Here is a 144,179-nt window from a genome sequence, read left to right on the forward strand (position 1 = left end):
GACTAACATCATACACATAAGACTTCCCTGGCAGCTCAGACGGTAAAGCATTTGTTTACAATGCGGGAGACCCAGGTTCGATCCTTGGGTCGGGAAGATCCTCTGGAGAAGGAAATGGCAACCCACTCCAGTACTCTTGCCTGGAAAATCCCATGGACGGATGAACCTGGCGGGCTACAGTCCATGGGGTCGCAAAGAGTCGGACATGACTGAGCAACTTACTGTACTGTACTGTAACATTATAAAATCTGTAATAGAAAACAGGAGAAAATGTTAAGGACCTTGGATAGGAAAAGATTTCTTGGATATGACCCCAAAAGTATGATTCATATAAGAATGAATTACTAAACTCAACACCATCGAAATTCAAGATTTTTGAACTTCTAAGAAACACCACTAAGCACCACTAAGAAGATGAAAAGAAAAGCCATAGACTGGGAAAAAATATTTGCAGATCACATATCCAGATAAAGGATTTGTATATCCAGAATATATGAAGTCCTCTTACAACTTAATAAGAAAACAAACAAACCAATTTTATAAATGGACAAAAGGTAGACTTATTCCCTACACCTAAACAGGACTGCCTGCTAACAGTGATTAAGGAGGATCCGGAATCTCACAACAGAATACCCAAAATACCCAGGGTACAATCAAAGACGACTTTTCATACCAAAAACCAGGACAATCATAACAGACACAAACATTGAGATTACTCAGGTGTTGGAATTATCTGATAATGATTTTAAAGTTTTAATTGTAAAAATGCTTCAGTGAGCCATTGCAAACACTCTTGAAACAGATGAAAAAAATTCTCAGCAAACAAATAGAAGATATTTAAAAAGAAACAAAGCAATCACTGGAAAGTACAATTAATGAAATGACTCGCTAGAAGGGTTCCGTAGTAGATTGGCGAGGATGGAGGAAAGAATCAGTGAACTCAAAGATAAATCTATATAAATTATGCAATCTGAACAACAGAGAGCTCTTACATTTAGGTCTTTGATAAATTTGAGTTCATTTTTTGTATATGGTGTGAGGTATCAGTCCAAATTCATTCTTTTGTGTTTGAATATCCAGGTTCCACAACATTATTTGTTGAAATGATTTTTGACAAATGTGCAAAAGCAATTCAATGAAGGAAAGACAGCCTTTTTTAACAAATTGTGCTGGAACAACTGGACATTTGTAGAAAAAAGAAAGAAATGAGCCTTGACCTAAACATTACACTGCATACTAAAATTAATTCAAAATGGATCATGAGTTTAAATGTAATGTAAAACTATGAGACTTTTAGAAGAAAACGTAAGAGAGGACTTCCCTGGTGGTTCAGACTGCACTTCCACTGCAGGGAACATGGGTTCAGTCCCTGGTCAGGGAAGTAAGATCCAACATGCCACATGACATGGCAAATAAATAAATAAATAAAATAAAAAGTGCTTGGAAATAGAAGAAAACATAGGAGAACGTCTTTAGGACCCAAGACTAGGCGAAGAGTTTTAGAAAAAACACTAAAATCACAATTCATAAAAGAAAAAAAATGGACATCATCAGAATTAAAAACTTGTACTGTGAAATACTCTGTCTAGAGGATAAAAATACAAGCTACAGTGTGGTTGAAAATACTTGCAAACCATATATCTGGTAAAAGCTTTCTTTGTAGAATACATTAAAAAAAAAAAACTCTCAAAATGTAAGGGGAAAAATCCAATTATAAAATGGGCAGAAGACCTGAACAGATATTTCACCAAGGAAGAGATATGGATGGCAAACAAGTACATGGAAAAATGTTCAAGATCCTTAGTCATTGTGTGTGTGTGTGTGTGTGTGAGTCGCTCAGTTGTGTCTGACTCTTTGCAACTCCATAGACTGTAGCTCAACAGGCTTCTCCGTCCATGGGATTCTCCAGGCAAGAATACTGGAGTGGGTAGCTATTCCCTTCTCCAGGGGAATCTTCCCGACCCAGGGATCGAACCCAGGTCTCCTACATTGCAGGCAGATTCTTTACCATCTGAGCCACCAGGGAAGCCCTCATTAGTCATTCAGTTCAGTTCAGTTCAGTCGCTCAGTCGTGTCCGACTCTTTGCGACCCCATGAATCACAGCACGCCAGGCCACCCTGTCCATCACCAACTCCCGGAGTTTACTCAAACTCATGTCCATCGAGTCGGTGATGCCATCCAGCCATCTCATCCTCTGTCATCCCCTTCTCCTCCTGCCCCCAGTCCTTCCCAGCATCAGGGTCTTTTCCAATAAGTCAGATCTTCTCATGAGGTGGCCAAAGTACTGGAGTTTCAGCTTCAGCATCAGTCCTTCCAATGAACCCCTAGGACTGATCTCCTTTAGGATGGACTGGTTGGATCTCCTTGCAGTCCAAGGGACTCTCAAGAGTCTTCTCCAACACCACAGTTCAAAAGCATCAATTCTTCTGTGCTTAGCTTTCCTCACAGTCCAACTCTCACATCCATACATGACCACTGGAAATTAGGGAAATACAAATTTAAACCACAATGAGATATCACTACAAAATTAGAAGAGCTACCATAAAGTATAACAATAATACCACATACTGGTGAGGATACAGAAAAACTGGATCTCACATACACTGGCAGTGAGAATGTGAAGTGGTGCAGCCACTCTGGAAAAGAGTTTGGCACTGTATTAGTTTCCTAGTGCTGCCATAACAAATTACCCCACATTCCTTAGCTTAAACAACAGAAATTTATTCTTCCTCAGTTTTGAAGGCTCGAACTCCAAAATCAAGGTGTTGGCAGGGCCATGTTCTCTCTGAAGACAGTAGTGAAGAATACTTCCTTTTCCTAGTGTTCCCTAATTTGTGGCAGCTCCTGGTAATTCTTGATGTTCCTTGGCTTATAGCTGCATCACTCCAATGTCCATCACCATCATTACGTGGCCTTCTTCCTTCTATGCATCTAAATCTCCCCTTCTTTTCTCCTATTCATCAAATCTAATCACTGAATTTAGGGCCCACTCTAATCCAGTATGACTTCTTGACTTGATTACACCCTGACTGATGAGTAGACCTTAAAATACTCTACCTCCAAACGTTCCCTTCCATTTTTATGTGTCATTGCCAGTGTTTTCATTCTACCTTGCTTTAAAAAAAAAAAAGTTTTTTGATGTGGACCATTTTTTAATCTTTATTGAATTTGTTACAATATTACTTCTGTTGTTTGTGTCTTTTTGGCCCTGAGGCATGTGGAATCTTAGTTCCCCAACCAGGGATTGAACCCGTGTCCCTTGCATTGGAAGGTGAAGTCTTAACCACGGGACCACCAGAGAAATCCCCACCTTGTTTTTAATACACCCAAATTAATCATTATTGTCATCTTTGTTTTTTAATAGTCAATACCTGTTTAGATTTATCTGCATATTTACCAGTTTCTTTCCCACATATTAATTTGCTCACCATCACTTCCTGCATCCTACACTCAACTTCAGGATTCAACATACTTCTTCCCAGAGTGAATCCTGCAGAGATTTTTAGGGTGACAGTATGTGAGTGATAAGCTCCTTCCATCTTTGTCTGAAAATGTCTTTATTTTGCCCTTCTTTAGCACAAAATGTAATCAGATGGGGTGGCGGTTTTGAAAATATGCCACTCAGATCTCTTGCTATGGGAGTGTAATTGACAGATGGCCTCAGCTGCTGCACTCTGAATCCACCACCACATTAGCCTGGAGGCCACTGAGGGCGCATTTCACACAGGCTGCTTCCAGTCCGTGACTAAGCACAGCCAGGAGATTAAGAATTCCGGCGAGACACGTGACTCCTCTGATGGGCTGCTTTGGCTTGAGGACTCCTCATCAGCCTGGCTGAATCTTTCTTAGAACTGTACTGCAGTCTTAAAATCTGCCTGCACTAGCCTCCCTTTTTGTTAGTGTGGTCTGAAAATTCTTTCCTACCTTCTGGGCTCCCTCCCCTTTTCCTCCAATCAATCTCTTGCAAATCCTGTTCCATCTTGGCTTTCTCTTCTCAGAGGATCCGGAGTAACACACGTGGTTTGTAAATTACACCAATATAAAATGTAGACATGAGTAGCAAGGGGTGTAATATACAGCCTGATAACTATATTTAACACTGCTCTCCAGTATATTTGAAAGTGAAGAGAGTAGGTCCTAAGAGTTCTCATCACAAGGGGAGAAAAACATCTTTTTGTTTTTTTGTATTTATATGAGATGGTGAATATTCACTAAACTTTTGGTGGCCATCATTTCTCAATGTCAAACCCTTTTGCTGTTCAGTGTAAGCTCATAGAGTGCTGTATGTCAGGTATGTCTCAGTGAACCTGGAAAAGAATAAAGTGAGATGTTAGCTTGAGGGTAAAAAATAAAATGTAGGCAATAATAAAAGTCTCAGTCCTACCCTCGCCCACATCTATCCTTTCCCCCACCACAACCACATTCACACAGATGTACTCCTTTTTATCATTTTTGGTGCATCCTTTGAGTTTTTTTTTTTTTTTTTAATAATTTTATTTATTTATTTATTTATTTTTGGCTGTACTGGGTCTTCGTTGTTGCACCTGCTTCTCTCTACTTGTGTTGCACCGGCTTCTCACTGTGGTGACTTCTCTTGTTGCGGAACATGGGCTCTAAGGCAAGCAGGCTTCAGTACTTGTGATGCAAGAGCTCAGTAATTGAGGCTCCCAGGCTCTACAGTACAGGCTCAATAGTTGCGGCGCACCGGCTTAATTGCCCCCACAGAATGTGGGATCTTCCCGGAACAGGGATTGAACCTGTGTCTCCTATTTTGGCAGGTGGATTCTTTATCACTGAGCCACCAGGGAAGCCCACCCTTTGCGTTTTTTATTAAAACATAATAAAATACGAATGCAGTCTTGTTTTCCTCTTTCTTACTCAAAAGGTAGCATACTATAAACACCATTCTAGTTCTTACACATTTTATCTTCCAGGTCTCTTCAACTTGTGAAAATATCTTCCATCTTTGGGTTACTGTGTCACAAAATTGTGAAACAGCGCCTTAAATCTGTCACATAGTTCATTTACTCTCTTTTTATCTGTGTTTAATTTACTTTTTAATTCATCCATGAAATTGTTTCAGTGCCTGTATTGTTTTTATATGTCTATGGTTATTTTTCCTAATCTATCTGTTCTTTTTTCATAGAGTCTTGTTCTTAGTGTTTTGATCCTTCTTTTAGGTTTCTAGTTATCTAAAATATACCGATGTTTTGTTTTCTTTCAAATTTTATTCCATTATCTCTGGTTTGGGGCCTCTAGTCCTTCTGCTTACTATGTTTGCTGGTTTCTACTTATGATGGATTGTTTCCTTATGAAGCTTTATAATTTTTTTATTATAAGCTCAAAAGTGGTGGGGTGTTTTTGTTTTTTTTTTCTGTGTGTATCCAATGCACCTGGGGTTCTTTGCATTTACTTTTGCCAGGCATATCAATTAGCATCCAGTGAGGAGACATAAACCACACCAGTAATTTGAAGATAACTAATACAAAGAATTACTAACAAGTTAAAGGTGATTACTAAACAGGTAAAAGAAAACTCTGAAGAAAGTTGAGGGAAAGGATGCAAGGATGGAAAAAGCTTAAAAGAGCGCTGCCCTTTCCCCACCCCTAGGCTGAGACTCAGACCTCATCAGAAAGGGTGGGTTGCAGCCCATTGGATGGTGGGAAAATCCTCTGAGTTGCAACAGGTCGGAGCTGGTCCATCCACACCTGGAAGGCCAGGTTGCTAGTGAGCTGGGGCTGGAGAGCAGGGAGATGTCTTTCTGGGTGCCAGGGAAGCTCACTGGGGGTGTGTGCCACTGGGTCTCTTGTACCCTGTTGACAAGGATGCCACTTGCTGGGATTCCGGTGAAAATTGCTGAATGGTGAGCACCACTCCATCTCCTGCACACCACTGACAGTCACACCATAGATTCAGGAAAGAAAAACACACCAGACCGGAAAGAGGAGTGCTGGCCTCTGCTGTGTTTTACGCTGTTCCTCCAGCACCCTCATTTGACAGAGCCTGACATTACACTCTCTGGTAAAGGAGAAATGTTTACAAGGTCCAGTATCATAAAGCAGGGCCAAGAAAGGCAAATTTCGAGCCGAGAGGCAGCAAACTAATAAGTGGGCACATCAAGTTCTTGAGGAGGTATCCCTAGACCAGGATCAATTCTTCACATTTGTTTTATAGTTTGGGATTACCAAATCATGTGCACACATGCTTAGTCACTTCAGTCGTTGTGGCTCTTTGTGACCCCATGGACTGTGGCCCACCAGGCTCCTCTGTCCATGGGATTCTCCAGGCAAGAATACTGGAGTGGGTTGCCATTTCCTGCTCCAGGGAATCTTGCCCACCCAGGGATCGAATCTGCATCTCTATGTCTCCTGCATTGGCAGGTGGGTTCTTTACCTCTAGCGCCACCTGGGAAGCCCACCAAACCATGTAGGTAGTATAAATTTGGACTTCAAACCCAGAAGAGGCGTATCCCTGGGATTTTGATTGTTCAAAGAGACTCCCTCCCCTCAAAGCTTCCCATGTAGCATCACCTGTTCATAAAGGAGGCCCCACTCTCACGTGGCTGATAATTATATAGCCAGAACAAGGTCCATGCAAAAATACTTCTATGTCTTAGTACTGAAAAAATGATGTTACAGATTAATTCAGATAGCTGAAACCTATTTAGAACCCCTCATTACTAGCAATGGTAAATTCGTTACATGGAACAGAAACCCATAGGCGGAATAGCAAAATACTTCAAAGAAATACAAGCACAAAGCCAAGAACAGACACAAAAGAAAGTGAACTCCCCAAGTGGAAGAAGCAGTTAACATGGCAAATCAAAGAAGACTTTAAAATTAAGTATAATGTCCCCAGAGATATTCTAGAGAAATGTGCACGAGGGCAAAGATAACGAGAGCTTTTAGAAATGAAATTTATGATCATTGAAATAAAAACTCAAGAGATAGGCTAAAAAGAATAACAAACATACCCAAGAATGATAATAAAACTATTTGTTCACTAGTATGGAATAGGTATCAAACAATCAGAATATTCACCCAACCAGTAAGACTCAGAACAGAATGCCCTAATGGTGTGTACTGGCTTAATTTCAGGCTTAAACACAGATGAAATTGGGCTAAGAGATTTTTCCAGACTACAGTGCACAGAGGCAATGAAATGAAAAGTATAAGAGACAGTCCAAGAGACATGGATGATAGATCCACAAGTTTAAAGGTGCACATGATAGTAATTCTACATGGATAAAACAGAGATAGAAGAGGGGAAGGAGTGAAGAAATAATAAATGAAATATTGTAAGAGCTCAAGAAAGATACTAGTCTTGAGAATGCTAGATCCCATCAAGTGCACACGTTTTGTTTTTTTCCATAAAAGTACTTCATTTAAACCTAATGAAGACAGAGAAGGGAGTCATTATTCTTATTTTACTGGTGAGGAAATTGTGGTATAGGGTAGATAACTTATTCAAGTAAGTCAGGATGTGAACCCAGACTGATTTCTAATCTTCTGATGTACTGTTTTGCCACCAATTTGACAGCGGCTTCAGCTTTACTTATTTAATAACTTTGCGAACACCTCTGAATTCCAGGGCAGTGGGTACGTATAGGAGGGGAGGCTAATTAGAGGTGAATAAGATGCTGTCCCTATCTTAGTTTATCTTCTTGCAGCCAGTGGCTATAGAAAGAAAATGGTATGGCATACTGTGAAGAGAATGGATTTGAGCATCAGATAAAACTGGGGTTGAATCATCACTCTAGTAGCTCTCACACTTAACCCAATTACTTAATCTGAACTTTGGTTTCACAACCGTAGGATGGAAATAACAATAGTACCTATTTCATTGGGTTGAGATAGCCTAGGTAAACGTATGAAGCTTGAGATATCCTATGTAAAACACTCAAGCTCTTGTTTAGACAATACTAAAGTATCTTGGGAACTCACAGATAAATTAATACGAATGTATCTTGGGAATTCCCAGTTGGGGAGATTGGGGAACACTTCATGGGAGAGAGACTATTTGAGCCAGGTGGTGACGAAGAAATGAAATGTTTAATATGTAGACAGGGGAAGAGATCCCTTCAGGCTGAGCTAACAGCATGAGCAAATGCATGCAGGCAGGAAGCTAAACTGGGTCAGGTCAGACAGTACCTTAAAGGAAATATTAGTAAGTAAAGCTTGAACAGTGGCTTTGGTCTGTGCTCTAGCAAAATAAATGAGATCATGAACTCTGGGGAGACAGAACTACTTTGATTTTTCTTTCATTTTGCTACCCTGTGTCCCAATGAGTAGAACGGAACAGCACAGAAGTTATAATGTGTTTCATATGTGTTGACAGGCTAAACCAATGTCTGTTCATACCTGCGTTTGCTCTCTCCTGATCTCCATTCTAGAGGCTACAAAAAGCCTTGGTTTCCTAGTCTCCCTCATGGCCAGTAGGAGCCATGCTTTATGGTTTCTGACTACTGAACTAGAAACAATAATCTGTCAGAGGGCTTCTGGGAGAACTTTGCTTTACATAATGAAAAGGACAAATATCCCAGAACCATTTTTGTCTCTGCTTCATGCCATGTCTGGAGTTGCAGCAACCATTTTGGGACCATGAAGTTAAGGAGCAAAGGATCCTGGTACAGTTGATACGCTGAACTAATTCTTCAGCAACCACAAATCTCCAGTCACCTTGTTATACAAGAAAAATGAACTCCTGTCCACTGCTAGCCACATTGTCTGTTCTTGTAACTGAAATCATTTCTAGCTGATACAACAGGAGATTTGGGGGCTTTGAGAATTTTTAAAAAATTAAGTATAACTAGTTTTTACTCAGGCAGAGTTTCGCTTATTCTGTTTTTCTCAAATCAGTGCCCACAGTCCTAGTGATTTTGAAAGCTAATCTAGTGTTTGGCTAAGGTCACTCTAGAACTGGGAAAGCCTGCAAATGGGCTGTGAAAATTACATAGCGGAAACAGATGGGTTTAGTGTTCATGAATACAAGTTTTTGCAAGGTCTCTTAAATCTGTTTTTTTTTTGGTTCTATCTGGAAAAGTGTTCTGTTGTCAAAGAGAAATACTGTGACATTAAATAATGACCTATAACATTAGAATAATTGAGTGCAACATCCATAAAGAGGAAATAACTGACTGATAGGAAATTCAGCATGACAGAAATGTTATTTTGCTTCCAAATATAAGGCAACATAATGTAACTTTTTCCTGCACTGAAAAATTGTTATACAGTGATTCCAGGGGATGATAAATGCTTATTCAGATATAAGCTTTCAAGGTATAGATTCATCCATGTGGTATGTTTATGTCTTGGTGGTCCTCAAAGTCAAATAGTTTGGATTCAACATAGTCTAAGTTTCAATATAACAAATACATTTTAGGGTGTTTTGGCTGGCAAAAAAAAAACCACCTCTGAAAAATTAAGAAAACATATATAAATGAGATTACTGAAGAATGGACTACCTCGTGATGCTTGGCAATCTTATTTTGCACCCTTGGTTTAGTGAATATGTTGCTCTACTGCTACCTATCTCTTTGTAGTACCTAACTGAGCAATCTTTTGGTAATATTTGGGAGAAGTAATTTTGGTAGTAATTTGGCAGTAATTTTCATAAATATCAAAGAAAAACCAAAGTTATATTCACATGTTCTTCAGGAGCATTGTTTTCTCTTCTAAACTTTGCTTTTAGATTAGAAGTGGGAGTTTCCTTCCCTTTTGGCTCATTCTATCTTGTTCAGAAATGTCTAGAAATAATGGGCTAAATTGTTTTGAAGCAAAAAATGAATTCTGTATAAATCTTTCCACTGGTTTAGGAAGACGTAGTCTAGCATGGGTCTCAAGAAAGGCCTTGCTGAGTGTGCCACACTAAGGCCTGACCATCCCTGGATACTGAATGGTTTCCATAGAGAGTCATGTATTAAGTTGGTCATGGAGACCAAAACATGACTACTCTGTGGAAAGGGGAATTGGCTTGTCTGATGCTTGCCACAGAATGTATTGAGCCCTTGGCCCTGGATTGCAGCCTAATCCACTATATGTGTAGCCTAGCTCATTGCCTCATGAGACTTAGAGGGATAGGAACTGGTACCACTATACTGATGCTCCTCTTGTTCTCTAGGTAGTAATAAAATGCTTTATTCTGATTTATCACCTCTCGTTGTCGGCCATTTTGGCATCTGTGGAAGTAGGAGGTTTACCCTGTGTTAGGCCAATCAGACTACCAAAGACATGTTTGTAGTGTAACAAATCAGGTTCATTGAACCACTGCAATGAGGGAGATCACACAAGAGGAACCATGGGGCATTTCATCAAATGAAGGAAAAGTGACAGTCATTATGGAATTTGGGGGAAGGGTGGCAAATGCATCCATGCATGCTCAGTAGCTTCAGTCATGTCTGACTCTTTGTGACCCCGTGGACTGTAGCCCGCCAGGCTCCTCTGTCCATGGGATTCTCCAGGCAAGAATACTGGAGTGGGTTGCTATGCCCTCCTCCAGGGTTTCTTCCCAACCCAGGGAATGAACTCGAGTCTCCTGCATCTTCTGCATTGCAGGTGGATTCTTTACCCAGTAGGCCACCTGGGAAGCCCAGGGTGGCGTGTGACATTTAAATGAATCAGTGTTTTGGAGGCTCCAAGCAAGACTGTGTGTAGAAGGCTGAATATCAGCTCTGTGCTGCAAAGTGAACCCTTGGATTAACATGTATGAGGAATATTGAAACCAGGACCCCTATCTGAAGCTGTTCACCTAGAATGGAAATTGTAGCTGCTTGTCTAGGTCAAAGTGACTTAGATCCTTCAGGCAAGAGTGTGATGTTTTATACCTGAAGATATAATTTCAAACAGCAAAGTTTCAGACAGTCCATGATTTTAGAGAACAAAATTTCTTAGTGAGTATGGCAGCAGTAGTCACAGTAGCATGGTTACTGTGACATTTTCTACCTGCAGCATGTTCTTGAGAGAAATATTATTTCCAGTGAACTGTGCAATTGACTTTGTGTATTACCCAAGCGTAATGAATGACTGGGCAGATTCCTACTTTCTCTTTCTGAACTAAATTTGACTTTCACCGTTCCTTCTTTGGTCCAAGGACTATGGCATTCAATCCATAGGACATTATGTTGTGAAATCCAGGTCGGCACCACTGTCTGAGTTCCATTGATTGGAAGGCTATTTGGGCAGTTGTATTAGTCAGTCCTTTTCACTTCTTCCATTGTAAGATGAACTGGTGAGTCAATTTCTGTGACAATATCTGAATGGTAGCATTTAAGTCTCTGAAGATCACACATTTGAATGCTGTAACACAGATAGATACTAAGAGAAGGTTTTGTCATCAGAATTTGAAGAATACTTGTAAGTTAGAAGGTATCCAAATTAAATTAAGACAACAGATTTATCCCAATCTGGAGTTGGCAGAGCTAGAGATGGGAGTATTAGCTGAGTTATCTCATTTTTTTTTTTTTTATTAGTTGGAGGCTAATTACTTCACAACATTTCAGTGGGTTTTGTCATACATTGATATGAATCAGCCATAGATTTACACGTATTCCCCATCCCGATCCCCCCTCCCACCTCCCTCTCCACCTGATTCCTTTGGGTCTTCCCAGTGCACCAGGCCCGAGCACTTGTCTCATGCATCCCACCTGGGCTGGTGATCTGTTTCACCATAGATAGTATACATGCTGTTCTTTTGAAATATCCCACCCTCACATTCTCCCACAGAGTTCAAAAGTCTGTTTTGTATTTCTGTGTCTCTTTTTCTGTTTTGCATATAGGGTTATCGTTACCATCTTTCTAAATTCCATATATATGTGTTAGTATGCTGTAATGTTCTTTATCTTTCTGGCTTACTTCACTCTGTATAAGGGGCTCCAGTTTCATCCATCTCATTAGGACTGGTTCAAATGAATTCTTTTTAACGGCTGAGTAATATTCCATGGTGTATATGTACCACAGCTTCCTTATCCATTCATCTGCTGATGGGCCTCTAGGTTGCTTCCATGTCCTGGCTATTATAAACAGTGCTGCGATAAACATTGGGGTGCACGTGTCTCTTTCAGATCTGGTTTCCTCAGTGTGTATGCCCAGAAGTGGGATTGCTGGGTTGTTATCTCATTTTTAAAGGAAATGTCTTTGCCATCTATAGTCAGTATTGAGTTCAATAACCTAGAAGACCAATTGGTTTATCACAAGAAATCTGTACCAAGGGAAGTTGGATAGACAGTACATACTCAACAGCTGGTTTAATTGTCTGTTTTTAGCCAAATCATGAGCAAACTGTAGCCAGGTGTAAGAGCTCTGCCAAGGGGTGAGTAAGGCTTCAAAAAGCAATATTAAGAATTGGTCCTATAGGGACTTCCCTGACAGTCCAGTGGTTAAGACTCATCTCAGGGCATTCAGGTTCGATCCCTGGTTTGGTAACTAAGATCCTGCATGCCATATGTCATGGCCAAAAAAAAAAAGAATAGGCTCTATGGATATTACAGTTAAAGAAGTCAACAATCTCAATCTGGCAAAGAAGGGGAAAAAAGCCTATCTTGTACAGTTAAAGAAGTCAACAATCTCAATCTGGCAAAGAAGGGGAAAAAATCCTATCTTGTGCTATGGATGTTGGGTGAAAGCTGTCTACTTCATGCTGGCATCTCCTTCTGAAGGATTTAGAAGAATCTTTAGTTTGAGGTCTCCGGCCAATACAGTCTTCCAGTGATTTAAGAGTGGCTTATATTTCTTTGAGAGACATGAGTCCGAGGATCAATGTCCTGCAGTGTTACTGTTGTGTTAGCTGTGTGCTGAGGTGCTTCAGTCATGTTTGACTCTGTGACCCCATGGAATGTCACCCGCCAGGCTCCTCTGTCCGTGGGATTCTCCAGGCAAGAATACTGGAGTGGGTTGCATTCCCTTCTCCAGGGAATCCAGGGATCAAACCTGCAGCTCTAGTTTCTTCTGCATTGGCAGGCGGGCTCTTGACCACTAGTGCCACCTGGGAAGCCCTGCCGTGTTAGTCAAGAGTACCTGGTACTCTTGGGTAGGGATGGTAGGGATGGGGAATACATGTAAATCCATGGCTGATTCATGTCAATGTATGACAAAAACCACTACAATATTTTAAAGTAATTAGCCTCCAACTAATAAAAATAAATGGAAAAAAAAAGTAACATAGGAAAAAAAATTCAGCTTTGTTGAGTTATAGCTAGCATAAATAAAAACGCATTATTTTGAACTGTAAAAAAAAAAAAAAAAAGAGTACCTGGTAACGTCCTCATCAAGGTTGGAGGGATGTCTTTGTTCGGAAGTCAAAGTCTCTGGGTTTCAAATTGTAAAGACTTTGTCTTATTTTTTAAATTAATTTTTATTAGAGTATAGTGGCTTTACAACATTGTGTTAGTTTCTACTATACAGCAAAATGAATCAGCCTTCCGTATACATATGGACTTCAAGACTTTGTTTTAGAGCAAGGTTTCTCAACCTTAGCACTACTGACATTCTGGGCTCATAACTCTTTGCTCTTGGCGTGGTGGCTGGTGGGGGGAGCTGTTCTGTGCACTGTAGGATGTGGAGCAGCATCCCTGACTTCTACCCACTCAATGCCATTAGCTCCCCGCCCCCCGTTGTGACAAACACAGACGTCTGCAGATATTGCCAACTGTCCCCGGGGGTGGGGCTAGCCTCTGGTTGAGAACCACTGTTTTAGAGGAGATAGGAAAAACTCTTCTCACATCCATTGAATGTAAGACTGAAGGCGATAGGGTCAATGCAGATTTTGAGTAAGATGTAATATCTCCCAAAGATGCTTGGTAACAGTTCTAGAGAAGTGAATGTCCCCATTGCTAGAGAGAACATCAAGATTTTTCCAAGTAGAAAACAACTAAATCAAGTAACCTTTTGGTTGTTGTTCAAGTTGTGGCTTTTTGATAACCTCTGATGAGTCTCAAAAATAGATACCTAATGGCCAAACATATTTACCTCCCATGTAAATCTATTTGGAACTTTTTAAAAGAGGCTTGAGGCTTTGGCTATGGGATCTATCCCATCTTAACTGTTTCCACAGGATTATGGCACAGACATACCCAAAACATGGATAGGAGACTGCCTGCCCACGCAGAGAACACGGGTTTGATCCCTGGTACAGAAAGATTCCACATCCCATGGGGCAACTAAGCCCATGTGCCTCAACTACTGAAGCCCCTTTGCCCTAGAGCCAGTGTTCCACAATAGGAGAAGCCAAGACAATGAGAAGCCCACAGACCCAAACAGAGAGAAGCCTCGCTTGCTGCTACTAGAGAAAGACTGCACACAGTGACAAAGACCCAGCGCAATCCAAAATAAATTTTAAAAAGAAAGACTTAAAAAAATCCTTGGTGATATCTTTTAAACAAATACAGGTTTAAAAATTAGTCAGATTATCTCTGCCTCGGTAATATGACTGAACACTTCTGGCTAATGTGTTATATATTAATCAGCACTAGCACTAGACTGGAAGAGAATAGCGTTTAGTTCTTCACTTCCTGCCATTGCGTGGTAAGTTGCTTTAGTCGTGTCCCACTCTTTGCGACCCTATGGACTGTAGCCCACCAGGCTCCTCTGTCCAGGGAATTCTCTAGGCAAGAATACTGGAGTGGGTTGCCATGTCTTCCTCCAGGAGATCTTCCTGACCCAGGGATCGAACCCACGTTTCTTAAGTCTCCAGCATTGGCAGGCAGGGTCTTTACCACTAGCCCCACCTAGGAAGCCCCATCCTCTTCTAGGGTTTAACATAATTAATTAATAAGGATATAGTCAAAACTGCCCTGGGAGTAAGAACACTTTATGGACAGTGGGGACAATGACAAACTTCCGGTAGCTTTTGATTTATATCTGAGAGTTGACCAGGATGGTCCCTGATCAACAAAGGTATTGAAATCTAGAAAGAAACTCAACTTTGTAGACAACTACTGTGTAAGTCTGTGTTAGAACATGAGGATATTTGCTTTAACCTGAAAGGTACACATTGAAATGTATCTACTCTATTTAACTTGTACATAAGTGATCTAAGAAGATTGAACTTTTTTCATGTGTTAGCTTCCTCCACCTCTTTCTCCCCCAAAGTCTTAACTTTGGGAAACAAAAGAGTTTTCACAGTAATTTTGAATTACTCACTTAAATGTGGAGAATGCTGAAACAAACCTATGTCTATTATCTTTCTTTTTTATGAGGTGAAGAAGTAAATCTTTATGAGGCCATTCCAGGAAATCCAAAGATAGTTCAGACACAAAAGACATCTTAACAGCTTTATTATTTCATATTTAGGGTCTGATAAGGGAAAGACAAAATCAAGAACTGTCAGGAAACAGAAGACATTAATGTAAGTCATAATTTTAAAAACCAAGATGCAGTTATACATTTTAAAACCACAGTAATAATTAACACTGATCTTTACAGCTTAACTGAAAAAATAAGAAACTTTTGTTGAAATTATTCAAGAGTTTGCAAGAAGTACAAAGAGCAGAAAGAATATTTTCAGCCTTAACAAAGTATGTCCTGTAAATTTCAAATAGGTCATAAGAGAAACTTCTGTTTTCTAGGCAAAGAATTAGTTGGATGTTCTACAGAAAGAAAGCCCAAATCTAATTTTTACTCTTTGTGTAGATCATCCATGTAATAATTGGCAACAGAGTACTTAAATGCCTTTTTAAGTAAATAAATCTATCAGTACGAGTAAAAGTGAAAGTGTTAGTTGCTCAGTCGTGTCCAGCTCTTTGCAATCCCATAGACTACAACCCACTAGGCTCCTCTGTCCATGGAATTCTTCAGACAAGAATGCTGGAGTGGGTAGCCATTCCCTTCTCCAGGGGATCTTCCCATCCCAGGGATCAAACCCAGGTTTTCCACATTGCAGGTAGACTCTTTAGATACCCTTAATTATTTGTTACTATTTATAGAGCTTTTACAAATTACTCTTAAGGTACTTTCATATGAGGGTAAATTAAAATTCATATAAAATTAACTATTTTAAAGTGTACAATTCAGTGGCATTTAGCACATTCACAATATTGTGCAACCCTCCCCTCTATCTAGTTCCAAAACATTTTCACATCCCAAAAGGAAACCTGTACCTATTAAGCAGTTACTCTCCATTCTCCCCTCCCAGGCCCTGGCAAACACTAACCTACTTTCTGTCTCTATGGATTTACCTGTTCTGGGTATTTAATATAAATGGAACCATACAATATATGACCTTTTGTGTCTGGCTTCTTTTACTTAGCATATTTTTGAGGTTCATCCATGCTGTAACACATATCAGTATTTTATTCCTTTTTATGATTGAATGACACTCCATTGTATGGATTTACCACATTTTGTTTATTCATCAATCGATAAACATTTTTTGTTGTTGTTGTGTTGTGTTGTGTTTGCCGCACCGCAACTCGCTGGGATCTTAGTTCCCTAACCAGGGATCAAGCCAGTGTCCCTTACAGTGGAAGCACCAAGTCCTAACCACTGGATGGCCAGAGAAGTTCCCTGATAGACATTTGGGTTGTTCCTGTCTTTTAGCTACTGGGAACAGTGCTGCTATGAACATTTGTATACAAATATTTCTTTGTATACGCATTTTCAATGTTTCTGAGTATATACATAGGAGTGGAATTATTAATATGCTAACAATATGCTAATATACTAATTATACATTTAACTTTTCAAGACCAACTGAACTGTTTCCACAGTAGTGCACTACTTTACATTCCCACCATCCATGTCCTCACCAACACTTGTTATATCCTGTTTTAATAGCCATCTTGCTAGGAGTGAATGGCATCTCATTGTGAATTGTACACTTTAAAATAGTTTGACTTAAATTTCCCAAATGATTAATGATGTTGAGCATCTTGTCTTGTGCTTATTGGCCACCTGTATATCTTCTTTAGAGAAATGTCTATTCAAATTCTTTGCACATATTAAAAATTGTGTTGTTTGTTTTTTGTTGAGTTGTATATATAGTATATATATTCTGAATACTAGATACCTGTGAGATTTATGATTCACAAATATTTTCTCCCATCTGTTAGTTGTATATATTTTCAACTTCTTGATAGCTTCCTTTGATACACAGAAGTTTCTTATTTTTATGAAGTTTGATTTATCTACTTTTTTTTATTGCTTATGCTTTTTGTGTCAAGTCTAAGGATCCATTGCCAAATCTAAGATCATGAAGTTTTATTATTATGTTTTGTTCTAAGAGTTTTATCGTTTATGTCTTTGATCCATTTTTGAGTTAATTTTGGTATGTGGTATAAGGAAAGGGCCCAATTTCATCTTTATTTTAATTGAGGAATATTTGATGTACCATACTACATAAGTTTCAGGCAAAAGAGTTGGACATGACTTAGCGACTGAACAACAACAAATACAACATAGTGATTCACAGTTTTTAAAGGTTTATAGTTATTATAAAATATTGGTGATATTTCCTGTGTTGTACTGTATATCTTTGTAGCTTATTTATTTTATACATAGTAGTTTGTACCTCAACAATTTCAGCCTTTTGCGTGTAGATATTTAGCTATTCCAGCTCCATTTACTGGAGACACAATTCTTTCCCCCATTGAATGGTCTCAGCACTCATAAAAAATCAATTGGCCATAGATATACAAATTCATTTCTGAACTCTCAACTCTATTCCATTGATCTATTTAGTTGTTTGCTTGCTTAGTGACTTTTCTAGACTATTTTTGTAAGTTCTGTGTTGTTTGTCATACGTGGCCACCTATGTCTGCTCTGTTAGCTTTGTGGTCAGATAATGTTTTGACAGTTTCCTTAAGGACCTGGAGAGGAGAAAAAGAGGAGAAGAAGGAGGAGGAAGAGAGAAGGAAAAAAAAAAATCCCCTTTCTCCTAGTCTTTGCAAATTGGCTCAGTGTCAGGGTACTCCTTCAGTGCTTAGCCAAGCCCTTTGCAACTCTGCTTAGCCTTCACATCCTGCTTGCACAGAGCCTGAAGGCAAGCCAGAGGTAAGAGTTAAGGATCTTTTCAGAGTTTTTGGGGTTTTTTTTTTGAGTATGCATCTAGCCCTGGGCGTGCATGTGGCCTTCTTGATTCCCAAGTATATGTGGGAGCTTTTAAAAGTCCTTATTATTATTATTTTTTTTAAAAAGCCCTTATTTTCTCCTGTACCTCCTTTCCCAATCTCTTCCTTCCTGGGCTTTATGGTCTCTATTTCTTGTCCCGGGCTGCTGCTGCCAATACCTGGGCCCTGAAATGCTTTTGGTAAAAGCTGTTTGGGAAGCTGCTCCAGGCCTGGGAATGCTCCCAGTTGAGCAAAACAAAGGTAAGTCTTGTGCAGGTCCTTTAGGGAGCTGCCAGGCAAGTCTAAACCCACAACCACAAGTATTTGAGAATAAACTCCACATTGCTCCCTGAGGCACTGGCAACGTACGCCAGGGGTGTGGACTGCTGTCCTTGCGGCTGCTGCCAGTCTGGGACAGGGAGGATTGTAAGTGGGCAGTTTAAAATGCCACTGTGCTCTCCTTCCTCAATACAGCAGCTTTTGTCTTCACCAGGTCTTCCTTCGGTTGTTGTGTTTGACCAAATTCTAGAGTTGTGCAAAAGTTGATAATGATTGTTCTTGCCAGCTCATTAGTTGCTTCTGTGGAGGGACACAGTCCTGGAGTTCGCTACTCCCTAATTTTCAGTAACATCATTCCATAATGAACTTTTATATGAACGTGTTTGGATGTAAATATCTAGCGATAAATAGATAAAATTAATGACTTTAATTTTAAGATTAGTGTTAGTGTTAGTATTAGTTTAAGATTAGTGTTAGTATATTAAATAAAATACATATGACATTGAAATGACTATTTTAACAAACTAATGATTTCCTTAAGTAACAGACAAATCCATCATCAGAAAAAACATTTTCTTGTACACATATTTGTATTTTAGGTAATTATTATACTCTGTATAGCTTTTTTTTTTTTTTTGGCCACACTGCATGGCTTGCAGGATCTTAGCTCCCTGACCAGGGACTGAATCTGCGCCCTCAGCAGTGAAAGTGCAGAATCCTAACCACTGGACTACCAGGGAATCCCCTATACTGTGTATAGCCTTAATCATTTTTTAAAATTATCTACTTTACATAGCCAACTTTTGAAGCCAAGAACCACTTAGTTAATTTTCCCTGAATATACTTTTTACATTATATTTATAAATTGTAAGGTGGCAAAATAAGCTCATATATCAGCCACAGGACTGGAACCTTCTGTTAACTTACAACAGTTTTATAACATAAATGAATAAGGGTAAATTGAAAGAGAGAAGAGAAAAATGTAAAGTGTAAAGAGAAAAAAAAGTAAAAGTAGAGAAGGAACCAGTTTTAGAATAAAATTATCATTGTAAAAGCTAAACACACATTTTAACACATAATACACACATGGGCTTCCCAGGTGGCACTAGTGGTAAAGAATCCACCTGCCAACGCAAGTAGACATAAGAGACATGGGTTCGATTCCTGGATCGGGAAGATCCCCTGGAGGAGGGCATGGCAACCCACTCCAGTATTCTGGCCTGGAGAATCCCATTGACAGAGGAGCCTGGCGGGCTGTAGTCTATGGGGTCGAACAGAGTCAGACATGACTGAAACAACTTAGCATGCACACATATACACACAACCATGCATGTGTATTAGAGGTGCTTTAAGCTATAACTTGGGGTCTTGATAGTTTGCTTTAATTTTTTTGAAGTATAGTTGATTTACAATGGATTCATTTCTACTGTACAGCAAAGGGATTCAGTTATACATATATATATATTCAGTTATACATATATATTCTTTTTCCATTATGGTTTATTATAGGATATTGAATATAGTTCCCTTTAGTATACAGTAGGAGATTCCATTCTATATATAATAGCTAACCTCAAATTCATAATCCTTCCCTCCCCCAACCTCCCTACCCCTCAGGACCCACAAGTCTGTTCTTATATCTGAGCCTGTTTCTATTTTCACAGATATGTTCATTTGTGTCATATTTTAGATTCCACATACAATGACATCATCATATGGTCTTTCTCTTTCTGACTTCACTTAGTTTGATAATCTCTAGGTCCATCCACATTGCTGCTGCTGCTAAGTCACTTCAGTTGGGTCCGACTCTGTGCGACCCCATAGACAGCAGCTCACCAGGCTCCCCCGTCCCTGGGATTCTCCAGGCAAGAACACTGGAGTGGGTTGCCATTTCCTTCTCCAGTGCATGAAAGTGAAAAGTGAAAGGGAAGTCGCTCAGTCGTGTCTGACTCTTAGTGACCCCATGGACTGCAGCCTACCAGGCTCCTCCATCCATGGGATCTTCCAGGCAAGAGTACTGGAGTGGGGTGCCATTGCCTTCTCCGATCCATGTTGCTACAAATGATATTATTTCATTCTTTTTTATGGCTGAGTAATATTCCTGTGTGTGTCTGTGTGTGTCTCTGTGTTTGTGTGTGTGTACCACATCTTCTTTATCCACTCATCAGTCTTTGGGCATTTAGGTTGTTCCCATATCTTGGCTATTGTAAATAGTGCTTCTATGAACATTGGGATGCATGTATCATTTCAAATCATAGTTTTGTCTGGATATATGCCCAGAAGTGAGATTGCTGGGTCATATGTCAACTCTATTCTTAGTTTTTTAAGGAACATCCATGCTGTTCGTCAAAGTGGCTGCACCAATTTACATTCCCAAGAATGTAGGAGAGTTCCCTTTTCTCCACACCCCTTCTAGCATGTTATTGGGGCCTTGATAATTTTATCATCATACTGTTAAAAAGCTAGTACTTATTAACAGTTGTATGGAAAAAAAAACATGGTCTCTGTCTTTTAGACAAGTCAGTCTCCTCATGAGTTTTTTCTTTTTTTCTTTGTCTCTCTTTATTCTAAAGCTCCTCTCAAATGAACAGTCTTATCCATGTCAAAGTTGCCCAAAGTAGGCATAATTCCAAATTGTTCTTAGTGAAGTTATGCCAGAAGTTAGTTTATTAGCCAACAAGCCCACAAGAATCTGGCTGACACTTGGTCAAACATAAAAATATCACTGATGAATGACTTGGGCCCTTAACTCTAATGTTAAGTCATCTCGACTGCTGACGGGAAGAATCAGCAGTCTCCTGGAAGGCAGAATATTTAGAAAGATCTCTTCCAAAGTCAATTTCTCATGAGTTCTCAGACAAACAACAGACAAGATGGTGGATATGCAGGCAACAGAAGGTGGTGTTAAAAGCCAGATTCCACCAGAGGACACCAAAGTCTAATCAGACCTCTAAAATTTCAGGAAGTGAATAACACTTCTAATACCACAGGGACAAAGAAGCCATCAGAGTCTACATTCAGTGCAAAACCCATGTAATCAGGGACAGAGATGCCTCAAGTAGATGAGAGGCAAGGGGCTGCAGATGTGCACGTGATTACTGAGTCAAAGATCCTGGTCCAGGACTTCCCTGGTGGTCCAGTGGTTGGGAGTCTGCCTTCCAGTGCAGGGGACGAGGATTTGATTCCTGGTTGCGGAACTAAGATCCCATCTGCTGCACGACAACTGAGCCTGCACGCCACAACTAGGGAAGCCCGCGAGCCGCAATGAAAACGAAAAGATCCCGCATGTCACAATGAAGATGCCATGTGCCGCACTTAAGACAAATAAATAAATAAGGATCTCAGCCATACCTTAATAGAGACTCCAAATTGTCCTAGCTGAATCCGCTTAAGACCACCAGGGACAAACCCATAGCCTGATAAATTCAGTTTTTATTGACCCATCATGCTGAGGGACCTGAGATGGCTTTGGCTGACGGCCTGGGGAGCTGTTAAAGACATGGCTGGTGTGTCTGTGTGACAAGAGAGAATGAATGGCAGTAGCCAGGCTGTCTCCCGTGCTTCAGGCTGCCATGCAGACCATTCAGTTGGGACAGACTCATTCCCTCAACAAGGCTTGCTACTTTGGATTTCTGTTCCAATGGCTACAGTATGGCCAACCTGGAAAGACTTCCCTGAGGCTGATTTAAAAAAAAAAAAACCCCACGGACTACCGTGGAAGAACCTATTCAAAGCCTGAGTGCTATAGGTGCTCCAGACTGACAATGGACAATGGGCAGAATGACAGCTCCCACGATGAGCCTCCCACTGCAGAGAATGGCTGAGAAGATACTTTGATCTGCCTCCTGCCTCAAGTGGAAGAAAGACTCCACCATCTTTGTTTTACTACTTGGGGGCCCTCTGTGGTAGACTGTGATGATGCTGAGACCCAAAATGCCCCGGATAAAGATGGGCACCCCCAAGCCAGGCACAAACTGCGATCTAAGACAAAACCATGGAAGGGAAAGGCACAACAGTCTTGTCTGATTTAATGAAAATGATAGAATCAAGGGAGAAGCCAGCTTAGTTCCACTGGTGAAGCGAATGGGCTATTGTAGCTCCCTCTAGGGGCCATTGTAGTTCCCTCTCCTAGATGACTCAGAGAGCAGCCATTGGCCCCCAGGGAGAAATAATGGCTACTGACCTAGAACAAATGAACAATGTGCCCATGGAAAGAGGACAATAACCCTGGTACCTGAAGAAAGAATATCTCCGGGAAGTTGGGGGGGTGGGTGGAAATACTTAACGCTTCCTCCATTCTCTAAACCCAGTGCTGCAGCATCACAAAATAATGACATGGTCCTCTTGAGTTAAGCAACAGCTGCAATTGGCAATAACTCTGCTGCTGGGTTTGTCATCCCGTCTGAGTCCTAGGAAAAGAAAAAAAAAAACTAATGTGGGATCAAAACTATTCGGCTGTGCGGGACACCCGCACAATAGCAGGACTATTCAGTTCTGCCCGACACCCTCGGGAAAGCGGGACCCCTGGGGTGTGTCGGACACCTCAGCTCCCCCCTCATATGGGCACCAGTGTAACCTTGTTCCAATCTGGCTGATAGAAATTAAGGCATTTAGCCCTTGGCCTTGGGTTCCTCAGCTGTGACGCAACTCACTGCTCAGAGAATATCCATCCAAGTCCGTTGAATCACTCCCTGGGACTTGGGGGCATGAGAACCAGAGCTCCCACGCTGATGCCTCAGCTGTTGCTGTGCTGAGGCTTATTCTGATCATGTAATCTACTTCCGGTACCTATGGATGCTAGGTTTACTCTTTGCAATCCACAGGTTGGGGGTTCTTCCTATTAATTACAAAGGAAGAACAAGGCAAGGGGAGATTTTCGTCTCTTCATTCTTCGACAGAATATAATAATTGTATTCTAAACAGGTTCCTTCCCGCTTCTATTTCTACTAATACCCCTCTTTTTCTTTTTCCTTTGTTCACCGACTAGAAATAATTTATTTTAAAGATATTGAATTTTACAGAGGTATCTGCACCCTGCGTGTTCACTAAAGTATTATTCTTAAGAGCCAAGACCTGGAAGCAACCTACGCTCAGTTGCTCAGTTGTGTCTGACTCTGTGACTCCATGGACTGTAGCCCACCAGCCTCTTCTATTCATGGAATTCTCCAGGCAGGAATACTGGAGTGGTTGCCATTTCCTCCTCTGAAGTGTCTGTCAACAGATAAATAAACTGTGGGATACACACACATACACATACACAAATGCATGCACACATGCATATTATTTAGCTATAAAAAAGAAAACCCTGTCATGTGTGACAACACAGACAAAACTTTGAAAGCAGATGCTAAGTTAAATAAGTAAGACAAAGAAAAGCAAATACAGGGAATCCTTGAACAACATGGGTTTGAACTGCCCAGGCCCACTTATACATGAATTTTTCCCCCCACTTCCCTGGTGGCTCAGATGGTAAAGAATCTGCCTGCAATGCGGGAGACCTGGGTTTGATCCCTTGGTTTGGAAGATCCCCTGGAGAAGGGAATGGCAACCTACTCCAATATTCTTGCCTGGAGAAGTCCATGGACAGAGGAGCCTGGAGAGCTACAGTCCATGGGGTCGCAAAGAGTCAGACACGACTGAGTGACTAACACACACACAAATATGTATTACACAATCCACAGTTGGTTGAATCCTCAGATGTGGAACGGCATATACAGAGGGCTGATTGTGAAGTTAGTCATGGATTTTTTAACTGTGCAGGTCATTACCTTCACCCTCATCTTTTTAAAACTGTACTGTATGATTTCAGATGTAGAATCTAGAAAAGCCAGATTCATAGAAACAAAGAGTAGCTTGGTGCTTGCCAGGGGCTGGGAATTGGGGAAATGGAGAGATGTTGCTCAAATGGTACAAACTTCCAGTTTTAAGATGGAGTAAGTTCTGGGGAATCTAGGTGTCTTTTCTTTGCTTTTTTGGCCACATCTTGTGGCATGTGGAATCTCAACTCTCTGACCAGGGATAGAACTCGAACTCCCTGCTGTGGAAGCAGGGAGTCTTAACCAGTGGAGCGCCAGGGAAGTCCCAAGTTCTGGAGGTCTAATATGCAGCGTGGGAACTATAGTTAACACGTATTCTGTACTTGAAAGTTGCTAGGAAGGGTATCTTAAATGTTCCCACCACAAACATTTTAAAAAGGTAAACTACGTGAGGTGAAAATAAAGATATTGAATTTTAACGTAGCTAGAAAAATTTCAGGTTATATATTTGTGTGTGTGTGTTTTGAGAGCTCCTTGGAAACATTCTTATTTCAAGGCCTGAAACCAAAATTGTTAAAATATTGGATATTTTCATCTCTTTTATAAGCAGTTATCATTGAAGTTTATTGTAGCTTTCTTTTTTAAAGTTAGTTTTAAACTCTATACATTACAGAAAATGTTCTTAAAATCTGAAAAAATTGAGTAGATATATTAAAGGTTGTTCGTTAGGGAAGAAAAAAGATCCAGGCCTTTAGTCGACTACCCATTCTCAATTTTTTTAAAACAAATTTCTTGTGTATATTATCACACATACTGAAAACAAGAGAAAAAGTAAAATGAACTCCCACGTATCCATTATCAGCTTTAATAACTGTCAACATTCTGCCAAACTTTTTTCATCTACCTCCTGCAACTATTTTTCTGAACTATTTTAAAAGAACTCCTAGACACTTCATTTCACATGTAAATATATTAATATGTAAGTCAATTTTAATCCCAAAATGTTAATGCAATATAAGTAAAATTACAATGTATAGATGAAGCAATATGCCTGTTCTATTCACTCATGAAAACCAGACATGCTAGGTGCTGGGAATATTAGAGAGAGAGTCAGTTGAGGGCAGAAGATGGAAAGTTCATGGGTTATTTAGGTGAAAAATCAAATACAAGCATTATTGCTCCTAGGTGATGATAATGGTAATAGCTAATATTTATAGATAAATGACTATTTTAAGCCCTTTGCAAATGTTATTAAGAATAAATGTCATTTTTCAATAAAAATTTTAAAAACCACAAATGGTTTCTATGAAATGGAAACAGACTCATGGTTGCCAAGACAATGGCGGGAGGGATGGATTGGGAGTTTGGGATTAGCAGATGCAAACTAGTACATATAGGATGGATAAACAACAAGGTCCTACTGTATAGCACAGGGGACTATATTCAATATCTTGTGATAAGCCATAATGGAAAACAATATGAGAAACAAGATATATATGTTGTTGGATGGATGAGGAAACTGAGAAACCCAGAGAAATGAAGTAACTTCCTGGAGAGCATTCAGATCATAAGAGGTTAAGCTAGAATTTTAATCTAAGTGGTCTGATTTCAGAGGCTATGTGGTTGTTTAGTCACCCAGTCATGTCCGACTCTTTGTGACCCCATGGACCACAGCATACCAGGCCTCTCTGTCCCTCACCATCTCCCAAAGTTTGTCCATATTCGTGTCCATTGCTATGGTGATGCCATCCAGTCATCTCATCCTTTGACACCCTCTTCTCCTTCAGCCCTCAATCTTCCCCAGCATCAGGGACTTTTGCAATGAGTCAGCTGCTCTCATCAGATGACCAAAATACTGGAGTTTCAGCATCGGCATCAGTCCTTCCAACAAGTATTCAGTTGATTTCCCTTAAGATGGACTGTTTTGATCTCCTTGCTGTCCAAGAGACTCTCAGGAGTCTTTCCCAGCACCAGTTGAAAGGCATCAGTTCTTCATGGCTCCGCCTTCTTTGTGGTCCAGCTCTCACAACCATATGTGACCACTGGGAAGACCATAGCCTTGACTATATGGACCTTTGTCAGCAGAGTTATGTCTCTGCTTTTCAACACACTAAGTCTGTCATAGCTTTCCTGCCAAGAAACAAACGTCTTCTGATTTCATGACTGCAGTCACCATCTGCAGTGATTTTGGTGAGCCCAAGAAGAGGAAATCTGACACTACTTCCACCTTTCCCCTTCTATTTGCCATGAAGTAATGGGGCTAGATGCCTTGATCTTAGTTTTCTTAATATTTAGTCTTAAGCCGGCTCTTTCACTCTCCTTTGCCCTCATCAAGAGGCTTTTTATTTCCTCTTCACTTTCTGCCATTAGAGTGGTATCATACGCATATCTGAGGTTGTTGATGTTTCTCCTGCCTATCTTGATTCCAGCTTGTAACTCATCCAGCCCCACATTTCTCATGATGTGCTCAGTGTATAGATTAAACAAACAGGGTGACAACAGTCAGCCCTGTTGTACTCCTTTCTCAATCTTAAACTAATCAGTTGTTCCATACAGGGTTCTGACTGTTGCTTTCTGACCTGCATACAGGTTTCTCAGGAGACAGGTTAAGATGGTCTGGTATTCCCATCTCTTTTAAGAGCTTTCCATAGTTTATTATGATCCACACAGTTAAAGGCTTTGGTGTAGTCAATGAAACAGAAATAAATGTCTCTCCAGAATTCCCTAGCTTTCTCTGTGATCCAGCGAATGTTGGCAATTTGATCTCTGGTTCCTCTTCCTTTTCTAAACCCAGAGTGGACATCTGGAAGTTCTTTGTTTGCATAATGCTGCAGCCTAGCATGCAAGATTTTAAGCATGACCTTACTAGCATGGGCCCCTGGAGAAGGAAATGGCAACCCACTCCAGTATTCTTGCCTGGAGAACTCCATGGACAGAGGATCCTGGTGGGCTACAGTCCGTGGGGTTGCAGAGTTGGACATGACTGAGCAACTAACACTACTAGCATGGGAGACGAGTGCAATTGTCGGATGGTTAGCACATTCTTTGGTACTATCCTTCCTGGGAATTGGGATGAGGATTGACCTTTTCCAGTCCTGTGGTCACTGCTGGGTCTTCCAGATTTGCTGACATAATGAATGCAACACCTTGATGGCTTCATCCTTTAGGATTTTGAACAGTTCTACTGGAATTCTGTCACATCCACTAGCTTTATTAACAGCTGTGCTTCCTAAGGCCCACCTGACTTTGCTTTCCAGAATGTTTGGCTCTGGGTGGCTGACCACACCATTGTAGTAGTCCGGTTCATTTGGATCTTTTTTATACAGTTCTTCTGTGTATTCTTTCCATCTCTTCTTGATCTCTTCAGTGTCTACTAGGTCTCTACCATTTATGTCCTTTATTGTGCCCATCTTTGGGCAAAATGTTCCCTTGATATCTCCAATTTTCCTGAAGAGATCTCTAGTCTTTCCCCTTCTATTGTTTTCTTCTGGTTTTATACAATGTTTATTGAAGAAGGCCTTCTTGTCTGTCTGTGCTGTTCTTTGGAAATCTTCATTTAGTTTGATATACCTTTCACTTTTTCCCTTGCTTTTTGCTTCTCTTCTTTCTTTACCTATTTGTAAGGCCTCCTTGGATAACCACTTTGCCTTCTTGCTTTTCTTTCTCTTTGGGATGGTTTTGTTCGCTGCCTCCTGTACAATATTATGGACCTCTGTCCATGGTTCTTCAGGCAGTCTGTCTACCAGATCTAATCTCTTCAATCTATTCATTACCTCCACTACATATTCATAGGGAATCTGATTGAAGTTGTACCTGACTGGCCTAGTGGTTTTCCCCACTTTCTTTAGTTTAAGCCTGAATTTTGCTATGAGAAGCTGATGATCTGAGCCACATTCAGCTCCAGGTCTTGTTTTTGCTGACTGTATACAGCTTCTCCATCTTCAGCTACAAAGACAATAATGAATTTGATTTTGGTATTGGCCATTTGGTGATGTCCATGTGTAAAGTCGTCGCTTGTGCTGTTGAAAAAGGGTATTTGCTATGACCAATGCATTCTCTTGGCAGAATTCAGTTAGCCTTTGTCCTGCTTCATTTTGTTCTCCAAGGCCAAACTTGCCTGTTACTCCTGGTATCTCATGACTTCCTACTTTTGCATTCCAATTCCCAATGATGAATAGAATATCTCTTTTTGGTGTTAGTTCTAGGAGGTCTTCTAGGTCTTCATAGCACTGATCAGCTTCAGCTTCTTCGGCATTGGTGGTAGGGGCATAGACTTGGATTACTGTGACGTTGAATGACTTGCCTTGAAAACGAACTGAGATCATTCTGTCTTTTTTGAGGTTGCACCCAAGCACTGCATTTTGGACTCTTGTTGATTATAAGAGCGACTTCATTTCTGCTATGGGACTCTTGCCCACCGTAGGCTGTGCTCTAAGAAAAAAGACTACCTTAATATTGTGGTAAAATCCATGCTATTTATCCACTAAACCATTTCATTTTCTTCCTGGCACACAGGTAGACTTGTATTTCCCAGCTCCTTGGGCTTTAAACAAGCCATGTGACTAATTCTGGCTAAAGGAATGTGGGTGGATATTAAAAAAAAAAAAATCTCTGGGTTGGAGCGATTGTTTCCCAATGTTACAGACCAGGGTTCTTGGCCTTTCCCAATCAACAGAAATTGATCAGAGGCTAGACAAGAAATTTAGGCAAGGCTTTACTGGAGCTCCTGCTGTAGCAGAGGGGAGTGAGAACAAACTACAGTTTTCCTTGCTCACTACCTGTGGTGGAGGCAAGCTTGTTCCTTATATGGGGTGAGGGTAGGGGTGTGTTCAGGGGCTGGCCAGAGGGGTGGCTTATGTGATTTGCCTGTCTCTTATGGGGTGTTGTGTGCAAGGGTCCTGTGCTTTGGCTCCCGCTGACACCCAGTTTTTGCTCCAGGTTCCTCAAAAGTGGTCACTGGTTTGTTTTTTTTTTTTTTTTGGTCTCTCTGTATCTTTGGGGTCCAGAATTTGTCCCAACTGTGCATGCACACAGTTGTTTCTAGTCCCATGTAGTTTCTTTGTATTTTGTTGCTTGAGGAGAGGTGTCCAGGTGCAAGCATTGCAGCAGAGAGTCCCAGATCCCAGCCTGTCTCACAAAGATGAAAAGAGCCTGTATCGCTGGGTTAATTGCTTAGAGGCGAGCCTCTCCATCAGGTACATTTTTACTGAACTTTGTGAGCACAAGAAATAAGCTCTTACTGTGCTAAATCACTGAGATTTGGGGGGGGGTGTTTGTTATGGCAGATTGTGTAATTAATACTAATAGAAACATTTTAAACTTTTAAAAATTATGAAATAGTTCAAAACTAATGAAAAGTACAGAATATATTAACAATCATACCTCTATCCCTAGATTTAACAGATATTAATATATTTGTTATACTATTCCTATTTTTCTAAGCACACAAAATATCCATAATTTTATATATTGTAGACAAAGTAAAAAATGTAAATGAGGATAAGAGACACCACCTTCAGGATAGTAATTACATCTAGGGAGGGGTAGGGATGCGGTGATGCTTTATTAGTTATTAGCTATTAGTCACATTTCCTTCTGGTCAATCTTCAAGAAACCCATTGGGTATGGGTGTGTTAGTTGCTTGGTCATGTCTGACTCTTCACAACTCCATGCACTGTAGCCCACCAGGCTCCTCTGTCCATGGAGTTGTCCAGGCAAGAATACTGGAGTTGGTTGCCATTCTCTTCTCCAGATGATCTTCCTGACCCAGGGATCGAACCTGGGTCTCCTGTGTGGCAGGTGGATTCTTTACCACTGAGCCACCTGGGAAGCCCAAGAAACCCATTAGATATAACTAATAGCTAATAACCAATAAAGCATCACCACATCCCTACCCCTCCCTAGATGTACTTACTATCCTGAAGGTGGTGTCTATTATCCTCATTTACATTTTTTACTTTGTCTACAATATATTAAATTATGGAGTATTTTGTGTGCTTAGAAAAATAGGAATAGTATAAAAATGATAGCTTTTTTCATTCCATATTGTTTTTGAGGTGTCTCCATGTTGGTACCTATAGGTCTAATTTATTCTACTATGTAGAAACATAATAATTTACTTATCCATTCTCCTACTGAGACAGTTAAGATTATTCATATTTTTTTGCTTCTACAAACAATGAACTTCCTTGTATCATCTGCCTAATATCATACAGTCAGGGGAGACCTGTCTGAGGATTTCTCATTTAAGCTGATATTGGGAGGAGGAGAAGGCAGCCACGTGAAGAGCTGGGAAACAAGTGTTTCAGGTGTCTGGAGTAGTGGATAAGCCCTAACACCTTAGGGAATGGCATGTACTAGACCCACCCAGGGCAGTTACAGTGAAGTGAGTGAAGGAAAGAGAGGCAGGAGGCAGAGGTGGAGAAGCAGGCAGTCTACTGTGTTAATAGCTTTAAAGGCCATACTAAGAAGTTTGGGTTTTCTTCTACGTATATGGAAAGCCATCGAAGTGTTCTCATTTTCTCTGGATTGATCAGATCATACTCACAGTATTGTGAGTTCCTTTCTTCAACTTCACTACGAATGGAAAGTGAAAGTGTTAGTCGCTCAGTTGTGTCTGACTCTTTGTGACCCCATGGACTGTAGCCCGCCAGGCTCCTCTGGCCATGGAATTCTCCAGGCAAGAATACTGCAGTGGGTAGCCTTTCCCTTCTCCAGGGGATCTTCCAAACCCAGGGATCAAACTCCGGTCTCCTGCATTGCAGACAGATACTTTACCATTTGAGCCACCAGGGAATGGAGCAGCTCTTAAATGAATTCAGTTACTGCTTTTGGAGGAAGTGATGATAATATCATAGGAAAAAAAATACTTTTCAATTCCTTTCCCAATCTTTTGTGTCTGAGGGGCAGCTGTATGTTTCAGAGTGAAACTACAGTTGACCTTTGCATAACACAGGTTTAAATTGCATTATATGCAGATTTGTTTCCAATAAATGTTACTACATGATCTGAGGTAGGCTGAACATCAAGGTACCACAGATAAGGAGGAATTCTGGTTAAAGAAGGCTGACTATAAATTATACTATAAACTATATATAAATTATGGATTTTTGACTGCGAGGAGGGTCTGTGTCCCTAACTACTGCATTGTTCAAGGGTCAACTGTATATGTACCAATTTGTCAATTTTCCATCAAAAGGGCTTAAAGGGAAATATTCTTTTTTCTCCATATTTTGCAATCAATTTGTTCTTTTACTAAAATCAGATTGACTTCATGAAAGATCTAGCATTTAGGTTGATTTAAGAGCTGAGGAAATATCATACTGCTAGTTCTGAGTTTCATCTGCTAATTCTCAGATAGTTTTATCTGAGGTGTGATAGAATCTGGTGATGACCAAATACAGAAACACTTGAAAATTGGGAATGAAAGAAATAGGCACTTATACTAATAATACAATGCCAAACATTGTATTGTGGGCTTTAAAATGATAAATTACACTATTTCCAAAAGTGATTTGGATATGAACCATTCATTTAGTATCTCAGCCAAACATTTTAACATTGTCTCTCTTTCCTTTCTTATTTCTTCTATATTTGCCTGTGGCTATACTAATCAGGTTGGGAGGTGGGCTATCACTTTCAGGAGTTTTCATTTAAATTACCTCCCCGATTGCCAACAATTGAAGCAAAATACAGTTATTTTCCTGTATTTTCACCCTATTTTCTGTTAGAACTTTTCAATTTTTAAAGATACCTATACAGAAATTTCATTAAAATCTAAGCTGATGGATGTGGGTGAAAATTTCTCTTTTTTAAAACAACCCCCATCCACCTAAGGAAGCTGTGGTACATATACACCATGGAATATTACTCAGCTGTCAAAAAGAATTCATTTGAATCAGTCCTAATGAGATGGATGAAACTGGAGCCCATTATACAGAGTGAAGTAAGCCAGAAAGATAAAGAACATTACAGCATACTAACACATATATATGGAATTTAGAAAGATGGTAATGATAACCCTATATGCAAAACAGAAAAAGAGACACAGAAATACAGAACAGACTTTTGAACTCTGTGGGAGAATGTGAGGGTGGGATGTTTCAAAAGAACAGCATGTATACTATCTATGGTGAAACAGATCACCAGCCCAGGTGGGATGCATGAGACAAGTGCTCGGGCCTGGTGCACTGGGAAGACCCAGAGGAGTCGGGTGAAGAGGGAGGTGGGAGGGGGGATCGGGATGGGGAATAAGTGTAAATCTATGGCTGATTCATATCAATGTATGACAAAACCCACTGAAATGTTGTGAAGTAATTAGCCTCCAACTAATAAAAAAATTAAAAAAAAAAAAAATAAAAAAATAAAACAACCCCCATCCACCCATTAATTTTTTTATTTGCAAATTGGTTGTAATTTCTCTAGGTATAATCTTACTGCCCAATAGGATGAATACTAAGAGGCATGGTGTATAATTGTGTTTAATATAGACAATAAGACCGAGTCAAAATCCTATTAACATCACACAATCAGAATGTGTTAGAAAAGACCTTAAGGACCATCTCAGGGACTTCCCTGATGGCCCAGTGGTTAAGACTCTGTGCTGCCAGTGCAGGGGGCTTGGGTTTGACACTTAGCTGGAGAACTAAGGGCTTCCCTGATGGCTCAGATGGTAAAGAATCCGCCTGCAATGTAGGAGACCTGGGTATCATCCCTGGGTTGGGAAGATCCCCTGGAGAAGGGAATAGCCCGCTACCCGCTGCAGTATTCTGGCCTGGAGAATCCCATGGACAGAGGAGCCTGGCAGGCTACAGTCCATGGGGTTGCAACGAGTGGGACAGGACTGAGCAACTAAAAACTTTCACTTTTTGGAGAACTAAGGACCATCTTGTACATCTTGTGTGTATGTGACCACCAGGGCTTTTTGGCTGAAGTCAACAGTTTTCAAAAGAGGAAAAAGAACCTTCAATAAAACAAAACAACTGCCAAAGAAATGATACCATTCTAGCTAACTTAGAAAAAATTTGTTTCCTAAGGTAGCAGCATAGGGATGGATCTTAGGGAGAGTATCTACCCTCCAGCAACTGTACCTGTGGGGGCTGTAAGTAATCCTACTATCTTTTAATGAGTACTAGGATGCTATTGTTTGTGTAAATGTGCTTTAGGATCACAAAAGAGGGAGCAAGTGATTAAGATTACACCCTCAGAAGACAGGTGAATTGTCTTCAAGAATGACTAAGAATTACACAAGGGGACAAGAATGAGAGTATTTTAACCTTAGGAAATAGCAAGTGCATCTCTTACTCCTGAGTCACAGATAAGACTCTGCAAAAAAGATATTTGAAAAGGGTGGCGGCAACTGACACTTTTAAACAGTGCACATTAAAACCACCTAGGAAGCTTTTAAAAATCCTGAAGCCCCGACCAATTAAAGCCGAATCTATGGGGAGAGGAGCATAAGTATTTTTTAAAACCACACACTCCTCCATCTCCCCCCAGATTCCAACGTGCAGGCAAGGTTGAGAATCATGGCTTTAAATCAGAAAGCAAAATATTAAGCGTGCATTTTGAGCGGGAAAATGTGGCAGTAGGGCATAGAAAACGAACTGAAAAGTCCTTGAAAGGCAGGGCGGCTACTTCAACAGCAGGGACAAGAACCAAGTGGGAGAGTCAGTGGTAGAGGATTTAGACTGTTTCTGCAGTAGAACTGTCAGGTTTTGGGGGTCGGTAAGGAGCTCAGCCTATATCCAACTCCATTCAAGTGAAGTTATTCTGCCAGTGGCCCTTCTTCTACCCTCAATAATATTTTCTCGCATCTTTTCCCACAGTTAAAAAAAATGACAGAAACGTCTCCTATCCCACGAAAGGCGCATGGGCAGACTGTGGGAGGTGCAAAGATCTGAGATGTCACAAGCGCTCAGCCGTAACAATTTCTTTTCGAGTCCAGAAACACAGGTCACAAACATCTGGGATGGGGTGTCCTCCCCGGCCGGGTTGCACCCACCAGGGGAACGCTGATGAACACCTCAGCACAAATCGGATCTTTTTAAATTCCGGAGGGCGGCGAGGGCAAGGGCCGGGCAACTGCTGACGTTCTCGATGACAACACTGGCTCCGCCCTTACACTCACTTCCGGCGGCTCGCAGCCCCCGTTTCCGCTTTTCGCGCCCGCGCGCCGGCCCCGCCCCCCCCCCCCCCCCCCCCCCCCCCCCCCTCCCAACGTCCCCCCGCCCGGCCGCCTGGAGAAAAGGCACAGGTTGCTGTCGGAAGTCCCCCTTTGGTTCCCCTTCCGTTCTTCCTAACGACTTCCGCTTTGGGCCGTCAATATGGACGCTGCGGCTGCCTGGCCGAGCGGCCTCTGAACGGTTGCTGGGGCGCTGCTTCTCTGCGGCTGCCGCCCCGCTTCCCCGCCCTCCCCCCGCCCCTCGCTCCAGTCCCTGGAGCCGGCGGCCTCGTCGCTACATGGGGGCGGGCCTCTGCGGCCGGCGTGAGGCTTCCTGTTCTGAGGCGGCTCGGCAGTAGTAGGCGGCGGCGGCGGCGACTCCGCCCGCGCCCACTTAGGCGCGGTGACTGAGCGCCCGGGAGGGAGGTTCGAGGGCTGCATCTTGTACCGCTGCGCCAAGCCCGGCCCTGTGCCGCCATGGCCCCAGTGCAGCTGGAGAACCACCAGCTGGTCCCGCCCGGAGGCAGCGGCAGCGGCGGCCCCGCGTCAGCCCCGGCGCCTCCTCCTCCCGGAGCCGCCGTGGCAGCGGCCGCTGCGGCCGCGGCTAGCCCTGGCTACCGGCTGAGCACCCTCATCGAATTTCTACTGCACCGGGCCTACTCGGAGCTCTTGGTGCTGACGGACCTGTAAGTGCCGCGAAATCCACGCCTGCTCCCCAGCCCCCGCTTCCCGCCCAACCGGCTGCGAGGTTCTCACCTCCTTCTCCCCAAGAGGCTTTCTCCTCTCCGCTGGGCTGCTTAAGTCTAGAATTTCTGAACTCTTGGGGCCCAGCGGAGGTGGAGGAGGAGCTTTCCATTTGGGGTCCTGGAGATGAAGCAATCGAGACTTGTGAATTATGCACGTTGTTTGACTTTCCCTGAAAAGCCCATCTTTGGAATTTTTGCTCGATTTGCCTGCTGAACCTTATTGATTTGTTGGTTGGAAGCTTTTTAGCCCAGACTCCGAGTTTAGGGTTTAGGAATATATATTATTCGGGCGTTTAAAAAAATTCCCAAAGACAGATTGTGTTACAGCCTCTTACGGTACATTTTAAATGTAGGTTGTAATTGCTTCTGACAAAGTTTGAACTCAGGAGATGTATGTAAAAGAATGCAAAATGTTGGATCCCAACGTTTGTTTTCCTGGAATGTTTGGGACTGTTTGAAGTCTTAACACTTGTAGTGTAAGTAAAGAGTTTTTGGTAACTAGCCTGTTGTTACTGTCTCGTGGGGTACGAGGGGAGTTTATAAATCACCAAGTTACCAGTAAAATGCCTTGGGATATGATTAGAGTGTTAATCCCTTCAGAATAGGATTAGAATACACTGTAATGATTTTCAGGTGTGTGAAGAAAAGAAACTATGAAATTTAGGGGTATATATAGTTGAATTACTGTTTCACATTTTTGAAATTTAGGTTCAGAGAAAGTAAGACTTACTAGTTTTCAGCTAGATTCATTTTTATCTTTTAGTAGACTCCAGTGTATTCAGTTGAAGTACATTCGTATGTAGGTATGAGGCTGTGAAGTGTCACAGTAATTTGTTGTTAGAGACTTAAAATGTTCTTTTGCAGATGACTAAAAAAAGAGGTTCCACTTAATCCTGTAAAACATCATTCTGAGAATTTTGATATACTTTATTGAGGGGGATGGAAAGAAGCCTACCCCTAATGAGAAACTTAAATAGCTGTCATGATTGGATTATGGTGGTAGTATACTTCTCTGCACCGCTTATTGTTGGCTGTCATATAAGAATTTGAGTAGGCATAAGAAAAATCTCATGTACTCATCCTATGTATAGCTGTGGGAAAATGTTGAAAACTGCCGCTATCCGTGGTGTATAATTTGTATAATTTGTCTTTCCATAGGGCATTTGTAGAAATTCTTGGGTTATTCTGTTTTAGCATAGTTGTGAAAAGAGAAACATTTATTGCTATAGGATAAGTATATAGGTTTAGTCTTGCACCCTTTATATGAGGATGATTCCTACACTTATCTCGCCAGCACAGACCTCTCCACTGAGCTGCAGACTCTATCCACATGCTTTCATTTAAGCACCTAGTGGACATTTCAACCGACCAAGTCCAGAACCAAACTCCTGATTCCATTCAATCCCCCCCCCCCAAAAAAAAAGAAACTTTCCTATCTCACTAAATATTCTCTCTATTCTTCCTCTGGATGCTTAGGCCAGGAATTTTGGACTTAATTCTTGGCTCCTCTTTCTTCCAATCCCACATCAATAAATTCTGTCATCTCTGGCTTCAGAATCCCATCACTTTTCAACCATTCCATCAAGTGTTAATCCTTTGCTCCTGTTACTGCAGTAGTCGACTAACTGATACCTCTGCTGCTATCCTTGCCCCTCTATGGTTTTTCCTTCATGAAATAGTCAGGATGATCCTTTTGAAACTTATTCTTACTCACAACTTTCCCATGGTTCCCAATCTCAGAGTAAAAAACTTTTTATAGTCACCCATAGAGTGACCATTAAAGTTTATGGTCCAGATGAGGATGCTTTTGAACATGAAAGGTGGAACTATTAATAACTATGTCAGAGCAACAGGCATAAACTGGGACTGTCTTGAGCAAACCAAGACTGTGGTCTGCCTTTAAAGTCCTACATGATGTGTCTTCTCTCTCACTGCCTTTGTTTAGTTGTTTTTGTTTAGTTGCTAAGTCATGTCCAACTCTTTGTGACCCCATGGACAGTAGCCCGCCAGGCTCCTCTCTCCATGGGATTTCCCAGGCAAGATATTGGGATGGGTTGCTGTTTGCGTTTCCTCCATTGTAGACCATGGAGAATTTAAGGGGAAAATTCACTGTTGTTCTTGATACATAGGTATATAAAATAACTTTTTTCTCCTTTGATTTGTGGTCACCAAAATTGGTTTAGGAATAAGTTCCTAAACCATGTATTTTTCCTTGTTCCAGGTAGAAACTGTCAGGGTTAATGTATTAATATAAAATCAGTGTTCAAGGTATACTTTATGAGTCTTATTTCTGCCACATTTGATGTTTGTGGAGTATTGAAAGTAAAAAAGATGGTTTGTTTTTGGCCCTGGATTTCTAAATATTTTTCTTTTGCTTGTTCATTTCCTCCCGCCCTTCCCTCACCCATGTATATGCTCTTATCTTAGAGTTTACATTCTGCTGTGATTTTTTTTTTTTTAGAGATTTAAGTTCTACTTTTTAAAAACCTTTTTTTAAAAAAAAAAAAATTGAAATCAGAAAATGCTAGAATCTTACACACTTTGGTGTAAATAAGGTTTTTGTGACTTAACTGCACTCTCGGGCTCTTGCCCCAAGTGGTGGACTTGTCATCCATAAAGGAACTTTAAATAGATGAGGAGGAATTGGGGAGAAGAGGATGCAGGCAGCAAAGTCTATCCTTTGTCCCTGAAATGATACCACCTCTGGCAAGAGAAGATCCTTTTAGGGTTTCTGGGACAAGGGGCAAGAGCTGAAACAATGATTCCTGTTCTTTCTGCCTCCAAAGACTCTGCTCTCCTCTTTTTCTCTCTCTTTCACACATGCACACAAGTATCCATGGTTCTCATTCTCTCCCCTCTTAAGGACAAGGGAGAGTTCTCAAGGAGTGTCTTCTGAGTCTTTCACAGGCATAGGAACTTGGCCAGCAACTGCTTTTACTTGCGGTCTTATCATAATACGTCCTTAATTTTTGCTTCATCCTCTGATCTGCTGGCCCTTCCAACTCCTACCAGTTTCTTTTGTCACTTGGATCATAACTTGAGCTTCCATCCCACTGTCTACGCTACGAACTGTAGGTAACTATAAGCCAGAGCTCATTTTACTAGTTCCCCTTCCTTGTACCGTGAATCTCTGGAGGTGGTTTTAGTTTTTCTGCACCTGTGGCATGTCAGTGGGAAAAGAGCATCTTAAGTGGCTCAGTGTGTGTTCTTCAAGAATGGATCTGATGTAGGGGAGGCTTTAGAGTTCAGGCTGTTGAATCTTGAACCGTGGAGAATGTGGTGATTCAGGAAGCAGATCAGGAGCTTTCTAAGCATCAGTGGATATGAGAGTGTTAAATGGTATAGTTTATCAGGGAAAATGGTGACATTGGTTGCTGGCTGTCAGTACTGCAGAACTAGCAAAAAAGAGATCAAAATTTTCCTGGAGCTGTTTAGAAATAATCATTTGCATCTCACCAAGCGACATCATAATTGCTGTATAACCCTTGGATGACACTAGCCGTTTCCCATGCCTAGCTTAACCCACCATAACAAAGCATGAAGGGATTGGTGCTTGGAAGCAAGGTTCTGTTGAATATGGAGAGGCTGGCAACTAAGTACCTTGTATTCATGACCATTTGGTCTTAAAAGAAGATTTTCTTTGACTTCTCTGTGATGTAGTGTGCTAATAAGACTTGGGCTTTTTTTAATGTTTGAGGTTTGTGCAGTATCTTTTGAAGAACTTTGAATGGAGAGAAATGTTCCTTTGTTAGTTTTTCCTTTGTAGCTATATTGCTGAAAACATAAAAATTATGAGTGGGAGCCACACAAGCCTATAGTGGCTATATGTCCAGTTTTTCCTAAATGCTAAGGTATTTTAATAGAGTGAAAGTAAAGGCCATAATCATACTTTGATGAAGATGTGCATATATCTAGTCAACTTCTTTTTTTTCTTCTTAGGCTGCCAAGGAAATCTGATGTGGAAAGGTGAGTATGAAAAAAACCTTAAATCTGTGTTGATATATCTATGAGTGAGTGAGTGAGTTTGTGTGAGTGTGAGAGAGAGTGTGGGGGGAGATATGTATAGGTATGGGTAGTAGGATTGTGGACCGGGAACCTAGGCCCAGAGAGCCTAGGGTGACTTCTCACACCATTTGTTTAAGATGAGCCCCGGGAAGTGTAATTTCCGCATCCTTGACAGTTCTTGGTATGTGGCCAGCTCTGGACCTCGTCTTCTAGAAACTGACCAGGTCAAGTGCCTCAGGGTGTGGAAAGATGCAGAAGATAGAGAACTAAATGGAGATAGCTGGTTGCTCATTTCTCATTTTCTGGAGTGATGCTATTAGATAACTTTGGAGAATGGACATTTGCCTATTGCTATTACTGATTTATCAGAGGAGGCAATGGCACCCCACTCCAGTACTCTTGCCTGGAAAATCCCATGGATGGAGGAGCCTGGTAGGCTGCAGTCCATAGGGTCGCACAGAGTTGGACACGACTGAAGTGACTTAGCAGCAGCAGCAACATTACTGATTTATAGTTAAGAGAATTTTAATTCAGTTGGAGTTGGGGCTTAAGACATAACTAAATGCTAGTTCGTTTCCACAGCCCAAGGGAACAAGATAAATTAAGGGTTGAAAGATATCAGATGATGGAGATTTAAATTGTGGCTACAGTATAGTCTACTTGACTCTGTCTTTGGCACTACTTAGTCTCCTTGGTTGATCTTTTTTTTTTAATACCAAATCACTTGGGTGAATTTTAGCATTGTTAGTGACTAGGAGCTGCTCCACCCCCCACTCCCAATGACCTTTTTGATAGAATTCGACAGAGATTGAAAAGATAGAGGTAAAAAGCATACCTGTGTTATGGTTTGGCTGGTCCATTTTAAAGGAAGGAAATGAAAATCAGGATGTGTTCTGTCCACTCTGGGGTAGAAAGGGAAAGTGGGCCTTGGAGAACCAACCCTTGCTGCCTGTCACCTGAGATAGCGTGGTGTCAAGAAAAAGAACATGTCAAAGTAGTTTACAAAGGGGTATGTTTCCTTTCCAGTAGAGGAGCTCATCTGGCAAATGGAGTTCATATTATACAAATGTGTTTGCTTTGGGAGAGGAGAGGAGGCCTCACTTCCTCTGTAAGCTGTTGCTAAGTTAGAGTGAGAGCACTAAGGTGACTGCCAGATGGGAGTTGTACATTTAACATTTCTGCTGTGTCCCAGTCTTGCCTGTGATGCACTCTGCTTGGTTTATCTCTAAGGATCCTTCACAGACACTGGCAAAGAGTCTTAATTGTATCAGTGTCCTGGATTCTTCTCTTTGTACTACCAATAATATTGCAGGCTGAATCTTCAGGAAGCTTTTCAGGTTGTTTGTGGGCTATGTATGCTCTTAATAGAAGCTAGACTCTATGGTCTTCAGTCAGGATTATGTTGCAGCAGCAGGTTTCATTTTGGTGCATTGCATTGTGGGGTTACTGTTGTGGAGATGCAGAGGTATGGATTGGATCTGTAGGTCGTTGAATAGCTGTACTAAGATTAATATGTCTGAGTCCATTTGGAGGGACGTTGGTGTCTTTCTGGGGCCTGTCATCAGTCCTGACCTGTTGAATATTTTTTTTGCGTGTCTTAAGGTAAACCGTGAAAGGTAGGATTATCAGTTTTGTAGCCGACATGAAGTTGAGAGGTCTAGCTAACATGCTGATTGACAACATAAAGCTTTTGGTGTAAAGCTTTTAAGGCTTTATGAGGAAAGGATAAAAATACTGATATTGGGAGAAAAAGCATTGTAGTGGATATAGCATAAAAATAGATATGGGCAGGCCTAGCTTTTATTTTTAGTGCTTTATTTAACTTTGCTTGGGTAATTTAATATCCAGGCTTTTCACTGAATTTAGTTTGGTAAAGAGTTGCGTAGTTAAGCTCTTTATTCAGGTTTATAAATCATGCTCCTGCCAGATGGGAAATGGACCCTTGCTTTTGTAAAAATAATACAGTTTCAAGCTTTGGTAAGGAGCTTTTCACTTCTTTCTCTTAGCAAAAAGGTTACTGATTCATAACTCATGGTTTCAATATTGAAGCATAATTTCATTCCCTTTGTGACCCAGTTAACTTCTATATAATTTTAATTTGTGAATATAGTATATTTTAGTAAACAACTTTTATTGTAGTATAGAATTAATTATAAAATGTGATTCATTGCCTAAGCATTCTATTGGATTTATTATTCTGGGGTAGAAAATGAGGCATATGCAGGTGGTATACAAAATGTGACAATAATTCATATTTAGATAAATATTTTAGGTGGGTTCTTTCATTGTAATGGTTGTAAACAGATTGATTCATATTTAGCTCAGATGAAATTAATTGTGAAATACTCCTTCAAATATGCTGATTCATTAAGAGTTGTTTTGTTTTGTTTTAAAGGAAAATAGAAATAGTGCAGTTTGCTAGCCGGACACGCCAACTCTTTGTTCGACTGTTAGCTTTAGTAAAATGGGCTAATAATGCTGGCAAAGTGGAAAAATGTGCGGTGAGTTAAACTTTTGACTTTATTTTATATAAAATAACTTTTTGGAATGTTAACTTGTAATAGGCATAGTTTCTAATTTTAACTCTAACTTATATCTGCTGATATGTTTTCAGAGACATTACTTATGTGAGTAATCATTTCTGTATGATAACATATAGTATATATCTGTAGAAACTTATTTTTTGTTTATGGACACCTAATCAGAAAAAAAAGAGTAGACCATATCTGGAGACATTAAATATGAGACTGAATGTAAAGGGGGAAAATGGTTAGTTTACATTTGTATGATTTCTTAGAGTTTACAAAGTATTCTCTAAATTTTACCTCTTGATTTCTTGACAGCTGTTTTGAGAGTGGCAGAGTCTGTATTCTCTTCTTATTTTACAGATAAGGAAATAAGTTTCCTAGAAGTTAAATGGCTTTTTCAGGGCCACAGAACTGATGATAGCATTTATCTATCCCTTTATTCAATGGGGCTTCCTTGGTGGCTCAGACAGTAAAGAATCCACCTGCAAAGCAGGAGACCCAGGTTCGATACCTGGGTTGGGAAGATCCCTGGAGAAGGGCATGGCTACCTACTCCGATATTCTTGCCTGGAAAATTCCATGGACAGGAGAGCCTGGTGGGCTACAATCTATGGGGTCGCAAAGAGTTGGACATGACTAACATACTTGTTTATTCATCTGTTCATTCTCCAGACCTTTATTGCACACAAGGCATAAAGATATGGTGGATTGAGACTCAAATAAAGCATAGTCCCTGCCCTCAAGAAGCTCGTGGTCTTTTGACTGTTGGGTCACTTTTTTGAATTCAAAAGGATGACCTGTAGTGAAGTTTACCAAAGATGCTAAAATATACCCACCACACACACCTCCCTCAAAAGTTTTAAGCTGTGTTCAAGAAGGGTTAAGGAGTTCATATTGGAAAGGGTAGAGTAATTATAATAAAGTGAATAAAATCCTAAAATGATGAGAACATGTATTAATCCACATTAATTAAAGTCAGTTCTCCAGATCCAGCTCTGCAAGGCCAAGTAGCCTTCTACCCACTGTAGGAAAAGTGGATAGATTCTCTAAGTGAACTTGACATTGATGCTCAGATTCTTTTTTCTCATTCAGTTATGTAATAACATTTAAAAGTTTTATCAGTTTTTATAGGTGCAAGTTCAAAAAAAGCTTACACTGGATAAATTATATTCAGATCATTTTCAAATTCTGAATTTGCCAGGTTTCCTAGATAAATTCAAATCAGCTACTCAGTATAGAGGTAATTTATTTTTTGCACCTGACAAGCTAAGTTGAAATATTTTTATAGTAACTGTATTTGCAGATTTATTGGCGTTTGCATATTCCATAAAGTTTCACTTCAGAAAGAAATGTATAACAATTGTATTTCTGCCCGTGACTTTCTGAAATGTCTTCTCAGTTTTAGCCCAGTGCATTTGATATCTTCAGTTTCACTAAGTTCCCCTATCATTAGACAGAAAGCTTATGTGAAAATTGCTAAAGTGAAAGGAAAAGAGGTTATGAAGAAGTTGAGAACTTAAAATTCTAGAATAATATATTTTTTGAAAGTTAAAAGAAGACATTTCTAGCCACAGATTTTTTTGTCTCTAGGAGTAAGCTGATATCATCCTTCTATATAACATTGGTCAAAGAGGGGAGGGTATCTTGTATCATATATTGAGTTTTTTTAATGGGGGAAAAGTCCTTTTATTTATTCATCTGTCTGTTGATTTGCTTGGTAAATTAAAGTTTGTAGACAGAAAGTCTTGTTCACTGTAAAGCATCATTCAAAGAATAATTTTTTAAATAAAGATGAATAAACTGGCTTATTTCAAGCTTATTTATCAGAAAGTTTACAATTCGTTTCATTGTTTTTGGAAATTTGGGCACCAAGCCTAATGAATCTATTTTGGCCAAAATGAAGAACCATGGTATAGTATTTCTGAAAAGTCCCAAGGTTTCTTTTCAATAGCTAGTTAATTTGGGGTAATCTTTTCCTGAAGATATTCAGACTTTCAGTAAAGAATTAGGTATTACTGAAGTATATAAAATCCAAGTGTTCAATTTTTCAAATCCAGTGTTAAATCCCTAATTATACTATGGGTTTTTTAATTACCTGTTTGATACTACTGAGCTGTATGTTGATAAAATAATATCAAGCAAAATCTAAAACTCTTAGTTTTGATATTGAGCCATATTGTATTCATCTTTCATTAATTCATAGTATTTTCCTATTTTTTGAACTGGCTGTCACAGTAAGTCATATTCTGAATAAAGTCTCATATTGAACTTTATACATAACGTTTCAGTATTTTTGTTTTGTGACTGTAGATACCGTTGTGCTGTTGTCAAGAATAAAGTCCATAAACTGGAGAATTAGAGGGTTATTCACATATTGACACTTGGTGTTCTCAACTTAATGATTATTTAACTAGACTCATTAGAGGTTCTTAATAGATAATGATCTTTAGCCATGCCAGACATATTAAGTGTTTAGCTGAGTGTATAAATACATGGTTTATAGAACTCTGACTAATGGTAAAACAATCTGGATAATGTTCTAGCTAAGAAAAAGAAAAATCTCCTTGAGCTTTTTTAAAAGCAACATTGAGGTACAATTCACATACCGTACAGACTACCCATTTTTGAGAATTCCTGGTGGTCCAGTTGTTAGGACTCTGCACTTCCACTGCAGGTAGCACAGATTTGATCCCTGGTCAGGGAACTAAAATCCCACAGACTATGTGGTGTGGCCAAAATAATATAAAAGTGTACAATTCAGTGGTTTTTAGTATATTCACAGATATGTGCAACTATCACCACAGTCAGTTTTAGAAAATTTTCAAATTGTTACCCTTTAATTGTCACCCCAAGTACCCCCCAGCCCTAAGCAGTCTCTGCTGTCTCTATAGATATGCCTCTTCTGAATATTTACATATAAATGGAATCATAATATATGGTCTTTTGTGATTGTCTTCTTTCATTTAGCATAATGTTTTCAAGGGTCTTCCATGTTGTACCATGTATCAATACTTCATTTTTATAGCTGAATTGTATGGATTTACTGCATTTTGTTTATCATTCATCCATTAATGGACTTTTAGATTGTTTCCAGTTTGGGGCTATTATGAATAGTGTTGCTATAAACATTCATATACAGGTTCCTGTGTGGACATGTGTTTTCATTTCTCTTGGGTATATACCTAGGAGTGGAATGGTTGGATCATATGGTAACTGTATATTTAGTAATCATTTGAGGAACTGCCAGACTATTTTCGAAAATGTCTATACCATTTTACATTCCCATCAGCAATGTAAGAGGGGTTCCAGTTTCTCCATGTCAACACCTGTTGTTGTCTGACGTTTTTGGTTCTAGCCATCCTAGTAGGTGTGAAGTGGCACCTCACTGTGTTTTTTGTTTGCATTTCTCTGATGAGAATAGTGATACTGAATAGTGATATCAATAGTGATATTGAACATCTTTTCATGTGCTTTTGGCCATTTGTATATTTTCCTTAGAGAAGTGTCTATTTGGTGCTCAGTTAAAAATTTTAAAGGACTTTATTATTAATCATATCAAAGGCTGGTATGTGAGTACTTAAAAAAAGAACATGGTGATCATTAGGGACCTATATGGATTCACTAAGAAGTAACTCAAAACTTAACTTTTATTTTTATTAATTTGATTTCTAAGTCAAAGAAATACAGCTGGGCTAGTTTATTTTGAGTTGAGCAAGGCCGTTTAGAGAGTTTTGTTAATTAATTACCCACATTTAAGGTGGAGCAGTGTAGGCCGGATAAACTATGACACCCCACGAGGGTTGATGCACATCTTCCTGGAGGGAAATCTTTAGTTTTCTTTGGCTTAAGCATTTTTACAGTGTCCTAAGTGAATGGAGATTTGGGATGACCTAAATCTGAATAAAAACCAGTAACAGAAGTTGAAAGAAGCAGGATTCAGAATGGTTTTAAATAATAAGTGAATGGAGACTTGGGATGACCTAAATCTGAATAAAAACCAGTAACAGAAGTTGAAAGAAGCAGGATTCAGAATGGTTTTAAATATGTTAAAATCAGAGTAGAGTCATGCTTCACGTTCAGGATGGGAAAGGGGACCTTGCTTGAAGGAGATTGATGCACAGAAGATCAAGACCTTTTAGTTAACTTCAAGGTTGCTGTGTGGCAACAGTGTCGTGGCTCCTGATGTTAGAAGTTAGTGTTGGTGGTATTTGTAGGACTCCCATTTTACTAGTCATGGAAGGTAGCATTTCTACAGGGCTATGCTGGTCTTAACTGAAGAGTTAGAAAAAACAGTTTTTGGTTCCAGCTTCTCTGATTATTGACTATCTTTGAGCAAGTGTATAAACCTCAGCCTCAAGTTTTTCATCTCTAAGGTGATGGTAATTAACTGTTTTTGTCTATTTCTTAGAGTTGTAAAAATCAGATAATAAGTGTGGGAATGCTGAGAAAATGTAGGGCATTGTGTGAGCCTGATGTATTATTAATTCTGGATACCATATTTTAAGTTGATCACTGATAAACTGGACCATTTCCAAGCAGTGGACTTGGGATGGTAAATCAGGAATTTGGAGATGTGAAGACTAATTGATGTGGTTTGCAGTGTTCAGCTTGAAGATAGAGTGCGGCTTCCCCTGTTTGAAGGACACGAGAGACTTTTAAGTATTGTTCTGGAAAGGAATTAGTTTTCAGCTTCTGGATGAACTCTGTTAGTTTAGGCACACCTGTGAAATGCATTGAGTAGAGAACTGATGGAAAGGTTTTCTGTATCGGGCATGAAGTTGGCCTAGATCTCATAATGGGCAATGTTTACTAAGTGTTTTATATGTTCTAGGCACTGTTCTAAAGGTTTCGTATGCATACATTCTTAATCCTCAGAACAACCTTGAGAGGGAGGAAACCATCTCCATTTTATATTGAAAAAACAGAGGCACAGAGGGAAAGTAACTTGCCCAAGGTTACAGGGCTCATAAGTTGCAGAAGTAAAATTGAGACCAAGGCAGTCTGGGTCCAGGAGTCCATGCATTTATATCTACTTTATTACCAGTCAACTCTAGAAGTCTGTAAGAGAAAAAGCATTTTATTCTATTTATTTTTCCTAACTTGTCATATGTATGTGTAATGTTAAGGATGGAAAAATGAATTGGGAAACCTTTTATTTAAATTGATAGAAAATTACTGGTTTTTAAAACTATTTCTTCTTTGCTCAAATTACTGGAAATTTTTTTGATGAAATATTTTGATGAATGGAAAAACTATATTATTTCTTAAGGTTTACTTTGGAATCAATAAATGATATATGAAGTGAAAGAAAGGTGGCTAGTTTTCAAGGAAGCTTAATGCGTTTACCTTTTGCTTTAAAGATGATCTCAAGCTTCTTAGATCAGCAAGCCATCCTGTTTGTGGACACTGCGGATCGCCTGGCCTCGTTAGCTAGAGATGCTCTGGTCCATGCACGCCTGCCTAGTTTTGCCATCCCATATGCTATTGATGTACTGACTACTGGGTCTTATCCAAGGCTGCCAACCTGCATCAGGGTAAGTGTGTTCCCACCCCCACCCCCCCAAAATTGAAAGCTTTGGCATTAGATTCTAGAATATTAATAAGTAGCCCAGTCCCCCCCCCCCCCGAAAAAAAAAACTGTTCTGTGTTTTAAAATAAATATTTCATGTAGTTTGCTTTTTCTCTCATTAAAATTTGGGGGAGGGGAGGTGTTGAAATAAATGGGAGCCCGAACATGAGTAGCTATCAAAATGAGTTATGTATTCATTTAGGTGAGGGTGAACAGAATTGCAAAGGTAACATCTATTTCAGATGTGAAAATATGGCGCATTAGTTGCTTTTTGGAAGTGTTTTTTTATAAAATTTGTTGTAGTTGTTTATTCACTCGGTGCTATTGTATTTTATACTTCTAAGAAGTGGTAGAAATCATCTAGTGACATTAAGTTAGTTTCATAAATAGAGCATGAAGAAGATTGTGTTGCATTATTATCTTAGCCAGGCGACTGGTGGAATCATTGACACTCTAATATATGATAGTAATGGTCACTATTGATGTAGACTGCAGAAATGAGTGTTGAGATTCTCTCAGGTAAAGTAAGAAAATACTGTGTTAGGGCAGGCGCAGGTAAAAATTATGTCTCTTTGTACGTTATTTCTAAATCACTTGAACATTTTTGTAGGATAAAATTATTCCTCCAGACCCAATTACCAAAATTGAGAAACAAGCTACACTTCACCAGCTGAACCAGATTCTTAGACATCGGCTTGTAACCACGGATCTTCCTCCTCAGTTAGCAAATCTTACAGTTGGTATGTGCTTGGAATATATTTTTAAAGAATTGACTTGTTAGAATATTTTTAAAATCAGCTTTTGGGAGTTTTATCTTTTAAAATATCATTATGAAGTCTTTACCTACAATTTTGGTGGTGTTTGAAACTGTAATTTGTGCCATATCATTTCACTGTATCTGGAAATCCAGTGCTGGTATTTGAAGCTGAGGAGAGGGCAAGATCACCTGGGGCTGGAGGAGAGCCTGGGTCCTAGAGTTGAGCCTCAGTATTGTTCCTTGATGTTTAGAAGAGTTGCCTTTGATTTCTTGATGACCTGGAAGCTGGCTACCGTTAATGCAGGAAATACTGAATTGTTTGAACACTTATGAAAGAATCTTCAATCTATTTAAAATTTCTTGTGAGCAAGACTGAAAAGTTCTAGGTTAGCAGGAGGAGGCTGCTTATTTTCTAGCAAAGTAGACTATTTCTTCTTCTTCTAAAAGCAAATGGCCGAGTGAAGTTTCGAGTTGAAGGAGAATTTGAAGCCACCTTGACTGTGATGGGAGATGACCCTGATGTTCCATGGCGTCTTCTCAAGCTAGAAATTCTCGTTGAAGATAAGGAAACAGGAGGTAAGTCATAAATACTGATTTAAATCATAAGTACTGATTTAAATGTTGGATGTTTTTATGTTATTGATACATTCTTGCAGAATAATACATGTGTTTAGCAATTTATCCTGTAATTTGAAACAGATTTTATGATAATCATAACTCCCTACTAACCCCAAAGGTTTCAGTATTTCTATAGTATAATCAGTAGTTTTCATAGATAATTTCAGTTTTTTTTTTTTTTTAACTTATCGTTAGTATACTCTTCCTTAGTTGGTCTATGACAGAGTCTGGACACTTTTCTGAGTAACCACCTTCTTTTTTCCTGCCAATGGAAGATGGGCGAGCCTTGGTTCATAGTATGCAGATCAACTTTATCCATCAACTGGTACAATCTAGGCTCTTTGCTGATGAGAAACCTCTTCAGGACATGTACAACTGCCTGCGTATCCTTCTGAAATTTGAGCCCTGTATTTGTGAAGAATTTGTATCCCTCTACCCCCAACACACTTCCCTGGTGGCTCAGTGGTAAAGAACTCACCTGCCAGTGTGGGAGATGTGGGTTTGATCCCTGGGTCAGGAAGATCCCATGGAGGAGGAAATGGCAACCCACTCCAGTATTCTTGCCTGGGAAATCCAGTGGACAGAGGAGCCTGGTGTGCTGCAGTCCATGGGGTCACAAAAGAGTCAGACACGACTAAAGGACTAAACAACACCCTCCCCCGCCAGCACACACACGTTTCCATTTGCCTCTAGTCCTGAACTGGAGCAGCTTAAACTCTCTCCCTTACCCTTTCAGGGTGGAAATGGGGCTTTACACTGGCCAGTGTAAAGAATAATGGTAGATCTTTCTTTCTTTTTTTTTTTAAACCAAGCTTTTCATTTTACTGTTGACTTTGCAGGTAAAAATTTAAAATAATGAGGTAGAAATAATACTCTTTGGAGAGAAAAAAGAGTACTATTTGGTCTACCCATATTCTCTAAACTATGGTGAATTAAGGGGTAACCTGGACCTTTTGTTTATATTGGTTCAAAATTAAATGTAAAACCTTTTTCTAAAATTATTGTCACAAATCGCACCTCCTTTTATATACATCACTGGAGAAATATAATGGTCAACTTTTGGGGACTAGAGCATTTGTTATATGAAGTTTGCTTATACTTCTTTGGCTGTTGTAGTAATACATTAGATTTGCTTAACGAGATCCATCAGATTCTTTCTGCTTATCACTTCAGTTAGAAGTGCTACATTCTCAAACTCTAATGTTAATCCGAGAGCGGTGGGGAGACCTTGTACAGGTGGAAAGGTATCATGCAGGAAAGTGCCTCTCCCTCTCAGTTTGGAAGTAAGTAAAGTTGATTCTGGTGGCGTCATGCGATGACTGTAAATACCTTTGTTTCTCCTTTTCTCTCATGCATCTGATTTACTGTATATCTCTGTATATCTAGCAACCTGAATTTGTATGGTAAGGTCCCATGGTATCGTAAATCACATAGGACATCCATAATTAGCACCTTTCTTAGAACATGGAATATTTTAAATATGTAGATATTTGTCTGTTTGTACTAAAACACTATTCTTAAAAGATTAGGTTATTCTGGCTTCAAACCAGATTGCTGAAAGACCACCAGTAGGTTAAATTACTGGGCATCATCTTTTAAAAATCCTTGCCTGTCACAGTGTCATATTTTGAATTGAACTTTTTACAAACTTTTGGGGAAGATTTTTGGGGAAACTCAGTTATCAGACTTATAATCCTCTATTCTCCATTTGAACTTTGCTTGATTTTCATTTTCTGTAAAGGAATCAGAGGTGAATAGGCACCACTTAGAGACAGTTTGTTTTGTTTTGGGGTTTTTTATGTATATATGTGTTTTTTTTTTAATGTAGTAGATCATGTTGTGTTGGATTACAGAATAGCTGTCTTCCCAATATTAATATTCCCTCAACAAAGAGTGAGGGTCTGCTGTGTTCTAGACTTTGGATAAGGTGCACAGTAGACTCTTTTATTCCAGAAGTTAACAGATTGTTGGAAAAAATTCTTAATGCTTAATATTTTTTCTCTTTAGTCAGCAGGTTCTTGGGAGAAAAACAGGGACAGCATCTGTTCACAAAGTTACAATTAAAATTGATGAGAATGATGCCTCCAAGCCTTTACAGATTTTTCATGATCCTCCTTTGCCAGCTTCTGATTCCAAATTAGTAGAAAGAGCTATGAAGGTAAAAGAACTCAATATATTTTAATATTGGCTTGATTAAATGAATATAACGTAACTTATCATTTCTACTTAAGCTTTTAGCACAAATTCTTTAAAATACCTAAGGGTCCCTAAAACCCTTTATGAAACTTATTTTAAATGAATGTTATGCTGGTAAGTTTGTTGTGGTTGTTTTAACATCTAATGTGGTAAGGTATAATTTTTAAGATATTCTTTCAAATTTTGTAATTTAGATCAGATCACCATTTTAATTTTTGTTAAGATCTGCCATTTAATCACGATGATAACTATGATTAACAGCGTCTTGATCTATACTTGCCAGATGTTAACTGTAGCCTTTAAGCTATCAATACCATTGTTTAAGTTTGCTTTCTTTTATTGGTTAACACTTCATCAGTGTGATTCTAAAGGGAAGTAACTTGAAACATAGTAATCTACTCTCAGACTTTTAAAGTAAAAATGTTTGAATTGTACATACGATTCTGTTGTTGTTTATGCAGATTGATCATTTATCAATAGAAAAACTCCTGATTGACAGTGTCCATGCACGAGCTCATCAGAAGCTTCAGGAACTGAAGGCCATTCTTAGAGGCGTCAATGCTAATGAAAACTGTAGGTTCTTTTAAATTGACATTTCTGGGGCTTTCCAGGTGGTGCTAGCGGTAAAGAACCCGGCTGCCAATGCAGGAGGCATAAAAAGATGTGGGTTCAATCCCTGGGTAGGAAAGATCCCCTGGAGGGAGGGCATGGCAACCCACTCCAGTATTCTTACCTGGAGAATCCCATGGACAGAGCTTGACGGGAAGCAACTTGGCATGCATGTCTGTCTTTTGTTTAAATTAGCATCTGCTTTTATTTTATGAAGAGTCTTTTTTAAAATGAACTTTTTCCCTGATGTACTGATTTTGTTGTAAAAGCTGAGCATTTCTGCCTTTTAATTTATGATCTGTCAAGCTTGTCCTAATTTTCCCCTTACTTTCTTTTTTCTCATTTAGCTTGACCTTATTTTTGAAACGTATGCATATTGACTCTCCTTAAAACTTCCCTATTGAAACAGAAGCTAGCTTAACATTTTAATATAAATCTCATTCTTCTAATTTTTCTTCTAAAAGGTTAATAAGGCAGCTTTGCAAATATTTATAATGTGTTTATAAAATATGCCTCTTTGAAATGAAGCTAAATTTATCCCATGTCTTCAAAAAAGTTTTTTTTGAATTGTTAATATATTAACAGGGTTCAAAATAAATACAGGTGTACACACAGTGAAAAATCTTCTAATTACCTAGTATATTCAGAGTGTTAGGAGACGAATGGTCAGTCATTTAGAAAGTAAGTGCTTTCATTCTAGGAATACAGTTTCCAGTATCATGATGAGAACATTTACTATCCCAACCCCAGTTATTTTTGACTGGTATTACCTTGTGCCCACAGTATTTTCACAATCCTAATTTCTCTAATTTCAATTTTTTTCAAAATAGTATCATTGGGATTGTAGATAATTGGGGTTTGTGACCTTTGATAGGCTCTGGTTTACTTTAGTATCATCTGTAAACAAGGCTTACTTAAAAAAAAACTCAGTATGATTGCCTGGGGGGTATTTAAATTACTTTGAAAAATGGACTCTGAAAATGTGTTTACCTGGGAATAATTTTGTGTGTTTTTCGAGGAAGTTGTGAAGATTTTCCTTGAGTAGCACTTTGTAGCGATATCACTGCTTGAGTAGTCAGAAGATGTTGGTATGTGCTCATGTGCTCTTGAGCAAGTCACTTAAATTCTTTGGGCCTCATTCTCCTCATCTGTATTTGAGGATGTTACTCCGGGCTCTTCCTGGATCTCTAATTCTAGTAGGAGTGTACTGTAGCAGTGGTTTTCAAGCCCTGGGAATCTGTTGAGTCCTCAGTGTTAGAGAAGGGTGCTTTGGAGAGTAAGTTTTGAAGGAGAGGGAGGATCTTGCATGTGGGGTTGGGCCCTCAGCCCTACTTGAATCAGAGCAGTTCTGGAAATGAGGAAAAGGTCTGCTGACCCATCATTTTAGGACATATGCTTTAAGTTTTTTTTTTAAATTCACTTTCATGCGTTTATACACAGCGTAGCCTCACTTGATCGCTTTTGTGATGGGAAAGCATGCTTTTGTCAGATCCTTTGCTGAGACGAGGGGCCATAGTCTGTTCTGGGAATCTCTTAGTGCTAACCTTCATTAATGAAGGTTATGAAGCTAACCCTTCATTAGCTGTCTTTTCTTCCAACTCCTCACTAGGATAAGCCGAGGAAATCAGTCACTCGGAGAATGGAGCATTTCAAGACAGGGCTAAGGGAGAGCACAGACTGCAGGTTTTGGACAGCCCAAGGGGTAGTGTGTGGTTTCTTGAGGGTGGGAGATAGGGGTGAGATAGCCTTAGGGGGAGAGTAGGCAAGACTTTTGGAGAGAAATTTTTAAAAGGCAATGTAAGACACTACAGGTAACTTGTCCTGTGGCCCCTTCTCAGCATCACCTGACTCGAGGAAGCCAGGGTGCTCTCCCTCGAGTTGTCCTCTGTCAGCGCCAGATTCAGGGTCTCGAGATCAGTTTCAGAAGCTGTGAACCACACACAGCAATTCCTAATGGGGCTTAGTTGCTTCTCTTAGTCTTCCCACTTTATATTACTGTCTATTGGTCAATTCCTTTTGTCCTCAATAAATAGGGAGAAATGAAAGAGGAGATGTGTGTATATTCCTGCTGCAGGAAAAACTAGTGTGCAACCTGGTCATCTTGCACAGCCTTTAATGGTCTCTTTATAAGTTTCTCCGTTAAAACCTGTTGCCTTTAAATGCTCAGGGCCTTACAGCAATTTCTGTGAAGAAAAATATGGGCACTGGCAACCATAAAATATGTTCAGAGATATATATGAACATATTTTCTATTAATATTTTTTGGACTGTGTTCTCTGTATTCTTCTTTGATTCCCTGTTGTTTAAAAAATATTTAATTTTGTGAATTAGATTGAAATTATAATTGTTATCCCAATTGTCAAGAGTTTTACTCCATTACTACACTTTAAAAATAGTTTTGCTTTAGAGAATACCTTCCTATCCTGTTAGGATTTAAGATGTACAGCTGTGTTTTAAAAATCTGCAAGTCTGCTTCAACTCTGTAAGCATTTTTACAATTTTTCATGCTAATCTGAATATAGAATATTGTAAAAGAAATTCCTGTTTGTGCCTTTTTGTCCTGCTGGTTTGTTTTAGGTGAGAGTTAAGCTGGACCTGCATGGTAAAGATGTGTATGCAAATACATTAGATATACTTGAAAGCAGTTAGTTTTCATCTGATTAAATATGTTTCCTGCAATCTTTTTTGCTTTAGTAATTTGTATAGGCAGTACCAATGGCAACACCTCCCATTTTACTTGTTGCAGATTATATAGCGGGAGGTTTTGGTTTTTTTCTTTGGTTCAGAAAGGAATACAGATAATATATATTATTGAGCACTTTGCTTTTCAAAGCACCCTTACAAGCTTGTCATTGCTTCTTCCTGAGAACCCATGGTGTGGACAGGAAGAGGTCTTTGCCCTTCTTTAATGAAGTAGCATAGAGAAGTCACCCCTGGTGAAGGACTGAGCCTACATTACCACTCTCCTCACTGCCTGCCTGCCTTCTGCACTGTAGTTTCAGAGGAATGTGGTAACCAGGAGAGCATATTCCTTTTGCAGGTCATCAGTCTGATTAGCACACGGTGGGTGTGCTTTCAATACTTTGCTTTTCTACTGGATTTTGTTATGCTATCTTGTGAGATTAAGGAGAAAGTTAATTGGGCCTGGTGGAAATACTTTGAAACTCTAGAATGAGTATTGGGAATTTGTGTTTAGTAGTTTGCCTCTGTTCTTATTTTATCTGTGACTTGAAAATGAGGTACGTAAATAACTTGAAAAAACTTTTGTCCTATATAATAAATAATGCTTAATAGCTTTCAAATGTTTTTTAAATATAGGCCCTAATTGCCAGAAAAATCTCTCTTTATGAAGAATGGCATTAAAAATATTTAGGTTGTGAATGAAATTTACTTTATTTACCAAACAACTTTTTTCCCCCACTATATCAAAAAGGGACTTCCCTGGTGGCTCAGATGGTAAAGAATCCACCTGCAATGCAGGAGACCTGGGTTCAATCCCTGGGTTGGGAAGATTCCCTGGAGGAGGGCATGGCAACCTACTCCAGTATTCTTGCTGAGAATCCCCTGGAGAATGGACAGAGGAGCCTGGTGGGTTACAGTCCATGGGGTTGCAAAGACCCGACTGAGCAATCAAGCACACATATCAAAAAGAAAACCCTTAAAATCAGCTTATTAGTAATTACTGACTGAAAGCAAAGCTAGAACACACCTCATTGATAAGGTTAAATTTTCATTAGCTATTTTAACCTTTTTTAAGGAATCTTGGAGGGTTGTTTTTTTTTTTTTTTTGACTGTAGTATTTGGGATGGGTATGTTTGTTTCAGGTCACCTTGTAGGTTACATTCTTCCTTTGAGTTATTGACATAATAGTACTAATCTAGTTTAGCAAAGTTATGTCTTTCCTCTAACATTCAGATCATTCAGTAGTTGGTTCGTTTCTACTTGCTGAGAAATATATATATTTTTGGGGGAGGGGGGGATATTCAGATAGAAATATAATTAAAATTTTTAACTGTTCAGCTTCCATAGAGACTGCACTTCCAGCTCTTGTTGTTCCCATCTTGGAGCCCTGTGGTAATTCAGAGTGTCTACACATTTTTGTCGATTTGCATTCTGGAATGTTCCAGTTGATGCTTTATGGACTTGGTAAGTTACTAAATGATAGACTCACTCAGTATAAAGAAAAATATTTTTAACAAAAGCAGAATAAAAATTTTTGCCATTAGTTATTGGGAAGGGTGGTATAAACAGTATATAGAAAGTAGATATGGAAGGAATAACCGGTTGATGTCTGTTCCTCGGGGCCCATTTTAGCTCTCTTGTACCAGAAGTTAAACTTCCCAATATGAAGTCCATTCATGTTGTTTCTCTTATGTAAAAGTAATAATGTTGATGGCTGATCTTTTCTTAGATTAACTGTTTTACCACTAATAGTTGGGTATCATGGAGAAGACTACAATCTAATGTCATTTGTGACTGAAGAATAAATTTATGACAGTATAAATATCTCAAGATGACTTGAATATAGAATCCTGGAGGAAAGAAATTTTTTTTTCTGGCTTAAACACAGTAGAAATTGAAGTTTGATTTCTAGCATGTTCTTTTACCAAGTTGGTGTTCTGAAATGATGAAATACTGGAAACTTAGTGTTTTTGTGTTGCTAATGAGATAGTATTCTTGAATATGTTAGCACATTTCCCATTTGAAATTAATTTTAAGCCATATTTATGAAAATAAAAATCCTTTCTGGTTATATTACATGCCTGTAAAGATAGATTTTTCTATGAACTGCTCATGGAAAAAACTGGCCTCACTACTTTGAATACATCACATTTATGATGGCTAAATGATAAGTGACACGTTAGGAAATTGTTCTTCAAAACTTTAATGGTTTTCTTGATAATTAAAATAGTACATACTCATATAATAGAAAAACTAAATGTGTAAAAATGAGAGAAGCAGTAAACAGTTGCCTTTTGGTAATCATTGTTTTTAAGGGATGTATGCTTGTCTTAGCTCAGGCTGCCATAACAGAGAACCACAGAATGGGTGACTTAAACAACAGAAATTTATTTTCTCACAGTTTTGGAGATTGGAAGTATGAGATAAGGTTGCCAGCATGGTCAAGTTATGGTAAGAGCTCTCTTCCTGGCTTATAGTTGTCAGCCTTCTTGCTGTGTCCTCACATGGCAGGAAGAGAGAGAGAGAGAGAGCAAGCTCTCTGGTGTCTCTTTATAAGGGCACTAATCTTATATGAGGGCCCCACCCTCATGACCTTATCCAAACCTAATTATCTCCCAGAGGCTCCACCTCTAAACACTTATCACATTAGGAGCTAGGGCTTCAACATATGAATTTGGGAGGATGCAATTCAGTCCATGGGCTTCCCAGGTGGCTCAGTGGTAAAGAATTCACCTCCCAATGCAGGAGATGCAGATTCGATCCCTGAGTCTGGAAGATCCCCTGGAGAAGGAAATGGCAACCAACTCCAGTATTCTTGCCTGGGAAATCCCATGGACAGAAGAGCCTGGCAGGCTACAGTCCACGGGGTCACAGAGTCAGACATGACTGACTGAGCACGCACACAATTCAGCCCATAGCAGTGCTCTTCTAATTTTTTCTCTACTTCTTTTTTAGTTGAAATCATTTTATATTTTGCTTTTTGTTCAACATTCTTTTTCTAAATATATGTATTTTATTGAAGTATAATTGACTTAGTGTTTCAGGTGCATAGCAAGGTGATTTAGTTATACATTTACACATGTATTATTTTTGAAATTATTTTCCATTATAGGTTATTATGAGATATTGACTGTAGTTCCCTGTGCTATACAGTAAACTTTTGTTGCTTGTTGCATATCTATTTTTTTTAATTAGAAATCTAGCATTTTATTCAACATTCTATTATTAGCATTTTCTCATGTCATTAAAAATTCTAAGTGACATTTAGCAAGCTAATCTTCAGCCAACAGCTCTTGCTTATTTAGCAAGCTAATCTTCAACCAACAGCTCTTGCTTATGCCAGAGATCGTTTGTGTTTAATAAATAAACATTTTAATGAGGTTTTATAGTTTTTGTAATTTTTAAGGTTCTAAGTTTAGTAATACTATGAGTTTTAAATACATACACATTTATAATGTTAACTAACTAGACTAAGAGTTTGGGTAATTAAAATATGGGCAAAGAATTTAATGTATTTGTTACTCATTCTTCCTGCTAATGTACACTTGCTATTAATTATCTTAACTATAACTCTCCCTAAATATTAAAGAAGGAAAACAGATTAATTTATGCCTCATGATGTGTTATCATTTAGCTTTTCTCTAACTCAAAATAACACTACTTTCTGCCTGAAACAGTAACTCTCATTTAAATTTTGGGCTATCTGGATATCTTGTGTCTCGTGTAAGCCATTAATTAATGAAGTGCTTTATGCTATAGACCAAGCCACACTGGATGACATGGAGAAGTCTGTGAATGATGATATGAAACGGATCATTCCTTGGATTCAACAACTTAAGTAAGGCTGTTTATTTAGCTCAAAACTAAAATTGGAAACTTATTTTGACAAGATATATTTTCTTCCCCATCATTGATCTTGATCAGCCACTATCCTTTTTATTTATGATGTGAAGCTTGAGCCCCTTTTGGTACTTAGAATCTAAATTTTCTTGAATTAGGTCTGAGATGGCAGTGCTTCATATCAAATTCCTCTCGAAAGCAAATATAGGTATGAAGGGCATGACACTCAGCTTTGATTCCTTGTCATGTTATCTCCTGTGTAAGCCCTCTACAAATCACTTACACAATGAATTTTATTGTATCTAGGGTTCTGTGCAGTAGATTCTTCTTAGGATAATCTTCATGGTATGAATTGACCAGCTGATACTTTCAGAGTAGTCATCTGCTTCATTCAGTTTGTCTCAGAATTCTTTGAATGCTTCAGACTGTTAAACTAAATAAAATTGAAAATGAAGCTAGAGATAATTGTTTGAGGTTTCATTACCACCCTGGTACACAAAGGTATCATTATGGCAACTCTAACAGACTCTTTAAATCAGTAAAACAGAATTCCAAGGAATAAAAATAAATATCAGAGATTAAAACCAAACTGGCAAATGGTGTGGTGGGGGTGGGGCAGACTGTTCAGTGGGATTTTAATACTTAAATCTTAATAATTCATATTTTGCATAATTTGAGGTTGTTGGGCAGTTCCAGCTAGTAGAAATATAGCCTAAAACCAAGACGTCAAGTCCCAAAAGCTTTAAACTTATCAAATATGTATTTGTACTTAAACTCACATTATTTATAGGAAAGGTCCCCTGGTTGTCACTTATAATGCTTCTCAGATGATCTTTGATCAGTTTATCACTAATCTATCATGGGACATTAATCTTTTGAAATAATTTTATTGAAATATAATTTGCATAGCATAGGCTTTAATTGTTTTAAGTGTACCATTCAATGTCTTGTCATAAATTTACTGAGTTTTGTAACAACCGTAACCACAATCCAGTTTTAGAACACTTAAAACATTTCTATTGCCTCAAAAAGATGCTCATTTACAGTTAATCCTCATTCCCAGCTTCACCCCAGGCAACTATGAATCTGCTTTCTGTTTTTGTAGATTTTCCCTTTCTGAACATTTCATAAAAATGGAATCATAAAGTATGTGGTCTTCTGTGACTGGCTTCTTTCATTTAGCATAATGTTTCCAGATTCAACCATGTTGAAGCATGTACCAATTTTTCATTCCTTTTTATGCCTAACTAACATTCCATGGTGTGGCTCGGCCACCTTTTATTTATCCATTCATCATTTGATGGACATTTGAATTGTTTCCACTTTTTGACTCTTATGAATAATGCAGCTGTGAGTATTCATGTGCAAATACATGTGTGTAATTTGCATTCCACTAGGAGTGGAATTATTTAAGAAGTTACCATACTAGTTTCCAAAGTAACTGTACCATTTTACAGTCACATCAAACAGTGTATGAGGGTTTCCATTTCTCTACATCCTTGTCAGCCGTTGTTACTGTCTTTGACCATAGCCACCCTACTGAGTGTGACGAGGTATCTGACTGTGGTTTTAATTTACATTTTCTAGGGACTATTAGTATTGGGCATCTGCTCATGTGATTATTTTTTTTAATAATATTCACCGAAAACAAATTCTAGGAAAAAAGAAATGAAAAAACGTTCAAAATATAAGCCCCAATTTTTTATTAGAGTCAACAGTCATAAAATTGCATTTCAATAAATAAGATCAGAACAAAAAATAATAAAAAAATTCAAAATCTATACATTTTTCATTGAACGTATACATGTATAGACAAGTTACTCATCACTTAAACTTTTTGTTCCACAGAGTCATAACAAAAAAGCTGAGTGAAATAGCAATTCCATATGTGCTCTGAAAGAATATCTTGTATTTATTATTCATATGTTTATAATTTACATATATTTGCAATATATTTCAAATTTTTAATGTGGCAAAAGCGCTTGTTTCTGGTTTGTTGTAACTAATCTAAGTTGGATTGGTGATGATAATTACAGGAGATAATGTTTATCTTAAATGTTTCTGTGTTTTTTTAAAAATAACATACATAGTAGAGATACCAGTCTCACAAAGTATGTTGATAAGACTGGAAGTAGAGATTTGAAAGCAATTTTGGCAAGTTCAGGGTATATGTTTTTAACTGTCTTCCAAAATGAAGTCAGTTTTGGTATATTTTAAAAATTTATCATCATTCCTTTAAATAGTCAGTTCTAGCAGTTGATCCTGTGAAGCTATAGTTAAATTTGTTTTTCAGTGTAAAAAAGCAGTTTCCAGATTTTATACATTTTTGGGGTAATAGTTTTCAAACTGCTCTTAAAATGTTATACATTAACTATGGTTTTACTGCACATAGCTAGCACACATTTTGTATCACATGCAGCTCATCACACAAATGCAATAGCACCCAAACTGGTCTGTACCCTGTTATGTAAGACAAGCCGACTGATCATGAGCTTGGATGTTGTGGCATTGTTATATTGCTATGAAAAGCTTCTAAAGGTGTATTCTTACTTTTTTAGTTGTTTCATGGTGGATCAGTGAGTTTGTGTACCTATCGTTTTACCTTTTTCACACGTTAATATGATATTGGTCTCTAGGATAGATAACCAGATAAAAGGAATGAGAGGGGTACTACAGTAAAAGCAACAAAGTGAAATCTGGTGGCTTAACTGAGAGAGGAGGGTAATGAACACTTACTGGCACCTGCAAGACATACCCATCACTTTTATATGAGCAGGATAAAAACTGGAACTGGAGATCTCCAGTGATAACCAGGAAAATGAGATACTTTTATATTTATTTATTGTTCTATTTTGGTTTATAAACACTTCATGCATTTTATAAAAGATGTTGAGATTAGTTTGTGCTGTCTTATAAACCACAGGAGATCTTTCATCTCCTATAATAAACTGATACTTTCTCAGCCTTAATATTAGTGGATTCTACCTTATAACTAATTAAGGTCATTCACACTGCAGTTTAAACTCTTTAAACTAAAATTAACGGTTCAGTACAAAACTAGAGAAATGATTCATCATTATGGTCATATGTCCTTTTAGTAGTTCAGTTAAGTTTCATATATTAATTGGTTTCTTAGTGGGGTTTAATAATCTATTTGTAAAACAGTAGCACACAGTTAATCAGAAGTCTATGATTTTGTGATGTGGATGATCTCTTTTAAACTAAGGTTTTGGCTTGGACAACAGCGTTGCAAACAATCTATAAAACACCTGCCTACAATAACCAGTGAAACATTGCAGCTGTCCAATTATTCAACTCATCCCATAGGAAGCCTTTCTAAGAATAAGCTGTTTGTCAGACTTACCCGTCTTCCACAGTACTACATTGTAAGTATGCAAAGGGGTGATTTCGGTGATTGAGTTCAATAATTCTATTTGTATCTTGAATCATTTATTGTTTAGTTTAATTTGAAAATGTATTTTTTATTGGATATTTGAATTTTGTATGATGATTCTCAAGCCAAGAGAGGGGAGAGTTGGTAGGGATGGGGCAGCGAGAAAATCTTATCTGTAGGAAATAATACAATGATTAGGCAGGTTTGGGGAATATAAGGTATGCCTCGTCCCTCACCCCAGGATCTGTCCTATAGTGAGGCCTAGTTTCTGCTTGGAATTAGGCATCTCCTCTATGTAAGAAACAATTTGAAAGCAACTGTTGTGAAGATTTGGAGATGTTTTGGTGTCAGGTAAACTTGTTTGGTTTTAATCAAATGTTAGCTTGCATAATGCTGCTTTCTAAACATGATGGACTAAATTAGCTTTATTTTCTCATCCTTAATTGAAGGTATATATATCCATTTTGTTGATTGCATGTACTTTTCAGTACACAATAAAATCCTCATTCCTTTTTCACCCTTTCTAGATTTTTCTAGTAGTTTCCTTCAGATTATTGAACTAGTTAAAATTTGTAAGAATTTGAAATATGTACTCATATATTTCATAAATGTATTTCCTGCATGTAGAAGTTTTTGTGTACACCAAGTAGATACTTTTGGCTAAGATTCTAAGGTGTTTGAAAAACTTAATTCAATGGGAGTGAATTTTTTTTGAAGCTTTAAGCTGTACTTTTAAAAAGATACTATCATCAAAAGGTACCCTGTGTAGCCTGATATATCTTAAGTTAGGGTTACTTAGGTTGACGAATAAGTCTGTCACTGATATGAATTCACTGTTTTCTCAATTTTAAAACACCAGCTGTGAAACTGGATTTGGCATGTGACAGGATTGTTGTTTCAGTTCTCCATGTGCTGCCTGATCTACATGTATTTTCTGACTTTATTTAGTATCAACAAAATGCCAGGCTTTCAGTTTCAGTAACTAGTGGTTTATTATAAAGCAATAATTTGTTTCACATGGTTTAGACCAAACTGAATGTGTATCACTCTTCATCCTTCTCACTTAGGATGATACATTCATAATAGTGGCGAAAACTACCATAGCCTTTAAGAAGAATAGAGGAAAGTCTTACTGCCTTTAAATGTCTTTGCTATTTTACTTTTGCTGGCTTTATTAGAATATAATTTAAACACAATAAAAATTCAGACTTTTAAGTGTCTGGAGTTTAATAAATGCATACAGTTTTGTAACTGCCATCTCAGTAAGACACAGAAGCTATCTGTCACCCCCTAGAATTCCTTCATGCTTCCTCTCTATAATCAGACTTTACTCCTGCTCTCTCTAGTTACCACTGACCTGTTTTTTGTCTCTACAGTTTAGCCTTTCAGTTGTTTCTTTCACTTGGCATAATGCCTTTGATTTTCATCCATATTGTTGTATTTATAATAATTCATTCTTTTTATTGCTGAGTAGTGTTCCATGGTATGAATGTATCACAGTTTGTTTAGCCTCTCGTCGAAGGCCATCTGCGTTGTTTCCAGTTTTGGGCAGTTGTGGATAAAGCTGCTAGAAGTATTTGCATATAGATTTTTTTGGTGATTTGGATAAGTAACTAAAAGTGGGATTGTTGGGTCACACACTAAGTGTATATTTGGCTTTATAAGAAACTGCTAAACTGTTTTCCAAAGTGGCCAGACCATTTTGCATTCCTGCCAGCAATACATGAGAGTTTTAGTTGCTCTGCATTCTTGCCAGCACTTGTTATTGCAATTAAAAAAGAAAATGTTAGCCATTCTGATAGATGTGTAGTGGTATCTTATTGTAGTCTTAATTTATGTTGCCTTGATGACTGATGATATTGAATTATCTTTTCATCTGCTGATTTGCCGTCCATATATCTTTGGTGAAGTTCCATTTTAATTCTTCAGTTTCCTCAGTGTTGATTCTTAACAATTTCCTGAAGAGACTATGTGGGGAGGTGGGGTAGAGAGAGGGGAGAGACAGGAACAGAGACAGAAAAGTGTATGTTGGTCAAGAGCCCTGTCCAGTGGCATTTATTTCTCTCACTCAAGTATTTAGGGAACTCTTCTTAAATTTTAGGTAGACCTTGAAAATAGTAAGCCTCTATAGTGAGAGCAAGGTCTCTGGATCCAGACTTCTAGGATCAGAGCGTGAGTCTGTCACTTCTCAGCTCTGAGACCTTTGACAATTAATCTAAGCTTTTTGTGCCTAACTTTATCAGAAAAGTGAAGATAAGAATCCCTACTTCATTGAGTTACTGGGATTAAATGTGTTAACATCTGTCAAGTACTTAGAGTTATAGGGCTTCCCTGGTGGCTCAGCTGGTGAAGAATCTGCCTGCAATGTGGGAGACCTGGGTTTGATTCCTGAATTGGGAAGATACCCTGGAGAAGGGAACAGCTACCCACCCCAGTATTCTGGTCTGGAGAATTCCATGAACTGAATAGTCCATGGGGTCGCAAAGAGTCAGACACAGCTGAGCAACTTTCACTCACTTCACTCACTAGGAGAGTACCTGACGCATGATAAACTCTTTATCGGTATTAACTATTGTTCATGTTCTTGTTATCCTCATCCTCGTAGTGACTGTATATTTCAGTTGAAAAATCAGGGTTTATTTTTATATCCTTCCAAGTATGAGATGCAGTTGTCATTTTTCTTTCATCATTGTTCCTTAGTCTGATCTGTTTTTTAGAAAACAAATTACATATTTAATTGCAGTGCTTTTTTTTGAGATCATGACTGATTTGTCCGTGTTTAAAAAGTCATCTGCATTAGATATATAATTCTGAGCCCTACTTGATACAAGGAGGAAAATATTCAACATTTATCAGTTAGTTATGTCTCTGAGTCTCATTTCTGATTTGGACCTTCTTAGGTTGTAGAGATGTTGGAAGTTCCCAATAAACCCACACAACTGTCGTACAAGTACTACTTCTTGTCTGTGAATGCAGTGGATCGTGAAGACAGCCCTCTCATGGCCCTCTTGCTGCAGCAGTTTAAGGAAAACCTCCAGGAATCAGTTTATCGTACAAAAAATGGGAAACAGCCTAGAACCAGTACCAAGCGCAAGGTATGTTCATGAACAGAAATGAGCCCAGGGTTTGTATCTGTTAACTTTGCTGTACTCTTTTAACTATTTTTAAATGGGAAAGAATTAGGTATGATTTTTAAGAGGCTGGCCAACAATAAGGTTTAGGTAACAAATGTCTACACATTCTTGAAAATGCTTCTCCTTTAATTAATAATTAATTGTACACTCTTTCCCACAAGGCAACTTGTTAAGTACATAATATTTACTACTGAATTTCCAGTGTTTAGGTCAATATTTGCTCAGTAAACATTTGTTGAATGAATTAAGATTTGTTTTGGTTAACTTTGACTTTTGTTATACTAGTCCAGGTGCTTAACTAATTGCATCACATACTTTTTCTTTTTTTAACCCACTTGTGTTCTTTACTTAAATTCTAGTTGTCTGATGATGTATGTCCAGTAGAACCCAAGAAAACCAAACGATCAGGAGAAATGCGTGCCTTTAATAAAGTTCTAGCTCATTTCGTCGCTATGTGTGATACAAACATGCCATTTGTAGGACTTCGGTTGGAGGTAACTTTTTGGAACAATTTTGGGTACCCGAAGAGTAATGTTTTAAATGCCTTGCTAAAGATACATGAATTCCATTAGGAGAACCAGATGGTTGTGATCTTGTTTATTTGGGGAGGGGTAGGGTTGAAATCACAACATCTCATGGTATATGTGTATACCATGAGATTATTAAATTATTTATCTCTGATTCCAAATTGTAGGCCTTCTGTTCTTTGTGGAAATGGGAAGTAAATTCTTCCCAGTTTAAAAAAAAAATAAAGGCAACTTTTGAGAACCTTACTTGTATACCTCGAAGGAGCATTATTTACCTTTTTTAGGGATGGTTAATAGTTAAAGGGGTTGCATATTTTTCAGTGAGTGAAGCTGTACATATTGCTTACTAATAAAATTGGGTTCCTTTGTGAGAAGCAGGTCAGAAAGTATTAAACTAAATTTTTACTTTTTTCCCATGGAAGAATCAATAGACTTAGCCTGAGTTAGTGTCTTTCAAGAGTACACAATTGTGATATCCAGCATGATCCCCAAGCATGAAAGGAAAGAGAGGTAACAGAACCTGTATTTTTGTATTTCCAAAAAGGACTTTGGCCAAGGATTGGCAACAATTAAAAAGTAATACATGAAAATCTTAATTATTTCCCTCTAGTTTAAAGTTTTACTTTTTGTAAGACTTCTCCCTTCTGTAAATTATTGGTGATGAAGGAAAGACCTAGAAATGTGGAAGTGGATTATTTGTTAGGCTGATGATAATAGTCTTGGGAAGACTTGTTGAAAACACTTAGATGCTTTAGAGCAGGAAGCAGCAGACTTTTTCTATCAAGGGGCAGATGGTAAATATTTTAGGTCTTGTGGGTCATTTATTGTTGTTGTTGAGTCACTAAGTTGTGTCTTGACTCTTTGCGACCCCATGGACTGCAGCATGCCAGGCTTCCCTGTCCTTTGCAATCTCCTAGAGTTTGCTCAGACTCATGTCCATTGAGACGGTGATGCCATCCAGCCATCTCATCCTCTGTCATCCCCTTCTCCTTTTGCTCTCAATCTTTCCCAGCATCAGGGTCTTTTTGACTGAGTCAGCTCTTCGCATCAGGTGGCTGAAGTATTGGAGCTTCAGCATCAGTCCATCTCTTGAGGTCTGCTCATTCAGGTCTGCTGTTGTAGTGTGAACCAGCCATAGTTGATATTTAAACAAATGAGTGTGGCTATGTTCCAGTAAAACTTTATTTACCAAAACAGGCAGTGGCTAGATTTGGCCCATGAGCTATGGTATGCCAGTTGTTGCTTTATAGGGCTTCAGGATCTAAAGGTGGAAACTAGGGTGTGAAATTGTGAGGAGCAGCAGTAGCCCAGAAAATCCAAGCCCAGAAATAGGCGACTAAAGTAGATACTCATGTCCTCGATGTCCCAGCTCCTACAACTGTGAGCCTGATGAGTGTCCCTTGTCTGGGAACTGTCCAGAGCTCCTACAGTGTCTGTACTTCTAACTATTTGACTCTGTTGTTGGGCTTTTTCATCATGCTACATGGATTGATTGGGCTTCCCTGGTGGCTCAGACAATAAAGAATCTGCCTGCAATGAGGGAGACCTGGGTTCAGTCCATGGGTTGGGAAGATCCCCTAGAGGAGGGCATGGCAACCCACTCCAGCATTCTTGCCTGGAGAATCCATGGACAGAGGAGTCTGGCGGGCTACAGTCCATGGGGTCGCAAAGAGTTGGACATGACTGAGTGACTAAGCACAACACGTGGATGGATTACATGAAAGTCACTCAGTTCCTCCCTTGCAGTGGAATGGGAGGCTGCATGATACCCAGGGGGAGTGCCTCAGTCATTGTCTGCTGTCTTCCTCATTACCCACAGGCCAGAAGTTGCAAAAGCTTGTCTTTGTCGTGCCCACATAGACACCTGTAAGCGTAATGGCCTCTTCTCCTTCTCTGTGTTCCTATACCTGTCGCACATGTAGGCTATTCAACATTCTGTAGTACTCTGTTGAACTCAATCAAGCTCTTAAAAACTTTCTTTTCTCTCATTGAAAAGATGTTAAAGGCAGAAGCAAGCACATTTTCTGCTTAAGGTAATTTACACTGAGATGTGAATAACTAAATCTGATCTTAGCAGGAATGTTGATATTTGTGATCCATAGAACAGAGGCAGTGTTTTTGAGCTCCCCCACACTTTGCTGTCTTTTTAATCTGGAGCCCTACTTCATGGTCAGCAGCTGTTTTTCTACACCTCTGCTCTTTCCAGGCCCAAAGAGCAGGGCTCAGTGACATGCTTAAGGCTTCCTTAAATCCTTTCTGGAATAAGGTGGATATAAATAGTCTGTTAGAGAAGACCTGGGACTATCTGCTTGAAGGCAAGTGTGTTCCTCTGCTGGGTGACTAGAATGACTTCCCGGCATACCCAAATAACCTGTAGTTCCACTGACAGGGTCTCTGGGTAAATGCATCAACTGGAAATCTTTTCTTCTTGAGTTTCACAGAGGAAATAGTTGTTTAAAAAAATGTATTCCAGAAAAGTTGTAAACTGAAAAATACTGTTTGTGATTAAAAATGAGATGTGGCTATGACTCAAACTTTGTTTTCAGATAGACGTTAATTGCATCACACAAGGAAACCAGTCTTATTTAGTTCCCCAGGAAATCAGATGAGGGGGGACAATGCTCACAGCTCTAGAACAGAGGCCATGAGAAGAGAGACAGTAGTACTTAGAAAAGGTAGTTGCCTTTGTAAAATTGGTGGTCTTATATAACTGTACCTTTCTCTTTCCAGTTGTCCAATCTGGAGATTCCACATCAAGGAGTGCAAATGGAAGGTGATGGCTTCAGCCACGCAATTCGCTTACTGAAGTAAGTCCCTGTCATGTGTCTGATGTGGTGCCACACACTGCAGCCATCCCGCCAGTGCTGCTCCTTCTGCGAGTCAGCATAAAGCAGAGTTCAGAACCTGTGGATGTCACAGGTTTCTGTATGGAATTAGACAGTCTAGGAGAGGATTCTCTTTTACCTGCCAAGTGGAGATCCAGCACCTCTTGGTATTTTAGGATGTCCTTCCTTTGGCTTTCTTTCATTCATTCAGCAGATGTTTACTGAATGTATGTGTCAGGTTTGAATTCTGATAGAGCCCTTTGGGATGCTGTGGGTTCATATAGCAGGGGAATCTGGGCTAGTTTGGAAATTTCCACCCTAAAGGAGATCAGTCCTGGGTGTTCATTGGAAGGACTGATGCTGAAGCTGAAACTCCAATACTTTGGCCACCTCATGCGAAGAGTTGACTCATTGCAAAAGACCCTGATGCTGGGAGGGACTGGGGGCAGGAGGAGAAGGGGACGGCAGAGGATGAGATGGCTGGATGGCATCACCAACTTGATGGACATGAGTTTGAGTAAACTCTGGGAGTTGGTGATGGACAGGGAGGCCTGGCGTGCTTCGATTCATGGAGTCTCAAAGAGTCGGACACGACTGAGCGACTGAACTGACTGATCCCCACGGAAGTACAAGTTGTACCTAGACTGAAGGAGAGGTGAGAATTAGCCAGAGGAAAGGGAGCTAGGGTGGGAGTGGGTGCCCCAACCAGAAGGAGTAACTGCTAAAATGACAGCTTAGAGGGGAGAGAAAGCTCAGCATCCTGGAACTGAAAGAAGTAGGGCATGGCAGGAGTTAGGGGAGATGAGCCTACAGATGTACACAGGAAGGGTCAGATCCTATAGGGCCTTGGTGTAAATGTCCTTAAGGAATTTAGACTATCTGAATGGCAGGAAAGAGCCATCAGATGATTTTAAGCAGAAACTGACATAATTAGATGGTTTTTTTTTTTTTTTTTTTGAAAACTCGCCCTGATAGCAACATGGAGAATAAATGGGAGAGGAACAAGACTTAAGTAGCAAAACCAGTTGCTGAAATGGTTCACACCAGAGTTGTTGGTAGCTTGGACCAGGGCAAGTTCCATAAAGACTTAGGGGATGAAGTCTTTATAAGTGATATTGAAAGTGAGAGAGAGAGTAGAAGGTGGCAGAGATGGCTCTTAGTTTTATCTTGGGCAGATGATGGATGGTGGTGGTGTTTATTGAGACACGGGAATGAAGATGTGAGTTTGAAGAGGTTTTGCTAAGTTCGAGGTGTTTAGACATCTGTTTGGACAGGCAAGGATGTGTCTTAAGCTCAGGTGACAGGTCTGGGCAGGGGAAATAGATGAGTCACTACCAAGGTGGAAATAATTAAGCTGGGATAGTAACTTAGATCACTGGGGAAAAGTACATGGAGGGAGATGTACAGAGGGCTTGGTTCTAAATGAGTAGAGGACTAGGGGCCAGTGGATGCTTAGAGGAAAAACTAAGGCAGCGTGTGTGATTTATGAGTTGACCAGGATGGACTTGCAAGCTCAAATGCCATTTTTAAGAGGTCAGCCTTTTTGGTGCAGAAAGCAGTTTTCTTTTTTTGCATTTGTATTGTTTCTTAGATGTTGCTTAATAATATAAACCGTAGAAGCAATTTTTATTTATTGAGTTCCTCTGTCTGCCAAGACATGGGTGGCTCTGCAGTTTGAGCCAGCAGGAATCAATTTGTAACCAATTTGTTGCTTGCAAATCAGTTTGTCCTGTGGAAGAGGGAAAGGTGTATGAGATAGCATGTACTCCACCCACGTGTCATGGTGCTCACTTTAGATGAAGAGTTGAAGAACTAGAAAAGCTGCCCTGCCTGGCTGCCGTAATGCCATGTCCACAAAATGGTTTTTTTTTTTTTTTTTTTAAATCTTACTTTATTTCCCACTTTTTATTCATAAGGATTTACATAGTTAGAAGAATCATTTTCTTTACTAATCATGACATGATTGATGGCTAGAGTTAAGGCAAAATTATCTGGGGAAGCATAATTTGTTCTTTTTTTTTTTTCATTTATTTATGCACAAAATGGTTTCTAGAGAGCAAGTTTGTTTTATAATAGACATCAAAAGGAAATGTAATACTTTTAGTTTATTTGCCTTTGGTTTTATATTACTTCTGCCTAACATATGGGGTGTTTCTTTTTACTCTTCTTGACAATTGCAGATTAATAGATGATAACATTTGTGTTCTCTTATTTTTTCATGTTTTTCAGCGATCTTAAAATGTCTGTTTTCAGCATTTTTACGAAAAAAATTTCAGTCCCCTTTCTTCTTGCACTCAAGAGAATTCATTACAGTCCTTACCTAGAAAGAAAGCACTTCATATTTTTTGATTTTCATTTTACAGTAATTTTTAAGAAAGTCTTTACTATATCCTGGCTATTGTTTTCTTTATTTAAAACTTAAGAAAATATATAGAAACGGATAAAGAGATCTGTTTGTCTGGTACATGATGTCCATTATTGGGGGTGTTTTCTTCATAGACGTGAAGAAGGAAAAAAATAATGTCTAAATATGATTTTATTAAAATCTGGCCTGGATCTAATTATTAAGTAATTGCTTTAATACATTTAATCTTTAGAAACTTGTAAGCTTTTAGTCCTAGGTATTTTCATATTAAGTGGGAATATGAGTAGATACTTCAAAGCTTTAAAACTGAGCACATTTTTCTCCTCTTTGCTAAAGATGTAGTCTGTTCTTGTTCAACTTATCTCCATGAAAATCTGTTGAGCAGGTCTCCTTGCTGTATCTCTGAAAATACCATGGTAAACACTTTAGGCTGCTCTGGTTCATGGACCTGTTGTCTGGTGCAGATTCAGAAGCGCCTTGATCACACCACACAGATGACACGTCTCGAGAGCAACCTGCTTGCAGTGCCTGGTTTTGAGCTCCTGAGCAAACTTTCCACCCTTTTTGCTCTCTTAAATTGTTTATTCTGGGTCAGTGGTTCTCAACCTCAGAACAGTTTTCCCTGCCAGGGAACATTTAGCAGTGTTTGGAGATATTCTTGGTTATCATTGACTGAGAAGAAGGGGTGGGAGATGCTACTGGCACCTGATAGATAGAGGCCAAGGCTGCACAGGATAGCTGCCCCCCAACAACAAAGAATTCTCCCGCCCAGAATGTCAGTATTGCTGACATTGAGATGCCCTGTTTTAGGTGTTATATCTAAGAGGCCTGAACCAAAATTCCATATTTCTAGTTATATTTGTTGTTTTTTGCCTTAGATTTTGATAATCATTTTATCAAGTCTGACAGTTAACTCCTTTTTCTTTCCTATGAGTTAAAGGATAGTGTGTAATTAAATATTATCTCATTATTTCATCCAGTACTGAAAAAACTGCTAAAATATCTTACCTCATAATGTTTTATGACAAATAAGATGGTTCATAAAGCTGCAAGAGGAGAAGAAATGAATGGGTATTTCAAGACACCAAAGCTAATACAATCCTCTTGTATATGTGGTATATATAAGAGACAGTATGTATGGTAAATGAGTTGATACATGAATAGGTCCATCACAATGAGTTACCTCTACAGAAGAGGAGGGGAAATAATGAAATAATGAGGCGGGGAGAGAGAATGAACCTGAAATTTTGTCATGGCGGTTAGTGATTAAGACTTGGTTTTACTACAAGGAGAAACTAACATATTTGAATACCTGCTGAACCAACTACTGTAGGCACTTTATGTTTCATCATGTTTTAAAATCAGTGACCCAGAAGGTAATTATGTATCTTCATTTTATACTTGCGAAACAATTTGAGAGAGGGTGAATGTGGCTGAGCCAGAATTAGGATGCAGGTCCCTGATTCCAAAGCCTTGTCCTTTTCACTAGATCATCCTGCCTTCAAAGTCTGGTCTTACAAATATTTTGTTTTCCTTAACTTTTCCTTGAGGATATCCTAGGTAGATTTCATAGAAAACCAGTATATTTGATTTTCTGAGAAATGGTGGTCTTTTCTAATAACAAGATTAAGGACGAAGGCAAACATCACCATTAAAATGAGAGTCCTCATCCATGTTGATAGGAATGAAAGTGGGTTAAATGCTATTAGTTGTTGTGAATTGCTATGAATTGCTTCCTCCTTTTGCAGAAGGTACCTGGTAGTAGAGTTTGAACCAAAGCTCTACTGTGATACCCTGCCTGTCATTGTGTAAATTGTGCTTTTGTCTTTCTGTGATGTGAAGTACATTTCATATGCTATCTTTCATCACCAGAATTCCTCCCTGTAAGGGTGTAAATGAGGAAACCCAAAAGGCTCTGGACCGCTCTCTCCTTGACTGCACTTTCCGATTACAAGGTAGAAATAACCGCACGTGGGTGGCAGAGCTAGTGTTTGCAAATTGTCCACTTAATGGCACTTCTACCAGGGAACAAGGTGAGATGCTTCACACACTTTTGTCTGCATATTTCTATTTCTGTTTTTTTGTTTTTTGGGGTTTTTTTTAAGTATTGATTCCAATTAATGTCTCTTAATCCTGTAGGACCATCCCGGCATGTTTATCTGACATATGAAAACCTGTTGTCTGAACCCGTTGGTGGTAGAAAAGTGGTTGAAATGTTCCTTAATGACTGGAATAGCATTGCACGATTATATGAGTGTGTATTGGAATTTGCACGTTCTCTACCAGGTACAAGTGATCATCTTCTTGTGGGGGAGGGCAAGTAACCTTCCCTGTCCCAATGCCTTTGGAGGAAGTAAAACATGTACATTGCTAAAAAAAAAAAAATCCTGAGTATATCTAATGAAAAGTTTTCTGTTTTACCTCAGACTTAATTTCTTTCCCCAGGAGACAGCTACTGTTACAATTTGTATATATTCATACACATAGGTATACAAGATTATAGTAGTGCTTATTGAGAATTTACTAGGTGCCATAAATGTAATAACCACTTTGCTTGTATTAACTCATTCATTCCTCACAGTAATCCTATGAGGGAGGTAATTTACCATTCCTCATGTCACAAATGAAGAAAACAAGTCAGAGACTTAAAAGAAACTTGCTGAAGTTCACATAGCTAGTAAAAGACAGGGCTGGAATTGGAACCCCTGAATGTGCTTCAGTACATCTCCCCCGCTGCCCAGCCCTGCCCCTGTCAGTCCAAATGGAAATTGGAGCCTGCTATTTATGCTGTTGATCTTTTTTTGTTTTCTTTCTCTTTCTTTTTTTTAAACTAAGTTATAAAGAGAGAGACCTTTCTATCTAGGCATATAATATTACCAAGATCTCTACTTTTTCACATATATATTTTAAAATGTTGCATGTATAATCTTAAATTCCATTTTGTTTTCTTTCTGTTTAGACATACCCACTCATCTAAACATTTTCTCAGAAGTTCGTGTTTATAATTACCGAAAACTTATCTTGTGTTATGGAACCACCAAGGGAAGTTCAGTAAGTTTATGAATTACTTAGAACTAAAGTTCCTCTCATAAGTCTTCTTAAAAAATCAAGAATTCAACAGTTATGAAAACTTTCTTGAAATAATTGAGGGTACAAGTAAAAATTAGGGATAAAATGATATTTTTAAATACTTTGTTATAGTATTTTGTAATGGTTAACTCTTAAAAATTGAAAACAAAAATTATACCCTCTTCGGAGTGTGTATTTTTAAAGAGTTTTGGCAACGTAATGTACTTTTGGTATTTGTGTTTCTTTCTTCACTGATTTCAAATCTACTTAGCAGCGTGATTACTATAATGAAGATTATGTACAAATGGTCTTGAACAATACGGTATGTCTACGCTTTTAGTCACATGATTGTTAACATTATTTGATCCTATATTAATCTTGAAGGTATTCCCCATAATCTGTAGTTCTTATTTTTTCCCCACCCCATATGTAAAGTCCTAGAAATTTAGTATACAAATTTCAGCTAGCTAGTTTCTTTCTGAACTCTTCCACATAAAGTAATATCAGAAATTTAGCAGAAGTGGGCTAACTCACACACTCAGTGAATGTACTGATCCATAGTGACAGCCCATCTGGAATTTATAGAGTCTAATCTTAACAAGTTGCTTCCCAAAAAGACCTCATTTAGATCTTTGGCATTTTGCCTTAGTGTTTAAAGATTATTTTTTCTTCTCCTTGTATCTTTTCCTTTCTTGGTTTCTGAAGCATAATCTTTTTGCTTTAGATTAGTATCCAGTGGAATTCCATACATCAGAAATTTCACATTTCTTTGGGAACTGTGGGTCCAAACTCAGGATGCAGTAACTGTCACAATACCATTCTCCATCAGCTTCAAGAAATGTTCAACAAAACACCAAATGTGGTCCAATTATTACAGGTAATTAACTTTATTTTCTGTTTAAAAATAAGACTCAGGGTGTCATATAAAACTCCTCAAAAAATCATGTGGACTTAACTCATCTTTAATGATGAGAAAGTTTTTACAGAATGTGCCAGAAGGAGATTGTCTCATTTGTGATGATTTTTGCCTTGAAGATTCTGAGGTTTTAGCATCTGTACAGAAACTGGCTGCTCTCACTATGTTTGTTCCTTGTAGGTACTATTTGATACTCAGGCACCGTTGAATGCCATCAACAAACTGCCCACTGTGCCAATGTTGGGCTTGACCCAGAGAACCAACACTGCCTACCAGTGCTTCTCCATCCTGCCACAGTCGTCCACCCACATCCGACTGGCCTTCAGGAACATGTATTGCATTGATATATACTGCCGAAGTCGAGGTGTTGTGGCAATACGGGATGGGGCCTATAGTCTTTTTGATAATAGCAAGTTAGTTGAAGGTTTTTATCCTGCACCAGGACTCAAGGTAATGGACTTTAGTGTTGGAGAATTAATAAATATAAATGGGATCCCTAAAACAATTCCTTTAAGAGTGAAATAATGAGGGAAAGCAACGATTTCCTGTTTAAATTTAATGAGTAGCCATGTTACTACTCCCTGTAGTAGTAGCTACATCTAGTAGTAATTCATCATCTCTGTAGCTTTATTCTGAAGGAGCTAGAAATTCTGTGCCTATGTATATGAAATGATAAAATGTCCTTTTATTTCCTTACAATGTAATGAGTAAGGTGGAAGGTACTCAAGAGAGTCCTGTTTGCTATTTGGAATTTCAAGGAACTTTGAAAGTAGCCTTTATCAGTGAATATTGAGAAGCTTTGAGCATCAGTTCAACTGTGATATTTTTTTTTTAAATGTAGAGTCCTAGGCCATAACCCTTGGAGATATTGGTATGATAGCTCAATTGTATGTTCTTATAGTTTAGAGTCTAATAGTTCCAAATGGCTTGTATTGAAAATTAGTCCTACTCTTGCCGTTCTCCTACTCTGTACAGCTCTTTCTCATGGTATTCACACCTTTACCTCTAAATAGCATTCTTTCATTGCTCTTTGTTGACTTCTTAGTTAAGGACATTATCTGACTCTAATGGAAGAGGAGGTTTTAATTCTTTTTTAGTTCTTTCTTATATGCCCCTTCCCCTTTCCAGGCTACTCTCAGTACACATTTGCCTTCTTTTCCTCCAGCCTTGCAATATGGTTAGGGTAGCAGTTTCAATTAGATAATTTTTCAGTGTTCACATTATTATGAACATTATAACACTGTTCTGCCAAGTTTACTATGATTACTTTTCCTTTCTTGCTCAACATTTTATTTTCCTGGGAATTATTAACTTTTAAAAATTCATAATTAATTAAAATTACTAGCTCTCTCTGTACTTACCACTAACAGCCTTAAAGTCTCTCCCATGTAACTCTCCCGTCAGTATGTTCACAAATCGGATACCTTATCAGTTTCATCTTGAAGCCATCTCTTCCACAGTCTCTGACCTCTAAACGCTCCAGACCTTTTGCCTAATTTTGATTTAGGGATCTGCAGAACAGCAGTGAAGTGGGAGAGTCCTTCATTTCTCTTGTGTTGCTTGCCCTGTGACTTGGACCCCACTTCTTTTTCTTGTTTTACTTCATTGTTTTGGTGGAATACTTTACGTTGCTCCCTGGGAGAACCTTGTGTGTTCGCAAGTGTCTTTAGTTAACCTCATCTAGTTGAGGGAGGGGCTTGATATAGAATTCTAGGTTGCAGTCATTTTCTGTAAGAATTTTGAAAGCATTGCTCCATTGTCCTCTAGCTTCTATTGTGACCATTGAGACGTTTAATCCATCCCACTTCTTCAACCGTGTGTGAACAAGTGGACTCCTTCAGTCTGGAAACTTACATCCTTTTGTTCTGGGAAACTTCCTTATGCTATTCCTCAAGTCTTTTTCTTTGTGTTCTCTGTGAGCTTTTTTTGGTACCCCCACTATTCTGATGTCGGGCATCCTGGACATAACCTCTGATTTTCTTTTCTTTTCTGTTTTTTATCTCTTTGTTTCTAGGAGATTTCCTCATTTTCCCCCCAATCCTTCTATTTTTGATTTCCATCAAGAACTTCTTTTGCCATCTTTTTTTTTTTTCCATCTTTTTAAGAAAAAATTTGAGAGCTCTTTTTGTTTCTCAAAGTTCATTTTATGACATCTGTTCTATATGGTTACATTGTCCTCTCTTGAAGGTGAGACTTGTTGACTGTGATCTTCACTGCAGGACGATCTGCTTGGGCCATTTCATTGGGTAACTCCCAGTGTCAGTAGCTTTAGATCTCTTTGTTGGGCCAGTGTGAGGACCAGGAGAATAATATCAGAACTCTGCATAGCTGTTGTGCACTGGCTCCCAATTTTTGGCAAATGAAATAAGGAAACTGGTATTCTCAGCATTCATTATGGAGACTTTAATCTTCATTTTTAATGTGGCACCCCAGCTATCAGTTGATCCTAGAGTCCCCCAAATCAGAGGCCTTCTGCCAAGCGGTAGAGGTTGGCTTCATTCAGTGAGAGGACAAAGGCTCTGGAGGGTTTCACTGTCTCGTAAAGAGATAATCACCCAGTCCTACTGCTTTTAGTCTCTTGCATTCTCATTTCCAGAGGTGTCTGATGCTGTCAGTTCCTGTGTATCTTGGAGATCTGGGTGGAAATAGCTTTGCTTCTTGGCTTTCCCCACTGCTTGCTTAGGAAACGACTTCCTCACATTGGATAGTTCAGTTACCACTCAGCCATCTGCTCTGCAGCCTCCTAGAATTTATTGCTGTTTCTCTCTTATCCCATTCTTTTTGTCTTTGTGACTTTTGCTTGAAAAATTCTTTTAGGAGTTTCAGAGGGGTGTTGAGAGAAGATGAAATGAGTATTGTGAATAATCTATTACCTTTAATTAGAAATCAGACTATGTACCTTTAAAAGCTTTTCAGTAATTCTGATAAGCTTATAATCTATATTTTTGAAGATTGGGAAGGTAGAGGATATTAAAAAGCATATGTGATTGAGACACAAATTCTGTTAGCCTCACCTAATTTTTGATGACATAGTCTATAAAACATACCCTTATCCCATTCTTGATAGTTCAAGACTGTTACATAAAAAAAAAGGAAAAAGATGGCTTAGTTTCTTTTTTCAGTTTTCCTCTTTCATATTTGCTGACTTAAAAAGTGAGAACTCTCACTAAATAGGAAACTTTCCAAGTCATTGAAGTTGTTTACATGCCTGCCATGCAACTTTTTATTCTTTTCCACATTTCTGATTCAGAAATTAATAAAGTATTTTGACAAGGGTGTACTTCTTTCTTTAACTTCTGTTCACATAACAGTATTTAACTTAGATTTTTTTATTGTTGTGTTTAACCATTTTCCTCAATTTTTCCTCTTTCCTTCAAAACGATGACAATCTCTTCTAGGTTGGCCTAACAATGGTGGCCATGTGTCAAACTTGTATTTCAGAGATAGACATGATATGCTTGTTTCTGTTAACACATTCTAAATGACTAAGAATATCTTACTAAAGTTAGATAAAATAATCTAAATTTTACCTGTTTATATCCATAGACATTCCTGAATATGTTTGTTGACAGCAATCAGGATGCTCGAAGAAGGTCTGTAAATGAGGACGATAATCCCCCGTCTCCCATTGGAGGAGATATGATGGATTCTTTAATCTCACAACTCCAACCACCACCGCAGCAACAGGTGATGTCTAACTGATATTGCACATGGCATCACATTTGTGTTACTTAACAGGTTCTACAGATGCCTGCACTTCTTTGTTAAAAGGCGAGGAGGTCCTTGGTGGACCCAAGATAGCCATATGAAAAATAATGACAAAGGGAGACAGGGGGAGGATTCTAGTGAAGGGAAGTAAATAGTACCAGAGACAGCATTAACCTTAGACTCACGCACTTAAAATAATTTCGGGTGGCCACCCATGTGGTCATAAAAGATGATGTCCAAATGGCCAGTAAGCACAGAAAAGGTAAACATTCTTATCTGGCATCACAGAATTATACATTAAAACCATGGTGAGTTAATACCCCACACCCACAAAAATGGCTTTAAGGAAAAAAATTAGTAATCCTTGCCAACATTTGGTATCAGGACCCCTGAAACTCTCACTTACTACTGGAAGGTGTGTAAAATGGTACAGCTACCTTGCAGTGGTGTTTAGCAGTATTCAGAGTGCTAACGCTGAACATTATGCATGCCTGTGATTTAACAGTTTTACTTTAGGTATATGCGCAACAGAAATGCAGCTGGAGAACACAAGAATGTTCATAGCAACATTATTTATGCAAAAAATTATAAACAACCCAAATAACCGGCAACAGAAGAATGAGTGAGTGAGCTGGAATACACTGAAACACTTCACAGAAAAGAAAAATGCTGTTGCTCCATGCAATAAAACAGTGGTTTTCACTGACAGTGTTGAACAAAAGAAGCCAAACTCTAATGGAGTACATTCAGTATTTATATGAGATGCAAAACCAAGCTTAAGTGATGGAGGTCAGAGTACTGCTTACCTTTTGGGAGGTGATAAGAGATTTGGAAGGTGGGTGGCGATAAGAGATTTGGAAGGAGGGAGGCCTCGGGTTCTGGTAATGTCCTTCAGTATCTTGACTTATGTGGCAGTTACATTTATAAATCCTCATCATTTGTGTGCTTTGTTGTATGTGACTCATACTCTAGTTAAAAAAATAGACTTGGAAGAATTACGTTGTCCTAGGTTTTTTGTTACTGAAGATGAAGGTGAAGGTGAGTAGGGATCAGGTTGAACTATCATATTTCACTGACTCTAAAATGCCACCAATGTAAGGTGCACTGTTTTTATGTACTGCCTGAAACAGTGCTGCCAGTTAGACTGTACCATTCCATGAATTGGAAGACACACCATAATTTCAGAGATGTTAAAATGTGGGGGGAGTTGATCTTAGAATCAGTGAAATGGTAGATAAATAATACTGATGAATCCGTGATTTGGTAGATAAAATGAACAAAAAAAAAACATCTTGAAGGATGAAGTAGTGGTACTGCAAGGTCAGGAATGAGGACGTTGCTATTTTTAAAACACTTTGAAAGGTAGCTTTTTAAAATTTGCAACACTGGTGTGGATTTGGGGCATTTTCACACCTCACCTTTCCTATTTGATAACCAGTGACATGTAAATGTTAATTAACACTGTAGCTCTTGATTGGGGAAAGCCACGCCCGCATCTGCTACATGGTTGGCCATTTTACCAACAAGGAATTTTCTTCTTTTCAGCCATTTCCAAAGCAGCCAGGATCATCAGGTGCTTATCCTCTTACTTCACCCCCTACATCTTACCACAGCACAGTCAACCAGTCTCCCTCTATGATGCACACACAGTCTCCAGGTAAGATACTAACTCTTCTCTTTGTCATGTTCAACTTTCAGATCCCAAATAGACACACATACAGTGAGAAATCCTACAACATGTAGCCTGAGACTTCAGAGAGAACTGCTTTGCTAGTCTATGGCCAGATATCTGCTATTCATTCATTATTGCAGGGTTGTGAAATCTGTGTTTGTGATTCAGGAGCACTTTTAAAAGGTTTGAATTAAGTGGCAGGGTTGTCACCCAGAACCAGACTCATGGTGCAACTCCAGGAATCACAGCATGGTCTGTGTCACAGCGTGATCTATGTCAGAGGTTGACACACTCAGGCCTGTGGGCCATGTCCTACCCACCACCTGCTTTTGTAAATAGTTTCATTGGAACACAACCACACCCATGTATGTAGTGTGTGTGACTGCTTTCCTGCTGCAATGACTGCTTACAGAAAAGCTTCCTTACAGAAGGAGCTGACAGAGCCCCAGTGTATGTGAACGGTGCCCCACCCTCAGAGTCAAGCAGGGCACAGCCTGCTTGTACGAACAAAATGGCTCTGTGGGCAGCCTGATGAAGTGCGATGTAAAAATTGCTGGAGAATGCCAGATTTAGACTTTTAATTGAACTGTTAATTCAGTATGTTAAAACAGTATGTTTTAAGCACTTGCTGTGTGTCTAATGCTGCTGGGTGCTGGGGATTCAGCAGTGAGCCCAATAACAGCCCTGCTCCTCAAGCTTACCCTGCTTACTCAAGCTCCGCTAGCTCAAGCTAGCAAGGAGGACTGGTATGAGATTTGGGGGTAGATGAGCCCTTCCCTGCTCATTGGAGTTGGTGGCACCCCTGGTGAAGACTTGGATCATTATGTCATTGAAGGTTCCCGAAGGCTAAGCTGGTGGGGGACTCAGCCCCTGTGAAGTTCCAACAGTAGACAGTGTGGGATCCTAGGGAGGAGCAGCTGGGGAGCAAGGGAGAGAATGGGAAGCGGGGACCCAGGCCCTGAGGGGAGGGGGTTTCTAGGATGTGAGTTGAGACTGGTTTCGCATAGAAGGAGAGATGATTATTTTGAAATAATTACAGTAGCAGACAGTTCTGTAGTGCTTCCTGTGCACCAGGCTCTGTTCTAAGTACTTTACCCATTTAATCTCCACAGCAAACCCGTGGCATAGGTCCTATTATTTCCCATTTAACAGAGGAAAAATCAGCATGGAGAAGTTAAGTCACTTGTCCAGGTCACACAGCTAGATATGTCAATAAAGATTAATTAAGTCAATTAACATATTTCTTGAATGTAAATATGTTAATGTTGAATTGATACTATATTGAACTAATACTGCATTAGGTATTATATAACGTTAAAAATATGAAATTCTCTTACATAATAGTGGAGAATTTGAAAAGTGCTGGTATTGAGGATAATTATGGTAATGTAGTAAGTATTTTAATGTTGCATTCATAGTTTTGGTAGTCATAGTCCCTGCCCTTCGTAATTCTAAATTAAAGTTAGTCCTGTGGCTAAACACCATCCTTAAGCTTATGTCTCCCAGTTTTTTATATCTCCATCTAGGCCTCTCCCCTAAACTCGAGTCCTGTTATTTTCCAGCTATCTGTTCAGCATTTCTATGTATCGATAGATGTTTAACCAACATCTGAAACTCAGCACAGCTGAAACTAAATTCCTAACACCCTCCAGCTGTCCCCTATACTGCTGCTCCCATAGACACCCCATTTCAGCAAGTGACAGCTTCTTCCTTCCTGTTACTTGGGCCAAAGCTGTAAGAGTAGTGTTGGACTCCTTTCTCTCATACCCACAGTCAGTCAGTTACCAAATATTGTCAGCTCCATCTTCAGACTTTATCTAGAACCTAACCACTTTTCAATGTCTTGGCCTTCACCCTTTCCCGAGTCACTATCTTTACCTAGGTAATTGCAGTTACCTCTGACTGGTTTTCCCGCCCCCTGCCCTATAGTCTTTATTTTTCAACAGCAGCTAGAATGATCCTTGGGGAACAGAAGTTAGGTCATGACTCCTCTGCTCCAAACTCTGCAGTGGCTTCCCATCTCTTTCAGGGTAAACCCTAAGTCCTTAAAGCGGCCTACAAGTCCCTGTGAAATCTGGGACCCTCCTCCCACCTCTCTGACCTAATTGTCTTCCATTTCCCCTTCCCCACCTTGCTCACGCTGTTCCAGCCACACTGGCCTCCTCCTGTTACCTTTAACTGCTGCTACTGTTGGGGCCTTTGCACTAGCTCCTCTCTTTGCCTTCAGTGTGTTATTCCCTGGATATCCTCATGCCTCATCCTTCACTTTATGTCTCAGCCCACATAGCCCCTTCTTGAAGAAGTTGCTCTATATAAAGAGCAGCACCTACCTCCACCACCACACTATATATCCCCCTTACCTTGCCCTGTTTTTCTCCATAGCACTTAGCATAACCTGACATATATTTGTCTTTCTCATTATACTGGAAATATAAACTCCCACGAGGGCAAGAATTTTTGTCTCTTGTTAACTGCTGCATCCCAAGTACCTACAACAATGCATGGCATGACATTGATGTTCATGCCTTTTTGGTGAATGAGTGAATGAGTGAATAAAAAAGTACACTGCATATATTTTTTTTAAAGCATTAGTCAGTGTAAGAGCTAGAATTGGGGCCCCATGGAATTGATTTCTCTTTTAGTGGTGAAATTGTTCCAGTTTTTCTTTGTGCTACTTCTGGGAGCTTTACTACTTGTTTCTTTAGTCTGTAGATAGTCTTAACTTGCAGTCCTTGGTCAGGACATAATATGTGTCCTGCAAGATCATCTATAATTATTTTCCTTTATTAGGAAATCTGCATGCTGCCAGCTCCCCGAGTGGGGCTTTGAGAGCCCCATCACCAGCATCATTTGTTCCAACTCCTCCCCCATCCTCGCATGGAATCTCAATAGGACCAGGGGCCAGTTTTGCTAGTCCACATGGTGAGTCCATACATAGAAATCGTTAGAGCATAAGAGTTTGATGTGAAAGTAGTTTTTGTGAAATAAAAGTTTTTTTTTTTTTTTTTTTGCAAAATTAACACTTATATATTGGGGGAATAGCAAAAGAAAATATGTTTTTCCTGGCAATTCCCCTGCAGTCCAGTGGTTAGGACTCTGCACTTCCACAGTAGGGGGCGCAAGTTCAAACCTAAGATCCCACATGCTGCGTGGCTCAGCCCAAAAAAGAACGAAAAAACTAGGTTTTTGCTAATAACACCACCAAGAGATCTACCAGTTAGTCTGTCTGCTTTGAACTCTTTCCCCCCTCACATGACCTGTCATGTACCTGCTGCTTGCCTGAATCTCTGTTGCTGTAGCTTGCTCTCTACCCATCTTCTTGTCTCTCTGCTCAAACACCACCCCCTCAAAAAAAATTGGGACCCTATCATATGTATTGCTTTGAGACTTGAATTTTTTAACTCAAAATTTCTATTTTGAATTTGTTCAAATAGATAAAGAAGAGGTAGCCAGTCAGGTGTTTCCCTTCCCTTTGACCAAAACCACCTAGTTCCTCTTCCCAAAGGCATTTAGTGCTATTAATTTCTCATGAATTCTTGTTTTATGTGGAGTGGTCTTTCCCTCTCTTTTATGTACATGGCAGCATACTGTACACCGTGTTCAGTGCCTTACTTTTGTCACTTAACTATATCGTGAATCCCATGCCAGTTCTGAACATAAAGAGCTTCCTCAGGTTGTACAGCTGGGTAGCACCTGTGATTCTACTCTTTACTATGAATATTTGCAGGAATATTTCTGTTAGTAAAAACTCTATATCATCATACTAATGGCTTCATAGTATCCCCTTGTCTGGGCATACCATGATTTAATTGCTCTCCTAATATGATACGTTTAGAATGTTTCTAATTTTTCACAACTGAAAGTGGTGTCTTCTCTGCTCACAGGATTATTTCCTTTGGTAAGTTCCTAGAAGTGGAATTGCTGTCTCACAGGGTTTGAGAAATTCTAAAGCTTTTGAAACATTGCAGATTGCTCACCTGAAAGGCTGTGCCAATTTCCTCTAGTATCGTACAAGAATGTCTGTTTTCCTGCATCATTGGCAGCACAGGGTATTGTGATTTTTAAAGAAGTCTCAGTCACTTTGATAAGTAAAAAATGTCATCTTACTGTTCAATGTGTGTTTTTTTGATTATTAGTGAAGTTCTTATGTTCATTAGTCTTTTCATGTCTCTTATTTTACGCCTGCTAGTTTATCTTTTGCCTATATTCTTGTGTTTTTTTCTTACCGATTTGTAAGATTAAGTAAGGAACATTTACTCTCTGATATATGGTAGTGTTTTCTCATTTTGTCATTTGGTTACAAAGGGGTGTAAATATGTTAAAAGTATCTGCAGGATGAAATTTTAATTTGAGGTTGTTCAGGAAGTCACTGCTTTCAAAACTTGATTCTTGGTTCATTTCTTAGTTACTGTGTCTTTTACTAAATAAAGAAAATGAAAAATTCCCTCTCTCCAGCCTTCTCTGAATAGATTAAAAACATAATTTGTCAGGGTTAGTTTAAAATAAAAGATTTCTGCCCTTAATGGAGCTTTGAGGTTTTTTTTTTTTCTCTTTATCTTTTCAACCATAGTATTTCCTATATAGTCTAAAGGAGACTTACGTATTATACATCTTGAACCTTATGTAAAGGTAAATTTTATCCTTTCTCAATATTTTTTTTATGTTTCTAATTTTTGTATCATGTTAAAAAGTACAAAAACTATACCAAGTAGAGATCAAATGTGTCATGTGCATCAGGCTTTAGTGAAATATCTTTCTGAAAGAAAATAATAAAATTATCACTACATAGCGTATAAGCATGTGAATGTTGTCAAATACTTTTCAGGTATTAAAATACAGGTTTTGAAAACCATTTGTTTACTTGTTTGCAGGAACCCTGGACCCTAGTTCTCCATATACTATGGTGTCACCAAGTGGCCGAGGAGGGAACTGGCCAGGGTCTCCTCAAGTGTCTGGCCCCTCACCAGCAACACGCATGCCTGGGATGTCACCAGCCAACCCATCACTACATTCTCCAGTTCCAGATGCTTCTCATTCCCCTCGAGCTGGAACAAGTGAGTGTCATCAACATTTTTATGTGAGCTTTTAGGATAACCAACAAATGACCTATTTTAATCATCCTATCCCATCCTCACATTTGAAAGTCATGACTTAATAAGGATACTTAACAACTTAAACTTTTATACATTTAGTAAGTTGGTTGTAATGATAGTTAATTTGCAAAGTTGGGCAGAAGAAGGGAAATGTTTTCTCCAGAATTGGAGGAGAGTCTTGTACCTCTGTCGTGACTGCTAACTTAGCTGCAGTACTGGACCTTGAAAGATAACCTCAAGGTAACTGGCATAGTTATGCAGATTAATACAGAAGAATTGTACAGATATGTTCATTAGCTTTTGCCGCATGACTTTTTGTGGCTTAAAGCAGCAATTATATGTTAGCTTGCCGTTCTGCAGGTTGGCAGTTTGGGCTGAGCACAGCTGGATGATCTTCCAGGCTCTGCTGGGCTCACTTGTGCATCTGTGGTCAGCTCCTGGGTTGGTGGGGGTCTGGCTTCTCTCTGCTTTGTGTGGTCTCATACTTAATATGGGCTTGCTCGCCTGGGCTGGAGAGGGTTCCAAGAGAGTGAGTAAAAGCTTAGGCCTACAGCTGGCACCGTGTCACTTCCAGTGCCTTCTGTAGGCCACAGCAAGTGACAGAGTGAGCCCAGAATACAAGTAAAGAAGTAGACATCACTCCTTGAAGGAGTTGCCATAAAGTCACACTGCAAGGGACCTGGCTGCAAGGAGGAAAGTAACTGTAAGGAAGCTTATGTGATTGTTACACCACAAGGAGTAACAAACAGTACAGACTGCTATATAAAAGCAAAGCTAAACAGGGAACAGTGAGATAGTATGCATTTGTTTAAAAAGAAAATGATGATGTTTTCCTTCCCAAAAGGTTCCCAAACGATGCCGACAAACATGCCTCCACCTCGTAAACTACCTCAGCGCTCCTGGGCAGCCTCCATCCCTACCATCCTCACTCACAGTGCCTTGAACATCTTGCTGCTGCCCTCTCCAACGCCAGGCCTCGTGCCTGGCCTGGCAGGCAGTTACCTTTGTTCTCCACTTGAGAGATTCCTTGGATCAGTCATCATGAGACGCCACCTTCAAAGAATTATTCAGCAGGAAACGGTATGTGGGTACCTGGTGAATTCCTGGGTGATGATTGTCAAGTCAAGTGCTCAGATGCCTCCCAGAATAGGATCTGAACTGTTCCCTCACCTCCTTTAACCTGCTTGTTAGAATTACGCTTTCTCCCCACCCTAGCATTGAAAGTGGATCCACTGTTTTCTTTACCTTCTTCATTAACAAGTTGCTTCTTTTAGAATTCGCTGTACTGTGGCTAACATGAACCTGGAGATAGATCTCCACTATACCATGAGACAAGTGTACTCAGGGTCTGATTTGGCAGAGAATAGCACATGAGTAATTACTTGCCTTCTGGAATGCTTCTGCAGGCAGGCTGACTCTGAATCTGTGATCCTAAAGTTATTTCTGATCACAGAAGGATGAAAGCTGCTTTTGTGTGTGTGGAGCCTGTGTGGGCTTCAGTAGTTGTGGTTCCTGGACTTGAGTGCACAGGCTCAATAGTTGTGGCACACGGGCTTAGCTGCTCTGCGACATGTGGGATCTTCCTGGATCAGGGATTGAACCTGTGTCTCCTGAATTGACAGGCTGATTCTTTACTGCTGAGCTACCAGGAAAAAGCCCCGAAAGCTGCTTCATAAATACATGAGCAGTTGAATGGATTTCAAACTCCTGTAGAAAGACTTCTATCCTGTGGTGATAACCATTAGGAAATAGTTCAGAGTTGAGAGCACCAGTTCTAGAATCAGGCTACCTGAGTTTGTAGCCAGGACATGCCGCTGGCTGGTATAAGCTTGGGCAAATTTCTTCACCTTTTTGATAATAATAGATAGTAGTATCTACCTAATTCCCAGCAGTTGTGGGAATTTGAGATAACTTTATATAAAACCTTTACATAATGTCTTGGTATTCAGTTATATATTATTTATAATAATTATTGTTATTGATACTTACGTTAATGAGGTAGTCAGAATGGTGAATGCTTAAAATAGCCTCTCCACAGATGGCACCAAGCTATTTTGCAACCTTTACATTTGAATTTGAAAGAAATAAGTTTTAACATAAGTTGAATAAATTAGCATTAAAATGGCAATCATCAGACCCCTGATCTAGCCTCACCTCTGCCACGAAGCCTTTGAACCTCATTTGCTCGTGTGCATAGGGGCCAAATCCTGCCCTCCATCTGTCTTTGTGAAGTTTTATTGGAACACAGCCACACGCATTCAATTGCCTATTACCTGTGGCTGCTTTCACCTATGATGGCAGCAGAAACCATAGAACTTATATTTACCAATCCTGGGCTAGCATAATGTCTGTCCCAATCCAGATCTAACATTCTGTAATTGAACTTTTTATTCTTTTTTTTCTAATGGACCATTTTTTAAAATTTATTGTGGACAATTTTAAGCATATACAGAAGTAGAGAGAATATATAATTCTCTTATACAATGAACCTGTCTGTTCTCATACCTACCTTCAACAGTGAACTGACACTAATATTATTTCATCTATAACTTTTCCTCTCATATTGTTTGACAGCAAATTCCTGACATCATTTCATCATAAATATGGTTTCTTTATAATCAGCTATCTAGTTGGTGTCCATATTTCCCAAGTTGTGACAGTTTTTAACCATCTGAATCAGAATGCATACACATTTTTAAGTCCTTTTTAAATTATAGGTTCCCTCTCTATTTCTCATTAAATAATGTATTTGTTGAAGAAGCCATATCATTTGTCCTCCAGAATTTCTCACCGTCTGGGCCTTGGTGATCACATCCCTTTGGAATCACCTGACATGCTCTTTTGACCCCCATATTTTTGTAATGTCAATCAGTCCTGTGGATCTGACTACTGAATTCAGGCTCAAGTTGGTTGTTTTGCAAGAGTATTTGATAGGTGGTGTTATGTTCTTCCATCAAGAGACACATAATGTTTGATCACCTCTCTCTCTGCCATGTGGTTAGCAGTTGCTGGTGCTCAAGGCCTAGATACTTTTGTTTTGGAACAGGTCTCAACTTAGTTGTTTTCCTTTTGAAACAATTATCTACTTAAAATTACATTTTCTCTTTCACTTACATATTGCCTCATATGTTAATTTGATGCATGCTTCTTGTTTCGCAGTTACAGCTGATAAATTCCAATGAACCCGGGGTGATCATGTTTAAGACTGATGCGCTGAAATGCAGAGTAGCACTTAGTCCTAAAACCAACCAAACACTTCAGCTAAAAGTGACACCCGAAAATGCAGGACAGTGGAAACCTGATGAACTTCAAGTTTTGGAGAAATTCTTTGAAACAAGAGTATGTGTTTCTTAATGTATAATTTTAATACACTCAGTGAAATAGAATCAAGGTAGAATGAAGAGTAACTTAAAAAAAAAATTAAAAAAAATAAAAATAAAAAAAAATTTAAAAAAAGAGTAACTTAACTTGCTTTATTTATCCTTGTAGGTTGCAGGACCGCCATTTAAGGCCAATACATTAATAGCTTTCACCAAGCTGTTAGGAGCTCCTACACACATCCTCAGAGACTGTGTGCATATTATGAAGCTAGAGCTGGTAAGTTACAGAGACAGACAAACTTCTCTAGCCAGGTCAATCAGAGGAGGGTGGAGTTGGTGGGAGAGCATATGTTGGTTTTCACCATTATGTACCTGCATTTTCCTCTTGCATTCTTCTTAATTTTTAACTTAAATTTTATTTGTCTTTGGGTAGGTAACACAATCCTCTTGTATCTTTTGAGTTTAGAATGAGACAGTGGGAAATTTCACATCCGTCCTTGTCCAGCTGTCTAGTCCTCCTCCCCATAGGTAACCTAAGTTACCAGTGACTTCCCTCTTATAAAACCAAATACATTTAATATCTTCTTCCTAAAAAAAAAAAAAAATCTTCTTCCTATTCTTAGATCATGAAATAATCCTCCCACGCCTAATACCATTTACTGAAAAAGCTGTCTTCTCTGGGGAAATTTTTAATGCCTCTTCTGTCCTGTGAAAGTGTACAATTATATAGCTGGAATCCAGGTGGAAGCCAATTTTATTTTTCCAGTTTTACAATAGTCCTTCATTTTAATGTTTCTAGCATTGCTTCGGGTAACTGTAAATACCTCACTCCTTTTTTCAGTTGGTGTTTTACTGTTAATATTGGGACGGCACTGCCCCTTTGCTAATAGTGTCAGCATTTGGCTTCTGCTCTGATAGGCTATAGGAAACATTATTTATGTTTAAAAAAAATCCGTTTGAGATTTTTTAAAGGAGTAAATATTGTCACTGAAAAAGCTCCAGTAGATATAATTTAAAATGATTAATACAGTTTGACTAGTTGCTTTTAGGGAAGGAGTTGGAAATGAGACTGGGAAGTCTAGACTGGCCCCAGTTAGGAAGTGCCTTGAATGCCAGTGTTTGTACCTAGGTGGCAGGGTGGGGGTGCTTGGGGCACCTGCGTGTCACTGAGAATTTGTAAGCTAAAGTAGAACTGTGCTCTAGGACATTTGGCTGGCAGTGGTGTTAAGGGTAGACTGGGAGAGGCAGCCACCAGAAGGGACCGTTACAGGGGCCATGAGAGAAGTTATGGATCCCTCAGCTCCTTGGCATCAGTGAAAATAGAGAGGCGGGAATGGATGTCAGAGAGAACGAGGAAGCAGAACCCACTGGCCTTGGGGATTAATGAAGTGGGAGGAAAGGAAAGGGAACATATCTCATAAATCCAGAGCTTGACTCTTCAGTTAGCAACTTCACATGTGTATTTCCTTTGAAAAATGCAGGTTATCAACTTCATGATCTATTGATAAGTGAGTATAAAATTCCAGTTTCAGGCTCCTACACTACACTATAATTTTAAACATTAATTTGATTTTATCATGATTTTTTTTTCCGAAACAGTTTCCTGACCAGGCAACACAGCTAAAATGGAACGTTCAGTTTTGCCTGACGATCCCTCCCAGTGCACCACCAATTGCACCTCCTGGGACACCTGCTGTGGTGCTGAAATCCAAAATGCTATTTTTTGTAAGTACCACCTGGTGTGTATGTGTGAGTTTAGACTTCATGTAATCTTGGTTTCTGTAGTAAGAAATATATTGAACCTGGTAATTGTGTGACACAGTTGCATCTTAATCATAGTATTTAGTTGTTGGTCATTTCTTTTGTTATATTTAATTTTCTTTTACTTGTTGTATCTTTAATCTGAGTAAATGATTGTACCTTTGAATCATTTTCAGTAAGTATTTTGTTTTCTTACTGTGTTTTTATTTTCTCTTGTATGTGTTGTATGTCAACAGCTTCAGCTGACTCAGAAGACATCAGTCCCTCCCCAAGAACCTGTTAGTATTATAGTTCCAATAATTTATGACATGGCTTCAGGTACCACCCAGCAGGCAGACATTCCCAGGCAGCAGAACTCTTCTGTTGCTGCTCCCATGATGGTCAGCAACATTCTGAAGAGGTTTGCAGAGATGAACCCACCACGACAAGGTACATGACCAGTAGATGATATTTTATTGCATATATGTTATAAACGTTCTTCTGAGAGGCCGCCCTTTCTCCCCTCTGCTTCTTCCTTACCCACCTCACCCCTCCAATCCTTGTAGTAGAGCTCTGGTTGCCGTGGCCCTCTTAATGTCTGCCTGTCGCTTTCTTCCTTTCTCACTGGCTCTTCAGTTTTGTCCACGTCTCTGCTGCCTGGACTTTATTTTTGTTCATGATTTACTATTAGGACTGACCCAGTTGCTAATGCCAGAAGCTTGTATTTATAGCACACATTGCTACTAAGCCCTAGGTTAGGATGATAGAATTTTCCATGGCTGTGAATTCCTGCCCCACCATCGATACCTGCCACTCTGTACATCACCAAGTTGAAATGCATGTTGGTTTCTCATATTTCATGGTTCAGTCATGACTAGAATAATATCATCCAAATTTCTGTATCTCCTAAATGTTTTGTGAAGAATAAAAGCTGATACAAATGGCATCCTGCTTTTTGGGCTTCTTATCTAAGTGTCAGGTGGGTGCAAGTGAACCTTTTCACCAAGTGCACAGTGAAGCTCTCAAACGGAACATTTTCAAGGAGACCAGAATGATTCTGGCATATAAACACAGTCCCTTCAATACTGGAGTAGCCTGTGCTTAACCTGGAACTCCTGGCAGTGCTAAATTTTTGGTTATAATACATAATGCTCAGCAAAGAGAACATACCTTCCATTCTGCTTGTTTCTAACATTAAGGAAATTAAAGTACATTTTGCTTATATCTAATATTAAGGAAGTCCTCTATATCTTTCTGTTTAGAATAGTATGATAACAGAATTCATTTTTTTTAAATGAGGGGAAGTTGTTCTCTGAAACATTTTTTAGTTACCACAGTTTCAAAATTTTATTAGACACAGGATCATGGGAGAAGTTATATTTTCAGCTATTTGTTACCCCATATTGTATACAAAGACAAGTTCTCACTTAAAGCATAGTTTATAAGGAACGCACTGGGCAGTAGAGAAGGGTGTGCTGCTTTTGTTGTAATGCTTCTTCCACTTCTTATAATTTCCTGCTTTCATCCTTTGACTTATCTCTTCTTTCAGCTCAAAATAGGTCCTTCAGTATCAAAGTTTAAAGCTATCAGCATTTTCAAAGCATGTATTATATTTTCAGTATAACCTTGATCACAAACACCATTCCTTCACAAGCAAATGACTATCATTATTATGTCTCATGGAATTTAAAATTTAAAGGAACAAATGTTTTGATCCTGTTTGGGATCAGGCAAGTTTTTCTCCCTATCAATAATGAAAATGGGTTTTTAAAAAAGAAAAAGATGTAACTTCTTTTATTTAAGAAATTGTTGAGATATTTTGGGAGTAGTTTTCTTTTATTTGACCTTAGCCTGGTTAAACCTTTGGGGTTCTTTTTTGTGTGTACCTTAATTTGCCAGTGGTTGGGGAAAAGGTTGCAGTGACTTGCACAGGGTCACTGCACATCCTGCTCTTTGCCGGAGGGCCATTATTCAGTTGAGGTCTTTACTTCCCTCACTCACAGCCTCTCGGCATTAGACCATGCTCCAGGGAAAGGATCAGGTTTGGGATTTATCATATTTACAACTGGTTTTGGTCAACTGTATTGAACTATTTATAATTTACATATACAGGGAGTAAAAGGCGCAGGCTCTTTGGTTCTTGGAGCAAAGGGGAAATTGAGAGGATGAATCATTAACCTCCTACAATCCCCCCTCCCCCCACACACAAATCTTGTTTTTGGATTGTTGGTATGCCATATTTTAGCCTCCCTTCCCTCCTCCCAGACTCATCACTTCCTCCCCTGGTGAAGGAGGAATCACTTTACTTTTATTAATTGATTGTAACATTGAACTCCAGAAGTTGATCAGTTCCTTGAAATCTTGGGGAAAACTCCAATAGATGTCACAGACCTACACTGTCCAGTATAACTGCCACTCTCCAGATTTGGCTATTTAAATTTAAGTTAGTTAAAATCAGATAAAAAGTATAAAATTCAGCTCCTCAGTCACACTGGCTATATTACAAGTACTCAGTAGCCACAGCACACATAGAGAATATTTCTGTCATCACAGAAGATTCTGTTAAGACAGTGCTATCACAGGAGTTACCCGGCCTTTAATGTAACAGCAGAAGGATGTCATTGATGTTGTAACTAATGCATAAATATAAAACTAGATCTTTCATTAGATTCAAGAACAGGTCATCAGTAGCCTTGAAGTCCAGCTTCAGAGGCTTATCCAATGCTCCAGTGTTTCTATAGAGAAACTCTAGGCATATTAGCTTAAATTCACATCTAACTGGGAGTTGCCCAAAATGTCTTCATGATGAAAAAACCCAAACCAAGTATCATCTAATAAATACCTAACACCAAAGCTTAATCCCCTATAAGCTGTGCAGTTAAAATTTAGTCTTTCGTTTTGATCTTTAAAGTTCTTACTAATTTTAGAATTAACTACCCCTACCCCACCAGTGTGTTATCATCTTTCCTGTATTGCGAATAGCTAATGACCATTTTTCTCTGTTGCAGGTGAATGCACAATATTTGCAGCTGTTCGTGATTTAATGGCTAATCTTACACTGCCCCCTGGTGGGCGTCCATAGACACTATTGTTTTTAAACCAGGAAGGCTGAAAAAGAAACAAAACAACAAAAAAAAATCTGAATTCAGCCTTCAGTTTAAAAAAAGAAAAAAGGACTTTTTTGACTTTAAGAGCTAAATATTCTAAACTGGCAAAAATTTTCAGGGTGCACTTCTTTCATCAAAAAGACCATCAATCTTTTGTATAGCTAACTTGTATAGTGTGTTTAAATGGGACACATTTCAAACTAGGTAATACATCAGTGTCCGTTTGCCAGTAATAGGTTTAATATTCTGTTTTATACTATAAAGTTACGGAAATGCCAAACTTGTTTATTTAAGTGTTTTCTTATGTTTTGGGTGTAATAGTCGTTTTTTGGTTTTTGTTTTGTTTTTTAAGGCAGGTCTGTCATTTTTGAATACTGTAAAACTGTGATAAACTTTATATTGAAGCTGTATTTTAATATGACCGCTTTGAATCCTTACATGAAAATGTTCTGGGAGTTGTTATAAACACACCCCAAAGAAGCAATATTTAATAAAACTAGGTTTAAAAAAAAAGACACAAAAACAGTGACACTCACTTGTGTGTATATCAGCTCTGTAGACTTCTCGGCCTCCCTTTATCTTTAACCTGGTGGGGCCAGTAAGTAATTTCTAATAATATATGTCTGAAATTTGACCAAAACATCTGCTTATTTGTTTCAAGATTAATATATTTTCTTCAGACATTCCTAACTTGATTGATGGTTAACATTTAGCACCTTGGTTGTCTTTCAGTGTAGGAATTGGATTAAAAAAAAAAAAAGAACTCAGTCTTTGAGAAGAGACAGTGAGTAGTTCATATTGATCAAAGATGCAAAATAATGCAGTCATTCTCTGCTGAGGATGTGGGAACTTTTCTGTTAGGCAAATGTAGTTTACAGGATACTTCTGCACACAGCATTCATTAGGAAACCAAGAACTTGAATGCTGGACCCTTGCATGAAATTTCTGTGATGTTTCTTTATCTTGAGTAACTTCTTCCCCTTGCCTTTCTCACCAAAACTGGGGTGGTTCTAAACAATCCCAATTTAATTTATTGTCAACAAAATGAGAAAATGTTTTACTTGGAAGAAACCTGGTACAGTCCACTCAGCTTGAAGAATCCAAGACCCAGGACCTGTCCAGGGTCAAATGGAGGTTCTGTTACTGACCCATTTCAGCAGTTTCTTTGGAGCAATGTGCTGCCTCTCCCAGTCAGTCGAGAACTTTTTTAAGCCTCAAAGAGAATGATCCAAAGCAAAGGTCTTCTGAAGACTTGATGTTATTTGGGAAAGTTTCTTAAATGGTAATACCATGCTGAGTTGTCTGGTCACCGTACTACTGGTTTTCCATGAAATTTTAGATGCTTTGTCTAATTCTACTTTAAGATGATTTAATTGAGCTTCTGTGACTGTCAATTACCAAATTCTAGTTTCAGGCATCTCATTGCAGTTATATCTGTCCTCAGCTTTGCTTGACTCTATTCATTTCTGGTCAGAGTTGAGGCCTTCTTTGCCTTTTCTTCTGTGTCTTATTTCTGCCTTCATTTCCTGCTTCTCACCCCCAACTCTGCCACTTTGCGGAAGCAGGTGACTAAACTTGTATCCTTCCCATAACTTAGCTTTTATCCTTCTATATTTGGTTCAACTTACAATGGTAATCATGTCAGTTTGGCAGTCCGAGATTTTATCCAGGGTCAGCCCTTTTCTATTTGGAGTTGAATCCTTTCTTTCATGTAGAAATATACATGTGTATACAAGAAATGTATTTTTATCTGCAGGATAATATTGTCTCAAATAATTTTATTAATAGAGTTTCCCTTTTAAGGGTGATTTTGAAATATTAATTGCATTTTTAACATGATGCATTCAGTGAATACTTTTTTGCTTATTAAACTCATCTCTGAATGCATTGTACAAATCAAAAGTAAGATAGGATTCAGTGAACAGAATTTGGTTTTGATGCTTATTAAAAGTAAATCCATGAATTAGAATTTTGCTATCATACTTGATACTTGGAATTGGTACATACTTTATTACAGCTGGAAAATGCTTAGCATTTGGATCTTAAGTTTCATCACAAGCTATGTCTTTTACCTCTTTTGTTAACCCAAGTTCAATCAAAGGGACTGGATACCCATAGGAGTTTTTCCTAATTGATGGTTTGGATTTTTAGTGTGTTTCAATGTGATTATAGTAATTTCAGTAATAAATGAAATTTATACAAGTTTCAGAGAACTAACAACTCTCTAGTTAATTTTCATGAAGATGTTTTGGCGAATAGTCTGGTTTAACCTTGAAGAAATTGGTCCTGATTTGCCACATCTTTTTTCCATCTGCTGAAATGCCATTTCAGAATGTATAAGTATTTTCAGAATTAGGAAGAAAGCAAAAACTTTACCAGAACATACCAAGTTATTAATAGCAAGAGCTGAACGTTTTGTTTGAAAATTAACAATGAGTGAGCTAAGTGCAGGCATAAACTAAAATATACATGATTTTGAATTTAAATTCCACTAATAACTGTGTTGCAGTTAACACAGTAACCTGTAAAGCAAGGATACTAAATGGTTTGTTAGTCATTTTTTGGATCATGGTTGATTTGATAACTTCAAGAAATAAAACTTTGCCACTATAAATTTGTATCCAATTTCAACATAAAAAAGAAATTCCTTTCATGGTTTCTTCCCCAGAAGAAATACCTATTACATTTTACTTTAGTCATTTACTATCATCAAAGTGTTCCTGATATAAAATCATACACAGGAAACTACAAGAGAACTTATATTCAGGTAATTTAAGGAACAGAAAGGAGAAACGTTAATGTATATTTCATTGTATCCTGTGGAATTTCCTTCTTCCTTTGGTTTAATGGGAATGGACACTTTGTCTAAGGAAATGATTTGAAATTTACTTGGGATGGATTTAATATTGAGGTTTTTAAGGAAAAATTAGAGGCTACCCAGCATTGTGTACTGCACAATTTCAGGAGACTGATCTGCTCACAGTTTTCTATAAATTGCCTCCATTTTCAGGTAGCCAGTGAATTGTTAAAATATCTTGCCCAGGAATGACTGACTGAAAGGGCACATTTAGGTCAATATAAAATAATAATATTTACTGAAAGCTTACTATTTCCAGGCACTATTCTAACTATTTCAGTGTCTTACTTGTCACAACCACCCAACAGGGCAGGCCTCCTTTTTCTGCTGAGTAAACTGAGGTCCAGAGGAATGAAGTAATTTGCTGAGATCAAATCAACATTGCTTAAGATCAAACAGCTAAGAAGCAGCATTTTGAGTCAAAGCTAGCACTCCTAAACACTGCCACGCTTCTGTGAAACAAAGTCAGGGGAAGACTTCAAACGTTTAGACTCTTCCCTCAGAGCCTTTTGACTACATGCAATTTTAACATGTTTTCCAAGCTCAAGAAGCTCACTAAAAGCAACTAAAATTGCGATGACTTCGTGTCATTTAGAGTTGACAAGCCATTGCCTTCTGACCCTTACAGCACTTAGCTTACCCTATGCAAGGAGCTCCAGCTATCATATAACCAAAATCATCATCATCTAAGAACGATGCTTCAGAACCATAGTGGAAGAAGTCCTCATCCCACTCGGGAGGATGCAGCCCTCCAGAATCCAGGTGATGTTGTGTCCTGTTTGCCTCTGCTAGGTGGCCCAGTGGCAGAAGTTTTTGAGCTTCGTGTCACCTTGGCACACAGCAGGCACATAACAAGTGTGCAGTCCAGACAGCCAGCGGTCAAGTTTAACTAATGCCCAGATATGCTACAGTCAATCTGCAGGTTTAGGATACAGTTAAGTAAACTTTCTAGAACTATATAATGCAAGGAACATATGTAATCCAAGAACTGGGCCTTGAGCACCGTCTAGAAAGTGAAAGTGAAGTCTCAGTCGAGCCCGACTTTTGGCAACTCCATGGACTGTAGCCTACCAGGCTCCTCCGTCCATGGGATTTTTCAGGCAAGAATACTGGAGTGCGTTGCCATTTCCTTCTCCAGTGGATCTTCCCAACCCAGGGATCGAACCCAGGTCTCCCATGGGCACACGCTTTACCGTCTGAGCCACCAGGGAAGGGCCAGCACCGTCTACACCTTTACAGTAAGAGAACTGGAGCACAGGCTCAAGGAGGGGGAGCTAAAATCGGGCCTGGTGAGGTTTCAGTTTTGGGGAGCAGAGAAGAGGGAGACAGTTTTACGTGGAGGCTTTCTGGGCAAGCACCAGACAAAGAACTTACGTGTCCGGGGTCTTATAAGACTGGGGTGGGGCCGACTTGCCCCGGAAACTAGGTCACCCAGTCACGGGAAGGGGGCGGGGCCACGCCCAAGGCTCCCCTGTCGCCTCCGGCGCTCCCAGGCTTCTGCGCCTGCGCACGGCAGTCCGCCCCGCCCCTCACCCGTTAGCCGCGCCGCCAGGTCTGGACATGGTTCTCTCTGAGCTGGCCGTGCGCCTCAACTGCGCCGAGTATAAGAACTGGGTGAAGGCGGGCCACTGTCTGTTGCTGCTGCGCGGCTGTTTGCAGGGCTTCGTCGGCCGCGAGGTGCTCGCCTTCCACAGCAGGCTGCTCGCCGCCGCCCCCGGCCTGGGCCCCCGCGCCGCCTGCTGCGGCGGCTGGCGGTGCAGCCCTCGCGCCCGCCAGGTGAGCACCTGGCCCGTGGCCTTGACCGTCGCCCCTCACCCCGTCCCCTTCCCCGGGCGCAGTGTCTCGTGCCTTTCCCGCAGCCGAACCGACCGCGTTACCCGAGGCTCCGAAGCCCGGAGCCGCCCCTCCCTCCCGGGCCCCTCCTCACCGCCGCCCCCTGTAGTTTCAGCCTCAGTGTCAGGTGTGCGCAGAGTGGAAACGGGAGATTTTGAAACATCACACCAACAGAAATGGAGACGTCCACTGGGGAAACTGCCGGCCGGCCCTCTGGCCGGTCGACGCCTGGGAGGTGGCCAAGGTAAGCACCTGCGGTCGGGAGGGTAGGAGGAGTTGGCCTACCAGGTAAGCATTACCTGGAGCCCGGGGCTTCTGTCCGGTCTCTATGGGCGCTGAAGCCTCACCAGCGGATGCAGACGGAGAGAGATTGGGTTTTTGATCTAGTGTCTGGATGGTTCAGGGCTGTTACATCGGACCCAGCGCAGCTTGGTGAAGTAGAAGATTTCAACAGGTGTGGCTGGGGCAAGGTGTGGAGCGAGTATCCTGGGCACAGAGGGAAGAGCAGGCAAGGCGTTTATGAGAGTGGACTTCCTGAATGGCTCGTTTTGTCTGTAGGGTGCCATGAAGATGGCAGAATAAGGCAAAGAAAGTTGGGGTAAAGATAGAAAGGACCGTTAAGTGCGCAGCTAAGGCATAAAACTTTGGGGAGGCGGGGTGGGGTAGGCAGCAAGATAGAAGCGGGGGGCGGTTATTAGGCCTGTTTTCAGGCCTTGGCGCTGTGACTCACTAGCTGGGCAGATGGAGGAATTTTTTTGACTTTTTGGTATTTGCCAGAAGCCCAGTAGGGGGTGGGAGGGGCCTGTCGAAGTCACTTGCGAACCTGCATTCACCTTTGGAGGTGCCTGGGAAGCCGGAATCAGAAGCCCCACTCAGCTGCTGCGGTGCAGCCCTGGGCCAGCCTCTGTTCCCTAACCTCAAAAATGAGGAAATTGGACTATATCGGTGACCCCTAGACTTTTGGCTATCACGGAGCAGTCGCACCCTCTTCCTCTCTCTCTTTTTTTGTTGCTGCCATAGACTTGCCAGCTTCCACTTTTACCTAGAGAGGAAGACTTAAAACTCTACCTTTTACTGGTGTAGAATGAAGGTCCCTCAGCTGTTGCTTTCATGCCCTCAGAATCCACTTGAAGCCCTTACCACCTGTTTCTGCCACTCTTTCCCCTTACCATTGCTGTCACCCGCAGACTTAGTCCAACCGCATATTCTTAGTTACCTTTCCAACCCCATCTTCTCAGTTTCTGGACTCCCCGCTTGAGCAGCCTCTGATTTCATCCACCTCAGCCTCCCACTTGCAGGCTCATATCTAGGGCCGTGTCAGCCAGGGAGCTGTGGTGTCCAGCAGCCTCCTTACTCTTAGCACACTTGTTAACATCTCCCGCCCCAGGCTTAGCCCCTTGTCCCTATACAATGTTCACAGCTCTGAGGTTTCCCCTGCTTTCCAAGTCCCCAGCAGCCTTGGCCCTCCCCACGTCCTTTGTCTCCTCGGCTAGCCCAGATTCCATGGTCCATCATTCTGTTTAGTCCTTTGCAGTTTTCTCGGCCTTTATTCTCCTTTCTCTGCACTGGCCAGGCCCCAACTCCAGCCTTCATCATGTACTTCAGTACATGTACATCATGTACTTCATCATGTACTTCAGCTTGGAGGGAGCTGATCAATTTCACTTTTAGTTCTTAATCACCAGCCACCCCTCCACCCCGCCACCCCCGCCCCGCAACCCCTGCCGTCTGGCTCTGTCTCTCCATAGGCTGCTGTTTCCCGGAGACAACTGTTACTGCCTTTCCCTCCACCCTCGATCCCAGCTTCTAATTTTGCTCTCACTTCCTGGAGTTCACGGATAGCCACAGATATATGCTTCCTTGTCTTTTTACCAGACTTACCAACCTACCTCCATGTGCACCATCTTCTTCCTTCTGCTCCAAAGGAGGAAGGGCATCTCTCCTCTTACCGCCCTGTCCCTCCACTTGAGTGTTGGACCTTATCCTCTCCCACCTGCCCAAGGACTTTGAGTCTCCAGTTATCTACTCTTCTGACCTGCCAGCTTACTCCCATCACTGTACAAATAGTCTTAGTATTGCCTTGGTTTATTCAGTTTTTTAAAAGAAAAGAGACTAAATGTAGAGTTACTATATGACTTAGCAGTGCCATTCTTAGGTACGTACCCAGTGAAATTGAAACATACAGCTGCCCAAAAACCTGTGCACAGACATTCACAGAAGTAGTACTATACACACCAGCCAAGAGGTTGAAACAACACAAATGTCCATCAACTGATGAATGGGTAAGCGAAATGTGGTCTGTCCAGACAATGGAATGTTATTTAGCCATAAAAAGAAATTAAGTATTTGTAACATAAAGATACTAATGGGGGGGGGGATGAAGTACTGATACATGCTATATCATTTCTTGAACCTTGAAAACATGCTAAGTGGAAGAAGCCAGTCATATAGTGTATGATTCCATTTATATGCAATGTCCAGAATAGGCAAATCTATAGAGGCAGACAGTAGACTAGTGTTGCTAGGGCCTGGAAGAGAAGAGGGGGCAATAGTTAATGGGTAGAGGTTTTCTTTTGGGGGGTGATGAAAATGTCCTAAAATCGACTGTGGCAATGGTTGCACGACTTTAAATATACTAAAAACCAATGAACTGTAAATGCTTAATTTTTTTTAGTGAGGTGTAGTTAGTTTCAAGCATACAACATAAAGATTTGATATATGTTTTGTGAAATGGTTATCATAAGTCTAGTTAACATCCATTACCATGTGTGGTTACAGTCTGTTTTTTCTTCTGATGCAAACTTTTAAGACCTCCTCTCTTAGCAACTTTCAAATACTACATCCCCAGGACTTACTTATTTTAAGACTGGAAGTTGGTAACTTTTGCTTAACCCATTTTGCCCCCTTCCTCCACCCTCCCCCACCTCTGGCAACCACCAGTCTCTTCTCTGCATCAATGAGCTTGGGTTTGGGGGTTTATTTTAGGTTCCAGATATAAGTGAGATCATACGGTATTTGTCTTTCTGTGGCATTTCATTTAGCATAATGCCCTCACAGTCCATCCATGTCATTGCAAAGAGCTGTATACTTTTAAATGTTTGAATTACATAGTATATGAATTACATCTTAGTAAAGCTGTTTTTTAAAAAAAAATTGATAAACACTTGGAAAATAAACTGTAGAAAGAAATGAAAGCTCCCCTTATCCATTCCCTCCTGCTGTCTCCCCATTTCTCTAACTGCCTCCCATATGTATTCCCAGTAGAACTTCTCAAAAAGTGTGTTATGCCTAATTCTCTTTTCCCCCAGTCCCATTGACTCTTCAACCCACCACCCCCTGGCTTCCGCCGCCCCTCCCCCTCCACTGCATCTGTCTTGTCAGGGGCACACATGACCTTCAGTTCTCCAGCCTCATCCTTCCGACCTCTCAGACATTCAGCACTGCCACGCCGCCGGCCACTCCTCTTCTTGAAGCAGTCACGGCCTTGAGACATATTCCTCTCCAGGTATCTTCCTGTCCCCCCAACTCCTCCTCCTCAGGCTTCTTCTGAGTGTCGGTTGGCCTTCCTTGGACCTCTTCTGTCCCCTGCTTCTCCTCCCCTGGTGGATATTGCTCAGGCCCGTGGAGTGAGATATTAAATACTACATTGCTGCTGACAGAACAGCTCTGTGCCCTCTTCTGTGCTTCGGAAGCCCATCTCTGCTACATGACGCTTTCACTTCCTCACTTCCTGGGCACTTTGTCTTCTCAAGCTGGACTCTTCATCTCCCCTTCCCAGGCTATCCCCATGCCCCACCACCAACCACCTACAATCATTCTTGCTTCATCTCTTCCCCCCTCCCTCTTATTTGTACTTGCAGATTCTTTTTGGACTCCTCCTCACCCTCTCTAGGTCACGGCTCTCGACCCCTTCTCCTGCCAGCCTCCCACCTGGCTGCCTCTGCTGTTCTGCTCACCCTTGATGGAGGATGTGCAGTCTTCATGTGGGAATTAGATCACTTTCTTCCCTTGCCCCAAATCCTTGGATGGCTTCCTGATGTCCTTAGAATAAACTCCAGACTCCATGTCAAGGCCAGTAAGGCCCAGCATGTTCTGGCCCCTGTTTATTTCTCCAACCTCTTCTCCTACTACTCAGTGAAGAGACAGAAGGGGGTCCATGCATGCATGCTAAATCATGTCTGACTCTTTACGAACCCGTGGACTGTAGCCCACCAGGCTCCTCTGTCCATGGGATTCTCTAGGCAAGAATATTGGAGTGGGTTGCCATGCCCTCCTCTGGGGGATCTTCCCAACCCAGGGATCGAACCCGGGTCTCTTATGTCTCCCGCATTGGCAGGCAGGTTCTTTAGCAGTGTGCTACCCGGGAAGCCCTTCAGGAGTGGATAGTGAGAAACAATCAGGTGTGTTTCTCACCCTGTGCCTGTCTCATTTGGAAGGCAGCAGTGGTCGATGCCATTTTAAGAAACAGATGTCAGCAGCAAGGAGGCAGGGGAGCCTCCTCATTGGCTTCTGGTTCTGAAGAACGGAAGAAGTACTAGAATAAAACCTTCATGTGGAAAGATGGTTTCCTTTGGTGAGAAAATGCCAGACTGGACATACCTTGTAAGGGGCAAGAGAAACTGCCTGGTTTTGAGTCAACTAAGGCCCCCTCTCACTTTGGATGGTCCTCCCAGCCACGTTTCTTTTCTTTGTTTCCTCTCCATTTCATCATTTCTTCAAATTAATTGACCTGTGATACGTTAAGTTTTTGTTTAACATTTGCAGCATCCATAATCAACTTCTTTCCGTGGGTTGGGACATGTTAAGATAGAGACAGTAACGGGGGCTTCCCTGGTGGCTAAGATGGTAAAGAACCCACCTGCAGTGCAGGAGATGTGGGAGACATGAGTTCGATCCCTGGGTCGGAAAGATATCCTGGAGACTTCCATGGACAGAGGAGCCTAGAGGGCTATAGTCCATTACAGTCTAGGGGGTCGCAGTCGGACACAACTGAGCAACTAACAGTTTGACTTTCATGTAGTGTACAGTATACAAATTCTCAGTCATGTGAGGCTAGGATGTGTCATTCAACCACTATCAGGAGCAGAGCCCTGACTCTCCTTGCAGGGCGTTGGCCCCTGCCCCGTGCCTTTCTCAAAACAGTACCCCAGGCAGCACCATAGGAAGTGGCTGGTTGCCTGCCTCCAGAAACGTGTTTGTAGTTAAGGGAGCAGGTCTCTTTATTTAGAGTTCTTTTTGCGTGTCATTTTTCATACGTTATCACTTTTAGTCCCTTAGCAGGAATGTACTCTTGAGCTTCGTGTCTTGGTAAAGTTGGTGCATTCAGACATAAATTTGGAAATATTTCAGGAAAGAAATATATCCAAGCCTTGTTAAAACACCATTTTGGGGGTCCACACCATAAAATCCTACCAAAGGCAAGATCATGCTAGAATGAGGCCATTCTGTTGTATCTAGTATCTCACACCCTGGGACTCCATCTGTAATGCCTGTGTAGGTTCTGCTGACCTTGTACCATCAGCATCGTAAATGCCAACATGTGTGGCCTGTGTATTCTCATGTGCCGGGCACCATGCAAGTGCTTTACCCGCATTGACTCATTTAATTCTCGAAACATCCTTCAAGGTAGATGAGGACAGTTATCCCCCGTTTACTGATGAGGGATCTGAGGATAGATAACTAGCCCAAGGTCATGCAGTGGACAGGTGGCAGAAGAGGGTTTTGCAGCCAAGCTCTGTCGCATTCCAAAGCCCAAACTCTTCACATTCTACCACCATACTGAACTTTCACTTTGGAGCAACTATTAGTTTCAAATCATCTTAACAACTCAGCCACTGAAACTTAAGGGGGAAAAAAAGGCTGCTTTCTACCCCTTTCTTTCTTGGCGTGCTCAGTCCTGTCTGACTCTTTGCACTCCCCTATGGGCTATAGCCCGCCAGGCTCTTCTGTCCATGGGAATTCTCCAGGCAAGAACACTGGAGTGGGTAACCGTTCTCTTCTCCAGGGGAATCTTCCCAACCCAGGGTTCGAACCCCAGTCTCCTGCTTTGCAGGCAGATTCTTTTACCACTGAGCCACCGGGGAAGCCTGCTTCCTACCCCTGCCTCCTGCTTATATGCCATTAAGAAAGGACAGTTAGGTCAGGTGTGGAAGTGTCTCTACTAGCAGGTGGGCAGATAAAGCAGCTCTTCAGTTACTGCTCTGGGCTGAGGCTTGGCTGCCACACTGTTTCCCGACTTGCATTTTGGACTCATGAGGCTCTAATTTAACCTCAACAAGAGAGTTTCAGTCATCCTTGGGGGAACAGGCAGATAACATTTTTGTCCCACTAGCCCCGTGTAGATAGATGTCTGTTTGGCTTGGAGGAGACTCATGAGCCTCTTGGGCCTCCCCTGCTGCAGGCCTTCATGCCCCGAGGACAGGCAGACAAAACAGGACCCGAGGAATGTGACGCGGTTGCTCTTCTGAATCTCATCAACTCCTGCGATCACTTCGTGGTTGATCGAAGAAAAGTCACAGAGGTAAGAACCCTCAGATTGCCAAGCAGATGTTGCCAAGCAGGAACCACACCCTGTGTTGCTAAAGCAGCCACATGGGTGGAGCTCACAGTCCTTTCCCCAGACAGCGGTGCACAGAGGAGTTAGACTTAGGTCCACCGTTGGCATCGCTGAGCAGGTGAGCAGCGCTCACGTCACATGTGCCTGCTGTGATGTCCGAAACCCCTGTGTAAAAGCAGGCATTGGACTGTCCCTTCAGCTCTCCCTGATTGAACTTTCCCAAGTTGTTAAACAACAGCTTGCTGTTGTACTGTGTGTTGCTAAACCGGCAAACCTCAAATTTCTTCTTCCTGTTCTGTCATAAACTGAGGCAAAGTAATTTTGCCTCATATTGAAAAAACAAATACAGAGCAATGCATCATTCTCTGCATTGGATGCCAGCATCTGAGTCCTGCCCTTCTCAATCTCATTGGCTAACAGTTGCAAGACCAAGTTGAAAGTGAAAGTGTTAGTCATTCAGTCATGTCGACTCTTTGCGACCCTATGGACTGTAGCCCTCCAGGCTCCTCTGTCCATGGAATTTCCCAGGCAATACTGGAGTGGATAGCCATTACCTTCTCCAGGGGATCTTCCCGACCCAGGGATTGAACCTGGGTCTCCCAAATTGCAGGCAGGCTTTTTTACCATCTGAGCCACCAGGGAAGCGTGAACAGTTGCAAGACCAAGCTGAAGTGAAATGAAGTCGCTCAGTCGTATCCGACTCTCTGCGACCCCGTGGACTCACCAGGCTCCTCCGTTCATGGGATTCTCCAGGCAAGAATACTGGAGTGGGTTGCCATTTCCTTCTCCAGGGGATCTTCCTGACCCAGGAATCAAACCCAGGTCTCCCACATTGCAGGCAGACGCTTTAACCTCTGAGCCACCAGGGAAGCCCCAAAACCAAGTTACCTTGACCTAAAGAAAACATAAACATTAGTGGATAAACAGTGTCAGAACAGATCACTGTGCTTGTCAGACATCCTCTGGGAGATTTCAGCTGTCTCTGTTTCACCAGAGGACAGTTCTGGTGCATTTGTTACTCTGAGGATCATTAAGAAGTACATATGGCACACACAGATTATTCATAATATGTGCAGAAACACATGTATATTTTGCTAGCATGCCAGCAGCCAAAGGGACTGAGAGTCCTTTACCATCAGCAAAGACAAAAACTATCACAATACAAAACTGACTCCTTTGATAGCTTTTCATCAAGAATGTGGAAGACTGGGCAGGAATTATATATTAATATTAAAAGATTTTTGCATTGTCTGCTTCAGCCTTTGGGTATTCTCAGAGCCAGTAGCCAGTACTCTTGCTCTTTGGCAGGTTTTTTAAAAAAATATGTGTTTATTTTTGGCTCTGCTGGGCTTTCGTTGCTGTGTGGGCTTTTCTCTCGTTGCAACAAGCAGGGGCTCCTCTCTAGTTACAGTGTGCGGGGTTCTCATTGTGGTGGCCTCTCATTGTGGAGTGTGGGCTCTGGGGCTTCAGTAGTTGTGGTGCATGGGTTCAGCTCACGGGATCCAGAATGCAGGGTCAGTAGTTGTAGGGCATGGGCTCAGCTGCCCATGCCCATCCCCATGGAGGCATGTGGGATGGAACCAGTGTCCCCTGCATTGCAAGGCTCATTCTTAACCACAGAACCACTACAGAAACCCTGGCAGGTGTTTTTTTTTTTTTTCCATTTATTTTTATTAGTTGGAGGCTAATTACTTTACAATTTTGTAGTGTTTTTAAGTTAGGACATTTGGAGGATTGTGTAAGAGAGATTCACCCAAGAGCTCAAGGACTCGGGACAGTTGTACGCTTGTTTATATTTCTTACCTTGATTAATTTAGTCTTCAAATGGCAGGGGGTTGAATAAGCCTTGGCAACACCTGCAGGCCACACAATTGTGGATTTTAGAATGAACAAGGCCTTTCTGTGATTTTTCTCTGGAGCTCCAAAATCTCAGTGTACCCCACTGTTGGATTTTGAAGGTTTTTCTCTCTTTTTTTGGTCTTTCTGTAGGTGATTAAGTGTCGTAACGAGATCATGCACTCTTCAGAGATGAAAGTATCTTCTGTATGGCTACGAGATTTTCAGATGAAGATCCAAAATTTTCTAAATGAATTCAAGAATATCCCGGAGATTGTGGCGGTATACTCCCAAATAGAACAGGTAAAAATTACATTTAGCAGTTCTGGCATAAAGAACTAAGGGGAGGTAAAAGGAACCACAGTCACTTATTTATTTATTTTTCTTAATATATGTACTTTATTGAAGTATAGTTGACGTACAATGTTTCAGGTGCACAGCAAGGTGATTCAGTTATACATATATATGTATATTATTTTTTTAATTATTTTCCATTGTAGGTTATTACAAGATATTGACTGTGGTTCCCTGTACTATACAGTAGACCTTTGTTACTTGTTGCATATCTATTTTTTAAATTAGAAATCTAGCATTCTATTCATACTAAGTCAAACAAGTAGAATCAAAATGTCTTTAAAATTTTTAGTTAGGCAACAATTCATAAGTTTTCTTAAAATATATATATTATACATATTATTTATATATATGTATACCAAAGCTTGAGAAAGAACATAAAAAAAAAGGCATGGAGAAATTGGAAAATATAAATTAAGTGAAATGGGAGTACTGAATATGAAATAGAAAAAGTGAAACAAGCTAGATAAAAGTGAAAGATCATCATATAGTACAGTTCACAGTCACTTATTTAGAATTTAAAGCTTATTAGATTTAAACAAAATTTTAGAATGTAAGCAGAGAGCACCATGTTGACATGAAGTCAGAATTGTGATTCATCTGAGCAGCTTTTCTGTGGTCATGGGATGATATTAGAATGGATCCAGTCAGCAATGTTTAATTATAAATTCTTCCTTGGTAGGTCAGCTGGTAAAGCATCCACCTGCAATGCAGACCCTGATTCGATTCCTAGGTCGGGAAAATCCCCTGGAGAAGGGATAGGCTACCCACTCCAGTATTCTTGGGCTTCCCTGGTAGCTCAGACGGTAAAGAATCCTCCTGCAATGCAGGAGACCTGGATTCGATTCCTATGGGTTGGGAAGATCCCCTGGAGAAGAGAACGGCTACCCACTCCAGTATTCTGGCCTGGAGAATTCCATGGACTGTATAGTCCATGGGGTCGCAAAGAGCTGGACATGACTGAGCGACTTTCACTTTCATGTAACCCAGTGGAATATCCTTCTTTTTTTTTTTTGAATATATTTTCCATTCAGTTCATCTATTTGTTTGGTAACCCAACAGCTGTTGACATCTGACTGGGCTGTTTACATCCCTGAGGAAGATCAGCGAGATGGGTGTGACAAAGGAGTTTACCTGAGTGAGAGCCAAGTAAACGAGATAGAAATGGAATTACTAAAGGAAAAACTTCAAGAGCTCTATCTTCAAGTAAAAGAACAAGAGGTGTTGCCTGAAGAGGTAAAAAAAAAAATTTTTAAAAAGCACTATATCTTCTGTGTGAGTAAACGAAGCAAAGGCCCCAGGAAGAAAGAGTAGCTCATTTTAACTTGTCACCAGTTATGTTTCTGATTGAAAAGTCAAATAATTTCCAGACATGAATATTCTTTTGGCATAAAATACTGGTACCCTTAAATATTTTCACTTGGTCAGCAAACATTTGGGTGCCTAGTATGTGCCACTGAGTGGAAAACCACAGGAAGGGTGACCACGGAATCCTGAGCCTCAGGCTCTGGGGAGTATCTCCAGGTCAAGGTGGGGAGAAGGGGTTGCAAAACCAGCTTTGCTGAGAGATGCTGTGGTGGTGGTGGTGGTTCAGTTGCTCAGTCGTGTCCGACTGTTTGCAGCCCCATGGACTGTAGCCAGGCGTCCCTGTCCGTCACTGGGACTAAGAATCAAATCAGAATTTGGAAAATTGGCAAGAGCAGAAGGGCGTTCTTGGCAGAAGAAACAGCACTTGCCAAGGCATGAAAGACTAGCTTGGGCTGGACAGTGACGAGGCAAGTGTAGGAGGGAGGTGTGGTCAGGTGTGAGGGTGGTCTGGCAAGTCAGAGCCACATTTTGAAAGATTTTCTGTGCCGCACTAAGAGGTTTGGACCTTATTCCCCCAAAGCAGTTGGCAGCCAACCCAGAGGTTTTAAAGCAAGAGAGAGTAAATGAAATAGATTAGATAATGGCTTTTGCAAAGTGAAGTCTTAGGGCAATCAGAGGTTGAAGACAAGCCAGGAGGCTCTTGCAGTTATGTGAGGATGAGAGAAAAAGGACAAAAGCTAGAAGTGTGCAGGAGGCAGGAGCCAAGTTCTGGAGGCACTGCCGGGCAAAGCTGATGGCTTATAGTTGCCAATGAGATTTCTTGGACCCAGCAGGAGGTGGCAAAGGTTAAAGAATCAACAAGGGTTCTAGCTCTGGACACTGCAGGCTAATGAGGGCCTCAAGTACAGGAGCTAGGAATCTCCTTTGTTACAGGCAAGGTATTAAAAAAAATTAACAATAATAAAATTATATTGTTGTAAGGTTTAGAAATAGCCTGCTGGATTAGAATTCCAGATTCCCAGGAGATCTTGGACAGGTCATTTTATGTCCATTCCACCTTGTCCAAGGAAAGTAGTTTTGCTGATTACCTCGTTAAACACAACATGTTCTATTTATTTTTTTAATAGGCTGATTTTGAACTTTACTTTTTTTTTTAACTTGTTTATTTTGTGTTGGAATATAGCCAATTAACAATGTTACGATAGTTTCAGGCGAACAGCAGAGGGACTCAGCCATACACATACATGTATCTGTTCTCCCCCGAGTGCTTCTCAGGTGGTTCTAGTGGTAAAGATCCTGCCTGCCAATGCGGGAGACAGAGACGCAGGTTCAATCCCTGGGTCAGGAAGATCCCCTAGAGAAGGGCATGGCAACTCACTCCAGTATTCTTGCCTGGAGAATCCCATGGATAGAGGAGCCTGGCGGGCTACAGTCAGTGGGGTCACAAAGAGTCAGATGTGACTAAAGTGACAGCACGCACGCATTGTCCCCCAAACTCCCCTCCCATCCAGGCTGTCGTATAAAACACAGCATGTTTTAATACAAAGTGTGTACTTCTTTTTTGAGGCCATGCTCCGTACAGGTCCATGTGCCTTTGTTAAGGTGTCCGACCTTGACCCGGGTGTTTCACTCAGCTTGATGGGCTCCTTTGGCACAGGGACTGGATACCTCTGGTTTGGGGGCACACCCACCATGGCACACAATAAGTATTTAAGATGATGAATAAGACTGTTAAATCTATTTCCTAAATCCATCTGTTTCATCTGGCTTTATTTGAAAATGCCATCAGAACTAACCCCCAAAGTCGGCCAACAGACGAAAACCAGGGGCTCAGGCTCATGGACCCCAAAGTCATCAGAAATGCTGTCTTCTTCCTTGAGGGAGCTGCAATTCTTTTCCTGTTTGTGTAACAAAGAGCAAAATGCATCAGTAGCAATACACTGAAACCAGGAGTCTCTGCCAGTTGAGAGTGGGAAGGGACCCTGGCAATCCGCTGCTTTACCACAACCCTGAGGAGCAAGTGCTGCGGGGTGAGAGGCCTCAGGGCCGGGGCGTGAGGGCTGGCCCAGGGGTCTCCCCACTCTGACCCTGAGCCTGCCTTCCCACATGCCATGCACTGGTTATCCTGTCTCCTGTCGTGTCATCGAGGAGCTAGCAATTGGAAATTTTGACCCCTCATTATCTCCATTTCACAGAGAGGAAATTGGGGTTAATTGACTTGTCCTCTGGGTCCCAAAGTCTCTAGATAGGGGTGATAAATTCTCATTTTTCATGCTTTCTGTTCAGTAGACCGTGGCATTTCTTTTGATATTTCAATTGATCAGAATGTAAGTTTGACTTGATTGGCACATTATCTCAGAAGCTGTAGGTTGTCTATCCACGATGCATGGAACGGACCTCTTTTGAAATTTTAGCACTATGTATGATTATTCACGTTCTTTCAGGTTAGTCTCCAAAGTCAGAGGATTTGATAAACCAAATTTCAGTGAGTGTAAAACACTGTGAATTGCACGACACATTACTAATTCAGTTACTTTCAAAGAAAAAAAAATGCTGCTCATTTACTGTAAGATACATGGTGGGCTTCCCAGGTGGCGCTAGTGGTAAAGAACCCACCTGCCAATGCAGGAGACATAGAGACACGGATTCGATCCCTGGGTCAGGAAGACCCCTGGAGCAGGCCATGGCAGCCCACTGCAGTATTCTTGCCTAGAGAATCCCATGGACAGAAGAGCCCAGAGGGCTGTAGTCCATAGGGTTGCAAAGGGTTGGACATAACTGAAGCAACTTAGCACGCAAGCATGTGCTATGAATGGTAAAGTGCAATCTCATTTGAGATGTTAAAATATGAGAAAACGTGCAAGGAAGTGAATCAGCTCTATGTATATATATCTGCTGTCCCTCTTGAGCCTCCCTCCCACCCCCACTCTCCCTTCCCACCCCTCTGGGTCATCACAGAGCACCAAGCTGAGCTCCATGTGCTATATAGCAGCTTCCCACTAGCCATCTGTTTTACACACGGTAGTGTGTATATGTCAGTCCCACTCTCCTAATTCATCTTACCTCCCCTTACCCCTCTGTGTCCACGTGTCTGTTCTTTAAAATCACTACTGATTTTTTAAATCCTGGTGGGGGAGCCACTTTCATAGGGAAGCTTGGGGAGAAAGGACAGCGACCGAATGCAGTCGAGGCAGGTGGGGAAAGGATGTGATTGACACTCCATTCGTTAAAGTCCAGATTTAGTTCATGAGTGAGTGCTGACTGTGTGCCAGGCGCAGTTCGAGAAGCTTGACGTGCATCAGTGAACAAAACAAAGGTCCCCTTGGGAGAGACAGATGGTAAACGGTCCATGTAATAAGTAATGATGAGGCATTTAGAAAGAGGAGAAGTACTGTGGGGAGCAGAGTGTGGGGATCAGGAGTGGCCGAATGGGGACAGGTGTTGGGCTGTGACAGGTGGCACATCTGGAGGAGGAGCATTCAGGCCGAGGGCAGGGCGATATGAGCAGCGCGGGGGGAGTGTGGTAGGAGCAGATAGAAGGGAAGCCTTGTGAGCAATGCTGCAGAACAATAAAAGGAGCACACTGGCCGCCATGTAGAGGATGCGGGGCCGGGGACCAAAGATGGAAATAGGGAGATGTTAGGAGGCTGCCACAGTTACCTGGTCAGAGAGGTGGTAGTTCGGGCCAGGGTGGAAGGGTGAAGAGTAGAGGCGATGAGAAGGGGGAGCACACATGGCGTGTGAGAGAAGGAAAGGCGTCAAAGACAAGTGCAAGGGTTTTGGCTTAAGTGCTGAGAGTATGGATGTACTTACTAACCATCTTTTGCCTAGAATGGTGCCCACCAGGTACATAGTAGACTCAGAATTGTTGTTCAGTCACATAGTCACATCCGACTCTTTGCGACCCCATGAACTGCAGCACGCCAGGCTTCCCTGTCTTTCACTATCTCCCGGAGTTTGCTCAGATTCATGTCCATTGAGTCGGTGATGCCATCCAACCGTCTCATCCTCTGTCACCCCCTTCTCCTTCTGCCCTCATTCTTTCCCACTATCAGGGTCCTCTTCGATGAGTCAGCTCTTCGCATTAGGTGGCCAAAGTATTGGAGTTTCAGCTTCCACACCAGTCCTTCTAACGAATATTCAGAATTGATTTCCTTTAGGATTGACTGGTTTGATCTCCTTACAGTCCAAGGGACTTTCAAGAGTCTACTCCAGCACAATTCACAAGCATTAATTCTTCGGCATTGAGCCTTCTTTATGGTCCACCTCTCACTTTCGTACATGACTGCTGGAAAAACCATAACTTTGACTGTATGGATCTTCGTTGGCAAAGTGGTACCTCCACTTTTTAATAACACTGTCTAGGTTTGTCATAGCTTTTCTTCCAAGGAGCAAGCATCTTTTAATTCCATGGCTACAGTCACTGTCCGCAGTGATTTTGGAGTCCAGGAAAATATGATCTGTCACTGCTTCCACTTTTTCCCCAATCTGTTTGCCATGAAGTGATGGGACTGGATCCATGATCTTAGTTCTTTCAATGTTGAGTTTTAAGCCAGCTTTTTCACTCTCTTCTTTCACACTCATCAAGAGGCTCTTTAGTTCCTCTTCGCTTTCTGCCATTACAGTGGTATCATCTACATAACTGCGGTTGTTGATAATTCTCCTTGGCAGTCTTCATTCCAGCTTCTGAGTCATCCGTTTAACTCTCATGATGCTTTTGTTAAATGATTGTCAGAAGGAAGGAATGTACCAGATGTAGTGTTATGTGCTTTTAGTAGATTATATCTAACCCTTGCAAGAATCCTGGTTGGCATATGTATGGTCATCCTATATTTGCGTATATGGAAATAAGCTCAGAGAGGTCAATTCTTGCTAGTCACACAGCTAGTTAAGTGACAGAGCTGGGTTTCAATACCCAAGTCTATCCAACTGCATTCCATAACTTTTCTAGGACTTAAGTTTTTCCATCTTTACTTCCTCTTCCCACTTAAGGTGCACAAGACTTCCCCATTCTTAATAATTAAAAAAAAAAAAACTCCTTTTGACTCTTTATCTTCCCCCCAAGCTAAAATAATCATTTCTTTTAAGCACATTTCAAGAGCAGAGAGGGTCAGGAGGTGACAGCACAAAGGATCATAGCTCTCAGGACATCAAATGGGAAGGTCTCTGGGGAGGGAGGACCCCAGTCCATCTTAGTGCACAGACCAGGCCGGCATGGTCTCAGGCGTCTGATGGGAATGCTGTAACGGGAAGGACCCTGGGCTGCATCTAGAACGCCTGGCACAGGCAATAAGCGCTAACAGTGCAGTACCCACAGTGACTAATGTCCACCGTGAATAATGTCATTGATATAAGCTTCATTGCACATCTTTATGGTTTCCAAATTGATTATTTAAGGGGCTTCCCTGGTGGCTCACTTGGTAAAGAATCCTCCTGCAATGTGGGGGACCCCGATTCCATTCCTGAGTCAGGAAGATGCCCTGGAGGAGGGCATGTCAACCCATTCCAGTATTCTTCCGTGGAGAATTCCCAAGGACAGAGGAGCCTGGCCAGCTGCAGTCCATGGGGTCGCAAAGAGTCAGACATGACTGAGTGACTAAGCACCACACACATCTTTCAGGCAGGGCTTTCCAGGTGACTCAGTGGTAAAGAATCCACCTGCCAAGCAGGTTTGATCCCTGGGTCAGAAAGATATGCTGGAGGAGGAAATGGCAACCCACTCCAGTATTCTTGCCTGGGAAATCCCATGGACGGAGGAGCCTGGTGGGCTACAGTCCATAGGGTCACGAAGAGTTGGACACAACTTAGCGACTAAACAACAATAGCAACAACAGTCTTTCAGGGGCTGTAGGCTTGTTTCTAGCCATGTAATAAACAGTTCCAGCTAGGACTTCCTGGTGGTTCAGTGGTTAAGACTCTGCGCTTCCACTGCAGGGGCTCGAGTTCGTTCCCTGGTCAGGGAACTGAGATCACATATGCATGGCCAAAAAATAAAAATAAATTGAAAAAAAAAAAGAAAACCAACCCAGCTCCAGCTGAAGGGAACATCCCCATCTACTTAGTAACCTACCTGAAGACCTCAGCTTTGCTCCCTGTTCATCCTGGCCACAAGTCCCTTCCCGTGTTCCCCTCCCTCCCATCTCTGGCAGCCATTATTCTGCATCTGACTGTCTCATTCTCTCACGTCACAATAACCTGGTGCCTGCTTGGGTTCTCCTCCTCCAGCACCAGAATCAATTGTGTACATCTCTAAAATTTAAGAACCACGACTCTGCTAGGAGTAGGGTACTCCATCACTTTTTGATCATCTTGACCTAGTTTGGAATTAGGGGTCCCTTATTTAAAAAAAAATTCACCACACCCCAAAAGGTTAATAACTTTCCTCTTTGTAATAAGCACAGTGACCAGTTGAGGGTATCCTGGGATAAGCTGAGTGAAAACATGTCTGTGGTACTATTCTGAGAGTACACACTTTTATTAAGTTTAAATGTCAAGAAGTATGTTACTGATGGGAGTTTAAATTGCTGTAACCTCTAGAGATGACAGTTTTGGCAAAATCTATTAACATTAAAACAGAAAACTCTATTAATTAAAACTCCATTCTGCTTCTAAAAGCAGATCCTACAAATAACCTGTCACTTTATGCAAAATGACACATGTCCCAGGTTAGTTACTACAGCAGCATTTCTCTTAGCAGAAGGCTTGAAATAATATGTTAAAATATGAAACATCCATAACTAAAAAACTATTCAGACATTAAAAAAATGAGGCCACTCTTTATATTCTGATATAGAAAAAACATCAGTTGAATAACGTCTAATATGCTGCCATTTGTGTTTTTGTAAAATGTGTATGTGCCCATTATATCTCAATAAAACTGGAATTTTAAAAATGTGTGCACATATATACATGTGTTCACATGTAAATGCATGGAGTATCTCTGGAAGAGATACAAGAACACTGTGGTCACCTCTAAGAGGAGCTGAATGACTAGGGAAAGGATGTGACAGAGAACCAACTTTTTACCTTGTACCCTGTGTTCATTTTGAATTTTGTACCAGTATATTTACTACTAGTGAATAGGTATGTATATTTTATAAATACTGAATAGTAATAAATGTACATATGTAGACATTTTTAACAGTCATACATGTGTACAAAATTCAAACTGAAAGAGCTGTATATGTGTGAGTGTATACACTTACATGCGTTTGTGTATACATTTGTGTATGTGTGTACATACACATATGTGTATGTATGTGTGTATATATTTAATTATAATAAGTGGATACAAAATTCAAAATGAAAGGGCTTCATTTTTTATATACATATATATCATATTTGTGTATATATGTATATGTATACATATGTATATGTATATATGTACATATATATGTATATGTGTACATATGTATATATGTATGTAAACACACACATATAGGTATATACTTGTTCAGGAAGTTTTACAGCAAAAAAAAAAAACTTTAAAAATTTTTTTCTAGGGGACTTCCTATATTTATATGACATCATCTCATATAGATGCCCCAAAAAGGAAAAAAGATGTTTTTTACCTTGTGATAAGAACAGTTAAGATTTACTCACTTAGCCATTCCCACCTCTGGTAACTGCAAATCTGATCTCTTTTCATAAGAATTTATTTTTTTGTTTTTGTTTTAGATTCCACATATAAGTGAGATCATGGAGTATTTGTCTCTCTCTGCTTGACTTATTTAACTTATCATAATGCCCTCCAGGTCCATCCGTGTTGTCTCAAATGATAGGATTTCTGTCTTTTTATGGCCAAATAATATTCCATTGTGTATATGTACCACATCTTCTTTATCCATTTGTAAGTTTATGGACACTCACGTTGTTTCCTTGTCTTAGCTATTGTGAATTATGCTGCTATTAACATGTAGATGTAGATATCTCTTCAGCATGATGTTTTCATTTTCTTCAGATACATTCCCAGAGGTCAAATTTCTAAATCATATGGTAGTTCCTTTTAAATTTTTTGAAGATCCTCCATATTGTTTTCCAAAGTGGCTGTACCAATTCACATTTCTACCAACAGTGCTCATGGTTCCCTTTTCTCCACACCTTCACCAGCATCTGTTATCTCTTTTTGAGGATGACCATTCTAACAGGTGTGAGGTGATACCTCATTGTGGTCTTAACTTGCATTTCGCTGATGATTAATGCTGTTGAGCACCTTTTCATGTACCTGTATGTTTTCTTTGGGAAGATGCCTGTTCAGGTCCTTTGTCCATTTTTAACTTGGGTAGTTTTTGTGCTATTGAATCATATGAGTTCTTTATATATTTTGGATATAAACCCCTAAAAGCAAAAATTTTTAAGGAGACAAGACAAACATTCGCTTGTGTGGTCCCAAAACCAGCTATTGGTAGACACAGGAGCAGGACTCAGTTTTGGAGCTAGTAAGTTCTTCATCTGAATTTCAAGTCTGCTATAAAATTAGCTAAGCTGTGTATTGTATGGCTTCTTCGTACAGATCTTAAACCAACTGGAAGTGGTAAAAGAATTTCTAAGAAACAATGAGGATCTTAGAAATGGTCTGACAGAAGATATGCAGAAGCTAGACAGCCTCCGTCAACAGCATCTAAAACCAGATTCAAAGGAACCTGGGGTACAGACACCTGAAGGGAAGGCCTGAGGTGAGTTTAAACATACGACATTTAAATAAGGACTGAATGGCCTCATCTCTTTGATGTCTGTTCTCTTAGGTAAGGCCATAGCACACCCAGTCTCATCTGAAGTTTCACTGTGTCCTTATTATTTGAAAGAACACGGAGCTTTGTGCTCTTTCTAATTGGTAGGTCTCACATCTGTGAACTAATTCAAAATAAACTCCCTGCCAGCTTTGTTTAGTCAAGTATACCTGAAGTCATTTAGCTAGTCTGACATGAATCAACTTTATGACAATCAAAAAGCGCTTCAGTCCTAAAATGATAGCAGTGATGCCTTGCTCTTAGCTGTGACGTTAATAATGGCAACTTGTTACTTTTCATAAGAAAACCTCATTAAAGTAATGGTATTCAGTGTTTTACTTTTTTCCCTCATGAAGAAAATTAAATGTTCTCTTCTATTTTAGGTCGACCTTCCACAAAGATCAGGCGTGTTCTGTGAAAGTCACCCAGGCTTCCATCTCAGGCATCCTTTTCTGGCCAAAGGAAAAACTCTCCGGAGTACTCCACTCAAACAAAAAGGGATTTGTGTTCTTTTCCTGTAATTTCTTTCCTTTGACTCTTCGGGAGTTTTTTTTTTGTTTTTGTTTTTTTAACATTCACAAGCTTGGTGTTTTTATCTGTACCAACCAAAAAATATTAGATACTCTTGTACCAAACTTGCTATCATCTAGGGTTTTTTTTTTTTGTGGTTTGTTTTCAGGTTTTGTTTTTCGTTTTGTGTTGCTGTTTAAAAGGTGACATTCTTTTCTGGTCCTAAAACTCTTAACTGCTTCAACAGTAACTAGGCTTGTGTTCGGCCAGGCCTGTTGTGAAGGGCAACGCTGAGTTCTCTGCCCACTGGTACACACACCCTTGCCTTAAAGTCTCAATTATGAGGATGCCCACAGGTGGGCTGTGATGTATTGATGTTGTGATATAAATCCTTCCTTCTTGCCAGCATTTCCAGTTAGTAGAGGACTGTGAGTACCCATTTCTGGTAGCCTGAGACGATAAGACAGAGAGCTGGGCTGAGAATACAGTAACTTGACTGACAGCATAGCAGGAGGGCCCAGGCTGGTATCACAGCTCTTTCTGTTCAGTTATTTCAAGTGCTGAGCACAGGGTGTGGTCCATGGGTGCTCGATGAATATTCCTTAACTGAAGGGTCGGCTGATAGTGTAGAGGTATTCATAGATGTAAATATTCATTACATTGTTAACCAAGCCTGGTCCTTTGTTATGAGATTTAAGAAGGAAATTTGAACATTCTTATGGAAGTTCAAAGACATCATTTTCTTTCAGCAACTTCACAAATTCACTCTGTTCCTCTTACCCCAAAAGTCATCCACTTTCCGCTTTGTCCTATTTGTTTCTTGAACTGCAAACCCCTGTCCTGTTGTGTGCAGTGGCCTGTGGGATCAGCTTTACCCTCACCTTCCCCCACGTCTGCTCATTTCCAAAGCCAGTGGGCTTCCCTTGTAGCTCAGCTGGTAAAGAATCTGCCTGCAAAAAAAAAAAAAAAAAAAGAATCTGCCTGCAATGCAGGAGACCCTGGTTTGATTCCTGGGTTGGGAAGATCCCCTGGAGAAGGGATAGGCTACCCACTCTAGTATTCTTGGGCTTCCCTGGTAGCTCAGATGGTAAAGAAACCACCTGTAATGCAGGAGACCTGGGTTTGGTCCCTGGGTTGGGAAGATCCCCTGGAGGAGGAAATGGCAACCCACTCCAGTATTCTTGCCTGGAGAATCCCCATGGAAAGAGGAGCCTGGTGGGCTACAGTCCGTGGGGTCGCGAAGGGTTGGACATGGCTGAATGACTAAGCACAAAAGCACAGTGGTGGTGAGCTAGCCCATGTTGCCCCTGGATCTTCAGGGACAGACTTGCCACATTCCCCACTGCCTGGAGAAAGTGCTTCCAGTCGACCCAACTGAAGCCCTGCTCCTTTGCTTACTCAGCTGCCCATCAAGGATGGGATTTTTAGGGAATGGGGGTGGGGGATATATTTGGTGTATTCTTACATTAAAATGCATTGAATGTAATGGTGTAAAACCTGGATGAATGCTCATATGCCTGTAACTTCCTGCTTTCATCTTTCATGCTGCTATTTGGTCTTTAATCTTGCTTTTTCTTTCTCCCTTCATTTCCTGTAATACCTTTAGAAGACTTCAGTAGTAAAGTTGCAATTTTCTTTCATCTTGCAACCTCCCTCCCCCAACCAAACTAAGAAACTTCATGAAATGTTTCCTAGTTTCTAGATATAAAGTAACAAAACTTGGGATCAAATCAAATCTTGATTCACTAACCAATTTAAGATCTGGTTTCTCACCTTAGGAACTTTGGGTTTTGAATACTTTTATTTCATTCCTCTTGTATCTATTTCACTTTTCCTTATCTACCAAACAAACATTTAGCAAGTGTCAGCCACATGCCAGGCACTGAAGTAGATGCAAAAGAGAAGATTTGTACAGTATGGACAATGGTACGTGAGCTCTCATCTTATTGGATTTATTGTCTGATCTAATGAATTAAATGAATTCAGGGAATTCCCTTGGTTGTCCAGTGGTTAGGACTCAGTACTTTCACTGCATGAGCCCCAGGTTCAGTCCCTGATGTGGGGGACTAAGATCCCGTGACCCACGAGGTGTGGCCAGCATTTAATTTAAGAAGACATGCCCAGAGGGGGCTTTAAAGCAAACAGTGTGTGTGCAGGGACATCAACCTTCTGGATCTCTGTACGAGGGCACAGAGCGTGCACAGAAGGGTGTTCACAGCAGTCTTGGCAGGCAGCCATGGAGAGAGGACCAGTTAAATAATCACGGCACATCCATGTTGCCAAGAATTGCACGACTGTTAAAAAAGAAGGAGGTAAGGCTGCCATGCTGATAGGAAATGATGTCTAAGACATACAGATAGAAAAGCAGAATGTATAACAATGCGTTCAGTTCAGTCGCTCAGTCGTGTCTGACTCTTTGCGACCCCATGAATCGCAGCACGCCATGCCTCCCTGTCCATCACAAACTCCTGGAGTTTACTCAAACTCATGTCCATCGAGTTGGTGATGCCATCCAGCCAACTCATCCTCTGTCGTCCTCTTCTCCTGCCCCCAATCCCTCCCAGCATCAGGGTCTTTTCCAATGAGTCAGCTCTTCACATGAGGTGGCCAAAGTATTGGAGTTTCAGCTTCAGCATCAGTCCTTCTAATGAACACCCAGGACTGATCTTCAGGATGGACTGGTTGGATCTCCTTGCAGTCCAAGGGACTCTCAAGAGTTTTCTCCAACACCACAGTTCAAAAGCATCAATTCTTCAACGCTCAGCTTTCTTCACAGTCCAACTCTCACATCCAACAAGACCACTGGAAAAACCATAGCCTTGACTAGACGGACCTTTGTTGGCAAAGTAATGTCTCTGCTTTTTAATATACTGTCTAGGTTGGTCATAACTTTCCTTCCAAGGAGTAAGCGTCTTTTAATTTCATGGCTGCAATCACCATCTGCAGTGATTTTGGAGCCCCCAAAAATGTATAGCATGCTATAAAATTATGGCGCTTTCAGCTTTTCCCAAGTTTTTCCCCCAGGTTGCCTCTGCGAAAGGAATTGGGGTCGAATTTGGCTTTTCTGTCCTTGGCACACTCCCATATGAAATTTGAACAACAATATGCACTCCTGTATTTTGAAATTTTTTCATTAAAATTTTGTATTTCAAAATACTAGACATAAACTCAAGCTGTAAGACCTGTGTGTCACATTTGCTGGAATATATTGTGGTCTACATTATTGTGGGTGTCAGCTCCCTCTCCAGGGGCATTTGTGAGTTGTCAGGGTCAGGAGAAGCCCAGGAAGTGGTTTCCTTCCCACACAGCGCTGTTTCATCTCCAGATGCCTTGTTTTGGTCCAGCAATGTGATGTGCACCTGGCCTCTCCCTGGTACATGGTATAAGGTTCATAGTTTTGAAAGAATTAGAGGAGCAAAATGGTTGTAGCATTCAAGTTGCAAGGATAAGGCAGTTCTTTGGATTTTATCTTGGGTTTTGCTGGGAAAGTCAGAGGACCTCAAGAGAAAGACGTTATGTATTAAACTCACAAATACAAAACCACAATTCTGGGAAATAACCGAAGTGTGTCAGTAAGAAAAACTTTTGGAAAAAGAGCTCTGCCAATTTGGAAAATGTTATTGCTTTATAAAGCAATGATAGAGAACTGTAGACAGTTTTAAGTCAAATTGTCAAGGCCAGAAAGGATTATGTTTGAGAGTTTGGGGGGATTATGAAATGATTATTACCCTAATGATTTGAAGAGTACATTTTTATTAAAGTATTAATCACTTACATGGCTGTAAACACTAATATCCTAGACAACAAAGGGTTGGAGCTCTGAGCTGGGTGGGCGTACTACAAATTAGATCCTGTAAGTGAAGCCTTGCATTAGAATGGAGGCGTAGCAATCTTTGGGATTTTTTTTCTCTAACTGTTTTGGCTTCTAAATTATAAATGTAGAGTGACAGGAAATTATCAACAGGGATTACCCCCTTTCCCCTTACCAGGTTAATTAGAAACCTATCTGCTCTCATATGGCTTCAACAGACAGTGGCCCTTGACTAAAATGCAATACTCAAATTACAAAATATATTTTGTAAAACAAATCTAGAAATATATTAATTTCTACTCATGTAAGAGCGAAGGGGGAAAATCCTTTAAAGTTTCAATAAACATCTTGATACCAAGGTTATGATTCATTTCAGAACTTTTAGAACTGCTTTTTATTATTGTATGTCTGAACTATCTGAAATATTAGAAGCTACCACGTCTTCCAGAGACTTCTTTCCTGCTCCTCAAGAACCATCCTCTATGATATATGCTTGTTTGTAATGATCGCACAATTGTAAACTGAGCATTTTGTGACATCTCTTGGGGAAGGTGGGTAATGATCTTGCATGATTTATTACTTTCTACTGAGTTTCAGAAAGGTATGAAAATTTTTACTTCACAACCGTGTGTGGTAGCCAGCCTCCAAGATGGCCCCCAATGATCCCTGCCTCGTGCTATCCTTCTGTTGTCTTCCCGTAGTGCACCAAGGTTGGTCCATGTGACCAAGCAAACACAGCTGAAGTGATAGTATGTCACCTCCCAAGTTAAGCTATAGAAGACTGCAACTTCCATCTTGGACTTTCTGTCTCTTGGAACACCTTCTCTGGGGGGAAGCCATGTTGTGAACAGCCCTATGGCCCACATGACAAGGAAGTGAAGCCTCCTGCAAACAACTGTGTGAATGAGCTTGGAAGTGGATCCTCCAGCCCCAGGCAAGTTTTCAGAGACTGCAGCCCCAGCAGACAGCTGAAAGACCAAGCCAGAAGCACTTAAGCCCCTCCCAGATTGCTGACCCTCCAAAACTCTGTGTGAGATATTTGTTGTTTTAAGCTAAGTGTGGGGGTGATCTGTTACACAGCAATAGATAACTCACGCTGTCATTTTCCAGAGTTTGTTTTTCCCCCTGTATGCAAAATGTGAAATGCAGAGACTGCCTCCAAAGAGGACTGTTGTGTAGATGCCACAGAAGGTAAACTTGTGCCTGTCTTGTCCAAAACCTGATGTCTTCAGAAGCTTTCAGAGTTGTTTTCAGTGTCTTTGCATTTGAAATCTTTGACAAAAGCAGGGTGTAAGCACCTTTGAACACTTGCATTAATTGAGGTTCCCCAGTAGATCACTTTGGAACCTTCTGCATTCTCCCAAGGGATTCGGGGGATTTGGGATCAAATCCTAGAGGGCAGCCTCTGCTGTAGAGGTAATGGCCTCACACCCACAACCCCATCCTTATCTTTTTCCCTCCTCACGCTCCCAGGTTTAAGCAAATCCTTGAGCACTCATAGGATTCCTAGCATGGGTGTGTGTGTGTGTGTGCATGTGCGCATGTGCATGCACTTGGTCATATCCAATTCTTTGTGACCCCTCCCCCCCATGGACTAGCATGGATGTGTGTGTGCTTAGTCATGTCTGATTCTTTGAGACCCCATGGACTACTGTAGCCCCCCAGTCTCCTCTGTCCATGGGATTTCCCAGAATACTGGTCAGTTGCCATTTCCTCCTCTTTCAGGGGAATCTTCCTGACCCAGGGATCAAACCCATGTCTTCTGCATCTCCTGTATTGCAGGTGGATTCCTTACCACCAAGCCACTTAGGAAGTCCTCCTAGAGGGGATACCCTGGGCTGATACTGTTGACCACTGACCCTCACCCCCAACCCTAGCTAGCATGCAACACTGGGCGATAAGTTCACCAGTTTTACAAACTGCCATTTCCCCCATTTTTAGGCATGAGGAAAAGAGGGAAGGATTATGATCTTGTTTTTATTTTCTATTTACCAAGAATTCCGGGTTGACAGCCACTGACCTCAGAGTTATTTATCTTGTTTCCATGGAAGCTTCTATCATTGTTCTCGGTCACCAAGAGATTCTACGGTCTCTTGCTAAGTACACCTTAAAAGTCTAAGCTGGATATCACTGAATTCATTTAAACCCACTTGGAAATATTTACCTCAGTAGAAATAGCCCTTGAATCTATTGGTATAAAGAGATTGTGGCTATATCAAGTTTTTAAAGTCATATTCTACTAAGCACCCTTATTTAAACCTGAACACCCAAAACAAGTACCAAAAACATGTTCCCAAGAGAGCTTTTTTTAAAAAAAAAAAAAAATCAATACTTGGAAGTGTTTTCAATTCACTCTTCCTCCCCTACATAAATTAACCCTCGAGTTGCAGGCCCCGCAGAGAGGAAGACTAGCCAATCTACCCTCACCTAAAAACCATTTTATTTCTCCACGAAATAAACGGTACTCAACAGCGTCAGTTCTGTGCTCTTTGCCATTTTTTATTAACTGAACGGCAGCTTTCAATCAAATTTGCACTGTTTCAGAGTCAAAACCAAACTTTAAAACTTTTTGTTTAGGAAGATTAGTTCAGTGCGTGGAAGCTGCAGAGATTCGATCAGGCCACTCAATCACAGTCCCAGGTCACTAGACAACAGTAGGAGATCTCCCGGCAGTCACTGTCAGCCACAGGGTCTTGAGCTGCAGGGGTGGTAGCTGCAGTAGAATCCGCAGAGGTGGCAGAGGCGGCAGAGACAGCAGCAGTGGTGGCTGCCGCGGTGCCACCGCCATAGTGGTGGATGAGGTAGCGGCCCGCCTGCATACTCTGGGCCACTATGTTGGTGCCGTGACACGCCATCAGCAGCAAGTTGCGAGGCTGTACACGGTAGGCGAAGCGCATGAAGGCCATCGAGTAGAAGATGAGCGCAGTCGTCATGCGGCCACTGATGATGTCCGGTGATGCCCTCATGTCCCTGAAGGCGGCCAGCGGGAGGCCCCAGTTGGCCACTGGGCCCCAGAAGTGCGTGCTGGTCAGGTAATCTCGGAACTCCTTAGTCTTCACGGTCTCCATCGCCTTCCGCCACAGAGCCACCACCGCTGCCATCATCGTCAAGACTTGAGAGCACCAACAAACGAACAGCTAACCGATACTGACGTGGGGCGTAGAACCTCGAACCTCAGCCTACCCGGAAGCTGCATTAGCCCCAAGTCTCGCACCTAACACGCGACAGCCGTAAAGCATGCCAGACAGCACATGTCCCGTGTTCCTTTGCGGGCAGAGGCGTGGCCTGCCCTCGTGACTTTGCGTTTCCGCCGTAAAGTGCGCCAGAGGACACGTGCCACTGTCATGCCCGTCTTTGGGAACATGAAGCGTGGCCTCGCCTTTTTGCCTTTGCATGACTGCCGTAAAGTGTGTAGAGTCTGCATGCATGTTTGCACGCGCACTAGTGTATTTAAGCAAAGATGCGCGTACAACCTTGTCTTTGCCTCCGTAGTGTGCTGCCGCAACTTGAAACCTTTCAGTGCTCCAGGTGCTTCCGGGGGAGATGGTGGTCTAGCGTACCACTTCTCAGGTACAAAGGAAACCCTGCTTGCTCTCTCTAGTCTGTGGACTGCATTAACTAGATGTTGATACAAAATTCTTCAACCAAGTACAGAATTTTCTCTGCACAATTTGCCTGAATTACCTGCGGATATTTCACCTCTATATATTTCAGCTTCTGGCTCTTCACAAGGACATTCTCCAAACTACAATAATCCACTCAGATGCTTAACATTTAGTACAGCATTTTCATCTAATAAGCAGTGCATATTTAAATAATTTTATGGCTGTTTTTTTTCTTGTTGGAGGGGGAAAATCCAGGATCCACTCAAGATTCACATGTAGTTATATTTTTTTAGATTAACCTCCCTTAATCTAGAAGAGTTCCCCAGCTTTTTTTTTTCTTTTGTGATATGATATTTTTGAAAAGTACAAGTCAGTGGTTTTTCAGAACGTCTTTAATTTGGATTAGTCTGTTTTATCTTAATTAAATTTAAATGGAATGTTTTTTGGTAAGAATACTACACAGGTGTGGTTGTCTTGAATGCATTACAATGGGAGGCACCTGATATTTGTTTCCATCACTGGTGACAGTGAGTTTGATCATGTGGTTAAGGAATTGTCTGTCAGGTTTCTCCATTATAAAGGTACCTTTTCCTCTCCTCTCTGGAGCCTCTTTGAGAGTGGATGAATATTCTGTTCTCCCAAGTCTTTCACCTAATAGTTAATATCCATTGATGAAAATTCTTAATGACAAAGCTGATGGTGGTCTTCCCAGTGTTTTCTACTTTTTGCAGTAAAAATGATGAGTCGAAAAGTAATTAAGTATATGTTGAAATGTTAGTGGGCTTCCCTGGTGGCTCAGCTGGTAAAGAATCTTCCTGCAATGCGGGAGCCCTGGGTTCGATCCCTGGGTTGGGAAGATCCCCTGGAGAAGGGAACAGCTACCCACTCCAGTATTCTGGCCTGGAGAATTCCATGGACTATACAGTCTGAAAAAGTCAGACACAACTGAGTGACTTTCATTTTATGGGCTTCCCTGATAGCTCAGTTGGTAAAGAACCCACCTGCAGTGCTGGAGACCTGGGTTTGATCCCTGGGTTGGGATGATCCCCTGAGAAGGGAAAGGCTACCCACTCCAGCATTCTGGCCTGGAGAATTCCATGGACTGTATAGTCTGTACTTACATAGTGATGTATAGGGCATCCCAGGTGGCTCAGTGGTAAAGAATCTGCCTGCAATGCAGGAGACACTGGTTTGATCCCTGGGTCAGAAAGATCCCTTGGAGGAGGTAGTGGCAACCCACTCCAGTATTCCTGCCTGGAGAATCCCCTGGACAGAGGAGCCTGACGGGCTACAGTCCATGAAGTCATAGAGTCGAACATGACTTAGCAGGTGAGCATACATGCAGTGATTTATAATGAGCCCATTATACTTTAAAAATTAATATTCATTATCTGTGTTCATTTACATCCCAGATGTTTTACAGATATAGTTTTAAAATACACAGTATAACCATTGTTCAAAAGGAAAGCAGCATTATTTTTATATAACCCTTTTAAAGCGCTGGGCTTCCACATATGGATGACTGATATACTGGTGTGAGTCAATTCATTATAAATTGGAATTAATAAATCAGCAAACCATGAATGGAATGACATTTTAGGTCTACACTGCCAGATGCTCCGGTGTCCTAAAATAAATGTAAGTTGCCACACCTTGTCCATTAGAAGCTATCAGTATTTGGAGATCATCTCCCGTAGGTTGCTACTTGGTTTTGATTACCCATTACTGTGTAACAAACCACCCCAAAATATAGTGGCTTAGAACAACAGTCTTTTATTGTACTCAGATATTTTCAATTTGGGTGAGACTAAATAGAGCCAGCTTATCTGATCCACCTGAGGCAGCTCAGCTTGGGGCTGGAAGATCCACTTTCAAAATGGTTCCCTAACAAGGCAGGCAAGTTGGTACCGGTTGTTACTGGGAGCTCAGCTGGGACTATTAAAGCCACTTGTGCTTCCTCACAGCATGGTGCCTAAGAAGATGTGTAAGGCACATCAAACAGAAGCTGTGTTTTAGGAATAATCTTGCATAATCTCCCCTCAAGTGTGGGCAGAACGCATGAATTTGATTAAATATCACTCCCTTGATTATATGACGAAAGGGAATTTGAAGATAAGATTAAGGTCCCAAATCAGTTCACCTTAACATGGGGAGATTCTCTAAGTGGGCCTGACCTGATCACATGAGGTGTTTTGTTTTTGGCTTAAGACAACAGAAATTTATTTTCTCACAGTTCTGGAGGCTAAAAGTCCAAAATTCAGCCTCTTTCATCTTCCATACCTAGGCTTGAGGCCATATTACTCTAGACTCTGGGGTAACATTGCCGCCTCCTCTTCTGAGTGTCTTCTCTCTCATACGAGCCATTTGAATCTGGGTCTGTTAGTCAGAGACAGAGAAAGTCAGAGATCAAAAGTGTGAGTGGCATTTGACATGCGGGAGATTCTCTCTGGCTGACTTGGAGCGTGGAATGGCCACCTGGCAGGGAAGGTAGGCAGCCTCTAGGAGCTGAGTGCATCCCCAGCTGATGGCCAGTGAGGAGAGGCAGACCAGAGCCCTGTAGCCACAAAGAACTGAATTCCTCCGGCAACGGGCACACCTGGTGAGACCCTGAGCAGAGAACCTAGTCATGCTCTGCCGAGAATCCCAGCCTACAGACTATGAGCTGATAAATGGCTGGGTTTTTCTTTTCATACTTTAGGTTGTTTATTTTGTATTGGGGTGTAGCCGATTGCCAATCTTGTGGTGGTTTCTGGTGAACAGCAAAGTGACTCAGTCATACATATACACGTATCCACGCAGGTGGCGGTAGTGGTAAAGAACCCTCCTGCCAGTGCAGGAAACGTAAGAGACACGGGTTCCATCCCTGGATCGGAAAGATATTCTGGTGAAGGAAATGGCAACCCACCCCCCCACTCTAGTATTCTTGCCTGGATTATCCCCATGGACAGAGGAGCTGGGTGGGCTATAGTCCATGGGATCTCAGAGTTGGACACGACTGAGCGACTAAGCCCACACACATTCTCTCCCAAACCCCCTTCCCATCCAGGCTGGCACAAGATATTGAGTAAAGTTCCATGTGCTATGCAACTGGTTCTTGTTGGTTATCCATTTTGAGTATAGCAGTGTATACATAACCTTCCCAAACTCCCTAATTATCCCTTCCCCAAATGGGCAACTGTAAGTTCTTTTTCTAAGTCTGTGAGTCTCTTTCTATTGTGTAAATAAGTTCATTTATATAATTTCTTTTTAGATTCCACATATCAGGGATGTCATATGATATTTCTCTTTCTCTGACTTCACTCAGTATGACACTCTAGGTCCTTCATGCTGCTGCAAATGACATTATTTCATTCTTTATAATGGCTGAGTAATATTCCATTTATATATATGCCACATCTTCTGTATCCATTCCTCTGTTGATGGACATTTAGGTTGCTTCCATGTCTTGGCTCTTGTAAACAGGGCTGCAATGAACGTTGGGGTGCATGTATCCTTTCGGATCATGTTTTTTTCCAGGACTGGGAGTGCAGGGTCATATGATACCTCTGTTTGTAGTTCTTAAGGAACCTCCATACTGTTCTCCATAGTGGTTATACCAATTTACATTCCCACCAACAATGCAGGAGAGTTTCCTTCTGTCCACACCCTCTCCAGCATTTGTTTGTAAATTTTTTGATGATTAAATGGTTGTTATTTTAAGCCACTAAATATGTGGTAATCTTTTGTGCAGCAGTAGAAAACTACTATCAGTTCAGTTCAGTCGTGTCCGACTCTTTGCGATGCCATGAATCACAGCATGCCAAGCCTCCCTGTCCATCACCAACTCCCGGAGTTTACTCAAACTCATGTCCATCGAGTCGGTGATGCCATCCAGCCATCTCATTCTCTGTCGTCCCCTTCTCCTCCTGCCCCCAATCCCTCCCAGCATCAGGGTCTTTTCCAGTGAGTCAACTCTTCGCATGAGGTGGCCAAAGTATGGGAGTTTCAGCTTCAGCACCAGTCCTTCCAATGAACATCCAGGACTGATCTCCTTTAGGATGGACTGGTTGGATCTCCTTGCAGTCCAAGGGACTCTCAAGAGTCTTCTCCAACACCACAGTTCAAAAGCATCAATTCTTTGACGCTCAGCTTTCTTCACAGTCCAACTCTCACATCCAACAAGACCACTGGAAAAACCATAGCCTTGACTAGACGAACCTTTGTTGGCAAAGTAATGTCTCTGCTTTTTAATATGCTGTCTCGGTTGGCCATAACTTTCCTTCCAAGGAGTAAGCGTCTTTTAATTTCATGGCTGCAATCAACATCTGCACCATTTTGGAGCCCAAAAAAGTAAAGTCTGACACCATTTCCCCATCTATTTCCCATGAAGTGATGGGACCAGATGCCATGATCTTAGTTTCCTGAATGTTGAGCTTTAAGCCAACTTTTTCACTCTCCTCTTTCACTTTCATCAAGAGGCTTTTTAGTTCCTCTTAGTTTTCTGCCATAAAGGGTGGTGTCATCTGCATATCTGAGGTTACTGATATTTCTCCCGGCAATCTTGATTCCAGCTGTGCTTCTTCCAGCCCAGCGTTTCTCATGATGTACTCTGCATATAAGTTAAATAAGCAGGGTGACAATATACAGCCTTGATGTACTCCTTTACCTATTTGGAACCAGTCTGTTGTTCCATGTCCAGTTCTAACTGTTGCTTCCTGACCTGTATACAGGTTTCTCAAGAGGCAGGTCAGGTGGTCTGGTATTCCCATCTCTTTCAGAATTTTCCACAGTTTATTGTGATCCACACAGTCAAAGGCTTTGGCATAGTCAATAGAGCAGAAATAGATGTTTTTCTGGAACTCTCTTTCGATGATCCAGCGGATATTGGCAATTTGATCTCTGCGTCCTCTGCCTTTTCTAAAACCAGCTTGAACATCTGAGAGTTCACGGTTCATGTATTGCTGAAGCCTGGCTTGGAGAATTTTGAACATTACTTTACTAGCGTGTGAGATGAGTGCAATTGTGCAGTAGCTTGAGCGTTCTTTGGCATTGCCTTTCTTTGGGATTGGAATGAAAACTGACCTTTTCCAGTCCTGTGGCCACTGCTGAGTTTTCCAAATTTGCTGACATATTGAGTGCAGCACTTTCACAGCATCATTTTTCAGGATTTGAAATAGCTCAACTGGAATTCCATCACCTCCACTAGCTTTGTTCGTAGTGATGCTTTCTAAGGCCCACATGACTTCACATTCCAGGATGTCTGGCTCTAGGTGAGTGATCACACCATCGTTATTATCTGTGTTGTGAAGATCTTTTTTGTACAGTTCTTCTGTGTATTCTTGCCACCTCTTCTCAATATCTTCTGCTTCTGTTAGGTCCATAACATTTCTGTCCTTTATCAAACCCATCTTTGCATGAAATGTTCCCTTGGTATCTCTAATTTTCTTGAAGAGATCTCTAGTGTTTCCCATTCTGTTGTTTTCCTCTGTTTCTTTGCATTGATCACTGAGGAAGGCTTTCTCATCTCTCCTTGCTATTCTTTGGAACTCTGCATTCAGATGGGAATATCTTTCCTTTTCTCCTTTTTTTCTTTCTCTTCTTTTCACAGCTATTTGTAAGGCCTCCTCAGACAGCCATTTTGCTTCTTTGCATTTCTTTTCCATGGGAATGGTCTTAATCTCTGTCTCCTGCACAATGTCCCGAACCTCCATCCATAGTTCATGAGGTACTCTATCAGATCTAGTCCCTTAAATCTATTTCTCACTTCCACTGTATAATCATAAGGGATTTGATTTAGGTCATACCTGAATGGTCTAGTGGTTTTCCCCACTTTCTTCAATTTAAGTCTGAATTTGGCAATAAGGAGTTCATGATCTGAGCCCCAGTCAGCTCCCGGTCTTGTTTTTGCTGACTGTATAGAGCTTCTCCATCTTTGGCTGCAAAGAATATAATCAGTCTGATTTCAGTGTTGACCATCTGGTGATGTCCATGTGTAGAGTCTTCTCTTGTGTTCTTGGAAGAGGGTGTTTGCTATGACCAGTGCGTTCCCTTGGCAAAACTCTATTAGCCTTTGCCCTGCTTCATTCCATACTCCAAGGCCAAATTTGCCTGTTACTCCAGGTGTTTCTTGACTTCTTACTTTTGCATTCCAGTCTGCTATAATGAAAAGGACATCTTTTTTGGGTGTTAGTTCTAAAAGGTCTTGTAGGTCTTCATAGAACCGTTCAACTTCAGCTTCTTCAGCGTTACTGGTTGGGGCATAGACTTGGATTACCGTGATATTGAATGGTTTGCCTTGGAAACAAACAGAGATCATTCTGTCGTTTTTGAGATTTCATCCAAGTACTTCATTTCGGACTCTTTTGTTGACTGTGATGGCTACTCCATTTCTTCTTAGGGATTCCTGCCAACAGTAGTAGATATAATGGTCATCTGAGTTAAATTCACCCATTCCAGTCCATTTTAGTTCGCTGATTCCTAGAATGTTGACATTCACTCTTGCCATCTCCTGTTTGACCACTTCCTATTTGCCTTGATTCATGAACCTAACATTCCTGGTTCCTATGCAATATTTCTCTTTACAGCATTGGACCTTGCTTCTATCACCAGTCACATCCACAGCTGGGTATTGTTGTTGTTTTGGCTCCATCCCTTCATTCTTTCTGGAGGTATTTCTCCACTGATCTCCAGTAACATATTGGGCACCTACCGACCTGGGGAGTTCATCTTTCAGTGTCCTATCATTTTGCCTTTTCATACTGTTCATGGGGTTCTCAAGGCAAGAATATTGAAGTGGTTTGCCATTCCCTTCTCCCATGGACCACATTCTGTCAGACCTCTCCACCATGACCCATCTATCTTGGGTGGCCCCACATGGCATGGCCTAGTTTCATTGAGTTAGACAAGGTTGTGGTCCATGTGGTCAGACTGGCTAGTTTTCTGTGATTGTAGCTTCAGTCCATCTGCCCTCTGATGCCCTCTTGTAACACCTACCGTCTTACTTGGGTTTCTCTTACCTTGGACGTGGGGTATCTCTTCACGGCTGCTCCAGCAAAGCACAGCCACTGCTCCTTACCTTGGATGAGGGCTATCTCCTCACGGCCGCCCCTCCTGACCTTGAATGTGGAGTAGCTCCTCTCGGCCCTCCTGTGCCCTAATACAGCTTATATTAGAAAACTAATATAAGCTGTATTAATTGGCTTTTATGACCTCTTCTCAGAAGTCCCATAACATAACTTTCTCCATACAAAAGCCCACCCAGATTCAATGAGAGGGGACATAGACCCACCTCTCTAAGGCAGAAATGTCGAAGTCATACTTTCTAAGAAGAGCACATGGGGTGGGAACTATTGTTGTGGCCACCTTTGGAAAATACAGTCTACCATATTTTTTAACCTGAAGTGACATAATTATAGAACATTGGATCTCATGGATTATCTGTAAAATAGGCAGTATTGGGAGGTTTCAGTGTGTTAATCCATGGTCAGTACTTAATATAGGACCTAGTATATAAGAAATTCTCAGTGATTTTTAGCTGTTATTATTAGCATCACCCAGTCCAGCCTTCTCATTTTACAAATAAGGCAGGAAGCTTTAAGAGGTTGTGTTATGTGCCCTGGTGACACAGGGAATTCATGGTAGACCTGGACTGAAGTTTCCTTTTCTCATATCAATGCTGTGCACAAATCACTTTAACGTCTGATGCGTTTCTGTCTTTCCAACTGTGTTGTAAGTTCCCTTAGGTCACCAGGGAAGTATTACCAAATGAAATATTCCTTCTCCCCACAAACCTTTCTAATGTATTACCTGGATGTGTCCCAAATTGAAGAAGATAAGATCTGCCCGTTCATGTTGTTGTTGTATTGTGAAAGTCACTCAGTTGTGTCCGACTCTTTGTGACCCCATGGACTATACACGTGGAATTCTCCAGGCCGGAATGCTGGAGTGGGTAGCCTTTCCCTTCTTCAGGGAATCTTCCCAACCCAGGGATCGAAGCCAGGTCTCCCACATTGCGGGTGGATTCTTTACCAGCTGAACCACAAGGGAAGCCCAAGAATACTGGAATGGGTAGCCTAGCCCTTCTCCAGGGGATCTTTCCGACCTAGGAATCGAACCAGGATCTTCTGCATTGCAGGCGGATTCTTTACCAACTGAGCTATCAGGGAAGCCTGTTCATGGGGGGCATTTTAAAGCAGAGAAATGGAGGTAGAGACAAAGTTTAAGTGACATCCCTAGTAGAATCCCAGTTGGTAGATGCCTAGCTAAATATAGTCTTTGTATAAGGTTTGTGCCCGGAAGATATTTGTTGGTTTTTGCAGTTGAAATGAATGGCCCAAATGGAGGGTAAGATATTGTAATGCAACTTGGGTGGACTTGAGAAAGATACAGGGCAAGGAATGAACAAAGCTATAGAGAATCCTACCTGGCGAAGATAGTGACCAAACAGTTTTAGAATGAGAGAACATCAGTAATGCTATCCTGGGGTTACCTTTCCCCACAGAGAAGTTAGACTTAATGTATATTTCACGGTATTTTAATAGATGAGACAAAGCAGCTAAAGATTTATGATTATTGTAGATAGTATTTCTTTACCATTAATATCATTGAAAGTGGCTTTTCTACAGTCTGTGCTGCCTCGCCAACATAAAGCATTCAGGATCTCCTGTGTGGTTCCACCTCGAGACACATGAACATGGAGAGCAAGTTCACTATCACCTTTCAAAGGAAAACACTGGGGACTTCCCTGGTCAGCAAACTAAGATCCCACATGCTGCACGACAGCTAAGGCTACGCGCCACAACTACGGAGCCCGCACTCCACCACTAACACCCAAGACAGCCAAATTAATTTAATTTGAAAAAAGAAAGGAAAACAATTGGAGAAGACTGGCAAATACTAAGATTTTCTACCTTTCCCCAGTCTATTGAAAATGCGCCATTGCATACTTTCTTCTAACAAAAATTCCAGGTCATGGGTCTCTTGCCATCTTCCTTGACATTAAGGACCTGGACGCATGTGACTCCTCAAGGGGTTCCAGTGAGGTGGACCATGGAGAGCACACCTTTTGATTTTATTTTCTTTTAAATTTTTTATTCTGAAACAATCTGAAATTCACAGAAAAGTGAAAATAATTTAAAACAAGAATAACAAAGCAGGAAGTGTGAAAAGAACTCATGTATATCCTTTACTAAGATTTACCAGCTGTTAACATTTTGACACATTTGCTTTATGGTTTTCTTTGCTCTAAGAACTTCAGAAGGACTTCAGTGTCTATTTCCTAAGCATCTGGATGCTCGTGGAGTTTCTCTTACATTACTGCAACACACCCATCAAAAGCAAGGCATTTGCCATTGATACAGTACTGTAATCTACAATCCTTATTCTCATTTTGCCAATTGTCCCAGTAATGTCCTGTATAACAATTTTCTGTTTCTAGTCCAGGATCCAGAGCAGGGTCACACATTGTTTTTAATTGTCTCTGTTAATCTGTCTGTTAATAAGACAACTGTTTCTGTAATCTCTTGTAATCTACAGCAGTTCTTCAGCCTTTCCCCAGCATTCATGACCTTGACATTTGAGTAGAGTACAGGCCAACTGTTTTATAGAATGTCCCTCAGTTTGGGTTCACTGCATGTTTCCTCATGACTGCCTGCAGGAAGTTCATGTTTAGCGGGCCCCCGCAGAAATGACGTCCTATGCCCAGCGAGGCACCTTAGGAGGCACGTGACTGTTTTTAGTGAAACAGGTGGCGTTTTGGTGATGCATGAGACTGAAGTGATGTTCCCTAGATTTCTCAAAAACACAGTACTTTCCCCTTTGTAATTCATAATTTGTGGGGAGATACTTTGAGCCTATGTAAATATCCATTTCTTCATCAATTATTCAACTACTAGTTTTAGCATCCATTGATGATTCTGCTTGAATCAAGAATTACTATCATGGGTGGGAATTCCTTGGTGGTCCAGTGGTTAGGACTCATTGCTTTCACTGCAGGGGCCTGGGTTCAATCCCTGCTCAGGGAACTAAGATCCTGCAAGCCACACAGTGCAGGCAAAAAAAAAAAAGAATTGCAGTCATGATGGCAACATTTTATTATTATTTTTTTAATGATTTTCTGTCTTATGGTTTAAAACAAAAATCAGAAATTGTATTTCTCTAGAGCTGCCCTGGCATGCTGGCCAACATTTATAAAACATGAGACTATTCCTGAATTATGGCTGTGAAAACTGAACATTTATTATTTAGGTATTTTATAAAATTTGGGAGCCACATTTGATGCTGATTTCCTTGGAATATTTGCTCTCATCTTCTACCAAAGGGAATAAAGAGAATAGTGCCTCCAGAAAAGCTGGATAAATAGGACAAGAGGTGGATATATTGGTTGTGCTATTTTCAGTTACTGCAAAAATTAATATCAGAGCCATCTGTGCCACTGATTCTAATCTTTTGCCTTCTTACACTATTTTTCTTTTTCCCCACATGTAAATACAATGGCTGAAGGCTGGGTGGTTATCCAGCATATTCCAGTAACTCAGAAATATCAATCAAGTGTGTTGTAGCTCAGCTTCTCTAGCTATAAAATCCCCCATGTTCTGGTCTGGTCCCCTCGTTGCGGTCGAGTGGCAGGAGGGGCTCATTGGTTCCGGCCCCCAGTGGACCATGGCTTCCTTGTCGTCATCTGTTTCATTTCTGCCTGATTCCTATGTCCTCAGATCAGGTCAGTAGTGAAACAAGCAGAGGGCTGCAGGACTCCCCCATCCCTCTCCTGCCAGGGCCTCATTCCCAGGGTCCTGTCATAGGAAATATGCAGTGCCTGTTACTCATACTTAGTCTTGGCACCAGAAATGAAAACCTGTTATTAACCTTTTACTGAAAGAATCCTCAAGTAAATCTTAGAAAAATTCAGTTTTTTAAGACATTATTTTGAAAATATTTCACACTTAACAAAAAACATTGCAAGAACGCAGAAAATTCTCACATACCCTTTCCTGAGATCACCCAGCCTTAGGGCTCTATCTGGGAAGCAGGGCCACCCAGCTTAAGAAGGGGTTTGTTGCAGCAGACAAAGCTGGGGAGGTGATGTGATGGGGGACCTGGAGTGAGGAGAAGTTGCCAGCGAGTCAGCATGAGGAGCCAAAGCGGGCCCTGGGCCCTGAAGAGAGACTGGCCAGGAGTCTAGTGTGAGCCTGGGGAGAGGCACAGGGGGGTATATACTTGCCCGCATGCTAAGTCCCTTCATTCATGTTCAACTCTTTGCAGCCCCATGGACTATATAGCCCACCAGGCTCCCCTGTCCATGGGATTCTCTAGGCAAGAATACTGCAGTGGGTTACTATGCTCTCCTCTAGTGAATCTTCTTGACCCAGGGATGGGACCCAGGGATGGAACCCAGGTCTCTTGATGTCTCCTACATAGGCAGGAGGGTTCTTTATGCCACATGGGAAGCCCGTTTATATACTTACCTATTCATTATTAAAGTGATCTCATGGATTCATATTTTATTTACTGGGTTATAATCCTTTGTTGTTCAGTCACTAAGTCATGTCCAACTCTTGGCGACCCCATGAACTGCAGCACGCTAGGCTTCCCTGTCTTTCACTATGTCCCGGACTTTGCTCAAACTCATATCCATTGAGTTGGTGATGCTGTCCAACCATCTCATCCTCTGTCACCTCCTTCTCCTCCTGCCCTCATTCTTTCCCAGGATCAGGATCTTTTCCAATGATTTGACTATTCACATCAGGTGGCCAAAGTATTGGAGTTTCAGCTTCAGCATCAATTCTTCCAGTGAATATTCAGGATTGATTTCCTTTGGGATTAATTGGTTTGATCTCTTTGCTGTCCAAGGGACTCTCAATAGTCTTCTCCAATGCCACAGTTTGAAAGCATCAATTCTTAGGCACTCAGCCTTCTTTATTGTCCAACACTCACATCCATACAAAGACTACTGGAAAAAATCATAGCTTTGACTATACAGGCCTTTGTCAGCAAAGTTGTGTCTCTGCTTTTTAATATGCTGTCTAGGTTTGTCATAGCTTTCCTTCCAAGGAGCAAGCGTCTTTTACTTTCATGGCTGCAGTCACGGTCAACAGTGGTTTTGGAGCCCAAGAAAATAAAGTCTCGCTGTTTCCATTGTTTCCCCATCTATTTGCCATGAATTAATCAGACCCAAAGCCATGATCTTGGTTTTTTGAATGTTGAGTTTTAAGCCGGCTTTTTCACTCTCGTCTTTCACCTTTGTCAAGAGGCTTTTTAGTTCCTCTTCACTTTCTGCTGTAAGGTTGGTGTCATCTTCATATCTGAGGTTACTGATATTTCTCCCGGCAATCTTGATTCCAGCTTGTGCTTCATCCAGCCCGGCATTTTGCATGATGTGCTCTGCATATAAGTTAAATAAGCAGAGTGACAATATATATCCTTGACATACTCCTTTCCCAACTTTGAACCAGTCGGTTGTTTCATGTAAGGTTCTAACTTGCTTCTTGTCCTGTATACAGGTTTCTCAGGAGGCAGGTATGGTGCACTGGTATTCTCATCTCTTTAAGAATTCTCCACAGTTTGTTGTGATCCACACAAAGGCTTTAGCATAGTCAATGAAGCAAAAGTATATGTTTTTCTGGAATTCCCTGGCTTTTTCTATGATCCAAAAGATATTGGCAATTTGATCTCTGGTTCCTCTGCCTTTTCTAGATCCATCTGGAAGTTCTCAGTTCATATATTATTGAAGCCTAGCTTGAAGAATTTTGAGCACACATATGAAATGAGTGCAGTTGTGTGGTAGTTTGAATGTTCTTTGGCATTGCCCTTCTTTCGGATTGGAATGAAAACTGACCTTTTCCAGTCCTGTGGCCACTGCTGAGTTTTCCAAATTTGCTGGCATATTGAGTACATCACTTTTACAGCATCATCTTTTAGGATCTGAAACAGTCCCCTAGAATTCCATCACCTCCACTAATTTTGTTCGTAGTAATGCTTCCTAAAGCCCACTCTACTTCAGACTCCAGGATGTCTGGCTCTAGGTGAGTGATCACGCCATGGTTGTTATCTGGGTCATTAAGACCTTTTTTGTACAGTTCTTTGTGTTCTTGCCACCTTTTCTTAATATCTTCTTCTTCTGTTAGGACCATGCCATTTCTGTCCTTTATTGTGCCCATCTTTGCATGCAATGTTCCCTTGGTATCTCTAATTTTCTTGAAGAGATCTCTAATCTTTCTCATTCTATTATTTTCCTCTATTTCTGTGCACTGTTTACTTAGGAAGGCTTTCTTACCTCTCCTTGGTATTTTCTGGAACTCCACATTTAGTTGGGTATCTTTTTCCCTTTCTCCTTTGCCTTTTGCTTCTCTTCTCAGGCATTTGTAAGGCCTTCTCAGAGAACCACTTTGCCTTCTTGCATTTCTTTTTCTTGGGAATGGTTTTGGTGACTGCTTCCTATGCAATGTTAGCAACCTCTGTCCATAGTTCTTCTGGCACTCTGTCTGCCAGATCTAATCCCTTGAAATAATTTTTTACTGTGCCCTTAATTTGATGCCCCCGTTGGCCCACATTTGGGCAGTGAGAGCCCCTTGAAGCTGTCTCCTCTGACCTTTCAGCATTAAAATACACACAAAGATATAACCTACAGGGGCTGTCTTCCTTACAATTTAGTTCATGTTGTCCACCCCCACCCCCAGACTTACAAGTAGGAAACTTCATCGTTTTCTGGTTCATCCTTCCTGTGTTTCCCTTTGCAAACATAAGGAAATATATGCATATTTACTTATTTCCCCTTTGTTAAACAAATGGCAACAGATGATTTATATACTTTTTGTGTTACAGTGTATCGTGGAAACCACCCCACACCACCTCATAGAGATCTCCAAGTTCTTTTCCTATAGCTACATAGTACTCCATATTGTGGGTGTATCATCATTTATTTAGCCAATAGTCTTGATTTGTACACTTGAGTAGTTTCTGCTATATTGTATGAGTAATGCCGAATATCCTTGTGTCTGTGTATTTTCTTGTTGTTTACTGGTGTATTTTAAGAGGAAGGCACTAGAAATTATATTTCTGTGTCAAAGGCTAAATGTTAATACAAATCTAGTTCTGTTAGATACTGACAATTCATCTTCCATTGTATCTTCTCACAATGTTGAAGAGTGTGTGTTACCCCACAGCCTTGTCAGCAGTGCATAAACAGCTGTTCAGTTCAGTTCAGTCGCTCAGTCATGTCTGACTCTTTGCGACCCCATGAATCACAGCACGCCAGGCCTCCCTGTCCATCACCATCTCCCGGAGTTTACTCAAACTCATGTCCATCGAGTCGGTGATGCCATCCAGCCATCTCATCCTCTGTCATCCCATTCTCCTCCTGCCCCCAATCCCTCCCAGCATCAGGGTCTTTTCCAATGAGTCAACTCTTCGCATGAGGTGGCCAAAGTACTGGAGTTTCAGCTTCAGCGTCAGTCCTTCCAATGAACACCCAGGACTGATCTCCTTTTGGATGGACTGGTTGGATCTCCTTGCAGTCCAAGGGACTCTCAAGAGTCTTCTCCAGCACCACAGTTCAAAAGCATCAATTTTGTGGCACTCAGCTTTCCTCGCAGTCCAACTCTCACATCCACACATGACCACTGGAAAAACCATAGCCTTGACTAGACGGACCTTTGTTGGCAAAATAATGTCTCTGCTTGTTAATAAACAACTGTATTGAGGTATAATTCACATATAATACAATTCACCCATTTAAAATGTACACTGGTTTTTAGTATATGCTCAGAGCTGTGCCATCGTCATGGTAATCAATCCTAGAACATTTCTCCACCCAAAAGGAAACTCGATGCCCATTAGTACTTCCTCCTCACTGTACTCTCCCCAGCGCCTCTAGCAACCTTCCAACACCTTCCTGACTCTGAGGAGTTGCCTATTCTGGACATCTCATTATGGCCTGTCTTCTTTCACTTAGCATTATTTTTTCAAGGTTCATCCATGTGGTGGTATGTGTCAGTACTTTATTCCTTTTTATGGTGGAACACTCTTCTGGTATGGGGATAGACCACATTGTGTTCACTGTTCATCAGTTGATGGACATGTGGGTTCTTTCCACTTTTCAGTTATTGTGAATAGTGCTGCTGTGAACATTTGTGTACAAGGCTTTTTAAAATTTTTATTTTTGAAAAATTTTAAGTTGGAGTATACTTGATTTTCAGTGTTGTGCCAATGTCCACTGTACAGTGAAGTGACTCAGTTATACACATATAGGCATTCTTTTTCAAATTCTTTTCTGTTACGGTTTATCACTGAATGTTGAATACATTTCCTTTTGCTACACACTAGGACCTTGTTGTTTATTCATGCTATATGTAATTGTTTACATCTGTAGTCCCAAACTCCCAATCCTTCCCTCTCTTATTCCCCTCCCCTTTGGCAACCACATGTCTGTTCTCTATGTCTGTGAGTCTGTTTCCATTTTGTAGACAAGTTCATTTGTACCATATTTTAGATTTCACATTTAAGTGCCATCATAGGATATTTTTCTCTTTTTGACTTACTTCACTCAGTATGACAGTCTCCATGTCCATGCATGTTGCTGCAAATGGCATTATTTCATTCTTTTTTATGGCTGAAGAATATTCCATTGTATATATGCACCACATCTTCTTTATCCATTCATCTGTCAGTGGCCATCTACATTGTTTCCATGTTTAGTGTTCCTATCAACATAGGGGTGTGTGTCTTTTTTTGAATGTTTTCTATTGTGGTAAAAATAATCACATAATATAAATCATAGTATTTTAATCACATTTGACTGTACAGTTCAGTGGCAATAAATACATTCATGTTGTTGTGCAACTCTCACCATCACCCATCTCCCCAATTTTTCACCTTACTAAACTGCAAATCTGTCCCCATTAAACACTCCCCGCTCTCACTTCCCACTCCAGGACCCTGACATCTACAAGTGTACTTTCTGACTCTGAATTTGACCATTCTAAATACCTCATATAAGTGGAATCAAACTGTATTTATCTGCACCTAATAAACACTGCATTTTTAAAGTTAATATATGTCTTGGGCTTCCCAGGTGGCTCAGTGGTAAAGAACCCACCTGCTAAAGCAGAAGATGGGAGTTTGATCCCTTGGTTGGGAAGATCCGTTGGAGGAGGAAATGGAAATCTACTCTAGTATTTTTGCCTGGGAAATCCCATGGACAGAGGAGCCTGGTGGGCTACAGTCCACGGGGACATGACTTAGCAACTAAAGAACAACAATAACCTATATGTTGAAACAGATTGTACTTTTTCCCCTCTGTACTGTGTAGTAGGTTCTCATTAGTTATTTATTTTATACATAGTAGCATATATATGTCAATCCCAGTCTCCCAATTCATCCCAGCCCCCATTTCCCCCTCTTGTTTTCCATACGTTTGTTCTCCACATCTGTATCTCTATTTTGGCTTTGCAGTTAGGTTCATTTGTACTATTTTTCTAGACTCCACATTATATGCACTAATATATGATAGTTGTTTTCTCTGACTTACTTCACTCTTATGACAGGCTCTTGGTCCACCCATGTCTCTACAGATGGCACAATTTTGTTCCTTTTTATGGCTGAGTAATATTCCACTGTATCTATGTACCACATCTTTATCCATTAATCTCTTCATGGACATTCTGGTTGGTTCCATATCCTCAGTTCAGTTCAGTCGCTCAGTTGTGTCCGACTCTTTGTGGCCCCATGGACTGCAGCACACCAGGCTTCCCGGTCCATCACCAACTCCTGGAGCTTATTCAAACACATGTCCATCGAGTTGGTGATGCCATCCAAGCATCTTATCCTCTGTTGTCCCCTTCTCCTCCTGCCTTCAGTTTTTCCAAGAATCAAGGTCTTTTCAGATGAGTCAGTTCTTTGCATCAGGTGGCCAGAATACTGGAGTTTCAGTTTCAACATCAGTCCTTCCAATGAATATTCAGGATGGATTTCCTTTTGGGTAGACTGGTTGGATCTTCTTGCAGTCCAAGGGACTCTCAAGAATCTTCCCCAACACCACAGTTCAAAAGCATTAATTCTTCGGTGCTCAGCTTTCTTTATAGTCCAACTCTCACATCCTTACCTGACTACTGGAAAAACCATAGCTTTGACTAGACTGAACTTTGCTGGCAAAGTAATGTCTCTGCTTTTTAATATGCTGTCTAGGTTGGTCATAGCTTTTCTTCCAAGGAGTAAGCGTCTTTTAATTTCATGGCTGCAATCACCATCTGCAGTGATTTTGGAGCCCGCCCAAAATAAAGCCTGTCACTGTTTCCATTGTTTCCCCATCTATTTGCCATGAAGTGATGGAACCGGATGCTATGAAATTAGTTTTCTGAATGTTGAATTTTAAGCCAACTTTTTACTCTCATCTTTCACTTTCATCAAGAGGCTCTTTAGTTTGCTGCTGCTGCTGCTGCTGCTAAGTCACTTCAGTTGTGTCCAACTCTGTGCGACCCCATAGACGGCAGCCCACCAGGCTCCCCCAACCCCGGAATTCTCCAGGCAAGAACACTGGAGTGGTTTGCCATTTCCTTCTCCAATGCATGAAAGTGAAAAGTGAAAGTGAAGTTGCTCAGTCCGACTCTTAGCGACCCCATGGACTGCAGCCTATAAGGCTCCTCCATCCATTGGATCTGCCAGGCAAGAGTACTGGAGTAGGTTACCATTGCCTTCTCCAGTTCTTCTCTACTTTCTGCCATATCCTAGCTCTTGTAAATAGTGCTGCCATGAACATTGGGGTCCATGCATCTTTTGGAATTGTGGTTTTCCCCAGGCATGTGCCCAAGAATGGGATGGCTGGGTCATGTGGTAGTTCTACTTTTGGTTTTTTGAGGAACCTCCATACTATTCTCTTTAGTGGTTGTACAAATAAATATTCCCACCAACAGTGCAGGAGGGTTCTCTTTTTCCCACACCCTCAGCAGCATTCATTTCTTGTAGATTTTTTGATGATGGCCATTCAGACCAGTGTAAGGTGGTACCTCACTGTAGTTCTGATTTGCATTTCTCTAATAAATAGTGATGTTAAGCATATTTTCATGTGTGTGTTGGCCATCGTATGTCTTCTTTGGAGAAGTGCATGTTTAGGGATACCACCCATTTTTTAATTGGTTTTTTATTTTATATTGAGCTACATGAGTTGTTTGTGTATTTTGAAGATTACTCTCTTCTCATTTGCTTACTTTGCAAGTACTTTGCACCTTTCTGAGTGTCATCATTTTGTCTTGTTGATGGTTTCCTCTGCTGTACAAAAACTGTAAAGTTTAACCTGGTCCCATTTGTTTATATTGTTTTTATTTTCATTATTCTGTAGGGTGGGTCAAAAAAGATCTTGCTGGAATATATACTAAAGAGTGTTCTGTCTTCGTATTCCTGTAGAAGTCTTATCTATTGGGCCTTATATTTAGGTCTTTAATCCATTTTGAGTTTATTTTTTGGATATGGTTTTAGGAAGTGTTCTAATTTTGTTGTTTTACATGTAGCTGTCCAGTTTTCTATGCACCTCTAATTGAAGAGGCTGTCTTTCCTCCATGGTATATTTTTGTGTCCTTTGTCAAAGATGAGGTGACCATAGGTGCGTGGGTTTATCACTGGGCTTTCCATTCTGTTCCATTGATCTGTATTTCTGTTTTGTTTTGTTTTTTTTTTTTTTTGCCAGTACTCTACTGTCTTGATGACTGTAGGTCTGTAGGATAATCTGAAGTCAGGAAGCCTGATTCCTCCAGTTACATTTTCCTTTCTCAAGATTGCTTTGGCTATTTGGTGTCTTTTGTGTATCCATATGAATTGTGAGATTTTTTTTGTTTTAACTTTGTGCAGAATGCCATTGGTAATTTGATTGGGATTACATTGAATCTGTTTATTGCTTTGGGTAGTTATCGTCATTTTCATGACGATATTGATTTTTCCATTGCAAGAACATGGTATGTCTCTCCATCTGTTTGTGTCATCTTTGATTTCTTTCATCGGTATCTTATTGTCTTCTCAGTACAGGTCTTTTGTCTCCTTATGTAAGTTTATTCCTTGGTATTTTATTCTTTTTGTTGCAGTGATAACTGGGATTGTTTCCTTAATTTCTCTTTCTGATCATTCATTGCTAATGTATAGAAATGCAACAGATTTTTGTGAATTAATTTTGTATCCTACAACTTTACTAAATTCATTGATTAGCACCAGTAGTGTTCTGGTGGTATCTTCAGGATTTTCTATGTATAGCATTTCATCTGCAAACAGTGACCATTTTACGACTTCTTTTCCAATTTGGATTTCTTTTATTAGTTTTCTTATCTGCTGAACTGGCTAGTGCTTCCCAAACTATTTTTGAGTGATAGTTATGAGAGTGGACATCCTTCTCTTGTTCCTGATCTTGAAGAATATGCTTTCAGTTTTTCACCACTGAGAATGATGTTTCCTTTGTTTTTGTTGTATATGGCCTTTATTATGTCGAGGTAGTTTCCCTCAGTGCCTAAATGGGAGTTGAATTTTGTCAAAAGTTTTTTCTACATCTGTTGACATGATCATATGGTTTTTATTCTTCAATTTATTAATACAGTGTATCACATTGATTTGTGTTTATTGAAGAATCATTGCATCCCTGGGATAAATCCCACTTGATCATGGTTCTAAGGTCCTTTTAATGTGTTGTTGGATTCTTTTTGCTAATATTTTGTTGAGGATTTTTGCATTCATGTTCTTCAGTGATGTTGGTCTGTAATTTTCTTTTTTTGTGATATGTTAATCTGGTTTTGGTATCAGTGTGATGATGGCCTTGTAGAGTGAGATTAGGAGTGTTCCTTCCTCTGCAATTTTTTGGGAAGAATTTCAGAAGGATGGATATTAGTTCTACTCTAAATGTTTGATAGAATTCATCTGTGGTGCCATCTGGTCCTGGACTTTTGTTTGTTGGAAGATTTTTAAACATAGTTTCAATTTCATACTTGTGATTGGCCAGTTCATATTTTCTCTTTCTTACCTATTCAGTTGAAAGGTTGTACATTTCTAAGAGTTTGTCCATTTCCTTCAGGTTATCCATTTTATTGACATATACTTACTTGTCCATGCATGCTCAGTCATTCAGTAGCCTATCAGACTCCTCTCCCTATGGGAATTTCCAGGCAAGAATACTGGAGTGA

The 144,179-nt window shown here is 40.5% G+C and overlaps 3 protein-coding genes across 4 annotated transcripts; 2 read left to right on the forward strand and 1 right to left on the reverse strand.

Moving 5' to 3' along the window:
- The first annotated feature begins 34,382 nt into the window (after positions 1-34,382).
- On the forward strand, positions 34,383-94,871 carry MED14 (mediator complex subunit 14). 2 transcript variants are annotated; one of them, XM_043895311.1, is made up of 31 exons: positions 34,383-34,921; positions 38,921-38,947; positions 41,382-41,487; positions 46,874-47,047; positions 47,693-47,822; positions 48,287-48,415; positions 48,733-48,840; positions 49,608-49,740; positions 50,465-50,615; positions 51,115-51,226; positions 55,283-55,408; positions 57,704-57,782; positions 61,011-61,170; positions 64,079-64,273; positions 64,672-64,806; positions 67,570-67,646; positions 71,902-72,062; positions 72,169-72,315; positions 72,989-73,080; positions 73,823-73,975; positions 74,195-74,464; positions 77,561-77,701; positions 79,268-79,379; positions 82,185-82,316; positions 84,266-84,448; positions 85,332-85,567; positions 87,647-87,826; positions 87,977-88,084; positions 89,407-89,532; positions 89,805-89,997; positions 92,556-94,871. In XM_043895311.1, exons 1-31 carry the CDS (start codon positions 34,713-34,715, stop codon positions 92,627-92,629), a joined length of 4,359 nt encoding a protein of 1,452 aa, XP_043751246.1. In that variant the 5' UTR covers positions 34,383-34,712; the 3' UTR covers positions 92,630-94,871. The 2 variants fall into 2 exon arrangements, with proteins under 2 accessions (XP_043751246.1, XP_043751247.1); XM_043895312.1 differs by lacking the exon at positions 82,185-82,316 and having other exon boundaries at positions 34,384-34,921.
- Positions 94,872-96,702: 1,831 nt separating this feature from the next.
- CXHXorf38 (chromosome X CXorf38 homolog) lies at positions 96,703-116,878 on the forward strand. Its single transcript, XM_043895314.1, has 7 exons — positions 96,703-97,287; positions 97,454-97,588; positions 103,745-103,864; positions 105,890-106,039; positions 107,153-107,326; positions 115,911-116,073; positions 116,511-116,878. Exons 1-6 carry the CDS (start codon positions 97,072-97,074, stop codon positions 116,070-116,072), a joined length of 957 nt encoding a protein of 318 aa, XP_043751249.1. The 5' UTR covers positions 96,703-97,071; the 3' UTR covers position 116,073; positions 116,511-116,878.
- Positions 116,879-122,934: 6,056 nt separating this feature from the next.
- On the reverse strand, positions 122,935-123,621 carry MPC1L (mitochondrial pyruvate carrier 1 like). The gene has a single exon (XM_043895315.1). The coding sequence runs from the start codon at positions 123,550-123,552 to the stop codon at positions 123,073-123,075; it is 480 nt and encodes a 159-aa protein (XP_043751250.1). The 5' UTR covers positions 123,553-123,621; the 3' UTR covers positions 122,935-123,072.
- Between the last annotated feature and the right edge of the window lie 20,558 nt (positions 123,622-144,179).

Source organism: Cervus elaphus, chromosome X (genome assembly GCF_910594005.1).
Source record: "Cervus elaphus chromosome X, mCerEla1.1, whole genome shotgun sequence".
Taxonomy (NCBI): Eukaryota; Metazoa; Chordata; class Mammalia; order Artiodactyla; family Cervidae; genus Cervus; species Cervus elaphus.

What these genes read in the sequence shown, in the direction of transcription:
- MED14 (XM_043895311.1), top strand. Translation starts at nt 34,713, where the DNA reads ATGGCCCCAGTGCAGCTGGAGAACCACCAGCTGGTCCCGCCCGGAGGC. An exon ending in GTTAGCAAATCTTACAGTTG is followed by an intron (nt 47,823 to 48,286) that starts GTATGTGCTTGG and finishes TTCTTCTAAAAG; the next exon opens with CAAATGGCCGAGTGAAGTTT. An exon ending in CAGTTTTGCTAGTCCACATG is followed by an intron (nt 82,317 to 84,265) that starts GTGAGTCCATAC and finishes ACTTGTTTGCAG; the next exon opens with GAACCCTGGACCCTAGTTCT.
- CXHXorf38 (XM_043895314.1), top strand. Translation starts at nt 97,072, where the DNA reads ATGGTTCTCTCTGAGCTGGCCGTGCGCCTCAACTGCGCCGAGTATAAG. An exon ending in ACGCCTGGGAGGTGGCCAAG is followed by an intron (nt 97,589 to 103,744) that starts GTAAGCACCTGC and finishes CCCCTGCTGCAG; the next exon opens with GCCTTCATGCCCCGAGGACA. An exon ending in ATCGAAGAAAAGTCACAGAG is followed by an intron (nt 103,865 to 105,889) that starts GTAAGAACCCTC and finishes GTCTTTCTGTAG; the next exon opens with GTGATTAAGTGTCGTAACGA.
- MPC1L (XM_043895315.1), bottom strand. Translation starts at nt 123,552, where the DNA reads ATGATGGCAGCGGTGGTGGCTCTGTGGCGGAAGGCGATGGAGACCGTG.